The sequence below is a fragment of the Electrophorus electricus genome, chromosome 5 (genome assembly GCF_041902795.1).
Source record: "Electrophorus electricus isolate QZ-2024a chromosome 5, ASM4190279v1, whole genome shotgun sequence".
Lineage (NCBI taxonomy): Eukaryota > Metazoa > Chordata > Actinopteri > Gymnotiformes > Gymnotidae > Electrophorus > Electrophorus electricus.
The window spans coordinates 3,802,501-3,907,292 of record NC_137501.1 but is presented as its reverse complement, the minus strand read 5'-3'; the positions used below and the strand labels follow the sequence as shown (position 1 = coordinate 3,907,292).

The 104,792-nt window shown below is 41.7% G+C and overlaps 7 protein-coding genes across 22 annotated transcripts in view; 3 read left to right on the top strand and 4 right to left on the bottom strand.

The window, feature by feature from the left end:
* Positions 1-765: 765 nt before the first annotated feature.
* On the bottom strand, positions 766-42,675 carry setbp1 (SET binding protein 1). Of its 3 annotated transcripts, none has more exons than XM_027006221.3 (4): positions 41,825-42,674; positions 34,303-34,919; positions 8,356-11,674; positions 766-5,032 (listed from the first exon to the last, which is right to left on the bottom strand). In XM_027006221.3, exons 2-4 carry the CDS (start codon positions 34,744-34,746, stop codon positions 4,524-4,526), a joined length of 4,272 nt encoding a protein of 1,423 aa, XP_026862022.2. In that variant the 5' UTR covers positions 34,747-34,919; positions 41,825-42,674; the 3' UTR covers positions 766-4,523. The 3 variants fall into 3 exon arrangements, with proteins under 3 accessions (XP_026862022.2, XP_081571187.1, XP_081571188.1); XM_081715061.1 differs by having other exon boundaries at positions 42,103-42,674; XM_081715062.1 differs by lacking the exon at positions 766-5,032 and adding an exon at positions 5,071-5,923 and having other exon boundaries at positions 41,825-42,675.
* A 3,959-nt stretch (positions 42,676-46,634) lies between these two features.
* On the top strand, positions 46,635-50,987 carry cdk7 (cyclin-dependent kinase 7). The gene is made up of 12 exons (XM_027006249.3): positions 46,635-46,764; positions 46,982-47,041; positions 47,329-47,362; positions 47,453-47,520; positions 47,690-47,758; positions 48,456-48,566; positions 48,742-48,860; positions 48,948-49,047; positions 49,142-49,228; positions 49,379-49,528; positions 49,892-50,036; positions 50,343-50,987. The coding sequence occupies exons 1-12, from the start codon at positions 46,699-46,701 to the stop codon at positions 50,369-50,371; spliced, it is 1,038 nt and encodes a 345-aa protein (XP_026862050.1). The 5' UTR covers positions 46,635-46,698; the 3' UTR covers positions 50,372-50,987.
* A 351-nt stretch (positions 50,988-51,338) lies between these two features.
* Positions 51,339-65,994, top strand: serinc5 (serine incorporator 5). 10 transcript variants are annotated; one of them, XM_081715054.1, is made up of 14 exons: positions 51,339-51,937; positions 53,092-53,261; positions 53,382-53,412; positions 55,620-55,787; positions 57,668-57,846; positions 58,580-58,662; positions 59,621-59,714; positions 60,981-61,192; positions 62,583-62,675; positions 63,482-63,608; positions 64,428-64,497; positions 64,648-64,684; positions 64,856-65,003; positions 65,640-65,994. In XM_081715054.1, the coding sequence occupies exons 2-14, from the start codon at positions 53,218-53,220 to the stop codon at positions 65,782-65,784; spliced, it is 1,431 nt and encodes a 476-aa protein (XP_081571180.1). In that variant the 5' UTR covers positions 51,339-51,937; positions 53,092-53,217; the 3' UTR covers positions 65,785-65,994. The 10 variants fall into 10 exon arrangements, with proteins under 10 accessions (XP_081571180.1, XP_081571186.1, XP_081571184.1 ...); XM_081715058.1 differs by lacking the exon at positions 53,382-53,412 and adding an exon at positions 53,532-53,576 and having other exon boundaries at positions 51,352-51,937; XM_081715059.1 differs by lacking the exon at positions 53,382-53,412 and having other exon boundaries at positions 51,352-51,937.
* Positions 65,995-67,895: 1,901 nt separating this feature from the next.
* Positions 67,896-76,977, bottom strand: thbs4a (thrombospondin 4a). Of its 2 annotated transcripts, XM_081715051.1 has the most exons (21): positions 76,722-76,977; positions 75,915-76,112; positions 75,291-75,538; positions 74,978-75,080; positions 74,806-74,888; positions 74,665-74,716; positions 74,379-74,536; positions 73,638-73,775; positions 73,405-73,482; positions 73,071-73,271; positions 72,825-72,929; positions 72,622-72,729; positions 72,377-72,536; positions 71,250-71,368; positions 71,036-71,088; positions 70,767-70,948; positions 70,413-70,640; positions 70,010-70,206; positions 69,583-69,755; positions 69,254-69,393; positions 67,896-69,140 (listed from the first exon to the last, which is right to left on the bottom strand). In XM_081715051.1, the coding sequence occupies exons 1-21, from the start codon at positions 76,804-76,806 to the stop codon at positions 69,088-69,090; spliced, it is 2,862 nt and encodes a 953-aa protein (XP_081571177.1). In that variant the 5' UTR covers positions 76,807-76,977; the 3' UTR covers positions 67,896-69,087. The 2 variants fall into 2 exon arrangements, with proteins under 2 accessions (XP_081571177.1, XP_081571178.1); XM_081715052.1 differs by lacking the exons at positions 75,915-76,112; positions 76,722-76,977 and having other exon boundaries at positions 75,242-75,413.
* A 1,166-nt stretch (positions 76,978-78,143) lies between these two features.
* Positions 78,144-84,123, top strand: mtx3 (metaxin 3). 4 transcript variants are annotated; one of them, XM_027006260.3, is made up of 9 exons: positions 78,144-78,227; positions 78,828-78,897; positions 79,117-79,193; positions 79,367-79,459; positions 79,548-79,730; positions 80,164-80,240; positions 80,550-80,707; positions 81,260-81,348; positions 81,549-84,123. In XM_027006260.3, exons 1-9 carry the CDS (start codon positions 78,147-78,149, stop codon positions 81,654-81,656), a joined length of 936 nt encoding a protein of 311 aa, XP_026862061.2. In that variant the 5' UTR covers positions 78,144-78,146; the 3' UTR covers positions 81,657-84,123. The 4 variants fall into 4 exon arrangements, with proteins under 4 accessions (XP_026862061.2, XP_081571174.1, XP_081571175.1 ...); XM_081715048.1 differs by having other exon boundaries at positions 78,145-78,227; positions 79,548-79,766; XM_081715049.1 differs by lacking the exon at positions 81,260-81,348 and having other exon boundaries at positions 78,145-78,227; positions 79,548-79,766.
* A 3,995-nt stretch (positions 84,124-88,118) lies between these two features.
* Positions 88,119-98,949, bottom strand: cmya5 (cardiomyopathy associated 5). Its single transcript, XM_027006223.3, has 13 exons — positions 98,561-98,949; positions 94,165-98,068; positions 92,846-92,941; positions 92,490-92,723; positions 92,075-92,097; positions 91,697-91,815; positions 91,339-91,473; positions 90,776-90,922; positions 90,279-90,426; positions 89,719-89,852; positions 89,060-89,174; positions 88,710-88,886; positions 88,119-88,612 (listed from the first exon to the last, which is right to left on the bottom strand). The coding sequence occupies exons 1-13, from the start codon at positions 98,677-98,679 to the stop codon at positions 88,360-88,362; spliced, it is 5,604 nt and encodes a 1,867-aa protein (XP_026862024.3). The 5' UTR covers positions 98,680-98,949; the 3' UTR covers positions 88,119-88,359.
* Positions 98,950-99,318: 369 nt separating this feature from the next.
* Positions 99,319-104,792, bottom strand: part of tent2 (terminal nucleotidyltransferase 2) — a 5,510-nt gene continuing 36 nt past the window's right edge. The window contains exons 1-14 of the mRNA XM_081715047.1: positions 103,972-104,792; positions 103,733-103,843; positions 103,363-103,639; positions 103,112-103,226; positions 102,919-103,010; positions 102,604-102,667; positions 102,449-102,515; positions 102,279-102,355; positions 102,046-102,174; positions 101,844-101,887; positions 101,593-101,729; positions 100,816-100,907; positions 100,199-100,278; positions 99,319-100,051 (exon numbers count right to left, since the gene is read on the bottom strand). The exon at positions 103,972-104,792 is cut by the window's right edge and continues 36 nt beyond it. Of these exons, the coding sequence (XP_081571173.1) occupies positions 99,977-100,051; positions 100,199-100,278; positions 100,816-100,907; positions 101,593-101,729; positions 101,844-101,887; positions 102,046-102,174; positions 102,279-102,355; positions 102,449-102,515; positions 102,604-102,667; positions 102,919-103,010; positions 103,112-103,226; positions 103,363-103,639; positions 103,733-103,843; positions 103,972-104,099 (1,488 nt within the window). The 5' untranslated portion in view covers positions 104,100-104,792 and the 3' untranslated portion in view covers positions 99,319-99,976. The remainder of the gene's footprint in view (positions 100,052-100,198; positions 100,279-100,815; positions 100,908-101,592; positions 101,730-101,843; positions 101,888-102,045; positions 102,175-102,278; positions 102,356-102,448; positions 102,516-102,603; positions 102,668-102,918; positions 103,011-103,111; positions 103,227-103,362; positions 103,640-103,732; positions 103,844-103,971) is intronic.

Here is a 104,792-nt window from a genome sequence, read left to right as displayed (position 1 = left end):
TCATCATTAACCTTTGAATTCATCGGTGTCCTACATCTTCTAAGTGTATAAATTTGCTGCAGACCATAGGCGGACTGGGTGACTGTGAAGCCATGGTTTGCCTATCCCAGTGCCTTAATTTTATGCATTCACAAGAGTGAGTTGAGACATTTTATATGAGCCAAGCGCTACACCAGAATATTTGGGCAGTTCACCCAGCTGCCATGGCAACAGGAATTTTACAGGGAGGCACAAGCCTATGGTGAAGCACTTTTCACTTTGCCTCCTCCAACCAATGGCTGGGACACGGTCCAATCCATTTATCTCTCCTGTGCAGTGTTACAAGTAATACAGTGAGGAGGAGTGCATGAGGCCTAGACCTTGGAGAGTGGGGCCTCCCTCCACTACACTGTTCACCAGTACAAACCACAGAACTGACACAAGTCAGCCACGCTCTGTGAAACGGCACAGTAATGCTTAATTATTTCTGCGCTTAATTGCAGTCAGACTCTCTGAATGCATTTAGAACCTTCGGTGGTGTCACCCCTTAGCTACAGGCAGGTGATATACCATTTGAACAGTGCGTATAAAAGAAACTGGAACAACCATGAGTAGTTCCTTCCATGATACTCAGCGATGCATATTAAACATCCATTTATCCATATTCAAGTAATGCATATTAAATATATTAAATATTTAATTTAATGAAATTTAAAAGCTATATATCAATATTCAATGATAAATTAATAACTAAAACTAATGACACAAAAAGGCAGTAAGTCAAACTTTCAATAAATTCATTTTTAATTTTTTTTGCACAATGAATGACATGAACAAGATCAAATGTATTTTAAGTGCTCAATACTGCACTGAGATGGCTGCACAAAAAGAAGAGCTTAGAAGAGAAATAAGAAACAAATCCCTACAAGATCATGAACGACAAATATGACCAAACACATGCGAGCTTAAATGTATGTACATATGTACAGTGCAGTATATGTATCTTTAAATGCGTATACACAGGTACACAAAAACATGAGGGCGTATACCTACAAACATTTTATGTACAATGCATATGCTTGTGTATCTCAATATTTATTCTTTCCTATATACGTCCATTATTTGCTTTTTTAATATTCATACAATTTACAAAAATGCTTTATGAATTAAAAACCAGTTATTAAAAAAACATATCAAACAATGTATAAGATTTTCTCCAAATTGAAATTCAATATTCGACGTTTTCAAAATTTGTGTGCATACAATCAATTAGGGCATCCAGGTTCAGAAAACCTAAAAGTATTATCAAAATGGACATAGTACCTGTGAAATGCAAAATACAGTGAAATCGTTTTAGCTCATGTTGTGCCCTTATTCAACACATTACCCTTCAATTAATCCTTCATTTCCACTGAAATGTCTTCAGTAGCTGTATAGCTTAATATGGATAATATGATACTGCTCATTATATTTGGATTGAATTGACATTAATCTTTGTCATGAAGCCATACCAGTTGAATAAATCTTTGTATCACGTTGGACTGTATTATTTACATGACACGAAACAGCATGTAATGAGTTGCTTTCATTGTTTAAGCCAGAATTTAAGGGAAAGAAAATAGAAGAAACTACACCTTAACTTCACAAGGCACCATTTTATCAGCTGGTTGAGGAAAAAAAAAAAAAAAAAAAAAAAAAAAAAAAAAAAATATATATATATATATATATATATATATATATATATATATATATATATACATATATATATTGTGTTTTCTAAACATCAGAAGCCAAAGATATGAGCTGCCATACACCTTGTTATTAACCCCTGTCCTCTGATAAATGTGGGACCTATGGTACCTTAGGAATACTGCTACTTGTATACAATTTGGTTTCAACTATATGATCATTTCTTTCCATTCCCGGTGGTTGTGACGCTGAGTAATCGATGTCTTTATTTTTGGCAGTGTCTCCAGGTGGCACGCAGTGCCAGGCCTAAATGGAGACATGTCCGATTCAGTGCCACAGGCAAAGGGAAAAAGCTGCCAGCAAATACAGATGATTTCTCCTGGCTCTAGTGCACCAATAAGTCTCAATCTGACAATATTCTTACACAAGGATAAGCCACGCAGACTAAGGCTGTGGGCTACGGTCTGTTCCGCGTTCCGACGGGATTCTTAGGCAGTTCCAAGTAGAATGAGCACAGTTAGTGCACATGGTCAGGTGTTCATGAACAGATAAGGAGTTCTGCTATTTACAGGGGTCACTTTGTTTTCTGGACATAATGATTAAGGCTGAACTGCCGGGGGGCTGATTATTCTGCCCACTGCGGCTACAGGAATTGCAAAGAAATGATAGTCACTTATTTGCAAACAAAACAACCGAAAAACAAAACAAAACCAATAATAATAATAATAATAATAATAATAATAATAATAAAGATTACAGATTATTACATTTGATCCTTTCGTTTTAAATGTTCAATAAGACCACTTTGTCAAATGGACCGAACCAAGAGAGAAATCTTACAAAAGTCACTCTTACAAAGTCATTACATGTGTGTCAATTTGCAGGTATAACCTGATGCATAGTAAATAAGGATATACATGTCATAATAACCCTTATGTGGTGCTATAGAGTGTGTTTGGACATACCATATAGGTGGTTTTGTTTGAATTGTCACAAGCACAGTTTGGTCTTGTTTGCTAGATGTGAGATTTGTTGTTTTTCACACAGATCCCTCAGAGGGTAAAGGATTTTAGTGAGTCTGATTCTAAGTAATACTGTTACCTCAAGTCCGAAAACAACCTCAGGAGCAGATCCTTTTTAAAGAGACCAATGGGATCTGCTGGTTCCAGATTGTTGCGCAACTAAATATGACAGATCTACTGACCAGGAGATACAGCAGGCATATGTACATTCATGACAACATATGTATATGTATTATATTATGTATATATTGTATGTATACATTAAACATGACGTCTTGCCATTCATAGTTCCCTGTACCTGAAATGTTATGGACTTATTAATAAACATAAGGCACATATATGAAACAACTGAGAAATAAACCACAAATGGAGAGCTTTCTGCATTACAACCAGCTGAGCAGACATTTCTAAAACAGCTCAGAACAACTGTACTACATTTAAGCCTGGTTTCAGATGCTAATCTTGAGGAAAATCCCCAACATTTACATGTGCAGCTTTCTGCACTGTATGCAGTATTAAGTTCTATATCACTAATCCACACATTCCATCTTTTATGCCATTTACAAGCACCTAAACCAAAATCCACCTACAATGTGAAATACAACTTGACTGAAGCTTTGGTTGTGTGGACATCTAATACTGACAGGTATATTATCATACTATTATTACTTTATTAGTAAGTGCAGGCACGTTTGCAAATAGACTCTGGGAAAGGCAATTCAGTTACTCAGTATCTTTCAAGCAACTGACTGAGAAATCACTCCTTTTAATTGATATTACTAAAATATTTATCAGATACTGTTGGATATTCAAACAAAAATATTCACTGTGACATTATGTAATACGTAGACCAATCTATAAGGATAAAAAGACTGGAGTAAGTGCTGTGTTGGTTTTAAATGCAAGAAGAGAATTTTACATGATGAATGGAGTATAATGTCTAGCTAATGTTTTTGAAGATTTGACTTTACATGCTGTCTGATGTCTAATACAATCCTTCAATCTGTGATGCACCCACTTCGTTATGATTTGACTAATAAATACTGTATGGTTTTTTTTTTTTTGTTTGAACATGAGCTTTTGAATGTCACATTTATTTCTAGTATTTGGTTAAAACATTATTTGAATATTGTACAGTTCCTATTTGATATGACGACAGTACGAGTAAATCTAAAATACTTTCACTTTGAAATGTTTGTAGAATATGTTCCTATGTACAATCAAACTAGAGCCATCAAAGACAGTTTTTAGAAGGGTCTCATTCAAAGGTATTGCCGTTAGTTCATGCCCGGAACAAACCTGAGCGCAGGCAAGCGTGTGTGTGTGTGTGTGTGTGTGTGTGTGTGTGTGTATGTGTGTGTGTGTGTGTGTTTGTGTGCGTGTATGTGTGTATGTGTGACTGTGTGTTTTTACATGCTATTGTTGACCAATTTTATTCCACTGGTCTTTTTCCTAAGTACTGTGCTTTGACTTGACTGAAATAAAAGGACAGAGAAACTTCCAAAGTGCCCAGTACCGTGTTAAAAGGTCATTTACGCTTGCTGGTAAGATTATGGCTGGAGCCACAGTATCAAAATCCTTTGAGTTATGGGCTTTGAAAAAGAGGAAAAGCTCAATACAACAATGTATCCATGAGGGGAAAATAAAATATTTCAGTGATGGCATATGCACAATGAAACCGGGGCACTTTGACCACAGTCATTATCAGAATATTCAGAGAATGCCCATGAAGAGTAGTTCGGCTGTCCAACTCGAACTGAGTGAACTCAAAGACAAGACGAGATCCAAACTGGGAGTGCAAGTCGAACTCACAGTGCACTGTTCTGAATATCTCTAATGAGACACCAGAGCTGGCTCCTCTCTCCGGGCCCCTCTGGCCCTCCGTGCCGGTCGCTCTTGCTGGCTCTCCGGTTGACCTTTGGGCCAGGGTTTGCCTTCCTGCAGGGTGTGTAGCTTAGGCTGCACCCGGGCCTGGTGCACCACTGCCTCGATGGCGTCTGTGATGGAGTCGTGGTTGGAGAACTCCAGCTGGGCGGGCACTAGGCTGCCCTGGAGGCTCCGATTGCTGGGAAGGTCCACACATTTTTCCAGCACGGGCATCTGGGCCAGGAAGCCCTCGTCCGAGGGGAGCGGCTGCTTCCGGGGACGCCCGCGCCGCCGCTTCACCACATTGTTGCCTGTCTTGGCCTGCCGCTGGAGACGCTTCACCCTGAGGATCTTGTTGACATGCTCCAGGCTTCGCTTGCTGGTGAGGATCTTGGAGAAGGTGTGCCTCCTCCTCACATCACACTGCATGTCCTCTAGCTCCTTTCGCTTGTACATCTTCTTGCAAGAGCCCAGATCTGTTTAAGACAAGCACAACAGAAACAGTGTTATGATGATTAAGAACCATAAAATGGTGATGGAATGCATTGTCAAATGGAGTAAGAAGAGAAGGAGCAGAAGCTCACATACTACATATTTTGACAGCCAATTAGTCAATAGATGAAACCAACTGATACTTGTTTGATTTTGCTTTGCAAGAGCATTATTTATAAAGCAAACTCGACAATCACAAATGAGTCACATGTACAAACAAAAAAGTGATCCATATCCAGGCAGGCTGAACCAGGCAAAGTCTGATCCTGTGTTTAATGACGCTACATTTAAATGTGTCAATGCTGTAATCTGCATTGGCACATGTCTAAATAACCGCTGTGTATTTGAGACTGAACTGATCTGCACAGCTATATATCACAGCACGACAAGCCTTCAAACTACCATTTCATTACTGGCTCCTATCTAAATGAGCGGAGTCAAAGACGCACTCAAATAACGTCCCGAGAGAAGAAAGAATTATGGCGCTACAGAGCACTTAACACTTGACTCATGCATAACTACATCCATGCGTTTAATTAGTGCACGTGGAACCGTCCCCGTTATCTGCGTCCCGTGCATGCAGACGGCATTCACCTCCGTGTTGAAGGGACGGCTCTGGAAATGTGAGTAATAAACCGCAGGGCTTCAGATACATCAGTGATTAATTTACTGCCTCCACTCCGCGTCAGAGAGCTGGAAGGAAGCCCGGAGCAGAGGAAATGTTGGGCTTCTGGCAGCCGTGTCTGAAATGAGTTCAGACAGCCTAAAGCTGCCTAAAAACGTGTGTTCCGCATCAAAACATTCTCTCCTGCACCCCTCCTGTCTCTGGAGAACTCGCTCATTTTCTTTCTCCTTCTCACTGATTGCCACTCCATCTGGTTGGGTATCCGAGAAAACAAATAAGAAGATTGTGGAAGATATTTTACTAGCAGTACGCTTTGCTGGACTGAGACTGAGAGCAATCTATTTCTTCTTCAATCTCTCCCTGTGGAGCAAGCAGACAGATCAGCTGTATACTTTAAAAAAAAAAGTGCAAAGTGCAGAAATCAAAGCGCAATGCTGAAAAATGCAGCAAAGCAATATTTACCTTATCTTCACCTAATAACGTCGGGGTTATTCAACTTAATTTCCTTGATTTAGGAGAAATACTTAAAAAATAGTATAACGCAGCTCCTCTGTCTGTTTAGACAAAACATTTACTAACTTATCTTACATTATGTTCAAATATGATTGATAAAAATGTCTTAAAGCCTAGATAAAAACAAAATGCAAAATCATCTGAACATTTTTTTTTTGTTTGTTTGTTTTTTTCTGGGCCACTAAATCATTTTGCAGCAGCCACTCATTTGGTTTCAATAACGTAATATGCAGGCCAGTCCAAACAGCAAGCGCCTCCCTCTTAACTCTGGCCCTGGTGTATCACTGAGAACCTCCGAGTCGAGACTCTCCGACTGCCAACAAATCATGAGAGCAAGGGGAAAAAGGGGGGCTATGGGGGGAAGACATTCGTTTTCAAAGGACGCGTCGCAACTCATTTATCCCCAGAAACCTCTACCTGCATCCTGCACATGCTGTTTTCATTAGAGGGACCAATTTATGGCTTCGCCTTGCCTCTGTCCCCACAGCTCCAATCTCCATACACTGGTGGAGGCCCACTTCCCATCACCACGGTAACAAAATTTCACTGTTTGAAGGTAAACACTTCAAAATGGTTACATAAAAAGTGTATTTAAAAAAGAAACAAGTCGTGTAAAGCCGAAAGAGCACTTTTCCTGGAAGAGCATTTGCTGTTTTCCACTAGTAAGAGGAACATTTAGCTGCAACGTTGAGTGAACGTCTGGCCTACAGTGAATTAGAAAGCTATTCACAGCAGTAAACAGTGTTTCTAAGAAATCTATGTAATAAACAGACTTAGAAAATAAGCTTGGTATAAAAATGTATTGCGCAGCCGCACGTACATAAAGCCTTGTTAGAAATTGCTTAGCACAGTCCTAATTTCTGTCCAAGGAAATCGGAGGCATAAAGTTAAAATGGCAAGCAGGCCCTAGCTCAAGAGGGCTTAGTGTACTGAAAGATCTTTACACTGAGTGCCCCATCAACAGCTCAATGCACACCATATGTGCACAGTGTAGTGTGATGCTGGGCAATGTTTCTTTCAACAGCTTGCCAAAGGCTCATATTTCTCACAGAAATGTTTATACTTCTACATCTAGTTACCTTCCTTTGCGTAATCTCTAGCTATCAACACCACTACACTTCATGAGTTGTATTTGTATGTGACTACATTTCTGGTGTTTTGCTTATCAAGGTATCAAGCAGTAAATATACTACTGGTAATAAATATTACTAGAAATATGAGCATTACCTCTTTACTCAAGCCTAATGAGAATACTTTTGTATTGGGATACCACAACTGGACAACATTCATTCAATATTATGATCTAGATTTAAAAACATGAATGTAAATGCACCCTAGTCAAAATGCACAGCAGCGTTCCTAAGAAATTTTGCAAGAAAGTTGTGGTAACCAGATCTAATTAATTGTAAATTACTATTGATCTAATGCATAAATTTATGTATTAAAAAAACTGTCAGGCTTCACTTGGTGTGACACATTTAGAGACACATCATACCATGACCAAAAAGGTATAATAAGATGGTATAATTAGTTATTCTGTCAAAACATACATTCCCTAAAACACACTTTAAAACCAAAGCACATGTAACCTTGAATATGGTGTGTATCACGCTGCTCTATTTAACTATGACATCCAGGATCTTTGAAGCATAGCATTAATTCATAGAGGTGGATGGAAGTATGGGTTAGGCAGTATGTGACTCATCCTCCTCTTTTCCCCAAGGAGAAAAAATGTAATCTAACTGAGCCTTGGGCTTGCAATTTCCCTCCACTGGAGTAGGCTGGATTCATTAAACCACTGGCTGCTGGCCAGCTCTTTTAACATGGGGAGAGGGTTTTTTTTTTATTGCATGTCAGTAGAAAATAAATCAAAATGTGTGAATAATATATCTCTAAGAAAACCATTGGCAAGCAATGGAGGTGAAAAGGGAGGAAGGAGAAATTTGTGAATTATGGTTGTCTCCATCCACGCATTACACTTGCCTAGTCAGATGTCCTGAGTACAGAAAAATGTTCAGGTGAACATGTTTGCTTGTCATTTTGCAGAACAGGGCAGAACACCATTTTCTGAGACCCAACAAAAGACTGCCTTCTTCACTCCAAGTAATCTTCTGCACTTCACATATTTGACTGTTTTTTCATGCCTAATGTAACGTAAGATTTTCTGACCTGATATGGCTGTGCTGCTGTGCGGATACACCCGTTGTTTTGCCCGCTCTTCTCTGTCACTCTGGAAAGTTGCCACACTTCGCTCGCTATATGTTGCAAAATCCTCCAAGCTGCACCTCCTGCCACGTATTCCGACGCCCTCCTCTCTCGGGAGCTGCCCCTTGAAGTCCAGCGGCCGGTCCTGACCGGCCTGCGGCCTTTCGTGCGGTTGCCTTGTGCAGATGTTCAGGAAGTTGTTCATCGGCTCCCCCCGACCACGTTTATAGTGCTGCGAGTCTGATAAGGACAGCGAAGAGAGTGTGTCTACTTCGAAGTAGTTCCGGGAGGTCTTGGATGGAGCGTCTGTGCTTTGCTGGGTCCGTTGTTTGTCCTTCATCTTAGACAGAGGCAGGGCACCGCTGAAGAGGCCCCCCAGGTCCTCCCTCTGTGGTACTGGGAGCTGGTCCTCCTTATGCTTGTGCTTATGCTTGTGTTTGCGTTTGTGAAGACACATGCTCGCCAAACAGCTGCTTGACGGGTGATGGACGTCACCCATCCTTGGAGAGGGCACCTCGCGGGGAATGCTCTTCATCCTATGTCGACTGGCTGCAGAGAGGCCGGACAGCCCGCTGGAGTGGAACTTTGGTGGAGGGACCGGTGGGCGCATGAGATGAGAGCCTGAAGATCCGAGTGCATGGGACAGATACAAAGGAGGGGGATACTGCCCAAAATAGCCCATGTTCATCATACTTGTGGCAAGAGGCATGGATGTGTAAGGCATCGCGTAGGGTGCATAGTAGTTGCCACCGGGCACTGGGTAGCCAAACCCTTGAATGAAAGGCATCTTTGTTATTGGCTCATTTGATTTGGCAGGCCTGCCACGCCTCCTCTTTGACTTTTCGGAACTCCTGCGAAGATAGTGTACAGGCTCATAGGGGTAGCAGGGCACTGGGTAGTAGTGGTCAAAGTTGAGGCGGAAAATGCTAGGGTAAGCGTTTTCATGGTAAAACTTGTAGCTGCGGTGGGAGATTCGGAAGACCTGGAACTTGCTAATGAGCTCCTCGAGGTCAGCCAGGAATTGAAGGTCATCCCGATTAGGGATACTCTTCCGCTTGCGCCGATGTTTCTGTTTCTTAAGGCTCTCTTGAGTGAGGAAGTTTTCCATAGCAGCTGTCGATGCATGTTTCTGATAGTGCCCTCTGGTTGCTTTACTCATGGCTTCCAGTGCGGCAGCCTCTACAGCCTCAAAACTGCAGAGATCAAAGGAGTACCTCCTGCGAGACGCTGGACCCTTCTCAGCCTGGTCTGATGTGCTGTTATTGTCAGTGCCAATTCCACTGTCACTTGGGATTGTCTCTTCACTGTGGGACTCACTTACTGGAGACAGGGTGACCTCTTTGATGGATGCCACTTCTGACAGATGAGATGGCGAGTTGGCCATAAGTCTTGGAGGAGAGAGCTTCCAGTTACTACTGAGCAAGCCCTTCTGAGTTTTTGTGGGCAATGCACTAATAGGCTGTAGATTTGGCATGGTCTTCAGGTCGTGCTGGCTGGTTTCCATGGTTGCATGGTGAGCCATTCCACCTGCTAAGGATTGAGCAGAAAGACACTGCAGGACCCTGGGAGAAGGCATTTTGGTTGTGGATGATGGATTAGAAGGCACTAGAAGGTTCTCAAACTGACTTGAAACAGGCAACAAGTGCTCATCACTTGCTTTGTGCTCATCTTGGTGGGCCTGCAGCTCCACTCTGGGCTTCCTTCCTCGTTTTTTGCCTATGTAAATAGTCCCACGCTTGCTGACGTTGATTTGCCTGCCGAGACGGGCCTCAATTGTTGACACAGCACTGGAAACTGGAACGTTAGACTTCAGGGACAGATTGCCAGCACTGGAAGAAGACAAAAGTTCATTCAAAATGCTTTGCATTTTCACCAGTTTCATTTTCCTGTCTGTTCTTTTTTTAAGGCCAGTGACATGGCCTGTTTTCTTGAGTTTCAACTGTTGTGCAGTAGGGGTTTTATTTAAGGCCAACTGCACCAGTTTTGACAAATTATGCTTCTTCCTCCTCCTCTTTGAAGTGCTCGACGGGTCTTGGGCGATAGGACTAACGGGACTGGTTGCGGTTCCTTCATGAATTGTCTCCACCGTAAGCAGGGGTTGTTTTTTAGGTCTTCCCCTTTTCTTCTTCATGGGCGTGATGACTGTCAGACTATTTGTGTTGGTGTATAGTGGGCTTGATGGCGTGATAGGAAAAGCAGAGGGTGGCTCTTCGATAGGCATCACTGGATTAATTTCTTTATTGGGAGCAGAGCTCTTGGATTTCAAATAAGACCATCTATCCTTGACCTTTGATTGCCTCCCATCTGGTTGCTTCTCTGGATCAATCATTGATCGTGGTCTCCCAACTGGATTATTCCGCTGCCTATTCTCAGACACCTCCACTGTCACCAGTGCTGCCACACTCTCAGCTTCCCCCAGCTTCCGTGAATCCACTCCAAATTGCTTTGTGGTACTTAAATCCATTTTGTTTGACACTTTAGGTTTCGCAGCACCCTGATCAGGCTTGTCTTTCATTTCCACTGTCTGTTTAGCGTCTGTGTCCTCCAAAGAGGCATTATCCTCAGTTAATCTTCTATTTTTCTTTTTTCTGTTTTTAGGTTCCCCTGTGTGATGTGGAACACAGCATGCCATTGTTTTGGTCTCATCCTCTGACTTCTTCATTGATTTTTCTGCCTCTTCTCTTTGAGTCTCACTTTTGTCAGTGTTATACTGTTGCTTATTTTTAGCATTGTCTTGAACTGGCTTCTCACTTTGCCTCTCAGTCTTTTTGGCCCGTGGCACATCTGCATTATGGGTGGTCAGAGTCTTCATAGTATCCCGCCTTCCATACTTCCGTTTGATGTTCCCAAAGACTTGCTCAGTGACCTCCTGCATGTCCCTCTCTTTGCTGAGAGAGCAGTGCATCAACAAATTTGAGTCTGCTGGTGGACTCACTGTTATATCAGCTGGAGAAGAAGCCTGCAAGTCAGACTCTGGACAAGTCATTCCTGAGGCAAACAGACTTCCAGATGAACCCTCCGTGACCTTTTTAACCTGTGTCTTTGAGAAGGGGGTGTTGACCTCTGACAGAAGGCTCTTGTTAATATATGTTGATTCTTGTTTTGATTCTTGGTCTCTCCCGTGGTCCCCTAGGGACACCGACTCTCTTAATACTGCCTTTGTCCAATCTAGTTGGTGAATGTCGTTGTTTTTGGATTCATACTTTGGCCTCATGCTCTCCCCGAGGACATCCATCATGTTGTTTTCATTTTGAGCCACAAGTCTGTAAGGCCTTTCATAGGTCTGAAAAACAAGGGAGGAAAATCAATTTAGTATATAACAACATCCATCACTTCAATTCTTTTTTATGCTGATGTCAGACTGCAACTCTACAATTACAGAATATAGCTTTATGTGAATTTGGGGAATATCATATTATATAATATTTTACAATTAATTTTCTAAAGATTTTGAAGTCATTAACAGCCAAAATGTGCCAACAACCAAAACTTTGGTCTGCTTTATTGTAACCTTTTTAGTGGTCTTATGCAGAAATATTCATACAGAGAGCCAAAATCATCACCAGAGGACTCTTATGTTGTTATTGATAACACCATCTGCACTACTGCCAAGTTCCCAGTTAGTGGGGCACACCTAAAGAAAATCATATAAACACTGTGCACCGTTGTGCAAGCCTTTGAGACTTTGTGGTTTGGTCTGTTAGAAATAAGGTATTGCAAGATCAGCATCTTGATATGAGGATATGTTCTGTAAAGCCATCCTGTTTTCTAAGCCAACAGCTACAGGCGGTGATGAAGTCTAACCACAGTTTTGTTTTTCAACAGGTCAACTTCCATTTTACTGTGCTGCAGCTGAGATGGAGACAGCTTGTGCTGTGGTTACAGATGAGCTAACATCTGGAGCCCCACTATTTTCACAGTTTCGCAGTATCCCTTCGAAACACAGCCAAACAAACATTTTCTGCACATTTAAAGGTGCATTCACAATGAACACTTAATTGGGGTTTTTTTTACATCCCAGACATTTTTGGTTAATTGTAAAGGCATGAAAATGATGGTAGTTAAAAATAAACACTCCCAGCCAAAAGTATCTCTTACAGTCTCCATCTACAAACAGTGGCACAAAGGGCCTTTCATAAAGTGAAGGTGCACTGAGCTGAGATCTTTGGCATCGTCGCTTGTGCCATGACTCAAATTACAACACGAGAGGATCATTTAGTATTCTGGAGTCTGGTTTGTTTGAATCCCCTGCATAGTAAATGAAAAGACTGAACGAAGTGGGCTGAACGATATAAACAAGAAAAGAAAGTGGACTCAAACACAACTGTATCCTTCATTGTTTGTGCCATGCAAGGTAGGTTGGGTGCAGTCACAAAACTTGAATGCTCGTGAGTAATGGCTTATAGCCTTTCCTTTGCTGATTTTTAAGAAATTACCACACCAGCTACTTTTGACAGGTCAAATTACCACAGGCAACTTGGCAGCTAATCTGGAAACCTACGGAAAACCGTATTTCCTGAGTAGTGAACCTCTCGCACTATCTGCAACTACTTTCTCTGTCCTTCCTCACATTTGTAATCAGCACATAGCAACTCATCATCCCCCGCCCGCCCTCAAGAGAGCACAGGCAAGACTTTTATCTACCCTATGCAGCCTGAGCAATCACACTCAGTTATTATAAAATATCCCAGCATGCTTTGAGAAATTGTCCAAAGATGGGTACATGTGGGGGGGGGGGGGGGGGGGTTGAGTGTGTGTGTGTGTGTGTGTGTGTGTGTGTGCAAGCACATGTGCGTATATGTGTGTTTTTTCAGAAGTCATCCTACAGACTAATCCGCTCCAATATCTTTCAATCAGTAGCTTTTAATTAAAGGGGAGCACGCATTATCAGTGGTTCACCCCTCTGCCAGGCTTGTCCCTTTTATTTCCCTCATCTGTGAGAAACTGCATCACCTTTCAAATTCTTAATCCTGTAATCCTGGGAGGAATTTGCGGTCTCTCCTGGCCCACAGGATACAGTCTCGGCTGCAGTGTGCCAAGTCTCTTGGCTGCCCTTTAATTTGCCTAAATGGCATTATATTCCTCCCTCCCCTGTCTCCACGGCAACATCAGAGGAATTGCATAACCTCCGCACTGAAGATGTCAGGCCTATTATTCAAACTCCATTAAAACTGTATCAGTGTGAAGAGAGTGACAGGAGAGGTAACACAACAGATTTTTCAAAGCCAGTTGCAGTCATCCTTATTATCTACCCATGTTATTCCTTTCCCCTTACCGACAATATCCTTTTAATTTATACACTGACACTGATATGACACACAGATAGAGTGCCTGCTGAGGAGAAGAAGTGTCAGAGGGGAAATTAATAATCCAAAAACAAAAAACAAAACAACAAAACCATGCAGCTCTCACAGACTGAGAATTAAAGACCCTGGAGAATTAAATTTAAAAAGCCCTATTTATCAAAAACAATCACATACACATTTTCTGTTGCCTGTTGAGACACTGCACTGTTTTGTTTTGGTTTTTTTTGGGTGGGTGCGGGGCGGGGGAGGGGGGGCTGTGATAAGCCCCCCCCCACCCCCTCAGTCGCACACTATGTCAGACTGTTGACATGCAATGTCTCACCAGCAGCGTAGTAAGAAATCACGGCAGCCATAAATGACTCGCGCATCCTTTAACGAGGACTTCCTATCTGCTGCAAACAGAACGGCAGCCCTGGCAGGGCCACTGGGCAGTTTGGCTCGACAGGCTCTGAAATCCTGGCGGCCCGGCTGCCTCTCAAAGCCCAGAGCTCTGGGAGACGAGTCAGACCCAGAGTAGATAAACAGACAGAGAGAAGGCGGCAGAGATTATAGTCACTCCACCCGCATGATAATTTGGTTTGGCACACGGCTGCAGCTTTCTGTCGTCAACCCCTTCCCTCCATTTCTTGTCAGTTTGTGTTCTTCTCTTTACCCCCCCCCCCCCCCACTCCTCCACAACCCCCACCCCTGCACCACCATGGTGAGGGAACAGCCAAAGCCTCATTGGCCTCTTGTGTGTTTAGTTACCAAGGGATACCATGAGTCAGAGCCATCAGAAATAGCCAGAAACGCAGTGAGCCAATTGCTGGCTGATAGCCATGCCAAAAAATGGTTGTGCCTTTCCCTCAAAATCCCGCCTATCCGGGAGCCTTCAATACTGACAGATGAGCAGTCCAGCAGTCTGCTTTCATGACACAACTTGTGCTGAGTCGAGTCTTCTCTCGGACACCCGCAGAGACGGTACGGAGGGCAGAGATGTTCCCACTAGAGCAGGCAGCCCAGCATGGGAGCCACACTACCACGGGTCAGTGGATACTGACGCGCATGCGACCAGGAGCCATGTTTCGCGTGCCCCCACACCCACGACGGTGGAGCAGCATCGTTTATGGGCCATGTCTCGCTGTCCCTTAAAGCCACAGAGCTAATTGGTCGAATTACGGCAGTTGTAAGACAGTGTCTGGTAACAGGCCCAGTGAGTGCCCTGGTGAAAGCCAGTATTGGCTTGTCTGATAGCCCGTTACATGACAGCCGCCCAGTGACCTTCAGTAATATGATGCTGAAATGAAGACAACCCCCACCCAGATACGATGTCGATTACCTGATCTGGCAGTGCGATCTCCAGTTTCCCAGGGCATTCACTTTAATCCATTTTAGCGCCCCGACAACATCACATATAGCTAAAAGGACTTGGATCAGCGTGCAAATAACACTCACTGCAATAATAAGAGTGTCTACAAAATGCATAAATGTGTAAAATGTAATATCTAGAGACATCCAAAAACGAGTCCCCTGCATGTGGACTTGTCACCTTAAATCCCAACATACCTCATTTCAGCTTCTCCCTTTCTGAAGACAGCAGCATTAAAAATCAATTACAAACCCATTCGCACAGCCAAAATACATTTGCACCATGTCTTCTGGATAAATGCCCATTTATCTCCCACGCATACAGCTGCATCACTAATGAATCTGAAATTAAGCTTTTCCTAATTATTATCAATTTTGACTTCTGTGCCACTGCAGAGACATTTTACATTGGTATATGCAACAAAATTAGGTCCATCATGTGAGACTGCAATGATGATAAGACCTTTACAAATAAAATTCTATATCGAATGATCATGTGAAATGAAATCTTTTCGCAGCTAACATGATCAGATTTCTGTTGCAATTGGTTTCAATGTATTTCAAGTAAGGCTTTCCCCTTACTGCGTCCATATGAGTAACAAAACATACTCGCACACAAGTCCAGCAACTTGAAAGGTCTGAAAGGTATTAAAGAAGATCTGGCAGCCATTTGGCCATTGTGAGGGTCTAAAATATGTCATATGAAGGTTATCCTTTTCATCAGTGAAGGAGTGTTCCCTTGTTTGGGACAGAGTACATGCTTTTGCTGCAATTCACTGTGCCATTGATCATAACTGTGCGAAAAACCAGAACACCAGCACTGGTAGCTTATTTACATAAAAAGCATTAACTAACATTATTGTTCTTTTCTACTCCAGCACAATGCTGAGGTTACTCACTACTGCTATTAATCACATTATGAGCTGTGATCTATTTGACAAATAAAACAATTAACAGCTATTTCAGTTTGGAGAAATCCTGCTTTCTGGGTCAAACAGGGAGGGTTAAAAGCGAATACACTCTCATTGTTCACCACCTCCAGGCCTTGTGCTGCACTTCATTCAGCTCCTAATACTATTAGCCTCCGTAATCACTGCAATTGGCTTTAAAGTTCCATTCATGCTGGGTGTTTTGCCGGTGTTGGCACTAATTAATTACGAGCCATCCCACCAGGACCCCCGAGCTCATCCATCCTGTCTGCTCCTGGTGATTAACGGGTGGTGGGCAGGAAGTGGCAGGGCTGGAGCACACGCACGGCCGGAGAAACACCGCGCCCAGGCGGCCCGCTTTGAAGGCGCGTTGCGGGAAGCCGTCCCGCCGCGCCCGTCCGTCCTGCTACCGTCCCGCCAACCCGTCTCCCAACACCCCAGCCTACCAGACACCTCCCCACGCGATGGATCGTTCCAGTTACGGCACGTGCCTAGAAAGAGAGCCCTTCTCTCGAATGGAGGCACATCTGGTCGAATGCTGTCAGAAGACAGAAAAATGAAGAGTGAGCTCATGTCCCCGTGCCCATTAAAACCATCAGAGCAGAGAGGCGAGGAGATGTAAAGCCAATGTTCCGACAATGCGCCTGGCACAAACAAAATGGAAGGGCCCAATTTGTACCAGAGAGGCTGCATGAATACGTGCACGGGTAATAAAACATTTGTGGCATTTGGGTGCTTGAATGGAGCTTGAAAGGAAATAGCTGTGCTCAGATGCCAGGATGCCATGTGGCGAAGAGGCAGATATGCATAAAGCCATGTTCCAACAGCCACAGTGCTTTAACGATAGCCTCCTTAACACCTTCACAAGCTTATGGATGGTGTGTAATGCCACTTGCGTTTGAGTGGAAATCATAAAGAAACTTTGCAGAAGTGGACTGGGTGATATGTGGAGATGACATTGACTACATGGTGTAAGCCCCAATAGAGACAGATCAGATATTCATTCAAAGATATCAGATATTCAGTCTAATGTATTTAGGATGAATGTATTCCTTATTCTACTGTGTAAATTGTGTTTATTTCACAATCCCTTGCTTTATGTGCAGTTCAAACAAAAGAGTATCAGATCCATTCATTTTGCACACATGCTCGTATACATATGTATACGCAGGCTCAGACACACACACACACACACACACACACACACACACACACACACACACACACACACACACACACACACACACAGCATTTTGTACAAATAAAGACAAATCCCTGCTGATTCCCCGCTAACCCTACTGCAAAAAAACAAAACAAAACAAAACAAGAAAACAAAACTAAAACCTACATTAGAGTAAACCTACATTAGAGCATTTTCTACAGCAACACTGTAATTCCCATGCTCAGATGTTTGCAAACGTTATCACGCATGTTGGATCAGAGTGCATCTCTGTGGTCGGGTCGTCAGGTCAAGCCGCCAATCGAGTTCTTAGAGTACCATGGGTCCTGCTGTGAAGGCAACTGTTCAAAGCACACAAAAGAATGGTGCTAGTTTTCCCAGACGTCCCAGCGCGCCACAGCTCATCTCCCTGACCGAGCCAGGCTAGGCGGAGGTGACCTGGCTGGGCACAGCCAAAATTCTCGCTCACAAGCACAAAACGGCCCTGGCGGAATCCCGGGGTCTGCAAAATACAAAGGTACTACAAATCCGATGCGCTGCAGTGCAGTTAAAATGCAGAAATGGGCTCGGAATGGCGGGGGGGTACCAGGGTCATGATCACCCTTGAGAGGAGCGAGTCAGCACGTTCTAAGTGAAAGCGCGATTTCCCCCTGCACTAATCACACCAGTTTGCAGGGGCCCAAGTCCAACGCTTAAGTAATAAATACTTGCTGGGATTGAAACGCCAGCTGTAATGTTTATCTTGTTACCTTCTCGTAATATGTGACATATATGGGTGACGAAACACTTAAGATGTTTATTAGCGTTGACAAATTGTGTAACAGCGCTTATCTCTAAGGTAATAATATACTACATTTACTAGTGATTAAGCACATTGTATCAAATGTCTATGATTAAATTTATTGTTGTATTATTGAATTCATCATCACACTGGTTTTTTAAAAAGTAGTTGCACTTTGCACTGTATTTTTACTATTTGCTATCTAAATGATCTGTTCTATTCTAGAACAAGAGGAAGTCAAAAATTAAAACTGATATTTCTAGATACTGGGTGGTTAGCACAGTCATACATTCCATTCTGACCTTCAAAGCAGAGGCAAAATGACCTTTGTATTTTACATGTGTGCTGCTGCTTTCACATGATGTCACAGCTCACTCAGTGACACATAGTCCATGACCTTTCACATACCAAAGACTGTCTTATGTCAACCAATCACTTACCAGGCTAGGCAGTTTTCAACTGATCACTTTTCCTAAGCCCCTTTACCTCAGACAGCATAGTGCCTCATTTGGCAGGGTTTGTGGAATGTCATGTCGAGTCTGGTGTGCGCAACCATGGTTGTGCGTGTGTGCATGTGTCTGTGTTTGTGGGGCAGTTTGGGGGGGCATGGGTTCACTAAAAAGCCTGCTCTAACAGCAGCAGTCCTGCACAGGCTTTGGAGCTGACCTTTCTGGCTGATTTGAGACCAGTTTTGCTCTAGTTGTTCTAATGGCTGAGGGCAGGTTTTGCATAGAGAGAACTGCTCAGTGGACAGCACTAAACAGCAACCCGTTAGCCCAGGACGAAGACCATAGAGTGGCTTCTCTTCCCTGGTAGGCTGGACAGAGTGAGTCCCTCTAGGAAAAAGGGCAAGTAGCAAATCAACCACCTTGAGCTTCCAGACAGCAGACATGCACATATTACCCCCCCCCCCCCCAGCCTGTTCTCAGAAGGCTACAGATAAAGTATTGTGGAATGTGATACTATAATTTGAAATAATGTAGATTTTGTGGAGGTTCAAAGTGTTACAGATGTTAAAAAGTGTTCAAAGTGTTACTAATGTTAAAATTTAAAAGAACAGGGCTAGTCTTCCAGCAGAATTATGCATGCCAAAAAATGCTAGTGGAGAGAAACCATCTTATTTACAAACGAAATCTGAAATGACACACCACATTCTCGGCTTTAGTTTTTGGCAGGCTTCTTGTTTGGTTTTAGAGGCGGAACTTTGGATTTAATTGACTCTGTGGTTCCAAGCTGGAAATCAGAGACGTTCTGTTAGAAAAAAGAAACTTAAATCTACTGCTTTAAGAGGTCTCTCTGCGCTCTTTCTTTATGTCTCACATACACACACACACACACACACACACACACACACACACACACACACACACACACACACACACACAAACTGCAAATAGTTCTCTGCTGCTCTTTATTTGGCGAGATGCCTGGTGGCTTGAGTGTTTCATTTTTCCCTGTGTATAGGTCTGGGCAGATGTCCAGGAAGGCCTCAGCACAAAGAAAGAGAGAGAGACTGGGTGAGTGAGTGAGTGAGTGAGTGATAGAGAGAGAGAGATAGAGAGAGAAAGAAGCTTCCCCAAAAACCTTACTTTTCTTTCATAACATTCCCTCCAAATCCAAAAGTGATTGATATGATTTACACAGCTCCCTTGGCAACACTCACCCCTACCCCCTTTTTTGCCCCAGCAAGTCCTGGCCCTGCCCTCATGCCCCCTTGCCTTGGCCCCTGGCCCCTTCTCTTTATCCCTCCTTTCCCTTTTTCTGCGGAGGACCACCCTCCCCTGTGGGAACGCTGCTCGGCCGCCCCCCACCCTTACACGCACAGACACACATGCACACACCCTTCCACCCCCACCAAACTGGACCCCCTTGCGTTCCATTGAGTGGCGAGCTCCACTCTCTGATCTCTGGTCTGACAGGTCCAGAGCAAACAAACAAAATGAATACTAACACGCCTTTGTCTGCACTTCCCCCGCAAGGAGCACTTAGGGGAGGGGGCCTGCAATAAGAGCCGGAGGGGTGGGGGCAGCGTGGCAGTGGGGAACTCTGGTCTCGATTCCCGAGCCACTTGCTCTCAGTTCCCCCTCCTTCCAACCCCTTGCAAGATTCTCCCCTCCCACGAGCCCTGGAGAGAATAAAGAGGCCCATTGAGTACGGAGCGAGCCGGGGCCTCATAAGGTGTGCCTGGCCTGATGTGTGTCTGGATGGTGGTTCTGGGCCTGTAGCTGGCCCCTCAGACCGGGAGCCTACTGAGTGGACCACACCTCCACAGGCCCACAGGATTCCATTCAGTTGCTCCTCGGGGTCTGCTGCCATTCAGGGGGCTGCCCCAGAGGAGTGAGACGTCATGCGGCTTGGGGGCTTGTGGCATTCTAACAAGTTCATTTTTGAATGGCATCTCCTGAGTGTGCGGAAAAGGGGAAATGGAAACTTGGGCTCGGAACCCAATGCTGTCAGCCTCCCGCAAAAGTTGTCGCCAATAAGCAGTCGCTGGTCTGCATGCTGGGAAGAGACATCAGCTGCCTGAATCAAATGGCCAATTGGAGGAGATATCAAGGGGAGCTTTACACTGATGGGAGCTGAGACATGATGTAAGCTCCATGAAGAACAAGGCTGGGAATAAGTATAATTACTTTTTGGTGGCAGTGCTCCCAATGGCAATTTACACCAAATGAGTGCAAACAGCCTCTATTCAAAACCACCCACAGGATTGATAAATGCAGCACATACAATGAAAGTCTATGTTTCCTTTGTATGTGAAATTACCTCCATTTTCTGCTAATAACACCTTTGGCTTGGTGATTTAGTGATTTCACCTTGGTCTGTAATGGCAGTGCAGTTAATTAACCAAGGCAGATGTTTGAAGAGGGATCAAAATGTTCAGACCGCTATGGAACTCTGAAACAGCTCATTCAAGCCACTAATGTTCAGATTTTACATTAATGTTTTACATATACGTATTAGGATATTATGAAAACTGTTCTAACAAGACCACAAGAAAACCTTGTTCTGTGTTTTTCAAGATGTCAGAACAAAAAAACAGAGAGATCTGCATTTGACTGACAATTACTGCCAGGCATCTCCCATGTTCCTGTCTGCGCAGACCACTGTCCTCGGTGTCACATGTTCACAGGCCAAGGGGTCGTTTCGAGAAAGACCGAGACCCCAAGTGTGTGGTGTCCTGGTTCACCGTTATGGAAACACTTCAGGTGACGAAATGTCAGGATTACAAAAAAAACAAAAACAAACAAAAAAACCCCGGAAAAGTATTAGAGGAATACTTGCAGTACCATAAGGCAAGTGCTCTGTGTAATTAACGCACTGGCATTACAGAAATACTGCAGGAAGCAATTTACCATCAATGCTCTATTCTCCTTCCATCTTCCACTCTCATTCCTTTCATTCTAATTTAAGCTACCAAACTGCGATGAGTTGGTTTTGGGGGGATTGGGGGGGTACTCTGCATAGATAGAATGGTCTATTTTGGTCAGAGTGAAAGATAATCACCATGATAAGTCCTCCCTGGGGTGTCGTGTTTTATTAGCTCATCTGCGGAAGGCGTCTATCCAGATACATAAAGCTCTACCGTAGCTCAGCACCTACTGAGCGCTGAGTGTGCAAAGTGATTGTTTTTACAAGCAGGAAGTGGCCTGAAGTGAGTGTGGTGTAAAGCCTGCTCAGAGATCGTGGCTTCTCACGATTCATGCCTCATTAATAAACTCAAACGTTCTCAATGCTATGGATCTCTCTGGCTCCCTCCGCTGATGGGTTAGTCAATCTGGACTGTGCAGTCCCAGATTGGCTATTAATGACAGCAGCAAGCAGCTCTCCATATTCCAAGTACTAACATAAGCCTCACTGATAAAGTAAGTAGCGTATAAAGTGGCATCCAGGCTCTGTACTGACATACGTCACGCGGCATTTGCAGGCTCACAGAACATCTTGCTCCTTGACCACATTTGTCATGTGCTTGTTATTGTATCTAAGCATAACTGACAGCGTAAGCGATCAACACCGGCTCCTTTCAGAATCGCCCCAACACGAGCTACTATCTCGGTCGCAGGCTCCAGTGATTTAAGAGCTCAGGCGAATGGCAGCTAGCAGACCAGAGTGAAATCGTCATAGTCATAACTCAGCGACGCACCGCAAAGCACAAGGCGTAAACAAGGAAGCAGTGTGGCTGTCTGCCCGTCTATCCCGGTCTTGTAGCTCCTCTGTTCGGCAAACCCCCAACCCCCCAGCCGTTCGATCTTGCGGACGAACCCTGACCGATGTGTCCTCACCGGCGTGGCAGACAAATGCCAGCGCAACTGGAAAGCTGAGGAGGGAACCCGGGCACAATAGCTTAAACCAATAAAAGGCTTCGCTCAGCCCCGATCCTTGGACGTGAACAATGGCGTCTCTGTGAGGGTCTACGTTTGGCTGTGAGGCAGCTGTTTTTCCCCTCGATATCGATCTAACCCAATAAAGAATGGTGAGCAACAAAGGGAATGAAAAAAAAAGAGAAAGAAAGCACCTGTGCATTGGAATACCCTTAAAACTAGTGATGGAGGAGGAACCCAATACAAAATAAACGAGGGTGCATTGTTGTTGGGTTTTTTAAAAATGTTTTGGTCCCACAAAGGGCAGCCACTTCTCTAGAACAAAATGGTGCGTTAAGTGTTCAGAGTGCGAGGGCCGTGAAAGAGAGTCACATCATGATTGAATCAACAACCATGACTGTTGGGAAGAGCGGCTCTGAGCGCCAGCACCCGGGCGGATCAATGCCCGATCCGCCTGGCCGCAGTTTAAGTGCCCTCAGACAATGACTAAGAGGTCCTCGCAAACAACGCTTCCATGCTGAAGAAGCCAGCGTCAGCTGACTCACAGGGGCGACCTTGAGGAGAAGTCTTATTAGCGCATCCCTCCTCCTTCCTCTCCTGAGAGATTTACTAACCGATGGACTGACTTTGCAATGCCGGCCAATGTCTGACGGACTGGTGACTTTTTATTTGAGTTCAAGATCTAGGACTGACAACAAAAAGCAACATAAGTAATTACTAGATGATAAGAGTGAAGCAATTACTTTCCAACTGTTTAAAAATATAATGAATTACAGCTTTGCCAAACTAACCACAACATTATACAAACGTGAATTCCTTCAATATTTGGTCACAGGAAAAAAATGCTAAGTGTTCTTTAACAGACTCCAGATGAATCCAAACACACACAGACTATTCCAGGACTAAATCCACAAATTTGCTTACTGTAAGACTTTCAAAGATACTGGCCTTATAGATACTGACCATATCTGTGGAGTATTTCTTTAAAAGTGTGATGTGGTAGCGCAAGTTCTGACCAGCAGCTAACTGTACTTTCACCTGTTCACGTGATCTTTATGGCCTCCCTTTTTCTCCTAACCTCATACAGAGTGACGAACATGCACGCGCGTGCACACACACACACACACACACACACACACACACACACACACACACACACACACACACACACACACTCCCTCCCCCACTCTACTGCATTCAGTGTGTGGGTGAAAGGTCATGGTAAAGTAGCATTCCACAGAGTCTGCAGCACATATCATAGTGAAAAGAGGAGTGAAAAAAGACTGCAGGATTTGCAAAGACAGACCAAACTATCCATTCCCCTACCAAAACGGAAAAAAAAACTATGGATAAAAGGCTGCTCATGGCTCCTGTGCTGTGTTTGGGTGTGTATGTCTCAGCATGTGTGGCCGAGCTTGCTCGTGAGACAGACGATATCATATCCAAAGGCGAATCACACGTCCACATGTTGACCTTGCATCGTAACATCGTAACGCTGTGTCCTACACCACCCCGTTTTTGTTGTCAGGTTTGCGAATTATAACTTCTCTCGACTTTGTGCGCCAACGTCCTCTGATCTAGGTTCCCAGGCACGGCAGTAGTTTCTCATGAGGGGACTACGGGCCACAGAAAAAAGGAGCTCTTTCACAGCTCTGGCCCGCTCAAGAGGGCCACGGCATCAGCTGGCCCTCACTGTCTTATCCTTTCAATTGGTCTGACACTGAATACTCCTAGAGGTCACTCCTGGTGTCAGGTCCACACAATTGCCAACACAAACACAATTCTCTCCATTTGTCCGCCAAGCGCTTCTGTTCTCTTAGGGTTGGGGAGTAATTCTTCATCTGTGAGGACATATCCCGCATTTTAAGTAGCTCGTGCGAACGTATTCATTTACCACAAGCCCGGAGCTAGTGATTCCCACTAGTGCCAGGCTGGTGGCATCATTTTCATGACAAGAGGCCTGCTACAGTTCAGCCAGTTCCTTATAAACAAGACATTTTACTCTCAGCGTCCACGTTTCTTTTGCCAACGCTGTTGAACAAAGGCAACTAAGAAAGTAATTCCTTTATTAATACGCATCAGTGGTTACATTTGTCCAATATGGCAGGGGTTATAGTAGTCCTGAGAGCAGTAAGAAAAGTTTCTCGGAAAAGGGTTAGATCGCGATCCTCAGGTGGTGGCTCCAGCCTTTTAGCTGGCACTACCTCAGGTGACCTGTAGCTTTCATTTCAAGTAACAGAACTCCCTCGGTCCCCGCCCCTGGGATGGCACCGTCCTTTGTGTTTGGCACAATAATTAATTACTGGCTTTTCAATAGCAGCTCGTTTGGGGAGCGAGATGGAGATGAGCTTGGTGAAAAAGTATCTGGGTCTGCCGACATCTCGGCAGCAGGGGCAGGGAGCATCTCCGGGAGACAGCTGATGGGCCCTATCACATTTCACTGACAAACTCAATTGCGCTTGAAGTGCGATCTAGTGAAAGTCAATATGCCACATGGCTCCAGTGACCGCCACTTGCATCCGCAGTGACCAGATATCCAGCCTTGTCTAGGGCACTCATTTATTCATTATATTTCCAATGTGTCCCAGTGCGTAGGTTTGGCTTCCCAAGTGAAAAGTGGTACAGTAAAACTATTCACAGCTTATAAATTGTGTGCTCCGGAAGTTCCGGTGGCTGTACATGAGCGTGAGCTGTAATGAGCAGCGCATGGGCCCGCCATGGCCGTACTGGGACCAGCACGCCGCACAAACTAAAGCTTTATAGCAAAAAACAAAAGCAGAACAGCCCTTACCTGCTTTTTCTCCTTACTGACCACTCTTCCTAGATGTTTCACAAACCTCCACAAAGTCTAACCGCCAAGCACACCAGAGGCTGTCGACAATCATGAGCCTCCCCCGGCCCTCCACCTCAAGCCCTGTGCTAAAAGGCTCCACAGGCGAGGCTGCGGTTAGCAGAGACAGCTGCCCTCCAGGCGAGGCTGCGGTTAGCAGAGACAGCTGCCCTCCAGGCAGCACTGTGGGGAGGAAGTAGACTTCCACAACGCACACGCCTTCGCTACTCACCCCGCAGCAGATTAACAAGCTGCACTCCCACCAAGAACATTCACCTCCATCTGACAAGCAGCGGAGAGGAAGTTCAGGTCCTCGGCACTGGTGCTGCACCATTCCGGCCACTTAGTTCATTTTGAAAGCCAAAGTCACTGTTCCGAACAAATTTCACCGAACAAGTGATGGAAATAGGCTTAGCTAGTCTAGGTACTTAAGTAACCATATATTTATCACAAGCGGATTCTGTCGTGAAATGACAGAAAGAAATAAAGTGCTCCAACCTTGGAATCGACACATATTTCTGTAAGATGGAGTGGATGCTCAAAAACACAGTGGGGGCTTGTTAGAAATGATTACCATGGCAGCAACGTGACAGCTAGCCATTAGCCACTGAAGGTCACATTCGCGAGACAACCCTGGGATACCGGCACGGTTTTGTTTTTCAGAATCTATCTTGAGAGTCAGGATGCAGAGCTATGAGGTATAGTTGCAGTCTTCGAGCAGTCGGCGCTCATGTGATCAATTGAGAGTGTTTCGCACACATACATGGTTCCTCGGCAGAAGGGCCTACAGACATCAATGGACCCTGGAAACATCTCTGAGGGATTCTCACATGATTTCCATAGCGGGCTTTATATTTTGGCTGCTTTCCAAATCAAGATGTCTGTAGTGGCTGTTAACACTGCAGCTACGTTTATGAGGACCCTTCCTCACTCAGCTCAAGGGGGCTTTTGAGTGTGGTCGTTTCCTGACCCCCAGCTGCAGGGTACAACAAGGGAAACCTGGTAAGCTGCCCGACATTAGGAGATTACAGGATCAAGACCATGAGGAGGGGACTTAAGTCACCAGCGGCATGAAAGTGTGTGTGGAGCTTTTGAGTACAGTGGCTTTGTGGGTCTGAAGTGCTCTTACACCCAGGCTCCCTGGCCTCAGGTGGGAGTGTGAGGGAGACAGGAGTGGCTGTGGGTGTTAGAAAACAAGCAATTCACATACACATTCACATCACAGCTTTCTCAAGCACGGGAGTAAGAAACACTTGCTGACTGGATCACTTACGACAGCTTTGGCTGATTAAGTTTCTATTATGTGGTAGGCTACCTGGCTTTTTTTCGGTGTTTCAACTCAAGCGCTGCATCTGGTACAGGCACTGTTTCCTTCCTGGCCACTAATGAGCTGAACACCATTTGTCACGCTGAAGGAGAAAACGAGACGTGAGTTCTGGGTGGAAACACAGCAGATCCACTGCTCCTGAAAATACCAGCAACTTCACATTCCACGATCCAGTGAACCTCCCACATTCCTCAGCCATCTCTCTGGTACCAAAAACTGTAATTTGACATCTGTGCAGTATTAGCGAAGGCTCTGGCCAAACAGGCTTTTTTTTGCTCCATGAAGCACAGATAATAAACAAGGTAGTCCCACCGTCAGCTCCCTTCTGGGCCCGGGTACTTCTCGGAGGCCAGAGTAAACTAACAGTTCAATGGAGGCCATTGTGCAGTGTACAATAAAGTGTGTGCTCATGTATGTCAGGCTCTTTCACAGAGACATCAGAAGACCTCGAGGCCTTTCTGACCTCGACACTTGAGTGGAGGGAGGTTAGGACCCTGGTTCCCATTTGACCGGACATAGCATGCTCACTTGAACTCCTCATGGGCAATATTAACACATCAAGTGGTATTTGCGCTTCCCCCATGTAGACAGCAACAACTTCACTATGGACCTTTTTTTTTTACAGTAGAAACTTCAGGTGCAATTCAAGAGGTGCACTGTTTCCTAAGCATACTTAGTCTTCACTTCCCACGTTTAAGACTCCCTCAAACGCCTTGGCTTGAGACCGTTTCTTTCCAGTGCTCCACAGGCTCGTGAACCTGTGAGCTGCGTTATTAACGCAGCGCCACAGTTGAGATGGTGCACACGTACACAGTTGTTTGAATTACCCTGGCCATGATTACACCACACCAACACAATCCAACACAACACAGACCGGAGGGATGGCCCACAGCAGCACTTAGTGGAAGTTTATAGCAGTCATGCCAATGTGAGGTTTCAGCAGCGCAAACAAGCACGGCTCAATGCAACCTCCCACCAACGGGCTACGAGCGCTCACATGAGCTCATTCCCGGGAACATGAAACATCCCCAAATCTGCTGATACAATCGCAGATATTTCTGACTACACAACGAAAAGCTGGCTGGACACATCAAGCCGAAAACATGAATTACTGAGGCAGCGGAAATGTGACGGCCGTTTTGATGACATCTTTCTTTTTGCACATTGAACATGGACCAGTTGCGAATTGCTGCTTATGCCTGGACATTTTGTTAAAATTTAAGAAGAAAATATGAATATACTTTCCCCATGGCATTGGCATGCCTAAAACTGAGGGTCTGTGTGTATGCCATCAGAAGCCTTCAGTCATAGAACTGTATACATCTAAGAGTAAATTATTGTGTGTGTGTGTGTGTGTCTTTTTGTGTGAAGCATTGAGATTGCCATAGAAATATGTACCGTGTTCTTTCATGGTTAGCAACAGTCTGTTTATAGAATCCACCACCCAAAATATAAAGGTCTCATTGGAGGGAGATTCCAGTTCTCTAAACCCTGACCCTGCCTTTCTCTCTATTTCCATCTTTCTTTCTCTCCCTCTCTCTCTCCCAATCTTTCTCTCTTTCTCCCTCTCTCTCTCTCTCTCTCTCTCTCTCTCTCTCTCCCTCTCCCCCTCCCTCTCTCTGTCGGTCTTGCACACACACTTATACACACACACTGTCAGCCCAAATCCCCCAGAGTGGAATCCAACAGTTCACCCCAGGTCGAAACACGGCTATCTACTCAGGTACCAAACCCCAGTGCTTCTCTCCTTATTAAATACAGGTACTGTGTTAACATCAGTACACCAAACTGTCGGTCTGAGCCAATACCAAGGCAGAGGGTTGATAGATACGGCTTTATCAGAGAGCAGAAGCAGAGTCTGCATGAGTGGGAGGAACACATGCAAAGGCAGGGTGCCTGTGCTCTGTGTGTGTGTGTGTGTGTGTGTGTGTGTGTGTGTGTGTGTGTGTGTGGGTTAGGCTGGACAGACACAGAGGGACAGCTGGTCTTTCAGCAGTAGTAAATCATACAGACACAGCCCTCAGTACACCCCTTCCACCCCCCCCCCCCAAAATCTTTCTTTCTTTTTCTCTCTCTGTCTATCTCTATTTCCTTCTCTGTTTCTTCCGTAACTCATGTATGTCCTCAGAGAGAAAAAGAGAGTGAGAGAACACCCCTTCCAGCTCAGTGGCCCAAAACACAAAGGCAGACATGGAGGAAAACAAATAAGAGCTGCCTTCACCTGGGACTGAAACTCCTCAATGACAAGAGTGGCCTGGAAAAGGCAAGCTAGTGACCATCCGGATACCCCGTATCACGGGAAACCGGAATTTTGTGAGGCACAGGTTCTTCCTTTCATCTGATGAAAACAATCCTACACGTTGTCATTGTTATTTCCAGTGTGCCGCCAGACATAAAATGAATGATACTTTCTGGCTTTTTTCAACCTGACTCCAGATAAATCCGACTAAAAACCAGAAGCGGTAATAAATAAGCAGGGCGAGGGAGCGGTCGGCCGCCTTCACCACCGTGCTCGCTAACGCTCCTCCGCACAGAGGTCACTCCTTTTTTTCCTGACCCCTCAACTGCCTACAATTTCCTCGCTAGTCACCCATGCGCCTCCATCAAAGACAGGCAGCCTGTTATAAATACCCTGCGCGCGGGACCTGTGGGAGTCACCTCTCTGCTCCGGCGAGTGGGCGCAGAAGGCATTCTCTGCGCTGCATTCAACTGCACTACACTAGCCTTCTGCAGTCCTGCCGCCTTTATTAGAGGTCGGCTCCAGGGGCAACGGGAGGCGATTCTCATGGGAGCAGGGGTTGTGCGACGGAGAGATAAGCACATGGCCGGGTGCCATTAGGATGCACAAATGGCCAGCCCAGGGACTGGAGGAGGACCTCGGACCTCCTCAAAAGGGAGGTTCCTTATCGCTCCACGCACACTTTAACGGATTTCGAATTTAAGTCCTGCCGGCGAGGTGGCAGATGAACACATAACGATGGGGGGGAAAACCCCAGTCCCACTCGATGACAGCAGAAGCTGCTAGCGGCGGTAAAAGGAGGAATGTGGTACAGCCTGGGGATGTGCGGAAACTATCTGCTTTTGGCTGTGATTGGTGTTGGTTCTGTAATACTGGCAGCTATGGCATGCAGCCACAAGCCAGGACACAATGATACATGTGTCAGGCGGCTGGGTCCACGGAAGCAGATCACTCGGACAAGCTACGCAGGCCGGAATGTAAGCCAGGCTTTGAGCGGGTGACTGAACAGGAGCTTGTGTACACACCCACTAAGTGGAGAGGCTATATCCCTGAGTGATGAGACTGTAAGTGTGTGTGTGTGTGTGTGTGTGTGTGTGTGTGTGTGTGTGTGTGTGTGTGTGTGTGTGTGCGCAAATCTTAGCATGTTTGTTTTTTTGATGTTTAAATTTATACATACTGAACAGTGTGAGGAAAGTGTCACCAGGGCTTTAACCTCTGGTTCAGTATGAGAGTGAACACACACACACACATATACAAACACACAAGCATGCAAACACACACACACACACACACACACACTCAAAACCCATCCCCCTCTGCCTCATCCTAGTATATCATTCAAACCCACCCAGCCAGCCTAGTAAACATATGGCTACCTATCAAAGTATATCAAACATTTTTAAAAGGCTGCCCAGCAGAGGAATGCAATTACAAAACTAAAGAAACAAACTGGACCTGTGTGCCTGGCACCATTCAGCATGTGATTCTGGGCTGTGTTTTCCTTCAGTTCAAAAGAGTATCTCTCTAATGAGAAGCCAAACACAGATGTGAGCATGAAGAAATCAATCACGCTCGGCTGGACAACATCAGTGGAATAATTTGACGTACAGCAGTGTTGTCTGATACTGACGGCAGGTCCTCCGAAAAATATTTTTCCCCGCACAAAAGCTCGGTGGCGAAGTCTAGTCCTTCCCTTAATTACCTGCTATTGTATCGGCCGTCTCATGCCCATCCCCCATCGCAGTGGGGTCCCATTTTAACCAGGCTCCCCATATGCCCTGACTCACTTGTTGGCTCTTACTCTTTGCCACCATCTGGCATATTAGTTCAGCCAAAATGAAAAAAAGAGGGGGGTGGGAGGGAGATAGATAGATAGAGAGAGAGAGAGAGAGAGAGAGAGAGAGAGAGAGAGAGAACCAGACACAATGAGACAGAGGACTAACCCATCTGCTCCCTGCCAGACTCCCAAATCATTACAGCACAAAAGCAACGCTTAACCCAATACACAAAATTGCTTCTTTAACCTGTTTCTGTCCACTACCTTCGCCCCTGGGTAGAGGATGCCCTTCATACTAACCTTGGACTGATTACACACTATCCAAATCTTAAAGGAACGCTTCACTTCACAATGCTAATGTGGCCAACAATGAAGGTAAGCTAGCAGAGGTCAGTTAGTTTTATGCAAATGAGACCATGCTAATAGATTTCCACTTTCAGCGTTTCTGGGTGACATAGCCATTTAACGTTAACCTAGATCAGCTCAAACGTACCACCTTCGCCAGCCCCCACCCGTGGCTCTAAACCAAGTGCCAGTTCTGATGAGCCCTGCAAGGTGACAGGCAGGATGGGGGGAAATGACCCGCTCGGTCTCTTGTCAAAAGACCTTGGTGTGTGGGGGTAGGAGTCCAGTCCTGGGTCCTGATCTCGCACCCTCCCCTGACAAACACACGCCAACGAGCACGCGCAGGGCGGCGGAAATGGCTGACAATCAAACGCCTGTCATTAAAAGCAGAGCAGCGCTGGGGCAAAGATCTTCCCCTGTCTGTCTCTCACAGTATGTACACTCAACACACACACATGCACTCACACCCACCCACCCGCACACGCACATACACAGACATTCATCGATCTGGTTTCTATCCGGCTTGTCATCGCAAAGAACCCTCTACAGTGTTAAACCACAGGGGTGATACTGGAGACAAATACATGATACACTTCAAGACTAGTTGGTGTCAACGCACATGCATTTTTTATTAACCAGATATGTCAAGCTGAGTCAATAAGAATTTCCCATGTAAAATTCTTGTCATCGTGTTATTTTAGCGTAATTGCACAAGTGGAAATTAAACTTCCAAATCCCCCACTCATAAAGAGATAGGGCAATGAAAATTTCTGCTCAGCTTTTGAAATAAGGCAACCCTCCCCCAACCCCCCCACCACCACCACCACCACCAAACACAAAACAAACAAACAAAAAACCCAGACACCATTTGTAAAAGCCGGCAGACATCTAATGGAAGCGGCGACCAGAGAGTAGCCCGACCTCTGCATATTCAGCGTGCCTAATTGCACATCCAGGCAGGGTGGGTTTTTTTTTCCACAAGCCGAGCGAGGACAGCCGAGCTCTATTCCTGGCTGCGTGCTCACAGGGCACCTTTGTGTGGGCGAAGGACATTTCTGTCACGTTGCACTCATTTTCCAACGCACTGCGAGCCCGCCACAACACTCCAGCCAGCCAGCCGAGCTACCCCCCGGAGCAGGGCGCGGACGCTGGTAATCCCTGTAAAAGCTAATCGGGCTAATTCATCAGAGAGGCCGGTTTTGTTGAGAGGGCCGCGGGCCCCAGTGACGTGATTTCATTAGCGAGGGCAGGGAGAAAGGGGCCGTTCCTGGGAGCAGCTGTCACAGGCCGTGCAGGCTGAGGTAAGCCCTATTCTCAGTGAGCCCCGAGCGGTTTCAATTACGCGCTAACCCCTGACCCCCACGCAGCTTGTAACTGAGAGATGTGGAGAGGTGGTGGGATTGACGCCTGAAGCCCCCCGCAACTGAAAAAGACCAGAGACAAGGATGCGACTCAACGTCCTTCCAAATGAGGAGTTTGCTTCACTGTCCGTTAGTTCAGTAAATGGGGTTTCATCTGTACCATGGGAGTGGGGGTCTGTGTGTGTGTGTGTGTGTGTGTGCGCGCGTATCTGACATGGGGGCAGGGGCTTGGCTTTTCTTAACTCCTTTGGAGCGCTTTCTATACACAGCCATCCTTTAGACAGCGGTGTGAGGCCACCTCTTCTGTTCCTCCTTCTGCCCTTTTTTGACCTTCTGTCTTTAGACAATGTGGAGATTGCCAGAAAGAGACAGCTGCACTTCAGGCCTCCAGCCTCAAGCCCTGTTGCTCCTAGTCGTCGCCCCCAACCCCCGCCTCCCCCAGTTGGTCACCCCCTCACCCATGTGTATCAGATGCTTTGAAGGCCTTAATAGCTTTGATATTTGCTCATTTTAAAGGTGTCCCCCTGGCCAAGGATACACGTATCTAATCTTTTCATGCACATAACCCACTGCTGACCACAACAAATGACTATTTGTCCCTGATAAACTACGTTTATCCTATGATCGTAGTTTATCTTATGATAATCTATCATAGCACAACAACATACCTTTTTAAAAAAAAAACTTTTTCAAGGTTGTAGAGCTGCCACGTATCAAAATTCAACCAACTAACCTCTCGCTGTTGGAACAAAGTACATTAGAAGCAGTTGTCCCACATCAGTAAGAAAAACTGATGAAAAGACTGTTAGAAACCTAGTGTGTTAGAAAGCGTAGGCCAAATCTACACACCATGGCCCGTTTTCACCAGCGGAAAGACTATTTGTAGAAACAATACAACGTCGACAGGCATTTCTGTGCTGGAGATTCCTCAGTGTTGTTGAATAAAAAGAAGGCAATCAATTTCAGCTAGCAGCACGCTTACCAAAAGATGCTGATGCTGGCAGTTGGGCTCTGATTCAGTAAGCATGCATTTTCTCCCTAATTACGGTCAAATTACAGGCTCCGGCTGTCGGCGCACCAACCACCCCCTACCTCCTCTCCCAGAATCCTCCACTCTAGCCTTTTTACTGCAATGAAGTTGGCAAGAAGAGAGCAAGAAAAGGCAAAAACATGTATGTTTTGGAAAATTGTAGGCACACGATGTGGTCCACCAAACTGGGTTTCTGGCTACAAACTGAGACCAAATTTCTCTGTGTGCTATGACCATACATGAATCACAACCACAAAATAGATGGCCCTTACCAATGCCATTCTCGGATTTATCTAACATACAATTTTATTGAATGCATTATATAAGATATAGACAAATTTATACACCAATTAATTTGACCAAACTACATACAGTGTTGGTCCTATGGACACATACCTACTGGATTTTACTGAGCAGCACTGTCAATAAGAATTCTCCTTGTATTTTTATTTAATGACTAGCTTTATTAGGTATTGTCCTCAAATGGACCTGAAGATAGCCTATAGATCTAAATGCAGTCTAGTCCAAGATTTAATAAAAATATATAAATAACACCTCAGTACATCATAAATATTTTAAAAGGCCAAAATCTCCCGAAAAGCCTGGCCGCAGCAAGACACTTGATCCACATGTAAGTCAATGAACTCATTGAGTCTAAATGCCACAAAAGGTTAATGGCAGGCTTGCCTTGCTCCGCAGCAGGGTCTGGACACCCCTCATTTCACATGCAGTCGGCTGAACAGTTACAGACGGAACCGACAGCGCACGCAATCCAATCGCCTCACCTTGACAATGCACCATACATTCTAGAGTTCTGTAATGAATTCTGCCACACCAGATTGCCAGACACAATGGAGGCAGGTAGAACAAGAGGGGGGAAACGGAGAGTTTTGGAATCAGCATTTCTAAAAATGAAAGAAGGAGATTGGAGAAGAAAAAAAATGACAGTTTCCTTATTGCCTGTGGCGCTCTGTGTGATACTGTCAGGCTATGAAAAACTCTAGCTATGCTCTGTCAAATTCAAATCGTTACCTGCATATTGAGCTTATAATTATAATAACTAAAGAAGAGGGAAAGTAGCGATATGATAGGAAATAATGTGGGTATTCCTCCATGCATGCAGCGGTGGACACTCACCCTTTTTCTGGGGGGTCCCCTGTCTTCCTCCTTTGCTGCCTTGCTGCTCTTGCTATGCTTGGATACTTTCTGCTGCTCCCCAGGCTGTTTGATGGTAATACGGATCTCAGGTGGGCAGATGTAGTTCTCCAGGCTCTTGGGTGGCTTCTTGGCTCGCTTGGTGGTCTGGATCTTCAGTTTCAGGCTGCCTTCCGAGAAGCTGGCCTCCTTGATGGAGAACTCCTGTTCCTCCAGTCCATCCCCCTGTACCCACCGTTCACTGTCGGCATTGGAGGCAGCGTCCACGTCCTTCCCCAGGCCGAGGTCTTCGTCCTCCTCGTTCTCCTGCTCCCTGGCCAGGAGACCCACCTCGGTAAGGTCAGCCCTGTTGATGGTGGTTACAGTGGAGAAGAACTCCTCCTTTCCCCTGGGCTGTGCCAAGCGAGTTGGGTCCCTCTGCTCCATCTACCGTCCTGAGGCTCGGCTCGTGAAGCAGGAACCAAGAGTGAGAAGAGATGACGAGGGCGACGCTGGTCACAGTGGATCGTGTTCAGTCGGAGAGGGATGTGATGGCTCTTGACTCTATTGCTCCCTGAATCGTATGAACCTCACAAAGGTACTGATTTCCTGGTGTGAAACTGTAATGGAGGAAAAAATACAAGTGAGCTATTTAAATAGGCCTTTTCTCAGACATACCTGTTACTGAGAATATTACCACTATTAATGTCCTACACTGGACTCCATTCTAGAACATCGGAAAAAACCGAGCTTTGTTAAGTGCGACCGTAAAAATGTAATACAGATATTCTCACTTTATTACATTAACCCAGCAACATCAGTCAGTATAATTACACAGATGTTATTACATTTAACTACACATTCAACAGAACACAAGGTCCAACCATACACTTCTGACCAGAAGAACTAGAAGAGGCACACCATTAACTCTGGGGGAACTCTCAGATGCCATAATTGCATTGCCAACCAACTCGATTGCTCTGGCGGTCAGCTGAGTGAGCCCAGACCTGGTGTGAAAGTGAACAAATGAGACCTCCAGCCCAGTGATAAACACTTCTCAGACATCAGACAGACCACAACCTGCACAGTCAGACATCTAGAAAAGCCCAATTAGGCTTGAACACAACACATTCACTGACAGCTGCTTAGCATCAAAAGCAAAGCATAAATAAGCTCAGCTGAGGTTCTTTGGTCCAATTATAACTGGAGTGATTGGAAGGCGATGAAGATGTAGGACTGCTGATAGAAAACACTGGATACACTGAGGGGAAGGTGGACTCCTGATATAGACTTACCTGAGTGCTGTGTGGGAACATGTAAATTGTCAATATAAAGCCATTGAGAGAGGAGACAGTATTGGTTTAATATGTTTCACTACACTAGTTTGTTTTAGTCTTCTGCTATTTTAGCCAAGCCGGCATTTCTTATGTGAAAAGCGCCATTTCTGAATAAACTTTTTTGTTGTGAACTGCTGCATTTTGCAGTCTGGAAAAACATTACCTAGATTTTATTTAAATCTATGTACATCAGAGTGTGGCTATTGTTAAGTATATTCATTTGCATATGGGTGTTATCAACAGTTAAAATTTGTCCAGTGACTCACACCATGCAAATGTAAATGGAAAACTCCCACAACAGATTCTAAAATATCTCCTGCCCTTTTTGGTCCTGCTTATTTGGTGCTAAAACAGCATATGTGTCACCTGGTCCTCCTTCGTTCTGTCTGTAATGTTTGGGTCAAGTTACATTAACGCTATGAAAAGCCAAAATGACATCTTGAAATGACATCTTCTGAGTCAAACAAGCAATGAACTCCATGATGGCTCCATTAGTCACCGCAAACGTCGCAAGAACTGCTCCGGCATCTAGTCTGATATCGCCGTCTCCCAACACTCGTGCGAAGTGCTCTCAGGTAACTCCCTGAGCTGCGGCTGTTGTGTCAGCATTGGCGTGTATCGAGTGAGTGCAGGGAGGTTTACTTCTCACATTGGCAAGGCTCGGTCTCTCATCCTGCTCAACTACTGTTGGCCAGCTCTCAGACAACTCTCAGTGTCATTTTCCCTTTCGGCTGCCTGACAGCTGACAGATGAGGGTCCTTTGAGAACAACGGCCATTGCCTGAATGCCTGGACCTGCCCCAGACTAAACACCTTCATGGATCCATCATGTGGTGACAGTCACGATGGCATAACGTTCATTCCACTCCATGCGGATTCAAACACAGCCATTCATAAATCCTTAGTGAAACTGGTTTCGTTTATGCCGTGACGCATCATTAGAAGTCTATGACTCTGGAGGGTTTCCTGTGGCGGTTTAGGTGTTCAGACAGACTTGGACATTATGGAGGCATTTAGGTGCTCAGAGACCTCCATGTAAAGCTCTTCAGGGAAAGAAAAAAGACCTAGTGACAGTGTGACTGGTTGGAGGCATTCGACTTGCCCGAGGTATGTTCAGATTTGCAAAAAGTGTAAACCTACTACCCATGAATCAGACCAGTGGCAAACGACCAGTCTTCCAGAAATGTGCTGTAGCTCACTATTCATTCATAGCCATATCCCTTCTGTATAATCACAATCAAAATGACCCTCAGACTCCTCCTCTAGCAGGCTGGAATATCAATCGAATCCAAGCACAAAGTTTATGTAACAATAACCTCTGTGTAGCCTATCAGGTCAGCCAACTGCAAGCTAATTGTGTAAGACTGCAGTCCTCTCATAAATAGGTTTATTATTTTCACAAATATGCTCGAGGCGAGTCCCGGGTTTGCCTGCTGAAGTGCATGAAAGAGTTTTGTGTCGACAGTGTGGCCACGGCTGCCTCTGGAGGGAACAGATCCAGTCATTTGTCCTCCAGGGTCTTTATGTGTTGATCTACTCTGGCCTCTTTCTGAGCACATCTCAATTAGGATGATCACAGCTTTGCATAGCGAATGATCTGAATGTACATTCATACTGCACCACGCACAAATTCTGCCCTCAATTGGCACGATCGTGATGTAACGGCCTTACTATGCAGTGCATGCTTTGTGCTTTAGAAGGTTACAAGAAACACGGAGGATCTTAACAAGCATGGATAAGAACATAGAAAGGCATTTCAACAGCATTTCACCATGTGAAAAACACAAAAATAGCACAAAATTACATATAAAGTCCTTGCTCCTTGCTCCTGTGATGTCTACATGAAGCTCTGGAGAGTACTTGATAATTACTTCACGCATTTTGTAAACAGTAGTTGTATAATGCAGTAGAAGAAAGTGAGAATTGGGCTGATTAAGTAAGTAGACTAACAGTGTTCTTTCCTCCCTAGGCTTGGGTGTCACACATACTGTGAGTGTGAAAAGATTCCACCCCATAACACAGCCCCTTTTAAGGCAATGAACTGAGCTCAGTGATACACTGAAACTGGTTTGCACAATACTCCAGCCAAACATACACATGTTCACACTTCACACCAGTGCAATGAAAGGGAAAGGATGCAAGAGAGAAGGAAACACACTGGGAAACTTTTGATGTACAGCACAAAAGGAACCTGTCTCCAGGCTTAAGGCCAACGTTTAAACTTCCTGAATCGGCTTTGCTATTGCTCGATGCTCTGAAGATACAAAGACCGCCGAGTAGCAGAAAACGTTTCAGCCATGAAACTTTGTTTATGAAGATGGATGGCTATTAGCTGATTATGGAGAAGAAAAAAGTATTCACCGTATAAAACAGAACCAGAAGCTCCCTTACAACCACCAAGTCCCAGTTTGACTCAGTACTCATCTCCTTCTATTCAGAGAATCAGTGAGACGACAGTGGGATGATTGTCAAATACAAACCCAACGGCATATTCAGAAGCTCTTAGATGAGCACTAGATAAGAACTTTCTGGAAGGAGTCTGCCAAGAGAATAGCCAGCTCACCCCCTGGGTCAAAGAGGAAGTGACTGTATCTCCCCTCAGGCACAATCTGACTGGAGTGGCACAGTTGACAGCTCTCTCAGAGAAGCCAAACCAATGTCTGGAAATCCTCCATTAAATGCTCAGTTCATCCCTCTAGCCACAGTTGTTCAAGGCAAACCTCACTGACCATAAAGCTAGTGCATTACAGATGCAAAACTGTAGGTCAGACCAGCTAAATACAGTACACAATGCATCAGAGGTTGAAAGGAAACATAATACATGGCTGTTTGCATGAATGGATGACGTTAGATGGTTCAAGCATGTCTACCAAATATCTTGATTATATTCCATCATCCCTGCAGCTAGGATCTGACAGGGGCAGTATGCCAGACAAGGATAGGGTCATGACCTAGAATCCAGTCTGAGAGATCTTTTTATGGTGCGCAAGTGTATTGCAACAAAAAAATGCTGAAAATTAATGAACAGAAATGCTTGTCTAAGCTAATTCAGGCAAAAAAATTAACAGGCTTAAGATTTCACAAGTCATAATCCATTTAATCAAAGCTGATCAGAAGAGTGCCTTCATAAACAACTGGTCTTTATGACAAATTCAGTTTAATCTGTCAGCCTCAGTCATTCCACCTCCCTTTGTAGAATAAACTATGATGCTGAAATTCCATCTTAAAATGAAACAAACAAACAAATAAATCAACATTAAACAATTCACAGTTGTCTCAGTGCCGTAATGAAACGTCTGCAAGGTAGTGGTTAAGATGTAATAACACCTTCGCACAATCAATGCACCTGCATGGCATAACTGTCTAGTTATCATGTAACAAATCCAGTAGTGCAAAACAATCTATATACCATGCAACACATAAACACTGTAATGCAATTCTTTTTGTTTTGACTTTTAATGTTGTGTTAGTAAAATGTCATTTGTTGACCAAAGAACTATTATTCCTTCATATCTAGATTTCCTTTTGCATGCTAACTAATGCAAGTTGTCAAGCTTGATTTTTTATCTGAGCAGAGACAGGAATTTTAACCGCAGTAAGGAAAAACAAAATGGCTGAAGTTAAAAAAAAAACAAAAAAAAACGAGATTGTCCTGTCCTCCATCCTCTCTCTGCCAAAAGGTGTTCCAGCTCTGACACTCTGTTTGGAGAGGCTGCCAAAAATGAGATTTGTCCTTGGATACCCCCCCCCCCCCCTCTTTCTTTGTCTCCTGTCAGGATTTGGCTGTCCTCCAGCAAAACTGGCCCCAGCCAGGAACAGAGGGAGATCTATTCACACACATAAACATCACTTTGGATTTGTGCACTGGTCAAATGGTGCTGTGTTCTTTCTGTGGAAATCAAATAAGCCATATGTGGGAGTAATATGTTTTTTTTTGGAATTCTAGGAATACACGTATTTGTTCTGATTAATTGTGACTACTTGAGGTTTAAGTGAATGAGCTCTGCAAAATAATGGTATGCTCAAAACAGCTCCAACACTGTCTATGCCAAATTATGAGAGTACAGTCAATACATGGATGGTCCAAACAGTGAACAAAACAGAAATATGAGGGTGGCCATCACTGTCACTAATGTCCTCCATGTTGTCCCACTGCTGGTAAACCTAATGAAACTCAAAAAGTCTGGTTGCCATGGCAACTAAAATTATGGGAAACAATGTAAGTCATTTTCATGCATGCCTCAGTCTTGCCCCAGGCCAATACATAGCATTAGTCCCCATTTCCAAGAGTATGGCAACCACAGCTTATAAAACTTCAGTTAGTTCACCTGAATGTATCATCCAAACAGGACTTCTCACTATTCCGATGCAATCTGTGTGACAGGTGCTTCATAAGTGCTCTCTGTGTGATTACCCAATTAGGTTTCTGATCAATAGTGAACTTTGGAACTTACAGAATGAAGGCAAGGTGAAATTTGAAGTAGATTTTCATTTAATCTTTTAACTTCCTATATGCACATCTTAATGATTCACTCTGTCGTCTGTTTTAATGACATTTTAATGCAATGTATGAAGGCTTCAGGCCAGCATACAGCACTAGTTTCTTTTTCCAGATATATTATGAACCATACATTATGAAGCTTGTGTAAGTTCTTCCGAGTAAATCTTCCAATCACAGCTTGTCATCACCCAATGCACTTGATGAAAACAACAAAGTGCAATTTGAAACAGCTTTACTTTCCAAGTTTCATATAGGACTGTACCCAACTCTCCCCAAGTACAGTCCTACATGTTTTCTGCTTTAATAACAAAACTGTCACCATCTAAGTTCATTAATAAATGTGTAAACCGATATATACTTGCAATATTTGTATATGTGTTTATTACACTTTTCACTTCTCAATTTTACTGGTTCAGGTGACTATCACCTATTGCCTCCTTTGTAAACAAGTTACAACAGTTACTTACTGCTGTTATACCATGTTATAGATGCAATGATATTAGAAATGACCACAGATCATTACGCAGTCCAACTGGCACATATCTACAGGTTATCTATTATAAGGACTCGAGTTTTCCTACAGCCTTTGTAATACCGACAGTTATAGTTACAAGTTCTGCCTTCTGTTACTGGAATAGATCAGAGGTGCCATGGACATCTAAACTTCCTGATTTGCATCTCCTTTTAGCCTACAGCTCTTGTGTCAAGCTGTACTTCCTTGAAAAATCAGATGCTACTCATATTAGAGTACAAAACCCATGGCCCAAAGGCCAGAAGCAGAGAAAATTGACCCAAACCATCACCTGACTGTCTCCACCTCTTTAAAAGACAGAACGAGTGAGACAGAACGAGTGAGACAGAACGAGTGAGATTTTAACCAGTCATAAAAATAAAAAAAACATGGTGATATGCAAATGCAAAGAGATATAAAACGCAGGTTTATAGTTATAATGTATTAGTCCTTTTCAGTATGTTCTACATGATAACCCTCTCCCCACTTTCGAGCAATGGGTTGCTATCCTACGTCTAAGGAATCAATAGGCTTCCTGACACAAGCCTTGACGCTTTATCAAGATAATGACCGAATACTACCGATTAGCTTGTCGGAAGTTATCCACAAATATCCCACGCAATTTCTCAACATTTCAAACAAAACGAACATTACCCCACTATTCGTGGATGCGAATGACATGGAAATTAGCCTACACGGTGGTTTATAGTGGAAATTATTTGGTTTCGTATTTGCGCGAATAGATGGGCGACTGCACGCCTACCCGCATCGGCGGGAAACTGCTCCGACACGTAATGAGCCTGACAGTAAATCACGAAGGTTAATGTCGGGTATTCGTCTGTATACAGCCTTAAAAGCACTGCAGCCCAATAGTGCGAATGATACGGGTCTCTAGGAACTAGGGGTGAAAGCACCCCCCTGCATGCTGGAAAGTAGTAGCCCATGTGTCCCACCGCTCCAGCCTGCAGAGTTAACCCCAAACCAGAACACCCATGCCCAGGGAAATAAGACTCTTCCTCCAAGTGAGAAGAGCAGTTGGCGGTTTTCAGGTGTTCGACCAAAAATATTACAAGCCGTGTTCTTGCATGAAAAGGTTAAATATCAACGTCAGTAAGATCAAAATAAATTTGCAGACCTAACGCATTTACATTAAAAACACTGCTATATGGTAACTTACCCATTTCCGAAACTGTTGGTCACGAGGTTAAAAGCAAATCCATCCAGTGACATTAATATTATCACTACCGGGACTGATGACAACTTTGCAATCCGTCAAATTGAACAATGCATTAAAAACGGCGTTATCGGTGTAAAATGGCGTCAACCGAAATCTCTGATGAGATTTTTTTTTAAAAAGGAAAAAAGGAGGATCGATGTCCGATCGATAATAGCATACAAAATCGAAAGGTGGATGCGTATTTGCACTATGGCTCACTGCAGGAAATACAGATTTACCCAGAAACTGCACGAACTGTGGGCTTTGCTCAAATGTATCAGGCTGAGCTGCAGAAAACCCCGCCGTCTCGCTGGTCACAGACCTGCATTGCTTCTCTCTCAAATCAGAGACTTGGGGGTGGATCGAGCCTTTCCACTGCGGAGAAAGCAAACGTTACGTTAGTATCCTTAATATCCAAAGTCCCACTTGGATAACAACAGGCCTGAGCAGGCTTGCACAAATATCCAGGAAAAATCTGTTCGGGTATCTCCTTTGGTTGAGGTCAGTCGGACTCAGTACGGCGTCTCACTCTTTCTGACTCCGTGTCTGTCGAGCCCCGCAGCAGTTTTTGATAATGATCGTACAGAAACACGCACTGGATTCACGCACAAGCCCCGACGCGGACTGTTCAGTGTCGCCTCTGCCTGTCAGCTCTAGCGCACAACACGGCACAACACGGCTACGCAGCTTCGCGGCGCGGACGTCATTCCTAATTCCAAAGCTGCGGTTTCACTTGTTTTCTATCACGAATTAAACAACCCTGTTATGTTTTCAGTTCAGTCTTTCAGTACTGACGCTGACTCTGATAAACTGAAACTGATCCCAACTGATGCAATCTAATAAGTGGCAGTACTAGATTATACAGCTCCTCCTCCTTGTGGAGAACGATAGAATAACTATTTTTAACTTTAAAAGCTTTAAAAAAAACAATCATTTTTTAATTATCATGTTTTATAGCATACAAAAATAATGGGTTAACGTGCCCTAATATATATTCAGTAACTCAGTAACTGTTATTATTGTTACACTTAAAGTGCCTCAATAGTCACTTTAATTCTGAGTGTGAAACGAGAGAACACCACATAAACATTGAGATTGACAACCCTTATAATAATAATAATAATATAATTATAATGTTTTCCTTTCCATAAGGAGGCTAGAGCATAACATTTAATGGCTTCTTACTTCATTATTTTCATTTCTGGCATGGTGCCTGTATAACAGTGTTGGTAAGGGTGCCAGGGATGTGTGTAATACAACACACAGCCATAAACCATTCTGAACTGATACAAGAACAGTTTCCCCATTTTAAATCCACATCTTAGTCACTGCAAGTGAATTTCAAAAATTGTTCTAAGATCTGCACAAAAGTGCCAACCTTCACGCTTCCTCCAAGAGCTTGGGTTATGCTGGGAACCAGCAAACAGAAAGTGGAATCCATGCACGCAAAGGTGATATCTGATGATGCAATATGGGATTATGCAAAAGTACCTGAAGGCACAAAATAATTTTTCTTATTATATGTATTTTAATACAAATATTTTTGAAACGATATTACAAATACAAACGGTGTGTGTTTGTGTGTGTTTTAATGATTTGGTGATCTTTGAAAGAAATATGCTATTCTTAATCATAATTATGGTGTCTTATATAAAAAAGATACATAAAAAGCATTCTTTCAAGGGTTATTAATTTTGTAAAACCAGTTCAGAAAAAAGATTGTGCCTGTGAAGTTAATCCAATGTAGAAACAAATCTAATTTAAAACACTTAACAAGAGTAACAGAGGTTCAAACTAAAAGAATTGATGCCAACTGGCTAATTAATTTTCCTCAACCCTCTGTTTTATCTCAGTCTACACCATTCACCTCTCTCACCCTGAAGACTACTTGTGAGCTTATAACTGAACCTGTATTGATTGGGAAGGTTTTGTAATGATACACCAAGACCTCTTCAATATAGAGGTCAGCTGCTGTTCCCTTGACAGCCAATCAATGTGTTGACTGCGTTAGTAAATAATTCTCATAGGTCAGCCCAGAAAATTACTCAGACTGGCAACAATGCAAAGAGGTCCAACGATTTTCCTCCACTAATGTTGCCATGGATACCACATGCAAGGAGTTCAGAGACTCTGGTAGTCTACACATAGTATACATTTTGAATTTTATGAACCCAGAGAACCATGTCAGTTTCAGCCCATGGTTTGCAGAATAAATGTACTCTCACTTTTCTTCTCTCACTACATTACAGCATAAAGGTTAAGCTTGAACATGGATGTCAGCTTTGAGATCTGTAATGGGACTGAGATTGTCTCATTGTTACAGTCCTTATTTTGATGTGTGGCTAAGCTATGACCTTAGTGCAACCAAGATGTGCATACATATATTTCTATACAATAACTGTCAAGATCTTTGTTAAATGTATTAGGTTGATTGAGTTTAATATTATGTTACATTTGGAAATTATCTCTAATAACTCTCAGTAAGCAATGCACAACCCTTTTGTTCACCAAAGAGTTCCAAGCCACAAGTAAAATTCTATAAGTCTTTTCTACGGTACTTAGTAAGTTAAGGTGTGAATCAATTTACACAACCCCACTTTCAGAGAATAATTATAACATTATGTCATTCATCCACATATTAATTGATTTAAGCAAAGTCATTTTGAAATGACTGTGGAGTCTAAAATAACACAGCTGTTCATCAGAAGTCATCTTTAAAAGTGATTGTATTTTGCGTGAAGCCCCTGTTCGCTCACTACTCATTCACCCAAATGAGTGTGCAGACCTGAGTTTGCTGATTTAGATTCTCAGATTTAGTCAACATCTACCCACATACAGCCAGACATAATAGTTGTGGAATAAATCATCGTGAGCTCCTCAGGGAGCAAAATGACTAAAACACTTAATGCATGTGGACTGTTCGTGTCTTGTACCGGAGTGCATTTTCTGATTCTGAAAACGTTGCATTAAAGATTATGCATCCTTCTTCAAATTGATCTGGTAAGGAAAGCTGGCAGAATGGATATTCATTTAATATCCAAATTCATTTAGCATCCACATCTGATTTATGAAATTAGCAAAGGCACATGTGTAATCATGCAAATAGATTTTTGTCCTTCCTGTAACTGGAAAGTTGAACCTATCTTTAATTTTGCAGGCATGAAGAACGAGATGCATCAACAAATACAAGTATGCAATATTGGAGAATATGGAAGAAAATGTATATTTGTTTGCTTGGGGATTCAAATATAGTTATGATTCCTCACAAGACCTGTTCCAATGCACAGTTTTCATTCATCTGATGTATTAAAGCGTAATATCTTATATATATATATATATATATATATATATATATATATATATATATATATATATATAAACTTTATATAAAAACTATATATCTTGTATAGAAATAATTGATCACTTAGGTTATCCAATCTATTATAATTAGGCAATTTCAAATCACATTTGTGTCTTGAAACCACCTAGAAAAAAAATCATTTTGTAATTTGAGGACTCTGGGCCCAACAGCAGTTAGGGAAATTTATCTGATGGGGTTAGTGCACCAAACCACAAATGTGTTTATCAAAGTCAAAGGAAGTGGGCGTTGTCAAAAGAAAAGAGCCTAAGTCAACCACTTCCTGTTAAGATGGGAAACTTCTGATGGTGTTATATAGCATACAGTAAACAAGTCAAACAAAAAGTTATTGAAAAGGAAATGGGTTTTGAGAATTATCTTGCTTAGTAACAGTTGAATAAAGAAATAACATTTGAAAGTTTAAGGTATAGAAATGTAATAAGTATATCTTGAAGCAATGCACAAATATGTGAGATATTGGAAATTATTGTCAGGAATAACTTTCAAGTCTTTTTATGCCCTTTTTGAGTATCAATTACAAAATAGCAATTTGCAATGAATTTCACACTAGCAGAATTAAAAAAGATGTGACATAAACTGTGAACTAAAATGCCCTTCCTGTTTCTAACACTCCCTTTGTTAATTGGCCTTATGTATTGGCCTTATGTAAATACTCACACTATGCAGAATGGCATTTTATTCATCTTGACCCTGATTGTGTTAGATACCATGTCGGATGGAAAACTAACGTTTGACTTTAAGTATATGGTCTTAGGCATCTCGGACACAGCTCATCTGGATATGCACTCTTCATTTATCTGTGGATACATACAACTCTCCCACATACATGAGGTTGACACAGCCATTATTACAGCTCATTTTTAAGAAGAAAATTTCGAGTATGTAATGCACAAGGGCAGTGGGAAGTGTATTGCTGTTGAAGAACAAAATGATGTATTGCTTAGCTTTTGCTGATCACACCGAAGAATTTTTTTGCAAGGTTACACCAACACTGCATATTTCTGTTCACAAGCAAGTGAAACATGACACTGTTGTAGAGTACACAGAATAGCGTTTGGTTGTTAGTTTTATGTTTATTATTAAAGCGACACTGAATTATTTTCTAATGAAATTATAGGCTATGGATGTGAGCCGTAGGATACCTTTAAATTAGACAATAGTGACCTCTGCAGGAAGGAGGCGTATACATAGGAACAGAAACAGAAACAATACTTTTATGTTGACCTATAAATCGATGAAATAACTGAATAAAAATATCAGCCGACAAAATGCATGGGTCATTTTCAGTATAGAGGATTTCGTGCAGATGTGAGCAGATAAATATTAAATCATTACTTCTTACAAGAACTACGTCTCTCAAACGTCCCCAGGGACTTTTGTTTCACCCGGAAGTATTTAGTGTACTTTAACTCAGTGGCAGATTCCTGTTCACAAAGAACAATTTGAAACTGAAAACATGGCTTTCGACGTGAAGTCCAGAGCAAAACGATACGAAAAGCTGGACTTTCTTGGAGAGGGTCAGGTACTGACATCATTAGAGCAACGTGTTTTGGAGTGGTTCCCGTGCATATAATCCGTAAAGTTGAATGAGCTTTGTTAGCTTTGCGACGTAGCTAGCTAGTCGCCACTTGACATATACGCCGAAGTTTGGTTACAATGTAAATGTATGCTTAATTTTTGTTTTCTATCTCCAGGTAAACATTCCTCTTGCAATTAATGTTGTACTATGATTTTTACAGTTTGCAACAGTTTACAAGGCGAGAGACAAAACAACAAATACTATTGTTGCGATTAAAAAGGTAAGGATATTAACAATAAGGTGTTCCTTTCTCTATGGTTATAGTCAAATGTATTTCCAGCTCGTCTACTCCAAGGAAGCACACATTCAATCGTACTGATATATACTTCGCTCTAGATAAGAACCTCTGCCATAATGCCATAAATGTAAATATTGTTGCTACATAACATGCATCTTGTATGTAATCCCTAGCCTTAAAAGAGATCTTAATATATTTATTTAGTGTAACCTGCTTCAGCTTGCAAATGCATTTGTAAATTACTATTTTTTGTTTTTCATTGCGAACAGATTAAAGTTGGGCACAGAACAGAGGCAAAAGATGGTATGTGTGCACACAGGCCTAAATTATTTGTTTGATGTATTGCTGTGTTTTATCTGGCATCATATTCTAATTTTTTTTTTTTTTTTTCAGGTATCAACAGAACAGCACTCAGAGAGATCAAACTGTTACAAGAGCTTAGTCACCCAAACATTATTGGAGTATGTGATTCAAAAGTGCTCTCAAATGATAGGGTCATACTGATGGACAATATACAGAATATAAATTATAGACAAGAGGACTTGAAATGATTGATGATGCATATTAGACTATATGTATCTCATTTTTTGTTTTTAAGGATTATCATCATCTATTTCAATGTTTCAATAGCTCCTTGATGCATTTGGGCACAAATCCAACATCAGCCTTGTGTTTGACTTTATGGAGACAGATCTTGAGGTAAAGAACAAACATGCTGTCCATTGTTTGCATTTACATTACTTATGCACCCAAAAAGTTTTTGTTTGCCAAATCCACAAACCCATATTTCTTTAATTCCTTTAAATCTGGGTTTTGTTCATTTTTATAAATTGCAGCAAGTCATACTATATCTTTAACTATACCACCAAGTTTGCATGATATTACTGGATTGGGTTTGAGGCAAGCGCATGAAGACTTGCTAATGTATTTATGAAATAGATTTTATGTGAGATGTCTTCCATTATTTCCTAGTTACATTAGCCTCGTAGCTCTAGTGAAAAAATAAATAAAGCACTGAACCCAAAACATGTCTTGGTTGATTAGCTACATTTGGGCTAAGTGGGAAATTGTTCCATGTTTTGCTGTCACATGGTGAAGAGTTGAATTTACACATGTTGATTTGGACCTCTTTGCTGGTTCTGATGTGGGTTTGCAGTGAGAAGTGGGAAGATGTGTGGAGCACGTCATTCTTTTTCCACTCGGTGCTTAGGGAATGTTCATGTATGCTTCCTTCCATGAATGTAACCATACTTTTTTTTAAAGCAAAGAAATGGATTTGTATAATTCCATTTTCTTTTAAATGACAAAAATAAGTCGATGTAAATATCAGTTTCCTGTTAGTTTTTACCTAGAAATATGAAAAATGTCATCTAATAATGATCATTGTGTGTTTCAGGTGATTATAAAGGACACTAGTCTCGTACTCACACCAGCCAACATCAAGGCATACATCTTGATGACCCTGCAGGGCTTGGAATATATGCACCATCACTGGATTTTACATAGGGTCAGTATGGAGAAGCACAATTTATAATGAGACATTTTTTCTCCTAATATTCAGTCGCCTTGAGACGCAATAGTTGTTTCACTTTAGGATCCCTCAGTTAAACTGTACACAGGGTTTATAAAAAAGGAACAGATAGCCTTAGCTTTATAATTATTTCTTATGCTCCCTTCCACAGGATTTGAAGCCCAATAATTTACTACTTGATGAAAATGGGGTTCTGAAGCTTGCTGATTTTGGACTGGCTAAAGCCTTTGGAAGCCCTAACAGAGTTTACACACATCAAGTAGTGACCAGGTATGTGCTTATTTTCTTAATTTTTTATTTTTTTTTTAAAGAAAAACATTGATGATGGAATAAAATGACTGGGAAACGCTGTTTCAGATGGTACCGTGCCCCTGAGCTTCTCTTTGGGGCCAGGATGTATGGTATAGGTGTGGACATGTGGGCGGTGGGTTGCATCCTTGCAGAACTCCTCCTCAGAGTAAGTCACGTGACCTTTGCTGCCCCCCCCCCCCCCACACACACACACACACACTTTTTTCCTGTACACTAAAATGATCTTTTATGAATTTAAGGTACCATTTCTGGCTGGAGATTCTGACCTGGATCAGTTAACAAAGATATTTGAAACTTTGGGGACTCCAACAGAAGACACTTGGCCTGTGAGTACGTTCTGTGTTATTCTGCATCATATAGTCTTTGATCTGGTGTGGGAGATCCTACTTTTGACATGACAGTTTTCTCTTTGAAATAGATTTAAATAATAAAAGTCTAATGCAAACATTTTCTTTGATTGTGTGTATTTTTCCCAGGGGATGACCAGTCTCCCAGACTATGTCTCATTTAAGCTGTTTCCGGGCACTCCTCTGGAGCACATTTTCAGTGCAGCTAGTGATGATCTCTTGGAGCTCCTACAGGGCCTGTTCACCTTCAACCCATGCACCCGAATAACAGCCTCAAAGGTAACAGAGGCATGGAGATGGGCTCCTCCAGGTTATAGCAGAGGATGTCACCAGCCCTTATGGACTTCACACCACATTTCAGTTCATTTCTTTTTCTTCTTTAAATCTTTTTAACCAGATAAGCTAGAGTTGCTAACATACTGAATACCTCACACTCTTGTGTAACCTCTGTATTATACTTGTTTCATAGCATCCAGTTTATCTTGGTGCTCTAGGTTAATCAGTTCCCAGCTAACTGATGTATGCGGGCTAGTTTTCAGGAGGTTTCCAGCCATCACTGTGGGTTGTAATGTGAAAGTGCATCTTTGATGTCTAATTTTCTTAAGTGCTTGTATTATACTTTTGTGCATGTGAAAATTCTAGGCACTGAGGATGCGCTATTTCAGCCAGCGCCCAGCACCTACCCCAGGACATCAGCTCCCCAGACCAAACTCATCTGCTGAAGCTCTGAAAGAGAAAGAAAATATCACCATTGGCATTAAAAGAAAACGTGATGGTATTGAACAAGGTGAGATCAAATACGGTTGCAACACCGCTTTTATTATTTAGATATTTGCTACAATATTTATATATTTTGTTGTCTTGGCATAGAAACCTTTGACCTTAAAATGCTACAGGACATACTTATTGAATAATGGCAGTTTTGACTTGCACTTTGTTGAATCGACATGTAGTAACATGCTATTCAAATCTTGCATTAGTCCCTGAAACATGTGATAAACACTTGTGTGGTGTAAAGTTTGTTTCATTTAATTCCTTAAATCTCATAAATGAGCATACACACTAATTAGTGTCTTTACTATTTATTATATAGGCACCCTGAAGAAAAAGTTAATGTTTTAGGTGAGGAGGAGTGGAGCCTACCATGGAGCCCTATAACCACTAGTGCTGCTGCAGATTTCTGCAAACAAATGCATTGTTCATCTGTTTATTTAGCAACTGGGTGTGAACAGACATATTTATGACAACTCAATTTGTCATTTCTTTGTTATTTTTATATAATGTAAGTAATTAAATTATAATGAGGTTTAAAAAAAAGCTTTCTCCTGTGCATTGTGGCTGATGCGTTTCAGCAAATTACAGTTAGTTATTTGCATGTTCTTAACCTTTTTTTGAGACAGTCTTGTATCATATAAACTGCTGCTCCTTTATTTCACTGGTTTCATTTATCTGCTCTGGTTTCTAGGTTGCTAGGCAACCACAATTTGGGCCCAAAACTACACAGGGATATATGAGCAGAGTTCAGCAGCCATTTGCACATTTCACAGAATTTATGGTTTACAAAATCCTTTTTATAGCTTTCTCTGGACTTATAGTTTAGGACATATTCAGTATCTCCAGTTTTTGCATACTTTCGGTATTAACCTTGTTAATTTCATAATCTTGAACATTTTGTGAAGTATATGACAAGGTCATTCTCTAATGAAAGCCAGCATTTGGATCTTTGGATCACACTCCTTGTTTGAGGATAATCCAGTTAAAGTGATATTTCTTTAAAACAAACAAAAAAGTGTGTGTGTGTGTGTGTGGGGGGGGGGGGGGTTGTGAATTCAGGTCACATTAGCTGTGCATCTGGTTCATGTAAATGTTTCTACACTGAATCATCCACTTGGCACTGGTATCCTGAGGGAGGTGCTGTTGTGATAGAACCGGGCACCACCTCCTCTGCCAGCTTACTGCACCACCTTCTGTTGTGGAGGGTGCCAGAAAAGTATGCTTGGCCTTCTGTCATGGAGACGGGGAGTGGGTGAAGTTATTAAGAACACAAGAGATGGAATGGGTTGGTGGCAAACATTATAAGTAAGAGCAGGCTGTGCCTCCCTTGGGCTGAGCCAACATTGCCAGTGTTGACAGTGATGTCGTGTTTGTCAGCACTTTAGCGCATATATACACACACACATAATTATTTATATATGTATAGATATAGATATAATATTGTATGTGGGTGCTTGATTGTTTTTACCTAAAGTGCTGATCAAGTAGAGTAAATTAGCTTTGAAGTGCAAAATTACATTTTTCATAGTATGTGCCATGAGACAAAATAAGGACGTCTTTGCGAAACAGTGACGACAACGGAAGTGACATAACGGGAATGTTTTTTGATTAGGTGGGGGGAACGAAGTACATATAGAAAATATGGGAAGTATCTGGATTTGTTTCAGCGTTATGCGTTAGCACGTATGTAGGTTACTTCCACCTTGGCTATAAGGGTCTTTATGGCGGCTTCGGCACGTACCCGTGGCTTGTTAATGCTCTAAAGCGTAACGCGTAGCGGACGCGCGATTCCGCGTAGTGCGTTTTGCTTGGCGACTGTTTTATCAGGACATCTGTCCCAAACTGGAACTTTATATGTGAAAGTGGACACCCGTCGTCCTTCTAAAGATGTGCACCCCTTGCTGTTTGTCTCAGGTGAGTGGCATACATGCCCGCATGTTAAGGTTAGTCGTTAAACGGAGGATCAGGTCGAAGGGAAACCAGCGTGGTAGCTTCCTCTAGTTTGTCGTCGCTGTCATTTTTTAAAAACCCAGTTTAACAAACTATTTTAAGTGTTTGAGCGTGTAGTCATTGTCATTACAAAGAAAAGTGAGAATATTGTACATATTACGAATGTATAACGACCAGTCGCTTCAAAAGTTGTTTCTCCTTTGTTCATATGAAAGGAAAATCGACTTGTTCAGTTGTTAGCAAATAAGATATCATTGTTCGTTATTATTGCAGTTTGTCATTTACTGAACAACGCTGTCTTTTAGAAACTGTAAACGCTAAATTATTTTCTTTAGTGATATTTTTTAATCTACGCGTACACGTATGGTTCAGTTATACTGGGGTGTCTGGGTACAGCGGCACCATTACATCATTTATTCCAATACAGTCCAATACAGTGTTCATTGCTATATTGTTCTGCACTATTTCTGAGAGCTTCATTTTTGTTCTTCTTCGTCAACAGACATACATGTCGGGTTTTTTTCCTTCTTTCATTGTTTACTGCTTACAGGAAACACCGCTATTGTTTAAACGCATTCAAACTTACGTATTTAGTAATAGATTAAACGCAATTAGGGAACATTTTAGAGAACATTCTCGGTTAATCGGGGTAAAAAGAACAACAAAAGATTTGTCAACATAGTGTCGTGCACATTCTCAGTGTGCTAATTTCTGCTTTGAGTGGCCCACGTTTTCTTGTAACCCTCTTTTGTGTGCTGCGTGGTCCGGGGGTGCTCTTTTCATTTTCTAGTTGGATCCATGAGGCTGCTTGTTTGCATAAGATTAGCACTGGAAAACAGAGCCGACCGCCTGTGTTGTAGCGGCGGCAGGGCTGTCTCATTAGCGCTAAGCCTGTCAAGAGCCTCTGGCCCCACAGCCCTTGGTGAATGTTTGAGTGAGGTCAGTGTGACTTTCTTAAAGTGCTAAAAACCTCACGAATCACGGATGTTTCCCGTCCAGGCACCTAGTTAGAGAAATCCAGTGATGACATGCGCAATATGGTGTCCGCACGACTGCATTCTTGCAAAAGTCTGGATCAGCATAACCTTTCCTTGTTGTCTTGATGCTGTTCGTTTAAGGTTTTATCTTCCTTTGAGTGTGAGCAGTCTAACTGGCTCGTCTCCCTCATCTGTCTGCACTTGAGCCAATCTGTGCCCAAGGCAGCTGGACTGCATGATGATTCAGTGATTATAACCTGTTTATAAATGAGAGGTGTCTTGGACAAGTGGAACTCGAATCTATTGGAAATGTAAGTCTTTGTTTTTGTTCTAAAAATGGGAATTTCAGATATTTTTGTATATAATTGTAGTCTTCGTGATCTAGGAATTAACATGGTCCTGTTCATTGAGCAACATTCCTGTGGTTTCAGGCCACTGCTGATCTGTGTTGTGACTAGGAAGGTGTGATGAAATTCCATGAAATCCGTTTGCATATCTTGTTGGCATGCTCTCTTTCTAACGTGTGTATGTGTGATTTAACCAGAGTGTAAGACTTTGCCTTCTAATTTTATGCCTTGTAGTAGCAGCAGCAGTACAACTGTTTGAAGTAGAGCACTGATGATAGGGTGAGAATAGTAGGATGTTCTCAGCTAGCTGTGCATTTCACACTGTTAATCACCTCTGCGATGTGTGAGAGGTTGTAAGCAGAGAACTAACCTACAGCTCAAAGAAGTCTGTTTACTCCTGCTACTGACGACCCCACCGACCCAAAGCCTCACTATTTGCTACTGAAAAAGAAGCCGTTTCCTCAAACGATTGCCAACCAAACTCCATCCATCCACCAATCCCTGTTTTGAATCCATTGATCTGATCCTAAAGTAAGATGCTTAAATGTTACACATAACTGTGTTTTTTGCTTTATACAAATAAGGGATTTTTTTTATGTGTACACATCATTATACATTTTTGCCCGAGTTTTGCAGTGCCCTAGCTCACACACCAACAAAGACCTCTTTCATATCGAGCTAACTTTTTCCAGATTTTGGCAATAATGTTTTATGTTCACTAATAAAAAAAATGTAGTTTCCATTTCATTTGTACAGCTTGTCATTGTTCTGTTTAGTCAAAATGACAGATTAATATTTTGATGTCATGTAAAGTGAGTTTTTGAAATGTAGCAGGGTTGCTAAGTATCAGGCTTTAAATCACCCAAATGGACTATAGCCAGGACATGGTGCATAGTACATTTCTGTGAATTTGTACCCATAGTCCTCTGGGTGACCTGCCCTGGAAATACAATTAATAAACAGTGTAAACCAGAGATGGGCTTGAGAAGGTCTCAGCATTTATTGTGTGAAAGTTAGTATCCAAATTATTAGCCCTAGCCTGACGCTTTTTACCCTTTCATCCTGGTCGGCAGCTGGGAAGTGCAAAAGGGCAACTTATGACAAAGGGTGAGGTGGAGGGTGTAGTTGGGGATGGGCTGTCTCACGGGTGAATTATCTGATGTGGTTGAAGCATTGGACTCAGTGTCACTGTTTGCGTCCTGACCCGCCGGCTTACAAAAGTGCAATGCTCATGCAGAATGAGGTCTTGCGGGCTGGACATCTGTTGTGGATTTGAGGGGGAGACCCTCCTGAACTGTCTGTTTTAAGACAGTGCTTTGCTAATAGAGCCTGCATTAGTCTGTGCATTGCATGTGGGATTTCTGTTGTCTTTGAGAGGAAAGTAATTGCTCTCATAGTTTAGTTCTTTGTTACAGAGGTACACATGCATTGTATGTAAAAGGTTATATAGCATTGGCCAGCCAACAGCAAATACCTCTTTCACTAGTAAAAACCCCATCAGGGCTTTTGAATTCAAAACTATCAGACTGGAGTCTACACTCATTTCCTAACACACTCATAGATCAAGTTCAAGTGTGGTTTATTCGTCACATACATAGTCATACACAGTATAACTCGCAGTGAAATGGTGGAGAGTGCTCTGTCCAAACTGAGGAAAAGAAAACAGGGGTGCATAGAGAAATATAGATATTCTCTATATGTGAAATATATATATATATATATATATATATATATATATATATATATATATATATATATATATATATATATATATATATATTTTCTATAGATGTATTCTATAGATGTATGTCTAGTTCTTGTCTGCAGTCAGCAGATGACCAGATTAAGTCCTTCCTGGACACTGCATACTCATCCTATATCTGCCCTCATCCTGAGTAGCAGGAGGATCTCGGGGCTTTGTGTTTAGACTGAAACTCAGCAAATTGTTGTGTCTAAGCAGTGTCAGGTGCTGTGCCCAGTTTCATAGTAACAGTTCAGCACTACCTTGCTTGTGCTGTCCAATAGGAGTTCACTGTTTTTGCTGCTAGGCGTGAAAATGACCAATGAGGGCCTCTCAGGAATGGGGGGGGGGGGCATGCTTTCTGAGCATTGCAAACAAAGCCTCTACTGAAATTTTATTACTTCAAATAATAATAAACCTGTGAACAGCACGTCTCTGTAGCAGAGCTAATACTTATACCATTAAATCCACATGGCTAAAGTTCTGCTTTTAAGCTTTACCAATACAAACAAAACAAGAGTTTTGCCTAAATAATAGTCATTAGTGGGAACCTTGTCAAGATGTCTGCGTCTCTGCTCCAGTTGGCCTGTTGCTGTGGCTCGGATGCCTGCTCACTGTGCTGTGGCTGCTGCCCCAAGATCAGGCAGTCCACAGGGACACGCTTCATGTACGCTCTCTACTTCATGCTGGTCACCGTCACCTGTGTCGTCATGATGTCGCCCACCGTGGAGATGGAAATGCGTGATCACGTGAGTTTTGACGTGCTCCTGTCACTTTTGCTGCCGTTTTATTTTAGATCAGCCCCCCACAGAAACCGTGCTGTAGCTGTTGCGAGAGCATCTGCACAGCTTTCTGCAAGGTGAGGGATAACTTTTTGGTCAGCTCTGCTTTACATACAGTGGTGTCTCAGTAATTCCCATTGAAAGCTTGTGACCAGTCATGGTATTTCCCTAGTTTAGTTAAACTCTGACCATACAGTTATTAATCACAGCGAAACAGACCTTAATCTACCCCTCATTTTTTGTTTGTCCTTATATTTCTAAACCTTATATTTCACACTAAACAAAGTAGCTCTCTCCTTGATATGAGAAATAATTCTGCCTTCACTTAAATGAAAAAGCCCTCTCAGTCACTGGAGATTTTTTTTTTTTTTAGTTTAATTAGCGTTGCTAGGGATGGACTCCAAAGTGCTCACTGCTGATGGAGACAGCTACAGACATGAAGGCTTCATCTACCGCCAGCCAGCACATCAGTCCAAACCACAGAAGTCGAACACATAACTGTGCAGCACTGTGGGAGACTAAATGGAAGAGTGAAGCTCACTAGGCTATTAGCATAACACTGAGAGCACGATTTTTGGACGGCGTGGTGTACCCAGAACAAACCATTACACCCCTCACTAAGGCTCCCAGTTCTGTAGTTGAGAGCAGCCTGTGCGAGCTATGGAGACGGCGGAGCAGGAATGCTGTAGTGCAGTGTGTGATGTGGACCCAGCCGCTGTGTGCTCCAGGAAAGCCTTCTCCTTTGTCCTACTGCTCGCCTGTTGACTGCCTACTGTGTAAATGCCAGGCAAAGACAAGAGGCTTAAAAAGACAAGTTCCGTCACAAAAGGGCTCTCGCAGGGAGGGGGGAGGTGTCTCGGACCCTAAAAGAGCTCAGATCCGCCTCAGAAGTGATGAAGGATGTCGAAGCAAAGGAATCTTGTGGAGGTGTATTCCGTGTTTTCAGCTCACTGTAGTTCAGGTTTGTATATTACAGGTCCGTGCATCCTAAATGCATAAACCAATAGAAATCCTTGTCCTGAACTTCCATAGAACATACCTAGAAGCCTCAACATGGCATGGAACATAACTAGAATACACAAACACACATGCACATCTTGACACCTTGAGCTGTACTTTCCATTAGCAAGCCACAGTTAAAAGCTAAGATGTAGCTCTGAGCCATCAGTTAATCTTTATATACACTAGGAAATGTGAAAAAGTTTATTTTGCAAGACCTGGCATGACATGTGGAGCCCTCTAAATCCATATCTCTGTTTCCCACTGACAGCGACGCTTAGTATAGCAGGTCATAAAGGGAATATAATTATCTATTCATTCCTGTGTTTGCAGGTCAGAGTGGTTGGGTCTTGTTGTGCTTGCTCTGTGGAGAAGTAGGAGCATCAAATTGCATCCAAATTAGAAAATTCATGTTGTCCTTTGAATACATACAGAGCTGCTGTACCGCGCTCCTGTGTCTTTAAAATAAATTTTCATCAGTTCAGATTTTAATAGAATCTGATTACATAATGCATCTTGCTAATGCTGGCTAAAAACAGTCCCATTTTATTTAAATACAATGAAAGTGTAAAGAATGTAGAGACTACACACTTTATAGTTTAATTGCAATTACCCAAAACAACTGGAGTGGTAATTTGGTGTTAATGGATTTGGAACAAGAGAATTTCAGAATACACATTATGTTCCAGGGAGTAAACATTGTGTGCTCCAAACAAACATTTTACTTGGTTGAATTAGGTCTGATGTATATGTACTGGTTTTGTTTTGGCTCAGCCTGTCCAGAGGGCTGTTAGTAGGGCGCTGTTCCTTACAAACAGTAATCTTGTTTCTGTCCTGTTCTATTTTAGATTCCATTCTACTCACAGATGTGCAAAAAGCTGAATGCTGGAGAGAACTGCAGTGATCTGGTGGGCTACTCTGCTGTGTACAAAGTTTGTTTTGGCATGGCCTGTTTCTTCTTCTTCTTCGCCGTGTTCACTGTCCGAATACGGACCAGCACGGGTTGCCGGGCAGCCGTCCACAATGGGTAAGCGATCAGTCCTAAATGCCCTCCGGGGCATTTGTCCTGCAGCCTTGCCTCATTCCTGCACTCCTTTTCCCCTTGGCTCTCCCCGCAGCCCCTGTGGAGGAGAGTCAGTACTCACCCCGGGTTCACTGGAGGTCCATAAGCTTGTCTATCGCTTGGCTGCCTGCTTTTATCTAGCTCTCTAGACATTCTGTTCTGTTGTATGCTCCTCCTTAAACTCCATTATCCATCCACTCCTGTTGCGCTGAATAGGGGTCTTAATTAAAAGCCCTGCCCGGTGGAAATCGCATTGGTAGGCGAGCTTTACTCTCCCCAGATCCGACAAGACCTCCTCACATCACAATAATCGGATCTTTGTGTTGTATGCAAATGGCGTGGAGGAGTAGTAGAAGTGCATGTCCAGGGTGCGGAGCAGGAGTATAGGAATGCACTCCAAAGCCGTCCAAGAGCCAAAAGCCACACATAAGAAGCCCATGTGGAACTGCCCAAAGTAGCCTTCTTAATCAAATGTGTGAAATGCTCTAGTAAACAGGATGGTTATATGAGCTTAAACTCACCCCAAATCAAACACATGCAAATGTTCAAGAAACTTGTCTGTCATTTTTTGTTATTTTTACTTACTGCTCAATAAGACAGTGAATTCTCTTGGTCTGCGTGTTTTCACTTGAACTGGCCATGTGAGAGCAGGACTGTGTCCTGATTCCTGACAGGAATCCTGTTTTTGTCCATCCAGATTCTGGTTCTTGAAGTTTGTGGTTTTGCTGGCTTGCTGTGCAGGAGGTTTCTTTCTACCAGACGAAAAGAATTTTCTGGAAGGTATAACCTTTGTTCTCTTTCACTGTCGGTTACTCCCTATGGCGATCCTAGGTATTGTTTCCCTTGTGTATATTGTTGTTTCTTTTCATGAGCTCTGGAGAAAAGGTCTGGTGGGTACAGGCTGTAGTAAAGTGAAGCACATTGTACTAGAAGAGAGGAACTAAGGCTTTGTAAGCAAAAACTTTGTGACTTTTGTTTTCATAGTAACACAATCTCCATGCAGCTGATTCAAAACGTTGCTTCAGACACTCTGAACTCTCAAAACTCTGAACAGTCTATAAAAGCTCTAATAGTGAGAATAGGGCTTTAACTAATGCACGGTAACTAAATTAAGATTAAGATGTTAACTGTGTGTTTCAAAAAATAATGACATAAATGACATGTATTGTCTATGGTTTAATGTTGGAGAACAATGGAAAATTTAGAAAAAATTAATAAACCTCGAGAAAACCCGAGCGCATACCATCATGGACACAGTTCTCCAACATTGTTTCAATATTTCACTTTCCCAGATGTAATCTGGCAACACAGTTGTGTTGCTGAAAGCATCTGCAAGCCAGCCAGCCACAGTTTCAATACAGCCTTATGTATTCCGCTTGGAGTCATACATGGTGTCGTTTATTTGTGTGTGTCTCTCCGTCTCTCCCTCTCTTGAATTATGCAGTTATTTTGTGTGTATAATTTAGCTGCTGTCAAGGAAACTGAGTAGCCATCTGGAGAGCTGCCAGCCATGCAGAGAGGTGGCTGTTGTTTGTGTCAGTCACAGAAATAAAGAAACTGTTGAGATTGAAGACTCAACGTGCCCTCTATGACTGTTCGTGTCTCACACTCACTCTCTCTCTGTGGCTCTCCCTCACTCTTGCTGTGTGTGTGTGGGGGGGGGGGGCTCGCTCCCTCTCTCTCTCTCTCTCTCTCTCTCTCTCTCTCTCTCTCACTGTGTCTCTCGCTCTCTCCCCAGTGTGGCGCTACGTGGGTGCTATCGGCGGATTCCTCTTCCTCCTCATTCAGCTTATGCTCCTTGTCCAGTTCGCTCACAGGTGGAACCAGAACTGGTAAGATGAGCCTCTGGTGCCGGGCACTCTAGTTTGCTATTTTTGGAATCCTCCTTCCATCATGCTGCATTACCAAAGGAAAACAAATCAGACATTTGGAAAAATCTTTTTCCAGTTCTTCTTTTCCTGTTTCCATCCCTGCATCCATTTTTGTCTTTTTAGTAACTTGAGACAGCACATCTGGAAATCATTAGACATGGTAGTGGGAGTGCACTATAATCTGGCTGCTTCTAATTTCCACAATAACACATTTTTACATAGATTCCCTGGCTGGGCGGTCGGGTTCATATACATCAGTAATGTAGCCTAAGGAGCTTAAATAACTGGTAGAAAGACACAGGAAATGGGAGCATTTAACATTAATTTTTCTAAATACTGGGCTGAATCAAACTAGTGCTATGAGCCTGATATACTAGTGTGCTAATTGGGAGTAGCATTGTTAATTTTGCAGCAGAAAAGTATGAGGGTGGTAGGAGCATTTCGTTGGCAAGAATGAACCAAGCTTTGAGTTCACTCTAGCCAATGCTGACAGTAACTTTTGTCAAGAAATGAACCAAAACATATAAGTAATAATACATGCTTTATGCACTGTATTTTTTTTGTATTACCTTTGAAAACTTTCATCTGCACAGTGCTTTAGTTCTATTCCAAGTATTCCACAGCATAACCAGCTCAAACATTTTAGCAGTGGCTTGTGTTCATAAATAATGGAGGCAAGGTGGAGGGGTTTGGATTGGTGGGGTAGATCCAGGGAACCCGTCCTGGACTGTTCACACAAAGAGAGGGAGGCAGGGAGACAACCAGGAGCCACAGACTGAGGAAGCACATGGGAGGGAAAGCGAAGAGCGCCACTTCCTCTCTTCAGCTCACGCAAACCCATACCGTCAGCACAAAGGGCCAGACATAAATCGCAAAGTTAACTGTGTGGAAGGAACACGGTCTGAAAAAAAAACACACTGCATGAAGCAGCATGCGACACGGAATCCCAGAAAAAGGGCACTGAAGTCACTGACACAAGGAAGTCACTATTGTAGGGAAGTCACTCCGCATGGTCATCGGGGAGAGATTATTTACGCCACAGCCCACTTCCTGACTGCTTGTCCTGGTGGCCTCATTTATTGTGACTTTGTTTTGATAAAATGTAATAATGCTGTTTTATACATTAAAGAAATGCAAAGCTATTAAAGGTTCCTTGGATTTAATGGTGTTAGTAAGTTAAATCTCTCCCCCTCTTGCACAAAAAACGCACACACTCCCTCTCCGCAGGACGTCTGGTGTGGAGCATAACAAGCTGTGGTATGCGGCATTGGCCCTGGTGACACTGGTGCTCTTCTCTGTGGCTGTGGGGGCCATGGTCTTCATGGCCATGTTCTACACGCACGCAGAGGCCTGCTTCCTCAACAAGATCTTCCTGGGCATGAACTCGGGCCTGTGCGTCGTCATCTCCATGCTTGCAATCTCGCCCTGCATCCAGACATGTGAGTTGGCACGTCTGCCTCTCGGGCTGCCCCTCTCTCCTGGGTAGTTTCCAGCGCAGACATTTGTTTACTGTGTGGGAGTGGACCATCTGCCTTGTTTATTTGTGGTTTCCAGAGTGGAACATCATTTGCGGTAGATCTGATGTTAAAGGGGACTGTCAACGACCTTTTATATTGCAAAAGTAATAAGGTTTTACCCATCCTAAATAATTGATATGCAGTATTTTGTTCAAGAGTTGAGGAGATTTTCTTTCTGGAGTGCACGGTTACAGGGCCAGGCTTCCTGAAGTAATTGTAGGCTAAAGCTCTTTGATCTGAGACAAACAGCAGTGGCTAGAGAAGACCGTATTAGCTGATCCTTGCACTGCCATCTAGTGAGATCAAACCGACAGTGGAGCCTCACTTCTCCAACCTCACTCTCAGTTGATTCCCACAGCGTCATGCCCAGTTCCTGATTTGCCGGGGCCAAATTAAGCATGAGAAACCTGTAAGTCCATTCTCACAGATGTAAGGTTTCTATGAAGGTCAGTGAGCATCTAAGAGTCCATCTGAAACTCAAAAAACAGGTGTTGCTACCAAAAAGTACCAGTCAAGAGAGGACACCTGACTGAATCTGTTTCTCATGGTCTTAAAGGCATTTCAATCTAGTGAAAAATTCTTTTTTCTGAGAAACGAGACATTTCGGCCAGAGGTCATCAGCTGTGCAAGCAAAATGCTGCATATAGTTTTCAATGAGAAAGTTAGTCCCCAAGTGCTAGTCCCCCAAATTTTTCATACCTATTGGAAAAAGGCTTTTTAATAGACCACAAAGAATAATCAAACTGAAGCGTGGCTATTTTGAAAAATCTAAAATTGTCAGTCAATATTTAAGGACAGTACAATTACATATGAAGCATTCATTGTTTTTATATCTTAGATGTTGTCCTAAAATGTAGAAGATGGTAGAAAGTAGGTGTGTCCAAACCTTTGACTGTTAACATGTATACTAAACCAGTTATTCTCCATCCTGGTCCTCAGCCACTTCTCTCTACATTTTGGTATTCTCTTGGCTCTGACTTGACTCTGAATATTAATGAATTTGCAAACAAGTTTAAAGTGGTTGTGTTGGATTATGGAAAAATACTAACATATATAGTGCATAGACACTGCAGGACCAAGATTGGGCAGCTGTGCAGTAAATAAATAGCAAGCGCTATGACAAATCATGGAGCCTGAAACCCGCTGTGCTTCCTTCCAGTGGAAGTCGTGGGTGGTGGGTTGGTGGGTGGGTGGGTGGGTTGGTTGGTTGGGGCCCAGAAGCTGGCACTGAGCGTGTACAAGGTCAAACTTGAAGATGGGGAATGTGTGCTGTGCTAAGTAGCTGTGTGTGTGCTGTGTGTTTCCTCTGCAGTCCAGCCCACCTCGGGGCTGCTCCAGCCTGCCATCATCAGTGTCTACGCCATGTACCTCACCTTCTCCGCCTTTGCCAGCAAGCCCATTGAAAGTGAGTGCAGCTCAGTCTTTGTCTCCACAGGGTGCACACCTAGCTTCACACTGGGGAGTGTCCTCTAATAAGCGTGTGGTTGGATAAGAGCCTCATACATTGCTTGAAACCACTGCTCCAGTAGCTTTCTGAAACTTTATACCACATCCTGATTCACCCCTCTCTCTCTCTCTCTCTCTCTCTCTCTCTCTCTTGTTCCTTCTCTTGATCTTGATATCTTTTGATCTTAATAATTATTTTTTTGTTTGTTAAATTTTGTTTGGTTCAATATCTTTTATTTGTATCATTTTCATTTGGAAGTTTAACTTTAAAGTTAAACTTTTTTTGCTTCCAAAAGTGAATAGGTGGACCTTTATAGTATATTTAATGCTGAATTCGAAAATGTTTTTAAGATTTTCTATAATGTATGGATTTGACCGTAAATTTGTCAGTGATTATATTTAAATCTTTCAGAAATAAGGCTATTGCACCTAAAATGTGTACAAATGCACTTCTGAAATGTTGAGTGTATGACATTTGCCTATGTTTGGCCTCAGGAACATCCAGCCTTCTTTAAATGTAAATGTGCCAACATAGAGGGGGTCCACTTTCCTTGGTACCACTTTTTCATACATAATGACAAGATACTAAAACAAAAAACTATGGGAGATGGACAAATTCTGAAACCATGTTTGGATTCAGCATGCGAAAATATTTTTTGCAGGAAGCAAAATCACTGTTAACCAGTTATTTCAGAATAATTATTCTTTGTTTGGTTAGTTCGTATTAAAGTGCTTGGTTTAAAATTCAGAAATTCTGTCTCTCAGTGGTGCCGCAAGATGGAGTGAACGTTACCGTTTGCGTCTTCCCTTTCAACTCGGGATCGGAGAGTGACAACAAGATCGTAACGGGCATGGGGACAGCCATTCTGTTCGGCTGCGTGCTTTACTCCTGGTATTAGCCTTTTTTTTTTAATAAATAAATGTGACTTTTTTTTCCCTCTACACTTTTGGCTCATTCCCTCCCATTCCGCAGTAACCCCCCTGTATTTATACCACTGAATCAAGTCACCCAACAGTGAAACCTGGTCATTTGGAAGGGTGTGTGAAGGGACTGGTGCCAAAAGGACTTAAACATGTAATTTTCTGGTTCTTGCACTCTGTTTGTGTGGACATAAAAAGCAGGTAGCCCTGCTGAAGCTAAAGGGAAGATTGAAGCCTTCTACATTTAACTCGAACACTGGGGGGAACCTCATATGTTTTTTCCATCAAGTACAGACACGTCTGCTGAGGTTGTCCCACTAATGCCCGAGACCATATTTAAATGCAGGTGTTATCGGTGTGTATTGTCAGCCATATGATTCAACACCATATCTCAACGTGATTTTTTTTTCCCCCCTTCATGTCGCCAGTGTTTTGTTTTTTGTTTGTTTGTTTGTTTGTCCCCCACCCCCCTCCAATGAAATACAGCAATATGGAGGGAGAAGTACTCAGCAGAAAAGGGGCTCTTATCTAGTGCCATTTCAAAGATTCCCAGGAAACACTTGAGCTTAAACATTCTTCTACATTAATGACGGCTTGATGAGGAATTGCGTAACCACATTGATCGCGTCTCCTGCTCCCTCCTGAGTCACACATGATGATGGGTTTTGACTAAGTGGAAAAACTGACCTTGTATTTGGATAGACTCATATTGTCTGTACTGCATTACTCTCTGTCGCTCTCCATCTCTCACACTCTCTTGCTTTCTCTAACTATCTCTGTCTCTATACAGTTTGACTTCTACCACCAAGAGGAGTTCAGCAGCTTTGCGAGTGTACAGAAATTCTATGCAAGAAAATGAGGTAAAATTTTTCATGCCTTTAAAATGTGTTGAACTTTTAAATGAGCTGATAGGACATTGTTTCACATAAATGAGTAGATTTTCACATTCCATACAAAATATGCTGGCATGGTGTTAGGAACATTAGTTTATTTTGGTGTCATGATTTCAGAGAGCACGCTGCTGTTTTTGTTGCAGTGATGATGCAGGTAAGAATAATTAAATTCTAAATTAACTTGTTTGTCGAAAAAGGAATTGGATTTTTTTTTAATGAGGCACTTAACCTGTTTTCCAGAGAGCTTGATGGCACCTCCTTGTGGTCATGCATGGGTACTGCATAGCATATTCAAAGTGCTGAAAGTGCTCTTGACGTGTTTCAGATGACTATGATGACGAGGAGAACACAGCAGGAGGGCAGAACGTTATTTATGACGAGAGAGATGGCACGGTCTACAGCTATGCCTACTTCCACTTTGTCTTCTTCCTCGGCTCCCTTTATGTTATGATGACTGTCACAAACTGGTTCCAGTAAGTCATTTCTCCTTGACTTTAGCCCTTGTTGCTTACCGCATGTGCATTTCCAGAATTGTTTTGGGGGTTTTGTTTTGCTCATCACAAAATGTCTATGAAAGTCCATCAATGAATACTGGCTCCCCCGTGTGATCTCGGTTCCTCAGATATTAGGGCATCAAATCTTATCCTGATAAATAATTTGATTGCAAAGCTATACAAAAAATCTGATATTTTATTATCAGATATATAGGTTGTGATTTTATTTTTTTTTTATAATTTATTAGACTCATTATCAATGATGGTACATGTGTACCCAAGTCACACACTGAGAAATCTGACTTAAAAACTTTGAGTTAATTGTGGTGTGTGTCTGTGCCATAATGGGAACTGAATAGTCCCTGGATGTGATCTGGGAAAGTGCTTCAAATTCCTGGGGTTTTTTTTGGGGGGGGGGGGGGCGGGTTGCTGTTTGTTTGTTTGTTTGTTTGTTTGTTTGTTTGTTTGTGTCAGCTTTCATCTTCTGGAAAGTGTTTTTGTACTTTTACATGTCAAAGTTGATCCATATGTATTCATGTACATTTAATTGAATCAGCAGCTTTCCATTGTAGCCACAGGTGAGGTATATTCTGTGTCATCTGTGCTTCTCTGCAGTTACGACAACGCTAAGATCGAGCGACTGCTGGAAGGCAGCTGGTCAGTGTTCTGGATAAAGATGGCGTCCTGCTGGGTGTGTCTGTTTCTTTACATGTGGACCCTGGTTGCTCCTATGCTCTTCCCAAAGAGGTTTGAAGCATAAAAAAAACTAAACAAAAACAAGGCCAAATACAAACTTCCTCCACTGTTCTCCAACATCCTGCAGATGTTTTCTATCACAAATGTTTAATTTTATGTTCTTTTGTAATGTTTTTTTTTTGTACAAGTTTTTGGCAGAAGAAAAGCTATCTGAAGCCTTAAAGGCCATGTTTTGTTTTTTTGTTTTTTTTTTTTTTTGGTTTGTTTTTTTTTTCTAGACAAATTCGAGAGCTTTGTTACAATTGTGGATTTTTATGCCAATTTAGTTACTTGACAGTAAGGATATGTTGTTCTTGTTGTTTTTCATTTTTATAAGAAAAAAACATGAAGGTAAACAAAAACACTGCTCAGGCTTACGTCACCTAAAAGTGTCTTGCGTGGTACATTTTACATCCTTTGGTAGATGAAGTATTCTATGCAATTCAAGAAGAGCATGTCTTCTGTTCCCAGAATTTCATTGTGACTTATCTTTTTGTTCTTGTCTTTTCATTCAGATTTTTATGGAACAGTTTTTTTTGTTTTTGTTTTTTCCATAAGCAGACCAAAATAGTAGTTTTAGCCCTGTAGACCATTTATATCCAAATGAATAAACCACTGTCCTGAGCTATATATACAAACATAGGGGGCCAATTTCTATGCTTTTGCATACAAATAAGTCATAATAAAACCGTTGTTTGAAGGGAAGAGCATACATTCCTGCAGCTCACTCTTCTGATCTCAGACTTGGAGAACATTAGAGAATCTTGGAGAAAGTTAGAGAATGTGGACTTCTGGAGAATGTTGTTGACATCAAGAAGGAAAAATGTTACCAACCTGTTCTAAGGCTACTTCTCATCGGCCAGTTTAGGTGTAAGATTTTCTAAGGATTTGTTTTTTGTTTTTTTGTTGTTGTCTTTATACATGTGAAGTGCAGGAAAAAAAAGTGATGAAGCTTGCAGGGAAGGAGTTTGTTGAGCACCGTCGCTCGGATCTTTGGTCTGGGTCTTTTTCAGTTTTTAACTGCAGTGTTTGTACTACCACAGTTAGCATGGAAATGTCACTGTTTTACATGCCTTGATTGTTACAACGTATATGAAGAGAATTGGCTCACACTCATGCCCAAGACTTGCCAACATCTGTTTGTCAAATCATTGTATTTATGATCAATTTTACTACAATATACCTTTTATACTGAAACAATATTACACTGCTCTGTAGAGTTGGTTTAATTATAATGCCCCTAATTTGTGAAGTTTTGTCACTTGATTGAGTGTTAGCAAATTAACATGGAAACTGTTCAAACAAATTTGTTAAAGCTGTGCTTACTTTCTGAATATAGTTTCCAAATGTGTTTTTCAGCCTATATTAGATATGTAGCATTTGTACTAGAATCCCAGTTTTTTGTAGGGTGTGTCTTAACGTTTCATGGTAAAACATTTGTGCAGTGAAATTTAGAACTGGAATATTATGTTTAGGGGTATGTCCTGTGGTTTTGTAATATTCCAAAAGAAGCCCTCTTTTGTTTGCTTTTTGGTGAATAAAGGTGTTTTGCATTGATTACATGAGCCATTTAGTCAAAATACCATCAGAACAGGATCTGGATATTGGGTATCAGCACTGCCTGTAACAGTCAAACTGCAGTAAAGATTTCTGTTCTCGTGCTGTTTACCTTCAACAAAATGTGTCAAATCTGCTAACAGTGCCAAGTAGTTGACAGTGTGAGCTAATACCTTTTTCCCAGGTAAACCTGCAAAACACTTGTGTTCTACATAGATGTAAACTAATTAAGCTAAAGAAAAGGGTCAACGCAAGTTAAAGCTCCCCAAATGCAACTTGCTCCCTCGTATCCTTAAACTGGTTCCTCTGTGTTCTTGTTCTGTGACTTGCGTGAGTCAGAATGTGCTGCAGTACTACTGGGTGGCTAGAGCTTCAGGTTTCAGAGAGACAGGTGCTGCACTCACTGTAACAACATGCTGAGTTGAAGCATAGTCCTTTTCTTTCTACGTTTGTGAAAACCCTGGTTCTCTCTCTCACGTCACACCATCTGCATCTAGATGAAGCATAACTTCTTAAACAGAATATGAAGACTGAAACATTAGTGTATAGTGTCCATTTTAAAGATGACCACTAGGTGTGTTTACAAAGAGTTCTAATTTTTGTTTTGTTCTTACTAATTTTGCATGTCAAATTTATTACCCTTCCAAAAAGTGCATATGTTTATAAATATGATATGTTTACAGAAACATTACCTTAATTTTGATATACCATTTATGTTCTACATTTCTTACCTTTTATGATGTATTTCTCTGAAAGAAGGTGGACATGAGCCTGAGATAAAAACTTGTATTTGAAACAAAGTTGACTTTTTGAGGGTTTTTTTTTTTTTTTTTAATTCATTCTTTCAATAAAAAAGATGAGAAGTTACAAAAATAAAAGGTATGTTCATTCACTCTGGAAAGAAAATTTGGGCTTGAATTGAGTGCATGGGTACATCTGTAAATGGTTTGAACTGAACTGAAAGTGAGCTAATGTAGTCATGAGTACAGAACTGAGACATTGCTGGATGCTACGTGTGCTTACATGTTTGCCACAGCTGTCTAAGAGCCTAAACCTGTTTAAAATGTAATATATAATGTAAAAATGTATATACTGCAATTTCAGAAAGATCAGATAATGTATTGATCAAGGAGATCAATATTAACTTGACACTGCCCAGTTCCAGTTAACACTGACACCGACACAGCTACAACTTTTGCCCATTTGAAGTCCGTCTCTTAACGTAATGGAACCGGATTTTCAAACATCATAGCCATTCCTCAAAGTAAGCTAAGGTTCATAACCTAATGTACCTTTTGTAGACAGAAAATTCCAAATATGTCTCCTCTTACTTCTTACACGAAGCGATATTCCCTTCCCTTACAATGTGTTTCAAAAAGGATCACTGCCAGCGGGCCCAGGGTGGAATTGTTCTACAAAAAGTGGCACATACAGACAATATGTAAGTAAACTAAGAATCAGAGGTCAGTGAACCCATCTTTGCCCCAGAATGTGTGTCAACCAAATGAGCAGTTTTTGAATTGATTTGCCATGAAGTTCCCATTTTGTTATCTCTTTAAGAAATATTAATCCCAAAAGACACTACTATGACTAACATTGAGGGTACAGTTTGGATTAGCTAATAATGTTGGATTATCTGATTAGTTGGATTAGCTAATAATGGGCAGTGGTAGCTCAATGGCTAAGGTACTTGACTTATATTTGGACTTCTATTAAACACTAACTGGTCCATTCTAGCTTTGACTAGCATTCAGTAAATTTTATTTTCTTCTTAACTGACAACGAGCTGTGCATTGTAATCCTCGTAGTCTGCAGGGATTGTGTCTGCAAAAACAACAAAGGGGTTAAAATGTATTTTTCTGCAAAACATTCCAATTTTAAATTGGTTCAAAAACAAGCCAAGAGCTGTCTTAAACTTGCATGTGTAGTTTGCTTACCATTGCAGCGATATCTCAGATTGGACCAGATGATGTTCTCCTGGGAGAAGCAGAACACACCCAGGCGACCGCCCCTCATGCTGGTGTCAATAACCACTCCAGAGTCAGCCACCAGGCTGGTGCCTTCATAAAAACGTACCCTTCTCAAGCAAAAAAAAAAAAAAGGTATTACAGCAATATATACAAGGTGAAGTTAGTCTGTATGATTCCTTACAAAATAGGTATTTGCAAGCATTAGAATGTTATCGTCTTTCTTTCCCCCCAAAGATATCTACATATTTGCCTTTCATGTCTTTAAGACTTTAGAATTGCCACTTCTGGCATCGCACCTGATGTATCCCACTTGTGGTCGATGCTGGAGATTCCAGCGGTAAGAAACCTTGTCCTTCCAGCCCACATTACGAGGGTCTTTCCACAACAGCCGCACTTGATCCTCGGTGTCCCCAGTGTGCCACAGAGAATTCCTCAAAAACTCTCCAGGCCCAGTGGTGGACTTCACGGCCTAAATGCGCAAGATATGATATACTAAGCTAACTACCATGACACTTGATTAAAGGCCAAACTAATCATCTGGCTACAGCATATGCAAACACTTTTTGCACTTAAACACTTCTGCACATGCTCTGGCACAGAGGTCAGACCCAGAGCTCTTGGAATGCCTCAGCCGAGGCCCAAAGGAACCACTTTAATGACAATCACAGAGCCTGGATGTCAAGCATGAGCAAGAGTGGAGATGGATACTGAGAGTACTAGAACCTTGAGCTGGATGCCTGGCTCTGCCACAGCACGGAAGGGCACAGCCTGCCAGTAGGTCTGCTCCGTCTGCTTCCACATCACCACGTAGAAGCTCGATGAGTCCTGGTAGCCAAAGATGAAGCCGGCATAGTCATCATCGGTTACCGTGTTCACGTGGAAAGTGCCCTCGAAGTCGACCCCACTAAAGGCCGTGTAGCCTGAGGAAAATGAAGAAAAGGGCATTTAGCACTGGGTGCATATTAATTTTCAACTAAAAGCGGGAGATGAATGCTGCTTGTTTGAACTGGCCTCAGATTTAAAGGCCAAAATTAATAAGCATTGAGTGATGATGTAATGCAGTTTAATGAATGGCATTCATCACTGGCACAGTTCTTCATATACTTGGAGTTCAGGGACAACTTACCTACTGCGAGACCTGGGTCACTGTTCATTGTCTGAATGATCTCCATTCCCTGATTGAGGACGACCCAGTTGGGGTCAATCTGAGCCTGGCCCTCAGGATCCAGCACTACAGTCTGATAGGCTCTGAAGTCTGTCAATGTGACCTCTGCGTTCTCAGGACAAGTGTCGATCCTGTCAATCACATGGTCTTTGTCGAAGTCTCCGGTGCAGGCATCACCCACTCCATCATCTAATAAAAAGCACATAGAGGAACGGAACAGTATTATACAACACAAGGCCAGTGTAACAGGGCAGGACAGTATAACAAAAGGCAACACTTTTTTGCAAGTGAACATAAGGTGGATAATGTTTATACTGTTTCCGTCCGCCTGATCTTTGTTCGGCACCAATCTGCAGTTATCTTTATCATCTGGGATGCCGTCATCATCGTCATCATCATCACACTCGTCCCCAAGTCCGTCCCTGTCCGTGTCCAGCTGAGAGCTGTTGATGATGGTCGGACAGTTGTCCTTGGAGTTCTGGTGTCCGTCCCCATCACTGCAAACCAGATTTAGGGTTATGGAGAATGCGTCTGTGGATTAGCATGTGGGAAAAATATGTGCTTTACAATGTGTGTGCATTTACCTGTCGATATTAGTGTCACATGTGTCTCCAACAAGATCATCATCAACATCAGACTACAGGACCAAGCAAAGAAAAGTCTCATTTTAATACAGCAAATTAAATATTTTCAATAGGCACATACAGAAAGGTATATGTGTCAGAGTTATTTGATATTTCTGTAGCTAATATAATTGCAAATATCAACAATATTGGAAATTACATATCCATGATATACCTGATTGGGATTGGGCACCTCAGGGCAACTGTCACAGGCATCTCCTACACCATCACTATCTCTGTCCAGCTGATCAGGGTTGGGGACTCTCTGACAGTTATCCAAAATATTCTTCAAACCTGCTCATCCCAATATGACGAATAATATGAATTATTAGTAATTAACTGACTAATTAACTGAGTAACTGACCAAAAATAATTGAGTCAGTCATTGCATCTGAAAACATACGAGCAACTGAAGTATCCCTGAGGTATACCAGAATCTGTAAGACCTAAAATGTCAATGCATAGTGCAAATGGAATAATGGACACAATATTGACATGATAGATGGCTGGCATATTCAGCACAGAGGTGTCTTTGTGCACATAGAATGTTTATTATGGGCCATGTGTCACCAGGTGGCAGTGTTTCTGTTAGGCAGCTGTGGAATAGTTTCCACTGGTCATCAGCTCTTGGCTTGGCTTCCTGGTGGAAATGTGGTTTTGCCCAAGGAGACATGACCAGACTCTGAAAGATCGAGTCAGCAAGTCAAGTGTCTGGAGCCAAGTCTCTGTGAATGGACTGTAAATGTCAAGCTCTGCCTGGGCTTGCTGTTTTTTTCCTCGCAGACAGGAACATATAATTGTTCTTTAGAGGTACAAAATCAAAATACTGGTTCCAAGGAGGCCTGTGGTTAAAATGCCTCTGCAGGCCTCTGCTGTCACCTGAATAACTATTAAAGATCTTGCTGAATAAGTAAGGGGTTCTAATTGGTGCTCTGAAGAATGCAGGCGTACATTCGCTTCTGTTTTTCCCCATTAAAAAATGACCTAAGCGCAAGAAAATCTGGACGAGACACAGGCTTATGGAAAAAAAAAAAAAGATCTTTTAAACACCGTTTCTGCGTCTGAGAGAAAACAAATGTCTTTGGAGGCATGGGGAGGAAAGGCATAGTTGGGGAAAATGTGAGGGAGGTGTGGCATCGTTCGTCTCTGACACCTCGGTCGCGGCCCAAGTAGTAAAAGCTGATTTTAGCCTGGTGCTAAAATCACACACTCTGAACAGGCAGTAGCAGCCCGGCAGGCAAAACGGCAGGCATGTGGGTATAAGGGCCCAAAGGGCGGGGTCAAAGCACAGTGGCACGTTACCGTCACCGTCCATGTCGTCGTCACAGGCATCCCCCAGTCCGTCCTGGTCTGTGTCCCGCTGGTCTGGGTTCTTCACCGTGATGCAGTTGTCGCATGCATCACCGTGAAGGTCCTCATCTGTGTTCTTCTGGTCTATGTTTGGGGTCAACCAGCAGTTGTCCTGTTTTGTTCAGAAACAATGGATTATCATTCAGAAGAGCTAAAGGACTTCTTAACTAGGATGAATTAAGTCTTGGTGTGCGTGCCTGCTCGTTGAGGATCCCATCGCTGTCGGCATCCTCATCACAGGCATCTCCTTTCCCATCTCCATCCGCATCCTCCTGGCCAGAATTTGGCACATACATGCAGTTGTCCTAGAAGCAACACACACAGGGTCACCTAGGAACCGTATTATAATTCTCACCCATGCGGGAGCCAAAGCACTTGGAGGAAGCCGCATGCGAGTCACCTTTTTGCAGTTTGCATCATGACACTGAAGTTTCCTGTCTGGGTGGGCATCGATGTCAGTGTCCTTCCCGCACACCTGGCCGTTACCTGCCCAGCCGATGTTGCACTAGTGAAGGCAGCACGCGTTAGCGCATGTTGGCGCGGCCCAAGCTCAAAGTCGGACATGAACGTGACATACTGTATACTGTGATTCATGAGCTGGGGGCTTCTTAAGATATGGGCACACGGAGATATCTCAGCATCTCACCACACAGCTGACGCTTCCGTCTCGCTCTACCACACACTCAGCGTTAGCATCACACGGGTTGGGCTGGCCGTTCCTGCACAGCCTTCCAGAGAGAGGAGCAGGACGAGCAGTAACGTAACTGGAGCCTAGTCCAGTCGGTCTGCAGCCGCTTCCCTGGTCTCCAGTGAAGCCAGACTTACATTGTCCACAGTGGAATGAACCCTGAGAGGAAAGCACCTGTCACTGGAGAAGAGCCTCATTCACAGATTGCCAGCACTTGAGTGTAGGAGGCACGAAAGCAAAAAAAGAAATATACACCAAAGCAAGGTCAGTCTGAATAAAGTAAACATCTTACCACTGTATTGTGGCAGTAGGAATTGGGGGTGCAGCCCCCATTGTTCCAGCTTTGACATTCATCTATGTCATAGCAGACCTGATGTACAGCAAAGGGTCCAACATCAACCACCATGTAGAAAACAGGATGTAAGATAGGTAGTAGGTTGAGTAAATTGGGCAGAGACTAAATTACAAGCTTTTTTATGTGAAATATAGAAGTATAGGGATTTGAGATGGCTAAGAATTTCTCACTTGTTTATGTGTCTGGGCATAGACGTCACCCACACCCTGCACCTGGTCGCCAGTGTACCCTCTGGGGCAGCTGTCACACCTGAACCCTGGAGCTGTGTTGACGCACCGCACACCAGGGAAACAGGGGTTCAGCTGACACTGCATACACACACATCACAATAAACACCAACAGTTATTCTCTCCGGATTCGTACTTCATAATGCTAAGCAAGCATTTTGTTCGTGATCTGAATACGGAACACAATGGTTCTCCCAGGAAATGATTACCTCAGTTTCTCATTAAATCACTCAAACAATGGCTCTATTAATGAAGAGCAAACAAAAGCTAGATAATGTGCTGTTACAGGAGGTATATTGGATGGATTTGATTGTCCTCCACTCCAAAAAGTAGGACACAGCTTTTTGGAAGGATTACTTGAACCACTTCAAGAGAAGTCTTATGACTGCTCTGTTTCATCTGTCTGTAGGATGGACTTGAATTGACATGCATATGGATATAAAACACACCTAAGTATCTAGGCTGCAATCTAGTGTAAAATAAAATGCATTATAAAAGATCTAAAGAATTATAATTACTTTAGATTTCCATGTTCTTATCTGTTCCTGCTGAAAGTGTGTATATGTTAACCCCAGTTAATGGAGTGGTCAGTAAAACGGTTTCATTCCCACATTGCTAACCTTTGTTCATTAGCATTTAGCATTTTATCATCTTTAGCAGTCCTTTGTGTATGCGAAGGCTTACCTCATCCATATCATCACAGTGGACTCCATCTCCAATGTAGCCCTCAGGACACGGTGCACAGATGACGCCTTGCTCTGTCTCAGAGCACATACTTTGCTGGAAGCAGATTCCAGGAGCACACTTGGATGCACTCACGTCTTGTGTTTCTTTTGGTCCCTCTAAATATTACCCAAATGCTTCAATTAGCCTGTCTCAAGAATTCATCATCCTCATTAAGTGAATTTCATTGCTAATTGAAAATATGTTCACATCAGACCTGCTTGAAGAAATTTAGTATAAGTCTTACCACAAGGAACACACTCCATAAGAATTTTCCTCAGACTGGCAGTTTCCCGGATCTGTCAAGATAATAATGACAAAGTGACCTAGAAAACCACTCTGCCTGCAGAAATTTAGCCCATATAGTCTCCAAATAAAAAACAGTTACCTGCTGGTCCATTTTATCTTTCAGTTCTTGGACTATCCTTAAAAGTTCAATCATGGGGCCTGGTTCCAGCTTTGATGTGAGTCCTATAAGAATTAATCCAATAATAATGATGATTTTACTCCATGTTACTTTAATACATCAGCCATTATAAGTCCCCCAAAATGCTTCTCACCCAATAATTGCAGTGATTCACCCTGCTGGAGAGTGCAGTCTTGAAGTTCAACGACATTCTCAATAGACTCATCTAGCACTATCTTAAGGTCAGACAGGCGATCCTAAAGCAAAGATACAGATCATATTTAATGGCCCACAGGTACAGTAATATGTTTATCTTGTATCATAAAAAATGGAAAAAGGAGCTAAATTCTGTGGGTTATTATACTGGGCAAAATGGAAACCTGTCAAAATTCTGTATTCAGCCAATATTGTCAATCACCTTGATAATTAGTTTGGGTCCATGTGCTCTTTTCTGCATGAGCTTATACCTGTGATGTAGTGGGCATAGTTTTTAGTGCCACTCTATTGGAGCCAGGAGGCAGTGTCTTAAAGGCAACTGGTAGGTCCTCCACTATTTCCACCAGCCTGCAGTCCACATAGAGGGCCATGCTGGCCGAGCCATGCTTCAGACCACTGAAATGCAGCATGACGTGGTGGGGGCGGCCATCCGCCAATGGCACTTTGACAAAGTTGGCATTGCCCATTTTTCCATTGCTTTTCAGGTACTTCAGAGACACTAAGAGAGGGAGAGAGAGAAAGAAAGAGAGAGAGAGAAAGAGAGAGAGAGAAAGAGTCTGTAGACAGGTCTGTAGACATTTGAACTTAACAAAACATCTGCTACTGTCCTAATAATGCTGTCTGGAGTATAACACTTAAGTCCAAATGTGCCCTTTCTGTTTTTTTCATTGCTGGGTGAACCCTTCCAGCAAATTAGCAGTGCAGGATTAGCAGTTCACTCCCGCAGTGTCCATCCGAGTCCAGTAGTTCATCTTACACCATACAAATTGACCTGGATGCACATTTAGACTGTCAAGGATGATACATAATTTGCTAACGCTTTACAAATGCATTCAGTCATGCCTGCCGATTTAACTGTTTATTGCCAAAAATACCTTTGTTGACTTTCCCATGTGTAGTGAAATCAAAATAATCGCTGTTATCTGCAGGGTTGTAAAGACGAAAGACATGTATTGGAGCTTTGTTTTGGAGCTGGAAGGTTGTCAGGACAAAAACTTCGTTCACATTCTTGGTCTTAAGACCTCCTTGCAGGAGATCAGGCAAACAATCCGATGACATCAGAAGATCATAGACTGCAAGACAGGGATGGAAATTAATCTCTGAAATTAATGCAGAAATGTTTATTCTTATAGTAAAAACAGACCATGCTGTACATTTTAGTTTACACAGCTCCACCCTTTCCAGTTTTACTTGCATGTTTTTCTTCTTTTAGCAGAGCCATCAAACCATCAAACTACTAACACTGCTTCTTTCCAGATTTGACTTGGAGCTGATGACCAGTTTATGGAGTGTTTGAAATCACACCTGGTACTAAAACAAAAACGGTGATGGGGCCCTTCTACTTCTTTTATTGGTTAGATGTCTACGGCATGCCCATTAGAAACAGTATATTTTGTACATTTAGTACATAGTAGCCCATATTCTGACAAAACCCAGTGTAAGAGAAACCAATATTAAATATGACATTTGTGATGTGAAATAACAATTGCACTGTGTAGCATAGCAATGTAATGGATACTGGGCATATATTATAAATTCTTTCCAAAGAGTAAATTCATAGAAACTGCTGTGAACAGTTTGAGCTGTTTCTCAACCACAAGCAATTGTGCCTCACAAAAAAAAAAATAAATAAAAAATGCTGTTTCTCATAAAAATGATTAGTAGTTATATTATTCACTTACCAATTCCTTGGGCATTCACTGTAAGAGGAAACTGCAGAACCACCTGTAAACTGAACAAAACATTTGCCCATGAAGCCACTTTCATGATTGTGGCAGAAGAAATAAAATTTTTGTCCCTGGTACTGATAATGAGGACCCCTTCTCTCTTCCAGCACACGTTCTCTATTGCAGCCTCCCAGTTCACTCCAGAGCAGTAGCAGTCAAAGCAGACGTGCTGCTGTTTTTTTCCTCCTGGATTACTGCAGTCCAGATGCTGAATGAGAACCAGATAGGTGCCCAGGAGATTTATACTTCTCAGATGACTTTAGACGTAGAAGGTGTGACCAAGGATCTCCTCCCAGCTTACTTCCCAGAATTAGTGACCATTTTACTAAAAGGATGTTAAATGTGCACCATACGATGTGTTCTTTGCTTCCTGTAGATTACTTCAAAGAAATGGGAACTAAATTTTTTTGGTTTTTGTTTTCATAAAAACAACATTTCTCTTGTTAAATGTGGACATATTCCCATGAGACTGCTGTCTATTGGGTAATTAATATTGAATATTTTTATTTATGGTGAATTTGAAGAGGACAAAATATATCTATTGCCTCTTCTTTTCATTTATCACAAACCAAATGGCATAATCAACACTCAGTTTATCTTTATACTATTCTGATACTTGAATGTTGAATAAAAATCCTGAATTATGTCTGAAAAATGCTGTAAAACCACTTTTTAAACCAGGCCCTTGGATTGTGCCTATTATTTACAGGAATAACCTGGCTCATTGGCTTGTCGCAAACTGCAAATTCCTTTTTGGGGTTACTTTTTCAACAGATATATATATCTGAATTATATATATATATAATTCAGATACTATGTAAAATAAGTTTAAAGTAAAGAAGAAGAAGAATTACTTTTTTTTTAGATTAAGAATTTATTAGAATTAGGTTTTATTCATTTTCTTAAACTTTAGTTTTCTATGACAGTGCACCTCCAAGGCGGCTACCTGTGATTGTTGCAGCTTCATAGCTTGGACAGTTTGGATCTTTGGAGCCTATCCTCACAGATGGCTGGCTTTTATAGCTTGTTTTGCATATCTTGAGAATTTTCTTTGTTTTTAAATTTGGTCATTCTGTAGAGCTACATTTTAAAAATGGCAGAAATATTATTTTCTTTATCCACTGGGGTTTTAAAATCTTGGTCCTAGGGTACATCTGCATAATTTAGTAGTTTTGGTTCCAACACAGTTAAATAGCCAATTTATTAATCTACTCATCTTATTAACAAGTCCTTTATTAGATTAAAATGAACCTAATTTAATTACAATTTGCGGTGCTGCGGTGCTCTACTATGCGAGGACAGGGGGCGGAGCCTGCTGGACAGGGGGCGGAGCCTGCTGCTGTCACTCATAATTGTCACTGACGTTTCTGTCAAACAAACATGGCGGCATCCATGGAGCTACTTTGCTGGGGAGGCGACTGGGACTTGCCATCTGTACATACAGAATCTCTGATTGTGCTGGTAACAAAAAAATATTTACGCAATAGCTGTTAGCAGTGACGGGCTTGAAAGTTCATTTTTGGGAGTCTTCAGCTAGCTTGATTGATATAACAAATGCTTATAGCTAGCTAGCTAGTTGATCCATGCACATACCAGCGTGTTATACTGAATTAAACCTCGGAAAACAAGTAGTCTCTGATTTCGAGTCGGTTTGATTTTCACAGATTGCTATCTAACTAACTCAGCGATGTGCATATGACAGTAAATCTAGCTTGCTACAGTTGATTGGTTGTAACAAAGTTTTGACCTGTTTGCTGATAGTAAGACTGTATATTGCAGTTTTCCCCCCTCAAGGTCATGTTGTCGTTCCCTGTCGGATGTGATCATGAATTTAAGACATTAGTGTATTGGATTTGGTTATGGTAGCTGCAGTGGTAAAGTAGAAAATGGTAGATAGCTAGCTAACGAGTTGGTGATGGCGGTTACCTGTCTGTGTAGACATATATTGTGCTCTGAGCTTAATAAATATTGGTTCCGAAATTGAATGTTATGTACTTTTGGTGTAGGGTTACATGCACAGTATATTTTGCATTCATCTGTGGTTTCGATGCATTTCTCTAGGCATATGCAAAATTTGCTGGTGCCAAACTTACAGTGAAGCCAGTGGACTGGACATGGAGGACTATTACTGGTAGCGCATTATAAATTATACATAGATAATTCACTCTAGCAGCAGTGGAGTATGATGAGTGGTGCTGAAATATTTATATTTAATATTAGCTTTTGTATGTTGTTGAAAGTATGCATGGCATGTCAGAATTTGCTGGAGAGAACTGGGGAGCTATATAGAAGCTTGTGGAGTGTTGGAGCATGTGAAGATAGTGACGTGTCTTTTTCTCTCCTTCTTCAGCTGTGATTCCACAACTGAACTATGAGTGCTCTTCAGTAACAGAACCTACACAGATTCTGAATTTCCTCCGAAAAAATGTAAATATCAACTATAACTGATTGATTTATCTATAATAAACACAAAAAAGTAGGCAAGGTTTGCATTTGAATGAGTCTTTTTGGTTTATGACATGCAGTGATGAGAAAATCCTGACATACTAAATGATTTTGTCTGCGAAATGAACAGGCAGCCATCCTTGTTCCCCAAACAGAGATTCAACGCAGACTATGAGCTGTCGGCCAAGCAGGGCGCGGATACCATGGCCTACATCGCACTGCTGGAGGAGAAGCTTCAGCCTGCTCTGGTTCGTTCAGCACTCCACCCTTCATGACCTCATGCTCCATGAAGCATAGCCTTTACATAACGTGTGTGTGCGTGTGGGTGTGTTGCAGCTCCACACGTTCTGGGTGGATGCAGAAAACTACAGCAGCCTTACGAAGCCGTGGTTTGCAGCGCACTCTCCCTTCCCACTTGGCTTCTTCGTGCCAGGCCGCCTGGCTGGTGCGGCTCTCTCTAGGATTCTGCTCACCAAGGCTGAGGCCCCACTGCACTCCATCACTGAGGTAGAAGGAAAGGTAAAGGCTCAAAAAAGAAGGCCGGTTTCTTCTTCTGTAAGATCATCGCTCTTCTCTCCTGCTTTGCTAATATTATTTTTTTTATAGGACTTGCTCAGAATTATGTAGGATTGGGAATATAATTTTTACATGAATGAAAGATGACGAGATGAGCAGATTCAGTGTGCAGCTCAACTTTTAATTTAGTCCATTCAGAACATGCTGTGGATTTGATCTGCAGGGCAGTGTTGGGACAGAAAGCTGATTTTAACTCATCTTCAGGGCCCAAATAATGGCCATCTTAAAATAATGGGCTAAATATCTACATGTTCCCAAAGGGTTGATCAGTAGTGTGGTCAAAACACCCGTTATGATGCAAGTCCAGAACGGAGTTTTTTTAATAGTCTTTGATTGGCACTAATGTAGTAAATGTTACAACTGTACAATTGTACAGATCTACAGTGATGCCAAGGAGTGCCTGAATCTGCTATCCCACAGACTGGGGACTTCGCTCTACTTTTTTGGAAATGCGTGAGTTCAGCTGTCATTTTTCACTTTCATTTGTCCAACAGGTCTGTTTGTGTACAGTGAATGTCCTCATTATATCATGGAAAGAGGCAGCAATGTGCAAATGTGGGCACAGGTCTGACTTTCCAGTGACTCGAGCAAGATGCCATGGGAATATGATTTATCCTTGTCTGTCCTTGTTTTATAATTCTCTATACGGACTTTTATATAATGTCATATTTCAGTTAACAGTAATGAGTTATTGACCTGTAGCTGTGAATATTGGTGACGTCCTGCCACGGTGTCTTCAGGTTATATTTTATGCCCTTGTAGGCCTACGAGTTTGGATGCCTTTGTGTTTGGCTACTTGGCTCCACTCCATAAAGCCAGTCTGCCCAGTGGTCAACTGCAGCAGCATCTGAAACAGCTTCATAACCTCTGTCACTTCTGCAGTACCATCCTCCAAAACTACTTTACTGAGGCTGGTTCTGGTAAGGGAGAATACAGCAGCTCTTAAATGCTGCTAGTCCACAAAGTTTATACACAGTACAAGCATTTATACACGAGTATGGATTTCATAGCTTACACAATTGGCCTTGATCATTTCTTTGCTTGGTGAAAGGGATACTTATTTTTTTTGGTGAACAATCTTGATCTTCCTGATCTGTAATTTTATTCTCTTTTCTAACAAATTCAGTCAAAAGATTCTCATCTGCATTTAATCATGACCCATTCAGTTCATTTTAAGGCAAATGGCCGTCAGATGCCTAAAACGTATGGTAGTCTAATCGAAGATCAACTTCTCATGACTTTCATAAATTACTGACACGAAGAGAAATTGCCCATGGCATCTGCTAAAAAACATGGCTCCAGTAATCTAATCAAACAGTTTCAACTCGGACTGCGGTGTTATATTAAACAACACGGTGTGTCTCGGTTTGGAATTCTTTGTACTAACATTTCTTCCATGTGACATCCACCTTCTATAGCTCACTGGAATCAGTGCTTGTCCTCTTTTCCTCCTTTCTCCACCTTCATAACAGGCCGTCCTCATTCTAACCAGGACGCAGTCGATGCAAACCTCCAGAAACTGACGCAGCTTGTTAACAAAGAGTCCAACCTTATCGAGAAGGTCCTGCCTAAATCTGCTCGTCATTTTCCCTGTGGTCATTAGCACCTTAGTAGTAGCGGCAAGGCGCAACCTGGACATGATGTAGAAAAACGCTTAATTTCATAAAGAAACATATGCATGAGCCACTTATCCACATTGATGTTTTTGCATTGCCTTGGCTCAGTCGCGCTGGCTGACGGCTTCTTGTGTTTGTGTGTCAGATGGACGATAACTTGCGAAGCAGCCCGCAACATAGGCTGAACAGAGCCCACAGACCTGCACCCAAACCTTCATTCCAGACCGCTGGGAGGAACTCCACCCCTGCCTGACCCCAGTCCCCTCCTGAGCATCGGTCTCTCCCTCCATTCTGCTATTTACGCTCATTATTATGAGCGGCACTTGGAGCGATCTCTTCATACGAGCCTAACTACAGCAGCAGTGATAAGTTTATTCATTGTTTTTCTATTTTTTGATGCAGCGTGACATTTGTAACACGGAAAGTTTAGATTGTCGGCTTTGTGTCTGGACAGGGACAAAAATGAAGACATTGCATCTCTTGTAAAGGGCTGAAGATTTTATTTATTTATTTATATATATATATATATATATATATATATATATATATATATATATATATATATATATATTATATATTACACATGCACACACACACACCCTGGCAAAAAAAAGGTCACCACCTAGATTTAACTAAGCAAATAGGTAAGAGCCTCCCATTGGATAATTACTGCATGGGTGATTGTTTCAGCTTGCAAAAAGTTATTTAACCCTAACTGATGCAGTGAGTAGCTTCTCATTTGTTAAACAACCATGTCGAAAGACACATCCTGTGGTCATGGAAAAGATGTTAATCTGTTTCAGAAGGGTCAAATTATTGCCATGCATCAAGCAGAGAAAACATCTAAGGAGATTGCTGAAACTACTAAAATCTGGTTAAGAACCGTCCAAGACATTATTAAAAAATGGAAGGACAGTGGGGAAACATCTTGAAGGAAGGAATATTGTTGGAAAAAAATCTTGAATGATCGTGATCGGTGATCACTTAAACGTGTGGTGAAATCAAATCATAGAAAAACAACAGTAGAACTCAGGGATATGTTTAATAGTGAAAGTAAGAGCATTTCCACACGCACAATGCAAAGGGAACTCAATTAGGACTAAACAGCTGTGTAGCCTTAAGAAAACCATTTGTCAGTGAGGCTAACCATCACAAACGGCTTCAGTTTGCTAGGGAGCATAAAGAATGGACTCTGGAGCAATGGAAGAAAGTCATGTGGTCTGATGAGTCCAGATTTACCCTGTTTCAGAGTGATGGGAGCATCAGGGTAAGAAGAGAGGCGGCTGAAGTGATGCACCCATCATGCCTAGTGCCTACCATACATGCCTGTGGGGGAAGTGCTATGATCTGGGGTTGCTGCAGTTGGTCAGGTTTCGGTTCAGCAACATTATGTGCCCAAAAAATGAGGTCAGCTGACTACCTGAATATACTGAACGACCAGGTTATTCCATCAATGGATTTTTTCTTCCCTGATGGCACGGGCATATTCCAAGATAACAATGCCAGGATTCATCAGGCTCAAATTGTGAAAGAGTGGTTCAGAAAGCATGAGACATCATTTTCACACATGGATTGGCCACAACAGAGTCCAGACCTGAACCCCCTTGAGAATCTTTGGGATGTGCTGGAGAAGACTTGGCGCAGTGGTCCAAATCTCCCATCATCAATACAAGCTCTTGTGGAAAAATGTATCCAACTCTGGACAGAAATAAATGTTGTAACATTGCAGAAGCTTGAGGAAACGATGCCACAGTGAATGTGTGCTGTAATGAAAACTAAAGGTGGTCCAACAAATTATTAGTGTGTGACCTTTTTTTGGCCAGGGTGTGTGTATATATGTATGTATGTGTGTGTGTGTGTGTGTGTGTGTGTGTAAAAATATGGCATTATGTCATTTTCAACATCTTAACTGCAAAAAAGTGAAACTATGTAATTAAAAACAAGCCTGTTAAATGCAGCATATAAAATATTCAATATGGCATCAAAAGAGATCTTTCAAGGTAGAAAAGTGAATCTTGGCTTATATTTAATATACTTTTAGGCAAATTTGAAAGCTTCTAATCTGCTTGTATGCTCAGTCAATATGCTCTATTTATTATTGTGTCTATAATACTGTATTTATACATGCTACTCATTAAGCAATGCGACATTGCTACTATTCAAGTGCCATTTGTCTTAATTATATTTTTATGACTGACATAGTGAAATTATATTTCAAAGTGGTGATGGGCAAAGGTATCAGCAGTGTTCAGCTGAGTCTATAAGAACAGAGACACTGAAGAACAAATTCCTTGCAAAATGTTTCACGATAGCTATGAAGATATATGAAACGTTGAACACATTATTTCTGAAAGATTTGCGTCACATAATGGCAGTTAATCCGAGTATATGTGATCGGCCTGGAACATTCTGTCAGAATTTGGAACATCTGCACCAGTTTACTTTTTAGCTTTGTGTTGGCAAAGATTTGTAGACACCTTAGTTGTCAAAGGGACCAGGCAGTGATATATTTTTATTAACATTGTTTTTCAAATATTTATTTTTATTGTATTTTGAAGCCGTTTTTCCTTTTTTAAAAAAAATATGGTAATTTTGAGGTATGTCTTTCTTTCCATAACCATGTGTAACTTATTGATGTTCTCACAATATGACTGACTGTTATAGCTATTAGGTATTAATAACCTTAAAGGAACAGTAAGTCATTTCTCAATTCTTCTTCACATTATGAACCAGCCATTACACTGACTAGGGGAGGGAGGCACAGAATAAACTGGTTCATTTGAATTCTTCAAATCAGTTCAATTCTTCATATCTCTCCTGAGCTGCACTTTATAGAAAAGAAAATTAAAAATGTCATAAATAATTGCTACTTTTTGGTGGTAAAAATGACTTATTGCTCCCTTAAGTGATTATATTTTTAATGATAAGCATGCCTCAAGTATTCTGGCAAAAATACTCTGCAGTCTCTTATCAATGCAATTTAGAAATTTGTTTCTAAATTTCTCAGAACTATTACTTTTCCCAGTCATACACATCCATGCCAGTTCAGATACTTATTTTTTTCAGTGTCTGTTTACCATTGTTTGTTTATAGGCAATCATCAGGGCAATGATAAACATTGCTTTATGAAGCATCTTATTTTTGTTACATTTTTTGTTACATTTTCATGCATCTTGACAGTGATCTTTAGCTATCAAAAAACTTTAAATTGTCAAGTTGTCAAATGTAATAAAGCAGGATTTGTAATCCTTGTCTTTGAAATTTAAACTCTTAAGATAGCACAGAGACAGAAATCAAGGGAAACGCCAAGAATCGCCAATAAATGTGGCCAAGTAAATGAAGTTCTTTATGAAATACTTTTTCTTTAGTCACAAACCCTTTCCTCGTATGGTATCTGTCTGCTCCTCGTGACTGTTCTTTGATTTAGACAAATGTCAGCATGCACTTTGTTCCCATGGATCTGTCTCCTTTCATCTTGCAGTAATGAAGACTAACAGAGTCCGCCGTAAGGGTGGCACATGGAACACATTACTGCTGTTAGAGGTCCATCGTCACACCCCAAACACAACAGGGTGGAAATGGCTCTGGTGACTCTAACTTTCTGACTCCCCTAACTTGATTGTTGTTTTTTTGCTTCTCAGTTCTGTAAAGAAAAAATAAAAAGAAGCATGACAGTATGGAAGATACAAAAAGTGGCCAAAATAATCATTTAATTGCCTCTGAGCACTAAACTGATTCTAGGAAAAGAAAATGCCTCCACATTTTTTCCACAAAAGAAGCTTTTAAGTGTTTTCTAGGCCAGTTTGTGTAAAGGAAAGGTTTGTGTAATGTATTTAGAAAACAGCAAATCTCTAAGCCCATGGAAAAAAACAGCATGAATAGTTAAAAGACAAGCAGAACGTGGCCACACCCTATAGACAGAGCCAGCTGATTCCATCTGAGATGTTTTGGCAAGCTGGTCCAAGAGCCTGGGGCTGTTTTGACAGTACAGGACAAGACGGTCCACCTGGAAAACAACTGTCTGATTTCCCTATTCACAAATGTTCCCTGCATCTTGAGTCTGTCCTTTTCAAACCATGCTTTACAATCTTTAGTTCAGTCCAACATGCTCATGATGAAAATGTGGCCTTTAAAAAAACATTTTAAAAGGAAGTGTTTTTAAAGGATTAAAGAAAAAACAACAACCCGACCACACAACTGGCTACGGATTTATTCTGTTCTTATAAAATCATGTGCTCATTTTAGCTGTGATGCATTTGATTAAGCTCAATTACATCTCAATATTAGTGTTCTTTAGAAATTGGTATAACATGGATGATCATTTTTGTTTTTAAACCCCACTCTAAGGGACTTTCCAGTTATTGGTTTTCCTGATCTAGCTGCCCTAATTTGGCTCATGAACTGGGACCGATGAGTAGATGCTAAAAGCGGTTGGGTGGCACAGAGCAGGGAGTACACTTAATGCAGGGACCCACCTCACATGCAGGCCCTGATTTGTACAGTGAAGGAAATCACTGGTTCAGACTGATGTACAGTGACCTCTTGTGGTAGACACACGTAGGCCTCAGACAGCAGATGGGTGCAAGCAGATAGGATTTTTCAGTGTGCAGTGAATTTGTCCTATAGGCAATCTACTTGGAGTCAAAAAAAATATATATATATATATTTACACATCAGCCTCTGTATAAAACCGCATATCCTGTGCAAACTTAAAATTAGCATAGGTCTTAATAGAATTACTCTTATGTTCATGTAACAACTTTGACAGATGTTTACCATACAAAATATAAATTTAGATTTATGTATATAATTTTCTATAATAAAAATATAATGTATATAATTTAGTATATAACTTAATATTGTATTTTGATATTACTTTCTAGGCATACTCAATTAAGTTGTCAGTAAAATGGATTATCTCCACTCTTTCTTCACATATACAAACATATTTCCATTTTATGTGATTACATCCTTTAAATATAGAAACAAATGTCTGTTGATTACAATCAATGAAAACATATGGGTTACAAAGAATACAGAAAAATGTGCATAAAATAGGATTTCACATATGTTCCCACACATTCTAACCTGTTACTGTCACAAGATGACCATCAGAACAGAAACTGAAATCAGACTACTGCTGTTGCAACAACAAAGCATCCAGATGCAAAATCAAATGTACAGAACATTTAAAAAGAACCGAGAAAAAACTGTCAAACCTATTTGACTTTAGCCACTTTTCAAGAGGTCAAGTGATTACTAATAAAAAATAAAACCTGTTAAATAAAGAAAAAAAAAATCCAAACTGAAATACAAGTCTGTCACACATTACTTCAAATGTTGTCAGATACACTCATGTCCAAAGTTATTTTATGCTCGTCATGTATTTCTTTCTCTTCATTCTTTCCATGAGTGTCTGAAGCAAAACAAAAACATATAACCCAATAGTGGTGGACAGAATTCCCTTAATGCTACTACAGTAATATTCAGCTTTAAAGTTCATCAAACTGTCCAACAGTTTGAGTATTTGTCTTGTCTTAAGCTTGCTCAGGATCTCAGCTTCCTAATGCTGCGTGATTACAGGCTGCAAACTAACGCTGGTCCTGTTTCCTCTTACTCTGTGAAGGTGGGGAGCGATCTGGGTTGCAGCATTCATCATAGCGTTATGCTGCGTGGACTTGTGTTATAGTTCAGCTTTTGTTTTGGTGCTGGGTAAAGAGAGAGGAGACCTCACACGGGCTGTCTGGGTGCGAGATGGGAACATGTCTCCACTCTCCACTCCTATGCTGTTTTTGCCCATTCAATGTTACTAATCATTTGAATCCCGAGTGCAGTGGATATCTGCAAAGTTGCTTCATTGCATTGTAGCCCTTACACACCCATACTTTACATCGTAATTGAGGAACAGGGAGCTCCAGAACAAGAATAATGGAATCAAGTATTCAAAATGCATAAAATGGCTAGAATATGTTCTAAACATTCAAATTACAGATACATGTAATAAATAAAGTGATTGCTTATGGTACGTCATTCAATAGTTTAAGGCAAAAAGGCACTAGATAGGAGAAATTCTTCCATCAACACAAGAAAAAATAACCTATAAGAAATAATTAAACGTGTCTCACATTTAATTTGCATTGAAATACAGCTAATTTAATGTTAGATGCAAAGATACATCCCTTATGTATAAAATATCATCAGGCAGGAATTTGGGAGCTAAAATGTCTTTTCCTGCATTTAGTAGCAGTTCTGAAATAAACAAATAAACATTCACGCTGAGCTAGAGTACCACCTGCTGAACAAATCTGCTCTAAGCCACTTTAAAGAGGTGATGGGGAATCTGAATCAGAATATACAGTATTTTAACCATCCATAGACAATAAACGAAGTTAAAAAAAAAAAAAAAGTTAAATGTTTTAAATGAAATTTGCTAAAGTAACGGTGATGAGCACTACCACTGACTATTCCAAATGTTACAATTCTGGAAAAAGACAGCAAGTAATTATTCTAGACTCCAGTATAGTAGTATTTTATATCTGGTACTTAATTCTGGTTTTTATATGGGATGTATTATATGCTGCAGCCTGATGAATAATTTTCATTACTATTGCTGTATTTACAAACAAACAATTAATCATATTAATTACATTACCAAGAACACCAATTGAATACCATTTCTCCTGAAATTCTCTCTTTACATTAAAATTCTCTGGGCCCAAACGGAAATACCTCACATTGTTACTAGCTCTGTAAAATGTCATTCCTACATACTATAAAATTAACAAAATTTAGTTTTAGTTTTTTTTTAACAGAACAGAAGTTGAAATTTCTCATCAAAATTCAAACTTGCTTTGAGAGTAATTTAACTCAAACACGCATTCACACTCACACAAGCCCTTACCCACAAAGTCTTACGTTTGACTCATTGAGGAGCATGAACATGAAGATAGAACAGGTTACCAGTGCTTGGCAAACTCTGGTATCTCCATGGGCATCCTCAGTTCCAGGTTGCCTGGACTCTCCAGGACAAACACAGGATGGCAGGGCTGGCTGAAGGAGTGCCTGAAGGACCCGAGACACTGGCCATTCTGTGCGTTGAAGAAGACCAGACGGCCCCGTGCAAAGTCCAGCAGCGTACCGATACGAGACGGAACGTCCATCACAAAGATGTCCGACTCCACGTTGTCATGGAGCAGCTCAAACCTACAACTGTGGTGACGAAGAGGAATGAGGAAGAAGAAATGGGTTCACGAGATAACATTACTGTGCCCCATTCTGAAATAACACGTGATGAGCTCTAGCGAACCTGATGGATGTTGGTACACAGTGTAGACACCAGGAGGAGCTGCTGTCCCCCACTGTGTTATCTCGTGGAGCCGACTGATAGGCAACGCCGATGCGGTAAGCCTTGCAGGCAGTCACCACTGTTTCCCAGTAGTGATTCCCAATTTGGGGCAACAGTTCTCCCAGCACTGCTGGATATCTGCACAGAGATATGAAGGCAAGAGGAAGAGCAACAGCATTCAAACTAATCTCAAAACTAGCAACTTTGTGGGGGGAAACAAATCTGCGTAATAGTATTGTAAATGTTATGCAGCAAGCCCATATTGTATACATATTACTTCATAATACTTATGTCAGTGCTGTGTTACTTACTCGATAAGGGAAGATATCTCAGTGTAGGTTTCCACAGGATACTGCACTGAGTTTTTGTCCTCAGATACTTTAAGCACCAAATTAGCTGTTTCAATCAGTAAGTGGAACCTGGTAGCTAAAATGTTATAAAAAAAACAAACAAACAAACAAAAAAAAAGACATAAAACTGCATCAGCACTGAAGCTGGATAAATCATTGTTGCATGGTCAAGAGACACCAAGTCATTTCTAAATAACTTAAGCTATAGCTTTACCTGATAGGCTGACATACATTTTACAGTCAAATGTATATCAAAAGCATCCATGTAACACTATGTTGGCAAGGATTACCTAGATGCTTTATACAGTACATGCTGTATATGCAAACATTTATGAACACAGAATCAACTGATATATGCATTTTGACATGATATGTGATATTGTGCCCTCACCTCTGTTTATTATGTAACAGTGTTTCATCATTTTTTTGGAACCATTTCTGTTTTATGATTTTTAACCACATTAACCAAGGCTAAACGAAGTTTATTTCCGATCCACTGTAATCTGAATGTGACGATACGCAACACAGTAAAAGGGCATAACCAGGCTGCATCAGAGCAGAGCAGAACAAGGAGCTAATTTAATTTGCGATTAAACAAAGGAGCAGTAACGGGATCTGACCTCTTGTGGAGATGAGGGCTGCCTCACTCTGCTCGCTGGCTCCTGCGGCATTGACTGATTTGATGTAGAAGAGGAAGTTCTCGTTGGGCTGGAGGAAGACCTGGTGCTCACTACCTTTTATCCCAGAGACAGACCTATGGGCCATAAGCTCATTTTCAGTCCACTTAATCTCATCATGCGGCGGCTAAGTGCTTTGAGGTGTGCCTTTGGGGGACCATGGGAAACAGTAGCCGCGTGTGAAGTGGATATGGGAAGAACAACTTGCAGAGGTCATAATGAATTTCTCAAGACTGCCTTGGTGGGACAGAATGGAAACATTGCCTGAGAGTCTGCATTAAATGGCTTTTGCTGCTTCTTCAGGCAGTACGCAAGATGTGTACGGCAGGGTAATCTTCACCGCTATCTGAGCTATATGCTATAATGCAGCAATGTGCAACGGATAGAAAAGTATTATGTTGACAGCACCCTGTCAGAGCCGTGCTGGGAGAGCAGAATTTGGCACTGCATTAGTTCACAGCATCGCATGTCAGTGGGAACGGGGTGTGGTATTTGGCATGAACCTGAGGCCCTCTCCTTCCAAAGCGGACTGACGACAATATTCCAGAGTGAAGCTATCTGCACCGCTGGGCTGAGCTGAGGTCCACCGGAGTGTGGCAGAATCCCACAGCACAGTGCAGGCCTCAGGGTTGATCACTGGAACAGAGGGGGCTTCCGGAACACACACAGACAGTATTTCTTATGGTGTTAATTCATGCAACAATTGCGCATACTACAAATGCCTATCATATTACTTCTGAGATAAAAACATAGTTCCGATGTATATAATCGCCTGTGTATTGCACAGTTAATCTGTTGCATTCTGCAATGATGAATACAGTTGCAACTGTCATAAGCCATCACCCTATAACAAGGTTTTGACAGTACACTGCAGAATACAGCTGTGAGTAATATGCATGCCCACATTCTGCAAGAGAATTCCACAATGCATTCCATTTGAATTCTTCACATACAACAGCCGCCCCCACAAACGTTAAAATAGAGCTTACAACCCACCGACCTGTTCTGAAGGGCAACCTCTCACTGGGCAGGCTGCAGCCGGTGTAGTTCACTGCCATCACCCATACTTTGTAGCACTTAGCTGGCTCCAGCTCCTCCAGATTACAGTAACTCTCCTTCACAGTCACTCTGTACTCCTCAGAGATAGCTACAATAAACAAGGACATTAATAGAGTGACAACCTATTTCCGTTTTCAAAAATAAACTATTTGCTAATTCCTAGGCACTGTAAGCAGTAGTTGACAATGGGTATTACAGAGAATTGTTAGACTACAATTAGACTATAGAGTACTGGCATACAGGAGGGGCACGCATGCACTGTGGGGAGCTGTGGGCCTCACCATCCCCCCTCCAAAACATTTTTATTTTGTGCTCTGCCTCTGATACAAAGAACTCTCCTATAACAGAACAAAGCATTACATATGCTTAAAATCTGTCAAAAATATCAATATAGTCTTTATTTAGACTTTAGCATTGACTTAGTATCTGGATCTATTATTGTCAGCTGGTTTAGAGAGAATGTTTCTATAAATGTTTCTATGATTTCACATCTGCCCATCTCACCTCGTTGTGGCTCTTCCATGCAGTATACTTGGAAGCAGTCGATGATGTCTCCATCGTTTACTGTCCAGTACACGGTGACCGAGGTGCTCGTTGCAGAATTAGGCTCCTGGGGCTGAAGATGAGGTTGCAGAGGCACTGTGTAGAGCCAAGGTGGAAAGAAGAGCATGAGACACCATTTTACTTTTCTTTATGAAATAAGGTGAAGCTACAACTTTCTCTCAGACATTGCATGCTCTGCCTAACCTTGAAAGACACTCGGCTCGCTTCTTACCATGCCAGGCTCACAGTCCTGAGACTTAGACACTGAATATGACTTTGAGCAAGGTTGGCTACATTTAATCACTTGCTGGCTTCCTACCTGGTATTACTTGATTTCTCTTCCCATTTCCTGTGGTACCCTTGGCATAATCTTCAAAGACAAGGAGACCTCGTGGACCGAGCTCTAGAGACATGGCGGATTCTAAAGTTGTTTTTAACCTGTCACAAATCAATAAACACAAATGTAATATAGAACCGAAACAGGTTAAATGACCTAGCATCCGCACAGGATGCAATCACCACTGTGACATTCTGTCCACATGCAGAAACCAGCGCACAACCAGACACTTCAAAACCAAATGAGCAGATTCTCTTTTCCTGCTTCGATGTTTCACTATGCAGTGTATTATTTTCATTCTACGCCAAGCACTGTTTAACAGCTTAGCAAGCTCATTCCATATGCAGGACACTTCATTACCTCGTATCAATGTCTTTGTATGACTGTGGGTGGAAAAAAAAGAACGGGCTGATCAATACACAAATCGTTTCTTTAGAATAATGGAATGCCTAGGCTGATGAAATTGATGAATGATGCATATTCATGCTGCCTTAACCTTTCACACCATAAGGTACATGCAGGCTTCTAGTTAAATAATCACTAGTATTTAAACATTTTTCTTAGAAAATACCTGAAATACAACAGCTATTTTCTGTCAGAAGAATGACCAATTAATCTAGAAAGCACCAGTTCACGCTTGCAGTACTGAATTATACAAAAATGTTTTCAAATGACACTGTATCCTATGCATCATCAAGAGGATCAAACATCAGAAATGCATTTCATATGCAGAAAACAACCAAGATTAAAAAGATGAAGGTGAGGTCATACTCACAGACATAAACGCTAAGGGATCTGTTTCCTCGATTGCCTTTGTAGTCTTCTCCATGGTCTCCTTGGCCGAGTCAATGTTCTCTTGAAAAGAAACTATCTGGTCATACAGCTGCTCGAGCTTGGTCTTCTTCTCATCCTCCATGGTCTGGGACATCTCATTATACTGATCCATCACGAGCTTCAGGGTCTCCTCATTCTGTTCATCCATGGCTTCCTCACAATTCTTGCAGTTCTCCTGTGGCCACAGGCAAGGCCATGGTGTAAAATGCGCATGACAACTTTGGTTTGTGTCAATTTGATACATAAACTACAATAAAGGTTACAGTAAACTGTTATGGTATTAAAATTTGTGTATACCTCTACTGAGTTATAAGCTGTTTCAAGTTCAAATACCATATCTTCAATATTTTCTGATCTTTCTTGTAAAACTGATATCCAGTTATTCAGCTGGTCCTGCAGACACAATCAGAAAATGGAACTTTGCAAAACAAATTGATAGATTTGCAAATTAAAATGTATTTTTCCACCACTTAAGGGTCGTTGAATACTTTTTTAATGCATGAGTGGGTTAGGCATGTGACATTTATATGTTTTTGCGTATGATTTCTCCTCATGCAAATAAGACTGGTCTAGTGCTCTGGGAATAAACACCGCTTGAATGATGAATCATAGACGAGTTGTCTATTTTGAGAGACGCGTGCACTTTTCAGAACTCTGGCTGACTCACTGTACTCTGAAAACTTAGCAGCAGTGAAACCGATATAAGTCTTATAAACAATGTTTATATACTGTAGCTGTGTAATTAGTTCCAAAAGAAAGGTGACGTTCATAGATAAAGTAGCCTAAATTTGGACCAAATCCGGTTTTTGTTAGGCTATTTGCAATCTTTTCAGGTGATCTGTATCATTAGTCATTAGTATCATTAGTCAGACATTAGTCTGAGCAGATCAGAGGCAAATAGTCAGAATGGAGTCAACAGTAAAAGCCGCTAATGCTCTTGGTAATCTGCAGTTGAGACCGGCTGCAAATTCACAAAAAAATTATCACGAGAACACGGAGCGTTTGCGAGAAATGTCTTGTAATTTTGGTTGTACAGAAACGTCGCTCCAAATGTTTGAGGTCTGTTACCTCACTATACACTGAAATCATCCTTTATTTTTATCGACCAGTTTTTCTTTTCTTTCCTGGCAACGCGAAATTATAATGAATATCGATTTGGGCTGACGTTAAAGTCGCATACATTTCGATCGGGCTGGTCCAATTCTGATTTGAAAATGTCAGATTCAGTGGTTTTTGTTGTTATTGTTGTTGTTGTTGTTTGTTTTTGTTTTGTTTTGTTTTGTTTTTTTCTGTTCACACTACCATACAAATGACAAATCTGTGTGGAAGACAAGATCAGATTTGGGCCACTTTTACCTGATAATTTAACCTAGTCCAAGATACACAAGGCTTAAAAAGTGAAGAGAGCTACTGTGTCTGCATAAAAAAGTAATAAAGGTTGGTGACTTAATGATCAGAGTTCCCACAAGAGAACTGTGGAGCCAGATCAGGTGTCAGGTTGCTGTTACAAGATGATGTCCTGGAAGACTTGTTCCCTGACCACAGCATAACACAATGTAATTAAGAGTGTATGGGTGTGCTTAGGTATCTAAAAATGTTTGGTGAAAAAAACTTACCTTAAGGTCCACAAATGCTTTATCCAAAGTTGACACCTCGTGATTCTCATGTCCACCATCACTTGTCAGTATTGTGCAATGGCAGAGAAGGCAGAATGCATCCATGGGCTGTATTTCTGCTGCCTCCCTAAATTGTTCAAGCTCTGAAATTTGGGCACCATCCTCAATAAGATCATAACCTTCTTCAACTGTGTCCTTTCCCAACTGATCTTGGACATAGCTGAGTTTCTGATAACTTTTTTCATCTGCAATTAGTGCTTTCTCAGATTGTCTTCCCTCTTGTTCTGTGACCATCTCAAAACCTAGCTCCTCGGAGAGGCTCTTGTGCAACTCGAGCTCAGATGTGTCCCGGCCAAACCCTGAAAGGTCTTCGTGTGAGCTAAAACTTCGCAGCATTGAGAAAATGCTTGTATCAGTTTTCATTTTTCCATCTACAACAAAGCCCTCACTACTTCCTTTATTGTACTCTGATAGGTCTAAAGGTGAAACCCTCATTGTTGACAAGTCCTGTATCTCCTTTGTAGGAGATGGACTTGAAGGCTCCAATGTTTTCCATAGATGTTCTTTGTGAATATCCTTCAAAAGTACTTTTTTTGACTTATTCTCATTCTTCCCTTCCACCTCCGACGCAGCCATTGAAGAGACATCACCTGCTTCAGTTGTAACTACAGAGGACACAGGCTTAAGAGGCTCACTGAAGGATTTTGTGTGAGTACTGTTTATTTCTACATCCCCTTTCTCCCTGTCGTCCTGTTTGTTTATCATTTTATTCGACACAAATGGTGCTGCACCAACTTTAGATGAACATTCTGTCTCTGCACTAGGAATAAGTGAAATTGCTTCAGGGAGTTCCTTCTTATCTGCAGTGTGTGTGTCACTGACAACTGTATCTGCTAGCTTGTGCTTCTGCTCCCTGTCTACATCATCAAGCACTGTGGGCAACATTACTAACAGATCTCCTTTGACTTCTGAAACATTGGGAAGCATCACAGGAATGTCCAGTGGGCCTGTGTAATTTGAAACAGGTTCTGATTTAGACTCTTTGCTCTCACCCCTACTCTCAAGAATTTGATCATCTGCAGCTTCTGGAATCTCAACTTTAAGCCCAGTGTATTTTTCTTTTTTCCCAGACTGCTCCATTACAATGTGCTTCTTTGTTGTGACGACATGTGGGGCTACATTACTCAGACTTTCCACAGCTGAGGTTGAATATACTATTTCTGTGTTCTCTGCTGTCACTCTGTCTCCAGCAGGCATTTTGCCAACCATGGATGGCACCGTGTCTTTCAGACTCTCATCTTCTTTCTGTGTCTTTTCTTTGACATCTGCTTTGGTTTCTCTCACTTTCTCTTTTGTTGTATGTGTTTCTCTACCCAGAACCTCTTCCAGAGCTTTGTGTTCATTTACAGTTTCTAGCTCAGTTTTGACTTCAGTTTCCTTAACCTTAATGTCTGCAGTATCAATGTCTTTCACATCTAGGACTATAGGTTTAGCAGTAACTTGTTCCTGCCTCTCACTTTCGGGAATTCTTGACAGGCCTGCAGAAATTCTCACTTCTTCTTGTGTTACTGCAGGTATCTCCCTACTCTCACGACCTTCACACTTACTTTCCATTAATGCTACATTAACTTCAACCTGGCATTTCGGTTCAGGAACTTTTTCTTCCCTGGCTGGGAATCTGGTCTCTTTGTCAACTTTTTCAGGCACAACGGTTTCCATAGTAAATTCTATTTCATTAACAGGAATCTCTTTTCCACTGACTTTTTCCTGAGGAACAGTTTGTATTGTATTTCCAGCTACAGTTATTGAATCGGATGTGTCTTTAACATCTACATTCTCCACCAAAATAGGTTCAGCTTTATCATGTCTCTTTCTTTTATGTTGCTCACTTTTGCCTGACACTTTTTCCTTGGTAATACAAATGATTTCTTTAATTTCAACTGTGTTATCAGTCCCCTCATTAATTTCCTTTATGCTATCATGAGCAGGCAGTTTGCTGGTTTCATCGCTTGTAATTTCTGTTTTGTCATTTGTCTGAGGCACAGGCATGACTTTATATTTCAGTTCATCTTTCAGTTCATCCATTTTGTCTTCTAACACCCCTCCAGGAACCTGAATGTGCACATGTCTTGATTCTTCACTTTGTTTTCCATCTTCCATCAATACCACTTTATCTGTTTTCTGATTTACTGCTTCAAATACATCAGCTCCATTTTCAGGAATGTGATCTTGTGAGATGTTTAGTATTGCATAGCCAGTCTTCATACCACGGTGTTGAGTGTCTTCTACAGTCCCTGAACATTTCCCTGTTATACAGCTAGCCTTGTCACTGCTTTCACAGCCTTCTAAAGCCTCTGAAACTCTTTCCCCTTTTATACAGTCAGTTTTAACATCAACACAGTCTTCACATTCTTTTGAAAAACCTGAAGGCTGAATCTGTCCTTTGATAATGTCATATTTACTCTCTAATTTTGTCTGGTTGAGATTAACATTCTCTTCTTGGGGCTCATTCTCTTCCTTAACACGAGTTAAACATCCAGTCATTTCAAATTTACTTTGTAGCCATATCATTCTCTCACACTCTGCATGATCTACTTCTGTTACATCGTCAACCACTGGAGTGTCATCTTTTAATATAAATTTCTCAAGATAGCCATCTGCATCATCAGAATCAGAATAACGTCTTTTGAATGATTTTTCTGAAATAACACTTTCTGCATCTGAGAAGTCATCTTCTTTCTTCTTATCTCCAACTGCATCTTCATAAAGGTCTGAGTAATGAAATGACATTGCTCTTGGCTCATCAAGAAGATCTTGATCTATGATCTTCGGTGGCCCAGGAGAGAGGAAAATGGGAGTGAGGATAACCTCTTGACTGCCAAATAATGGTGAATCATGATTTTTAACTATTTTAGAGGTCTCTTTATCCATATGTTCATTTTCCTCATTAGGGCGATATAGACGTCCAGGCTCTTCATAAAAACCTGCTCCATAAAACACCTCATCAAGATGTTCACCTGCAATTTCAACATCATTGACAATGACAAACGAATCCTCATCCAGTGTTTCATCTACTTTTTTCTCTTCTTGGGCAACCTGGGGTTCCTCTGGCTGAACAAATTCGACTGGCTCAATCTTCTCAGATTCATCGCCTGGCACATGCTGATCTAACAGCGTGAATTTCTCCAAATAGTCCATATCAGTTTCAGGCTTCTTGGATTGTCCATCAAGAGTGGTTTGAGATGAACCATTTTGACTCCCATGTTTTGTTTCCTCCGAGTCTATATCTACATCCTCAGGGCTGATGATAGCAGCTGCACTTTCAAGTTTTTTGCATTTTGATTTGATCTTTGGAGTGTCCTCCAAGTATGATAAATTGTCTATGAGTTCAGTACTATCCTCCTCATCCACCGTAGGAAGTTTTGATGGTACAAAAATATTTAGGATTTCAAAGCCTTCAGAAATCAAATTAAAGAGCTCTTGATCCTTATCAAGTTTGCTGTCTGCTGAGTGACTATCCTCTGAATTTTTAGGTTTTGTATTTGGCACAGACACTTCAACCATTGCAGGTCTTTCCTCTCCTATTGCAGGACTTAACAATCTGGAGCCTGGCCTTCGTAACCTGTCACCCAACTTTCCTCTACTGCCCGTTTTCTTCTTCCTCTTGACCTTGTCTTCATCCATAATGATGACAACATTACCCTGGGTCCCTGAGCCCTCCATGCTATGTACATCTGATGGAGAGCTGGCCTCTGAGGCCCACGGGGTCGAGCACCTGCTTGATGCAGTCTCCCATACAACCCCACTATCCTCACTCTGTATGGTCACCATAGAGAAAGATGGGTCTGCCAACAAGCACTGGAGTTTGGGTTTTACAGATGGGTCTTGAACTACTTCCTTTAGACTGTTAAAAAGGGGCATTGAAAAAGTAATGCAAGAGTTATTAAATTGATTCAAACTGTAAAACTATTTACAGAGTATGACCGACAGCTATTACATAAAAAGATATATTTAAGAACATGAAATAACATCACAGGAGTTATTTAACTAATAATGCATGACTATGATGATAAATAATAAATTGTGTTTTTGCATATCTGCAATGACTATGACAATTATTAAAATAGAACTACAAGAAAGCCTCTTACCTCTGCAAAATTATTTTACAAAAGTATCTCTCTATCTATATATTTTTTTCTAACAGATAGATAGATAGATAGATAGATAGATATTCTTTTATATATATATATATATATATATATATATATATATATTCTCTTGACAGTTTATATCGCGCGCTCTTGGTGATCATACATACGTCACACACATTATTGCTCTTTTACATGAAACGTAGAAAGCAGAATGTAACCAATAATGTTCGCAAAATATTAATGACCTGTTGTGCAGTTCCTCAAATTCTTTGTCGTCAATATTGGCAGGCTCCGTTCCATCGTCCTGAAATTCCTGAATCTCCGGCTCAACCCTACAACATTCGTCTTGGGTACGGTGGTCCATTTCGTCCGTATAAAGTATATGTTATTTTATATTTAATTCCGAGCAGTGCAGCTTCGTGTTTGGACCATTTCGAGCTGAGTGCAGTTCTCCTTACTCAGCGCGTGCTCTAAATAGAATGCAAATATTCCCAAGCTCAAGACGTGCGCAACATGAAGTCAGTGGTGTCCAAAGTTTTCAAAGTGCTTTGCCCTTTTCATTAGGAAGTTTCTTTTGACACATTTACTACAACTTTAAAACTTGGATGATGACCTGTAGTTTACATAAACTATAACCGCGCTAGTCTATGTAATATGACACTGGTTGGACACCCCGTTTCGCGGGAGGCAGTCCTGAAAATCTGCGATGCCAAGTGCTAATTTTACACCCAACTGCTTTCACCCATATCATCCTCCAGTAAAACACAGGGTAACTTGGCGGGTGAAAATGTACAGGATAAACTAGTCAGATTTAATGGTCAAGAGCTTTTAAATAAGGTCAGACGTTCCACACAACAGCAAAGTCCTGTATTGAATTTACAGTAACAGTGAAGCTTCACTGAGCTGCTTCTAAGTTACCCCATATCATTAGCTCTTTAATTTTTAAATAGAGGACCCGTTCTTGTCTCCTTTTGTCTTACTTAAGATGCACAAGTAACAGATAGACGATATTCAACATTTTAATCATTTAAATAAACATTAAAAGACTGTACAAAATGTACAAGTGACAGAACAAAACACCACCAACAATGTACATAATTGCAATAAAAGTAGTCATGTTTCAAAAAGTGACTTTTTATAATACTTAGCTTTAGGAAGAAATGTAAATCATATAAATTGTCTGTATGAATTCAACTTTCAAAGCCAGAAACAAAAGCTGGGATCAGCTGTAGTATCAACTTTCACTGAACAATGGGAAAATACCACAGATTAATGAACCAAACTTTGTTTAGGTACAGAAATTAACATTAATTGGCCATTTACCTGACATGCATATAGGGCTCCCTCTTAATCTCAGTGAAATAGTGAATGGCATTCCAGCAGAGGACCGTTTGTTGGGAGACTTGTTGCTACTTCGGGTCTGATGTCTGATGTTCAAGGTCTACAAACTTTAACCTTAATCTTGGTGAACCTTCCAAGACATATAAATTATACAAACCACAAATTTTCCATGGGTACAGAAATATCAAAGTTTTAAATTGTTATAAAACTCTTCCACAATACAAAAACGTCACTGAAGATTTTTGAGTCCCATAATTATTCTTAATTTATTTTCTCAGTGTTCTTGTCAAAGGGTGTCATGAAGGAAGCTTTGAGTCAGGTTATCTTTTCGGCCTTGTCCCTCTAAGGGGTAAAATTGAGTTCAGATCTTTCCTGGCCTGCAGAACCTGCCAGGACTACAAACAGAAGTAACAGAATCAGCCTTTCAACATTTTCCAACCTCAGTAAGTACACTACAGAAAAAAATATTGATTAAAGAAAAAATCTTGGCAACATTAAAAAAAAAAAAAAGAAGACTGGAGTACTTCACTCTCAGTTAATACCTCTATGAACTGTTCTTTAATGAAGTCAAACTTAATTTTCTCGTGAACTGCTCTGGCTGTGTTTGATCCATCAAATGGTTCTGGAAAAGGAAACAAGTAATTATAAAATGGAAGAAAAATAAATTATAAACTTGTATTTAGCAAACCACCTTCAAATAATCAAAGTTAAGCTGTGTGCAGCTGGACATAGCTGTTAGGACACTAACCAAGTAAACGGTTTTCTTCTGGCACCTGCTATGTATATGCAATTAAATATATAACCAACTGACACACACATAAGAGACAAAAGACAGTATTGTGCAAAAGTCTTAGGCACACAAGACAATTGCTTAAGGGAAGTAAGTATATATTTGACTTTTTTTTTTTTGTCCTGTTCAAATGATCCCACAGAACTTCCATCACATTGGGACCCTGCCCATTCTTGAAGTGGACTGCTAAAAGTCTTTAAATGTTTTTCCATGTGTTTAAATGTGTTTTATTGTAAAACATTATAGACGGATTTACATGCAAATAATAATTTACTCTATTATTATAAATAGCTTGCAATTTCTTGATGCCTAGGGCTTTTGCGCTCTAGAGTATTTCTTTAAAATGTTGAAATGTTCTATACATGTTACCCTCCACACAGATGAACTTGTCTTTCCATTCTCTGCAATTTGGCTTGGGGACAGCTTTTGCCTCACGCACAGAGATCACATACTTGTCCCACCTATAGCACAGATGTCAGTGAATTAGCATTAAAACTTGACAATGATGGATGCACAAAATTCCTTACATTGCTGTATATACTGCTGATCTTTAATGTCTTATGGTAAGCTTTTTGGCAGAACCAGTCAAGGCCCACCAAAGGCTGAAAGTTAGACCTGCTGCTGTCAGTCAAACAGTGAAATTAAATGGGAGCCTGAGCTGACTGAGAGTCCTTATGAAACACAAGTCTGCCTCATGTTAATGAGGCCCCACCAACCCCTTCACTACTTTACCATCATCTTGTGTAGCATCTGTAATAAATTATATATGCAATGTCTATATAAACTCACAAGGAACCCACACAAGAAAGCATAAAGTCAACATTTAAAATACTCTGAAGACCAAGAGCTAAAACTCAGGATCTGGAACTAACACTTTATAAGCAATATTTACAAACAAAGGCTAAATGTATGTATGTATACTTGTATGTCACAAGTAGTGTAATATTTCTGTTGTATATAGAAGCAGACACTAGCCTGTCTAGCGCAGTGCTTCTTGACTGACTTGAAGAAGGGGCTAAACCAATTTACAACATGCGCAGTTAAATACAACAGCAACCTGAGATCAGTGTCCAGAGTGGGATTCAAGTCCGTGTGTAAGGTGGAACAATACATTTACATACTGAGAGCATATAAGAAAGGGCTTGCCTGAAGACTGTGGCATAGTACTTCAGGAACCCGAGCAATAAGTCTCCAAGAGATGACTGGTTGGTTGACACGAAGGGGGGAATATCCCGAGGTCCATTTGGGACAAGATGGATATCCATTACTGGACTGAAACACTCCTGCCGAGATATCAATATTTAGGTTTTTCCTTAGCAAACGTCAACCTTTATATGTTTTGCACTATTAGGTTAAATTAGGTTATGAAATAAAGCAGATTTGTTTAAAATGCATACTGGATAATCCTTTTGAAGGCAGGGAATGACAGGTTCTGGGAGGGCTATGTGGGGCGGGGCAGAGAAGTGCAATAATGAACATTAAAAACATAGTGATAAGTTACTACAAACAAATACTTACAGTGCGTCTTTTACATCTAGGACAGTATACCCCTCAGAAGCTCACAGTGTATGGTGTACACATCCAGCGCTTAGCACTTACTCTGGAGGTAATGTAGGACCATGAGTACGAGTGTGTAGCTACTAAGAGTTCCGCGACTTGCGTCATTGATTCGGTGATGACTGGCCCACTTTTTGATCACAAGTATAATGGGGCGAACCCGTTTTTCAACTAAACCACAAGAAGGAAAAAAAAAAAAAAAAAAAAAAAAAAAGAGTCAAATGCATTCTTCACCACTTATTGATCTCAACAGCAGCAAAGAGAGTTGCCCTTACTGTATGCATATGTCCGTAGCAGGAAGGTGTTTCTGATGCCAACAATGTTGTTCACATTCAAATCAAACTCGACACCACTGCAACATAAAAGGAGCACAGGTTACATTTATTGTAGCTAGTACTGGTCAAGAAACTGTTCCAGCAAGGAGGTTCTGTTTCTGAGAACCTACCTGACTCTGTCCCTGAACTTCAGTATGGGCACTTTCGCTCGAATGAGCTGAGGTCTCTCAATGTAAGCTATGGACCAAAGAACATGCAATCCACATCAGTAGCACCAACATTTAAAATGGAAATACAAAACAAGATTATAAAACAAATTACTTACACAGTTTGTATAACAACGTCTGCACAAGACTTAATATGTATATGGCATCTATTTGCTGGTTTACCTACAAGCAAAAAGTAATGGAAGGATATAAAAAGCCAGTTTCCCAACAGCATTGTAGTTTAAGATCACCTTAAATGAGAGAATGAGCGTTCAGTGTGATGCTCATTCTACCATTTAATAAAACCTGGCACAGAGCAATAATAAAAATAAATGTTTGTTGTTCAGAAATAATCAAGCTGATTCCTTTTCATCTGCAGTCTTCTTCAATGCTCCAGTCAAATAAATAAATAAATAAAATTCATAAAAACTTACAGGGCCCTCTTGAACTACAAGACACAGATCAGCATCACTGGTACGACTACCAAAGCCATTTAGAGATGAACCTGCCAGGAACACCCTCGAACCTATACAAGCAATGTAAAAGAAGAGCCAACAGTAGAACTGTCAGGGTGGGGACTCCTCAGACTTTGCGGAACAACTTATACTATGGGTGAGGCAGATATACATGGGAAGAGTCTCTGGATGTCCTTCTGTAACTGTGTACGGCAAGATTCCTTCTTATCCAGGTCCTCATTCTGCTGCTCGCAAGCATGGAAAAGCTCCAGCATCTGCTCGCTCAGCTGAAACACACGTTTTACATCAAACTACACAATGCAAATTTACTTGTTTAATGGGGTAATGTCTGTTGATTTACTTTCTGATTGAAATGAACATATGACCACATGACCCTCTCTCAAAGGTTTCAACGATGCATACCTTGTCTTTGAGGCACAATGCTGGAAGAGGGGTGTAGGAGTTTTGAGTGGCCTCCTCTCTGAGAGGTGGCACACAGCCTGTTGGTTTAGAGGTGGTGGGGCAGTGCACAGGAGAGTGGATAGGAGAGCAGATCTTGCCGAGAGACTGTGTGGATGGCCTTTGCTCTCCCTGATGCGCAGGGCTAAAGCTGCAGGTTTTGGCTGGCTTTTTCATGAAGCATGGAGAATTTAAGCACTGTCTCTTCAGCTCATACTGACTGTTGCCATCATTTTTCCTCCTAGAGCATAATTGCATGAAAGGGCTCTCAGTGCCTGACAAACATATCTAAACCACATTACAATTGCTTTGTAATGAGTATAGCAAGGCTTACTTCCTGTTTTTTGTTCTGGACCCATTTGGGCTGGCACAAGGAATGTCAGGTGCAGACTTCCACTGGTAAGTTGGAATGAGAGGGAACACATTCAGAGGCTGGCCATGGAAACTAGAGAAAAGAGATTTTGACAAATACTGTATATGCAAAATTTGACAGCTTAGTGCAGAACAACAGGGGCAGTTATGAATTATCAAAGAAATCTTAAATCATGTGAAACACAAAAATTGAAAACTCACTTTGTATTAGCTAGGTTCATATGCGACTCAACTCTTTGTGTTGAGAAACCAAGAGGTAAAAGGCTTTGGTTAAATAAACTATTTGCCTGCCCATGTTTATGGGGGAAGACTGGAGACCTTGGGAACATGTTCTTCAGTGAGTAGAACAAATACCTATTGCCTAAAGATCCGCAAACAAACAAAAAAAGCAAGATGGATGTGCTGTCAGATTAAAAGCTTTAGTTAGCTAACCAATGCACAAGGCAAAGACAGACTCGAGTTTGGAATACATGATAATTAACTTAATTATATAGCTAGCTATGAGTTATTAATTTTGTCATTGGATACGTTTTATTGACCGGTTTGTTCGCTGTTTTGATTCCAGTGGAAAAATTAAATGCAGCTAGCTAATTGGCTAAATGAACTAGCTAGCTAGACAGAACATTAACGCCCTATTTAAACGGGAAGCTAAAAACTGAGCAGTTGACTAGCTAGCTAGCTAGTCCAGACCGTTTTAAGAAATTTTAAAAGTGGAGTTTTAACCAGTAAAGTAACTTCGAGATTGCTTTTCTGTTGTAGGTTATAAGTACATTACTTTTCTTGACATAAGTACTCAACGAAATAACGTTCCTGCTAAAATAAGCTAAGCTAACCACTTATGTATTGAGCCTAACTAGCTAGCTAGGTTAGCTATCTTAACTGACATTCAATGGTAGGAAATGACAATGAGGCACTCTCGGAGAACTTGCTTGAAAGTTCTGGCCTACTCACTCAGCTTACTGATCTGTATAAATAATCATATACAATAACTTACTGACAGGAAAGTTATAGCCTCTAAGCAA

Coding starts and splice junctions, on each gene's coding strand:
- serinc5 (XM_035530379.2), top strand. CDS start 53,287: ATGGGAATTTCAGATATTTTTGTATATAATTGTAGTCTTCGTGATCTA. Junction 57,847..58,579: donor CGGGCAGCCGTCCACAATGG/GTAAGCGATCAG, acceptor TTGTCCATCCAG/ATTCTGGTTCTTGAAGTTTG. Junction 64,498..64,647: donor ATTCTATGCAAGAAAATGAG/GTAAAATTTTTC, acceptor TCATGATTTCAG/AGAGCACGCTGCTGTTTTTG.
- thbs4a (XM_081715051.1), bottom strand. CDS start 76,806: ATGAAAGTGGCTTCATGGGCAAATGTTTTGTTCAGTTTACAGGTGGTT. Junction 72,930..73,070: donor ACGGAAGCGTCAGCTGTGTG/GTGAGATGCTGA, acceptor TGCCTTCACTAG/TGCAACATCGGCTGGGCAGG. Junction 71,369..72,376: donor CGACGACATGGACGGTGACG/GTAACGTGCCAC, acceptor TGGGATGAGCAG/GTTTGAAGAATATTTTGGAT.
- setbp1 (XM_027006221.3), bottom strand. CDS start 34,746: ATGGAGCAGAGGGACCCAACTCGCTTGGCACAGCCCAGGGGAAAGGAG. Junction 11,675..34,302: donor GGGGACCCCCCAGAAAAAGG/GTGAGTGTCCAC, acceptor CTTGTTTTTCAG/ACCTATGAAAGGCCTTACAG. Junction 5,033..8,355: donor CAGCAGCACAGCCATATCAG/GTCAGAAAATCT, acceptor TGTCTTAAACAG/ATCTGGGCTCTTGCAAGAAG.
- cdk7 (XM_027006249.3), top strand. CDS start 46,699: ATGGCTTTCGACGTGAAGTCCAGAGCAAAACGATACGAAAAGCTGGAC. Junction 49,048..49,141: donor TTGCAGAACTCCTCCTCAGA/GTAAGTCACGTG, acceptor TATGAATTTAAG/GTACCATTTCTGGCTGGAGA. Junction 49,229..49,378: donor CAACAGAAGACACTTGGCCT/GTGAGTACGTTC, acceptor TATTTTTCCCAG/GGGATGACCAGTCTCCCAGA.
- cmya5 (XM_027006223.3), bottom strand. CDS start 98,679: ATGGACCACCGTACCCAAGACGAATGTTGTAGGGTTGAGCCGGAGATT. Junction 92,098..92,489: donor ATCCCTTAGCGTTTATGTCT/GTGAGTATGACC, acceptor TTCCACCCACAG/TCATACAAAGACATTGATAC. Junction 90,427..90,775: donor GAGGTTGCCCTTCAGAACAG/GTCGGTGGGTTG, acceptor GTGTTCCGGAAG/CCCCCTCTGTTCCAGTGATC.
- mtx3 (XM_081715048.1), top strand. CDS start 78,147: ATGGCGGCATCCATGGAGCTACTTTGCTGGGGAGGCGACTGGGACTTG. Junction 78,228..78,827: donor CAGAATCTCTGATTGTGCTG/GTAACAAAAAAA, acceptor GCATTTCTCTAG/GCATATGCAAAATTTGCTGG. Junction 80,241..80,549: donor CTCTACTTTTTTGGAAATGC/GTGAGTTCAGCT, acceptor ATGCCCTTGTAG/GCCTACGAGTTTGGATGCCT.